At 37.3% G+C, this 142,829-nt stretch overlaps 11 protein-coding genes and 1 pseudogene across 13 annotated transcripts; 7 read left to right on the forward strand and 5 right to left on the reverse strand.

Annotated features, from left to right (window-relative positions):
• The first annotated feature begins 1,091 nt into the window (after positions 1–1,091).
• On the forward strand, positions 1,092–9,178 carry lin7c (lin-7 homolog C (C. elegans)). Its single transcript, XM_041036921.1, has 5 exons — positions 1,092–1,292; positions 2,555–2,673; positions 2,877–2,948; positions 3,122–3,331; positions 4,651–9,178. The coding sequence occupies exons 1-5, from the start codon at positions 1,256–1,258 to the stop codon at positions 4,816–4,818; spliced, it is 606 nt and encodes a 201-aa protein (XP_040892855.1). The 5' UTR covers positions 1,092–1,255; the 3' UTR covers positions 4,819–9,178.
• A 2,168-nt stretch (positions 9,179–11,346) lies between these two features.
• On the forward strand, positions 11,347–14,301 carry rplp2l (ribosomal protein, large P2, like). The gene is made up of 5 exons (XM_041035555.1): positions 11,347–11,497; positions 12,546–12,669; positions 12,776–12,824; positions 13,694–13,789; positions 14,178–14,301. The coding sequence occupies exons 2-5, from the start codon at positions 12,547–12,549 to the stop codon at positions 14,252–14,254; spliced, it is 345 nt and encodes a 114-aa protein (XP_040891489.1). The 5' UTR covers positions 11,347–11,497; position 12,546; the 3' UTR covers positions 14,255–14,301.
• Positions 14,302–18,112: 3,811 nt separating this feature from the next.
• Positions 18,113–21,871, forward strand: fth1a (ferritin, heavy polypeptide 1a). The gene is made up of 5 exons (XM_041033280.1): positions 18,113–18,408; positions 19,057–19,162; positions 20,269–20,415; positions 20,761–20,886; positions 21,406–21,871. Exons 2-5 carry the CDS (start codon positions 19,061–19,063, stop codon positions 21,562–21,564), a joined length of 534 nt encoding a protein of 177 aa, XP_040889214.1. The 5' UTR covers positions 18,113–18,408; positions 19,057–19,060; the 3' UTR covers positions 21,565–21,871.
• On the reverse strand, positions 21,672–26,048 carry mcee (methylmalonyl CoA epimerase). The gene is made up of 3 exons (XM_041033293.1): positions 25,986–26,048; positions 24,898–25,238; positions 21,672–23,644 (listed from the first exon to the last, which is right to left on the reverse strand). The coding sequence occupies exons 1-3, from the start codon at positions 26,011–26,013 to the stop codon at positions 23,492–23,494; spliced, it is 522 nt and encodes a 173-aa protein (XP_040889227.1). The 5' UTR covers positions 26,014–26,048; the 3' UTR covers positions 21,672–23,491.
• A 34-nt stretch (positions 26,049–26,082) lies between these two features.
• Positions 26,083–32,474, forward strand: mphosph10 (M-phase phosphoprotein 10 (U3 small nucleolar ribonucleoprotein)). Its single transcript, XM_041033236.1, has 11 exons — positions 26,083–26,192; positions 27,420–28,092; positions 28,185–28,366; positions 28,460–28,625; positions 29,779–29,920; positions 30,067–30,134; positions 30,229–30,366; positions 30,449–30,556; positions 30,904–31,011; positions 31,102–31,332; positions 32,190–32,474. The coding sequence occupies exons 1-11, from the start codon at positions 26,107–26,109 to the stop codon at positions 32,337–32,339; spliced, it is 2,052 nt and encodes a 683-aa protein (XP_040889170.1). The 5' UTR covers positions 26,083–26,106; the 3' UTR covers positions 32,340–32,474.
• Positions 32,475–33,173: 699 nt separating this feature from the next.
• ist1 (IST1 factor associated with ESCRT-III) lies at positions 33,174–39,437 on the forward strand. Of its 3 annotated transcripts, none has more exons than XM_041033248.1 (10): positions 33,174–33,286; positions 33,865–33,968; positions 34,123–34,303; positions 34,455–34,542; positions 34,657–34,740; positions 34,850–34,960; positions 35,053–35,241; positions 35,896–35,997; positions 36,511–36,556; positions 37,387–39,437. In XM_041033248.1, the coding sequence occupies exons 2-10, from the start codon at positions 33,881–33,883 to the stop codon at positions 37,551–37,553; spliced, it is 1,056 nt and encodes a 351-aa protein (XP_040889182.1). In that variant the 5' UTR covers positions 33,174–33,286; positions 33,865–33,880; the 3' UTR covers positions 37,554–39,437. The 3 variants fall into 3 exon arrangements, with proteins under 3 accessions (XP_040889182.1, XP_040889191.1, XP_040889201.1); XM_041033257.1 differs by having other exon boundaries at positions 36,550–36,556; XM_041033267.1 differs by lacking the exon at positions 35,896–35,997.
• A 325-nt stretch (positions 39,438–39,762) lies between these two features.
• On the reverse strand, positions 39,763–53,771 carry LOC121178829 (polycystic kidney disease protein 1-like 2). Its single transcript, XM_041033224.1, has 23 exons — positions 53,438–53,771; positions 52,468–52,575; positions 52,323–52,348; positions 52,199–52,232; positions 52,005–52,051; positions 51,814–51,876; positions 51,544–51,702; positions 51,331–51,437; positions 51,083–51,206; positions 50,872–50,994; positions 49,492–49,708; positions 48,998–49,179; positions 48,646–48,876; positions 48,189–48,290; positions 47,302–47,480; positions 46,281–46,427; positions 45,978–46,180; positions 44,653–44,840; positions 44,270–44,402; positions 43,328–43,523; positions 42,940–43,159; positions 42,636–42,720; positions 39,763–41,719 (listed from the first exon to the last, which is right to left on the reverse strand). The coding sequence occupies exons 1-23, from the start codon at positions 53,754–53,756 to the stop codon at positions 41,673–41,675; spliced, it is 3,240 nt and encodes a 1,079-aa protein (XP_040889158.1). The 5' UTR covers positions 53,757–53,771; the 3' UTR covers positions 39,763–41,672.
• A 484-nt stretch (positions 53,772–54,255) lies between these two features.
• Positions 54,256–61,406, forward strand: dhodh (dihydroorotate dehydrogenase). Its single transcript, XM_041043786.1, has 9 exons — positions 54,256–54,357; positions 55,275–55,487; positions 55,616–55,815; positions 57,234–57,316; positions 57,812–57,999; positions 58,208–58,321; positions 59,375–59,528; positions 59,696–59,855; positions 60,278–61,406. The coding sequence occupies exons 1-9, from the start codon at positions 54,340–54,342 to the stop codon at positions 60,432–60,434; spliced, it is 1,287 nt and encodes a 428-aa protein (XP_040899720.1). The 5' UTR covers positions 54,256–54,339; the 3' UTR covers positions 60,435–61,406.
• Positions 61,407–75,092: 13,686 nt separating this feature from the next.
• On the reverse strand, positions 75,093–84,466 carry LOC121183213 (trace amine-associated receptor 13c-like). Its single transcript, XM_041040175.1, has 3 exons — positions 84,257–84,466; positions 76,321–76,686; positions 75,093–76,026 (listed from the first exon to the last, which is right to left on the reverse strand). Exons 2-3 carry the CDS (start codon positions 76,601–76,603, stop codon positions 75,131–75,133), a joined length of 1,179 nt encoding a protein of 392 aa, XP_040896109.1. The 5' UTR covers positions 76,604–76,686; positions 84,257–84,466; the 3' UTR covers positions 75,093–75,130.
• A 3,433-nt stretch (positions 84,467–87,899) lies between these two features.
• LOC121184584 (haptoglobin) lies at positions 87,900–92,869 on the forward strand. Its single transcript, XM_041042367.1, has 4 exons — positions 87,900–88,034; positions 88,408–88,496; positions 90,623–90,906; positions 91,356–92,869. Exons 1-4 carry the CDS (start codon positions 88,012–88,014, stop codon positions 91,932–91,934), a joined length of 975 nt encoding a protein of 324 aa, XP_040898301.1. The 5' UTR covers positions 87,900–88,011; the 3' UTR covers positions 91,935–92,869.
• An 18,358-nt stretch (positions 92,870–111,227) lies between these two features.
• On the reverse strand, positions 111,228–111,355 carry LOC121186519 (annotated as a pseudogene).
• A 2,010-nt stretch (positions 111,356–113,365) lies between these two features.
• On the reverse strand, positions 113,366–117,705 carry sult5a1 (sulfotransferase family 5A, member 1). Its single transcript, XM_041032851.1, has 6 exons — positions 117,399–117,705; positions 116,995–117,206; positions 115,694–115,820; positions 115,478–115,575; positions 114,521–114,701; positions 113,366–113,967 (listed from the first exon to the last, which is right to left on the reverse strand). The coding sequence occupies exons 1-6, from the start codon at positions 117,535–117,537 to the stop codon at positions 113,798–113,800; spliced, it is 927 nt and encodes a 308-aa protein (XP_040888785.1). The 5' UTR covers positions 117,538–117,705; the 3' UTR covers positions 113,366–113,797.
• Between the last annotated feature and the right edge of the window lie 25,124 nt (positions 117,706–142,829).

Raw genomic sequence — 142,829 nt, forward strand, 5'->3', positions numbered from 1 at the left:
GTCTTCCAATCACACACTTGTCAAACTTGAACAGACTGACTCTGGAATCACCAGCAGTGTTTGAGTGAGTCCATGAAGATCGTGTTTAGAGAAAAGGCCAGTCCCTATTGTCTCTTGTGATCATAAATCATGTATGTGAATAGGTCTTACAGTGTAACATAGTAATTCATTGAGGCAGAGCTATGACTGAAACTTTAAGATAAAAACAAGAATAAAGACAGGCAAAAAAAAAAAAACCCCAAAAAACAATGGACCTATTGCAAGGGCAAAAAAATTGCTGCTGCGCCACTTTATGTGGATCCTACCTTCAACTGTGTTGTGCCTCTGGTCACACCCCAGTCACTTATGTCACAGAAGGTACATTTAGTCAGCTGTCAAAGGCAGAGCCCTGAAGTGTCATCACCAACTGGGGTGTGGTCAGAAGTGTGTCGTGTTTGAAAGTTTCAGCCCACGGAGTGCAGTGCTGCCTGCAGCTTTCTGCAGGCTCATGTGCTGGAGTTTCGAGATGTGCTGCATCCAACCAGTAGAGGGCCGTAGAGAGTCTGATCCTCCCAGGTGTCAGAAAACAGCCAAAGAAGCTTCTGGTATTGGTCCCTTGTGACCAAATACACAGTAATGATCCCGTGAACCAGGAACATCTATGGTGCTTAAATGAATGGTACTTTAACCAGTATAGTATTTCTGATTGCATCATGTTTTGTCACCAGTTATCAGAACTGACACAACCCACTACTTAAAGTTAAACCCGAGTCACAGTAGTATCAAACTTCTAGAGTGGAAAAAATGAAATATGCACCGATGCACAAATGGATTAAGAAGGAAAGATCCCCAGAATATAAAGAAGTCACAAGGCCATGGGTGACGTGAAATATTAATGTATTTGTGAGGCTTTAGATAAATACGTAATTATTTCTAAATAGTTTGCTTTGTTTTAGATTTTATTGTGGAATTATTCTGAGAAAACATTTTAAAACTGACTGATTCACAACAGTTAGGTAAGATGCCTTCATATTTGCTCACGAATATCCAGCATCTAAAGAAAAGAACACGCTGACTTCGGTAGTTTTTCCACTTTACCAGGAGTATTTGAACGCACCATGACACTGGCAGCTAGCCTAGCCGGCTAACTTGGCTAATCTGATTTATCGCCTGAGTTAAGCGCACGTAACGTTAGCCAGGATTACCAAATTTAGTTTTCCATATCTAGCGTTTAACGCAATATCTATCTGACATCAAACAGCCACTCGTTACAAGAATGGCATCGCTTGGGGAGCCCGTACGGTTGGAAAGAGGTAAGGTTAATTGGCAAGCTAGCGTTAGCTTAGAAATATTTGTTGTGATACCAGGGAGACGATAACCTAGCTTAGCTAGTATTTGCTGAATATAGCTGGTGATTGTTGTTATAGATCGCACACTTTCTTCTCTAGATAATGTTGCGTTCACGATGCGTTTTGGATAGCTAATGTTTCTGCCTTTTATTAATTGTGTATATTCTTGACACCGAGCTAAAATAACCACAGTTTCTACGGCTACATTGGTTTACTTTGCGCACCAGCTAACCAGCTAATGTTGAAGACAACAGGGAGTGATCACCTAACCCAGCTGGTTTGCTAAAGGTTCAACTTATGGTAGCATCATAAAATGTAAGATATATGCACATTGTTACACCACCGTCATCATTATTGTTAGCAAGGACGAGCAAGGGGGAATATAAACATAGCAGACTTTATTCAGTCTCAGTCTTCGATTTAACTAAACGCGGACATTAGCTCCTGCTGTGTCTGCTAATACATTGTGGTTGGACAGAAGAGAAAACCCTGAAGAAAAGCATAATTAAATGTGTGTGAAACAATCTCTTCTTTGTTGGGCATGCTGAAATGTTGGAGGAAGTTGTGCACAGCAGCAATTTACAGATTAAGGAAATAACTAACAATTTCAGTAGAACAAAAATAAACTCTAAATACAAAAATATAAACAGAATGGTAGAGGAAAACGCCCTATTAATTTTACACAGCTGCTGCTGCTGTTTTCCCCATCCTTGGTGTGGTGGCAGAGGCAAGTAGCTTATTTGTAAAACAAGGCGTGAATAATATGCTGGCACTGAAATTCACTTAATGAAGTTGCAGTATATGACTGAGCACCCTATTTAACGCTCAAGCATTATGTATTGGAAGTTGTCCTGTTGGGTTATGTAGCTTCATAATGATGTTCAAGGTAGATAAGTCATGAGTGCTGTAAGCTAAAACAAGCTTCTACACAGGGACAAAGCATATATAATCAGAACACGGTAAATTCAGTCTCAAACTAATTTAATGCACGTCACATGACAGCAAATTTATTCCAGTTTTAAAGACTAGTAAATATTTTTAGACATTTATTAAGTGATAACACAGAGCATTTGTTAAAATTATTAACAGTTTTGTGCTTATTAGTACAGGTTTGGTACAGGCTGAGTACTGACTTTCACACAGGCAGCAGTCATTGCCAGTGTGAAGTCTCCAGTTGCAGGCATCAGTGAAAACCTTAATGGTGTCGTATGTGTTCTTGTTGACAGATATTAACCGTGCTATTGAACTGCTTGATAAGCTCCAGAGGACGGGGGAAGTGCCTCCCCAGAAGCTGCAGGCACTGCAGAGGGTCTTACAGAGTGAATTCTGTAACGCTGTCAGAGAAGTGAGACTTTTTTTTATTTTTAAAACACAATGTCACAACTGTGACATTAGAGGTGGCATTAGTTCACCTTTTTCTCTTCTGATGTTAAATTTAAATGTTTAAGAACTCAAGTTGGGTGTGATTACTTTGTGTTCATCTTTTGGAAATGTGTACAGCTGGGATTCTGGGATGTAATGAAATATTTTCGAACAATGTCTCTTCAGGTTTATGAACATGTGTATGAAACAGTGGACATCAACAGCAGTCCTGAAGTCAGGGCCAACGCCACAGCTAAGGTAGACTCAAGTCAAATACCATTTAATACACAAACATTTCATTCTTGCACACCTTTTTCTAATCTCAATTTTAAACCATTTTGAACCATAGTTGAACACTTCACATTGTGTGTTGAATACAGTAAATACAGTATATTCACAAAGGTTTAACACCACCACTTGTTAATTTGTAGGCTACAGTGGCAGCTTTTGCAGCAAGTGAGGGACACTCACATCCACGTGTCGTGGAACTGCCAAAGACAGAGGAAGGCCTGGGTTTTAACATAATGGGAGGAAAGGAACAAAACTCACCTATTTACATCTCACGGATCATCCCAGGAGGCATCGCTGACCGTCACGGAGGCCTGAAGAGAGGCGACCAGCTTCTCTCTGTTAATGGGGTGGTACGTTGAAATCACAGAATCACAACATACTCCACAAATGTTACATCTGAGCATTAGCATGACACACATTTTATTTTCAGTTTATGCACAACTAATTAGGGATGCACTGATCCGATTCGCCAGATCTGGATCAGTGCTGATACTAGCCTTATTAGGTGGCTCAGGTATCAACCCTGACGTGACCAATCCACTTTAAATACAGTTTCTTTGGCAATAGCATTAGAAAATTCAGTGTTTCCTCTATCACTTACAGTGTACATGTTCAGTCACTGTAGCCACCAACTCAGCTTTACATGCGACAGGAATTCCTGATCTCATGTTACGTTACATAAAAATGATCCCAATGAATTCCTCACAGTGGAGTATGCACAATTTAAATTTGTAAAAAAGAGTGATCACAAATCTCCACTCTCATCAGCAGATACCCTGAGTTGAGATATCAGAATCTGAATCGAGAGAAAAGAAGTTGTATTGGTGTGTCGTTACGATCTATGCAGCTCGGTGTCTGAGCAAAATACATGAGAAAGAGGCAGAATGGAGCAACATGTTAAAATGAACAGGCCGTTTAGCAGTCAGGGAAGACAGTTAGAACTCTTTAATTCACCTGCTTCTGATATGAGTATCCAGTCTCAAATAAGTGCAGTTTTTAAGTGATATGTCTAAGAATGGGTGGTAGGAGAACTGAGAACAGAGAAGCATTTACACTAACACAAGGTGTTTTTCACCATGAATACTGGCATTCCAATGTCCAGAGCAAGTCTGCTTTCAAGCACATGTGGATTTAAATGTAAACAAGGCTTCAAAGTCATCTGGAAATTGGTTCTACAAATGTTTTATGAGGAAGGAAATGCATTGAACATAATTATTAGGCCTCAAGGATAAGCATGTTGAATTCTGGTGAGAAACAGTGAATGTGAACATAAATTACTTTGTTTACAAAAAAAAAGTACAGGGCATTTTTAAGGCTCTTTGACATTAGCCCCAGCTTTCAGCAGCTGGGCATAGGTAGTTTAAAATTTAAGATCAGCCAAAGGCAATAATCCAATTGACTCTGTTTATTGCTCAGTTTGTTCTCTCATTAAAATGTCCAAATTACAAGCTTTTGTAAAGTAAGTTGAACCAGGTTTATGTTGGAATGTTCATTCCAGTACCTGTAAAATACTGAGGTCATTGTTTCTTCATCTTGTGCATCTTGTGGCTAACAAATGCTCACAGTATATTGCTTTTTGATTATAAACTTGTAAAAAAAAAAATGACAACAATGATTGTATGTCTGTGATAAAATCTTACAGTATATTTCTGTGTTCTTTTTTTTCTAGAGTGTTGAAGGTGAGCACCACGAGAAAGCTGTGGAACTCCTTAAAGCAGCTCAGGGCACAGTGAAGCTGGTAGTAAGGTACACCCCCAAAGTCCTAGAGGAAATGGAGTCACGCTTTGAGAAAATGAGGTCGGCGAAACGCCGGCAACAGAACAACTATCCCCAGTAGGATTTTTCCATGTTGATGCCCAGCTCCCATGTCTCTCCTCCTCTAGCCTTCTGGCCATCTGTTCTGGTCTCTCTCTCATCTCCCTGCCCAAAAAAACATAACAAACATACCCAAGTTAAGTTTTAGTTGCCACTCACACATACCTTATATAGTGCTTCTACCCCTCTCTGTAGCATTTTTAATATTCACCATTGTTACTGTACTAGACACTATGACTCTAGACGAACACTAGAATGAATATGATTGTCAGCGTAGGTGGTCTCTCACACGTGTGCATTATTTTTGAATTGACAAATTGAATGCATTTTTGAGTACTTTTGAGACCAATTGCAGAGCTGCTTTGACTGGAAAGGTAGTGTTTTTAATTCTTTTATCACAGCCACTACCAAGTGCCTCAGGGCAAACACATTTATCCTATGTACTGTGTTCACCATTCTTTTCTTCTTTGTAATGGTTTAAAGTCAATTACTGGTAATTAAATGCTTGTGGCAGGAATTACTACATGCTTTGCAACTGTTGTTCTCAAAGATTGTTTAATTTGGTTAGAAATACAGTTTAATTTTAATGGCCACTCTACATGCATGTCCGGAAGAGGAAAGCTTTGGAGGAGTTGATGACAGTTTGAATTTATTAAAAAGAGATAGTTGTGTGTTTGAGGACACTTCAAATCAAAAGTGATAGATTATCTTTAAGGTTTTTCTCTGGGCTTACCCTCTAAGATTTCTAACGTCATAGCACACTATAAAAAGCTCAGCAGGTACTGTGGGGTTTGAGTTGCCCAGCAGGTACTGTAAGTGATGTAATGGGGTCTCAGCAACTCATGAACTAAATTCCTGCCACCACACAGACTCACACTTTTACTTTTATCAAAGTAATAAAACTTCACAAGCATAAACTCCAATCTGCATGACACGAGATGAAAGCTGTTCGATTTTCATTCATTTTTCTTGACCTAAATCAGGAATTTACTATATGTCATATTTGTCTTTAGCCAGATACAGTACTTAATAAGAAGTCAGTTAACATTTCTCTGTGATCTTTGCTAAAACTGCTTGTTAGCATCGCTTGCATCATTTAGTGATAGCACAAAGCCGATAAAAGTAAAACATTCATAACATCAATCTCTTTATGTCACAGAAATACCTGATGTGAGCTTTCACCATTGTTTTAATGAATGAAATAGCAGATGTTAACATCACACATACTGTATATGGCCATTGCTTATTCATCAGGACTTTACACAGTATTTAGGGCATTATATTGTAAATCTGTGACATTGGCATATCATTCATTTTTATTTTTCTGTCTGTTTCTAAAATTTTGTTACTCCACTTCTTACTCAACACAAAAACGTGTCTGAAATGAAGCATTCGCTGCTTTTGAACTTTTATATCCTGGTATCATTTCCTGTGTGTCACTATAGAGTTATTGCCATACAGTACTTGGACAGTTTTGTCATTTTTCTTATATAATCACTAAGAGTTGTCTTTGCTCCATTAAAGCCAGAGTTTCAGTGACACCACTGTACTCTGGATTTAATATACAAACTGCACGTCATGTTAAAAAAAGAATGATAATGACAAACATTTTACTACTGAAAACTGCCACTCATTGGCAGTTCTGATATGCATTTTTAAGCAGGCTATATCGACCAGTGTCAGTAACCCTCATTTTACTGTATTTGTAGGGTTTCCTCTCACATTTACACATAAAAACAAAGTTTTATTCGTGTTTGCAGAATGCATGTTTAGCTACCATATTGATGTTCCACGTATCATGAGAAAACATCTGATGATGTGGAATATTAATGATTGAGAAGTCCAAATCCTTAAGCCTACATGCAAAATGTCAGTCGAATAAGTCAGCACGTTGTGGTTTTCTCTCGCTTTTCCAGCGAAGGAAAAAATTAAGTCAGTTTCAGTCTGATGATTGTCTGTTAGAGCCCCCTCCTCATTCAGTCCTTCGGTGTGTGAGGACAACAAACTCACCTCAGAACAAATTTAATTTCAGAGATTTTTTTTTCACAGAAGTGTTTTGTTTCCATGGTAGATGCAATATCCTGTACATAGCATATAGCATACTGTAAACTAGGCTGTAGCTGTGTGAGCCATACTATCGTGAGGTCTCAGGATCAACACATCGCATAGTTGAGACAGGGATGTGGTAACAATGAAGATATTTGCTATTTATCTAACTGGTGTAGAAATTAGATGCGTGGTGGATAAAGTAACAAAAACACATGACAGTATATGAAAGCAGGGAAAATTAAACCATTAGCGTAGCTTCAGTCTCTCTCTGAATGATGTCATGCATATCCTGAGCTGTTTGTCCTCTTGTGTTGAACTGTTTTTCACAAATTAATTCCTTTTTAATGCAGTGTAGTGTTTGACATATGCCGTCGTGATTGGCATGGCATAATGACTTAATGACTACTTAAACAGCTGTACAGTTATTGTGACCAAGGCATCTGAAATTAGGGCATTGATGGTTTCTGTTTGCTTGTTTAGCTGATTTTGTGATGTAGTTAGTCCAAAGCTTCTCTCTCTCATTTGGTGTTTTTGTTATTTTATCCACCATCTCTTAACATACAGTAAGGTCCAATAAGAACAGCTGCTTATGGCATCAGTTGCTCCAACTAACTGTAAATAGCTCATTCAAAACTATTGAAGTCCATAGATACGTCTGGCTTTTAAAAAAAATGTATCATTTTCTCCAAAATATGGTTTTGTGTTTCACTGATCTCAAAAAGACTACACCATTAAATGCATTGAAATGCATCGAGTGCTAAAAATATCATTAACAGCAAACGGTTAGGGAGAGATTACTTCATAATTGGAACTAAAATTGTAGTTTGCAAACAAGTCGCTTTTTGGTATCTTTGTTTTATTGGTTGCAATCTCTACATTCGTCCATAATTACCTTCCATGTCATCTCAAAGTCTGCTGTTCCTTTAAATGTCAGGTTTATCTGCAGGGCAACCTTCACCCAAGTCAGTGGAAGGTGTCATTAATTTATATCGAATTGTTACCTTTATATTGCAAAATTTAAAAAAAAAGAAGAAAAAGAACGATAATTCATGATGAGCACATAGCCCAGATATATTTAGCAGGTGTGCTCCCTGTAATCCATTACTCCATATGAAAAATGCTGAATTTTGGGACAAAGTATAAAACAAAACACAGACACAGTACTGCAAAAACTGAATGCAAATCAACTATCTATGCAAGGACATTTCAAAACTTTGGAAATCTCCTTTATTGGTGCGAAATAGTTGTCATTTCACTACAGAATGTAGTTGAAAATTACTACTTTAAGGCTGTGTGGACAAATGTCTAATGTAATATGACTTGTTCATCTTGCTGCACTTAAACACAATGGAGTTACATAATCTTATGAGACACAGTGTTTGCTGTTGTAACATTCTCATATTGATCACCATCAAGTAACAGTGAAGATTTCCAGCTGACATTAGCCTTGCTATCTAAATAATGATTGTCCGGATGTGTGTAAAAGAGTAGGCTTATGTTAAAATGTGGTTAGTAGCAGACCATTTCATAGGCTGCGTTGAGCATACTTTTGTTTTGAGGCAGACAATTTAGCAGAAGAGTTGGGGTGTACATAAAAGTTGAAATGTCTTAATATAATGTATAGTTTGTCCCTTAATTGTGTTTTATCCAACTTTAGATATCTAGCTTCACTGCTCACACACCTACACACGTATAGTAAATCAGGAAAAAATGTAATGAGACTTGGTATTGATATTGCACAGTCACACTCTCCACTGAATGTCACTGACCATTGTCTAAGTTAGTTTCAAAATTTTGTGAAGTACCCTTCAACTTTTTACCCTCTTTCCTTGTCTATATATTGGAATGGTCAATAAAGTATTTTTTATAATAGTTTTCTTTTGATATTTTTCTCAATTTTTATAAGTGGTTTTACTAAAAAATAAATACCAGGAATGATTGGTACTTCCATTTTGACTGTGTACCAGGGCCATATCAGCAAAGCCTCTCTGAAATGCAGTGCTGAAATGGAACGGCTCTTGTAGCTGTATGAAATTACAGACTTAAGAAGAGACACCGTCCTAGATCAGCGCTTCTTTTCTGAGATCTGAACTGATTCTTCTTTTCTTTTTAGTACCAAGACCAAACTTGCAACATTTGTGAAAATTTTGATAATGTTTTGAAATGTTTAATCAGTGCTTGTTTAGGATTATTACCTGTAGACTCTGTTGTATTATTTTGTGTTCTCTGTTTTGTTATCTAATTTACTGTGTTACATTGATGTGGAATGTAAAATGTTGTGATGTAGAACATAATAATTGGACTGGAGGCTAAATAAACAGTGCTTGAATTTACCACTTCTTGAACATCTTTTACACACCGCTTTTATTTTAGTTTTAGGCTCAGTAACATCAGGAACATAAGAGCTGTGAGAGGACACGTGTGCTCCCATCTCTTCATAACCAAAATCATATTTATAGGCACGTCTCCTATCATGTAGAAGACTTTCATACATTATGCTGCAGGCAAGCTACACTTACACAATAGTTTTCATGCTTCACAATAATTTTCATGCCTGGAAAATATGGCAAATGTTTATGGAAAATCCAGGGCATGCACACAATGCACAGTAAGAGGTGCTTTTGATACAGAGGAAAACATTTTTGCTGTCGAACAAAGAATGAACCTAGAATGAACCTTCACGCTCAGCTGTTGAAACTGTTTCTTTTCTGACAAATCTGCGATGCTGATGTGTGCGTTTGTGCTCTGCAGCATGTTCACCAATTAATGTTTTTCCTTTCTTTTCAATGCAATGCTTCACTGCTCCGTCACTGTCTTGCCTTAATTGTATGAAAAGCAGGAATCTGCTCCAGAGGAGGGAATAGAGACTCAATAAGAGCAACTTGGCAGTTAGAACTTAAGTTCAAAATTTTCTTTTAAATCCGCAATTTTTTGGTCAAAAACTGTGTCATGACTAATTGGAGACATTGAAATATACAGGTATGAACAAAATGATGAGAACAATATGATGATAATATCATGCAATGGTTTCCTGCCTTTTCTGTTGTGCTTCCCTTTGGAAGCCAAAAAATAAAAAGAAAGAATGCACGTTTCTCATTTATTACAAATGAAAAAATAAACTAACACACTAAAACAAACTGCCATGGTTTTTTACAACCACAGGATCAAAGGTTTTGGTGTTATATTGACCATGTACTACAGAACAAGATTCATTTTAAATGCTTTTTTTGCTCTCTGAATGAATCTTCATGAATGGCAGCATCAGAATGCTCTTATTTATTTATTGTTCCCAAACATATCCAAATCCAAATGTCCAATGCCTTTTTCACAGCAGACATTTTGACTTGTCATAGCAGGAAAATCACAGGTGTCACTAATAACATTATGGATGACTCTCTTCCAGTGGCTGTTGTATTGCAAAAATAATCATTTAATTTTTTAATCAGAATTAATTTGACTTTGAGAAATGTCTTGAGGCACTTGAGTCTTGGCACTCTGCAGATGTCTGAAAGGAGATCTGTGACTGAAGCTCGGTAGATCAGGTCTAGCTGCCTGGAACCAAACAGTGGACGTGACAGCGATTCATTAGAACAGGCTGTTCACACTACAGCTTGAGACCAGAGCACAGCTGCTGGTTTCTCATGGAGTGGACCCGATCCATTGCAGAGTCTCATGTGTGGATGATTCACTTCGTCTGGCAACCAAAATCAATCACACCCCGGAGCAAGCACAGCAGCAGCACCAGGGACTGAGGATGAAGAAGGAGGCCAAACTGGATCAGGAGCCAAATCAGCTGTGGGAGCAAAGAAACAGGAAATTGATTCATGTTGATATACAGTATAACACACACATTTCAAAAGATGCTGGCATTACTGAGAGGTGTGTGAACTGTTGCAGAGTCACAAAAGCACCAACCTTTAAAAAGATGTTAATAAATTCTAAAATAAGTTCTCTCATGAAAAGAGAAAATATCTGTTACAACATGTAATATCCTAAGTGATGAGACACAGGAACAGAGAGAACACAGAAAATAACATATTATTTAATTCTGCAGCATAATGTAGTCAGAAATAAAAGTATATCACACAATTTAAATGACCTGAAAAAAATGAAATAAACATTCTGGGTACTTCAAGTACACACTAAAGAATTTAATTTTAATTTTATTTTATTCATATAGCTTCCTTCCTCTGGTGTTTTGGGGCCACTTTCTAGAGCAGTTTAAGCCACTGACAAGAAGAACTTAAGTTACCAGACTCAGAAAAATCCCTGTGGTTCATATAACCCTGGCCTTCTGGAAAAGGGCTGCAGAGGAACTGAATCAACACCCATTCACAAATTCAGTTAATTATTATTAATTCAGTAAGTTACCCCTATGCATGCTGGGAAGATTCCTAACACACCAACCTCTGCTGAGCGTGGTTTCAACGCTCTTCTCATTCTCACAATTTAAGTGTAGGATGGCTTCAAACATTGCATTGCATGCTCAGTAGGTGAACAGTAGGTGTCGCTTTCGCTTTTTTGTGCTCTGTTCGTTGAAGAAGAAGACGAAGAAGAAGGAGAGCGGTTTCTTCCGTTTCCACCCACTGACGCTTCTTCCTTTCTGTCCGTGCTAACCTCGAAGTGAACACGCGTTCGCCTGTCTAGCTCAAGTGAGTGTCTTTTTATAATGTAATTAACACAGTAATCACTGGGGGAATAATCATGGTGTCTCAAAAAATAAGTAAACTTCTGCCCCTGGTCACTCAAAGATCTGAAAGAGCGTCATATTAGCATTATTTAATCCTTTTACACACCGCACCGTCTCGGCAGCTAGCTAAGTTAGCTAATGTTAACGGGACCGAAGCACACGCCGCCACATGGGTGTAAAAACTTCAGCTGTATTGTTCCTGTTGTCACATTTTAAACGGCTTTTCCGAGTACACGTAACTAGATTTAAACAGAGTCATCATGCAAAATATTTGCTACCATTCAGGCTCTTTAGATCCTGTTTATTCGGCCAGAAAATCAACACCAACCCGCGTTATATGGTCATACTCATTATTCATTGTAAAAAAACGTTTTAACATGAAAAGGTTTCATGTTTATGGTGGCAGCTGTGTTGACCACAATACAATTTGTACTATTCAGTTATATAAGGAAAAAAGAGAAAGATTATACTGTTTGAAAGTGTTAACGTTACTACTTGCATGCTGTTCAAATCTTAATTAAATAGGCCAGTTAAATTAGAAGAAGCACAATCAATATATATTTATCCCATATATGAGTAAAGTAAGATTATTTCAGCTAAGGTCTGACTGAGATTTATCTTAAGTGGATCCTAAGTGTTTTTGTTTCTTCACTCACCAGGCTTTAGTTTTGAATTAGGGTGTTTGATTAGCTCTGAAACAATGCAATTGCAATGCAATTCATGCGAGACAATCCAATAAATTTCTGCATAAATTTTGTACATAATGTGCCACATTTATGGTTTTGATGTTGTGTGAATACGGCTGGTGTAAATCTGTCTTAAGAATAGCAGATATTCATGTTTGCATTTGTTTGATGCAGAGGTTTTGCCTTGTTTTTATTCAGGAAAAGAAAGAAACATTTGTTGAAATGTGGCCAAACTTGTACATGTGTCTTATTTGTGTCTCTGGTCGGTGATGTCTGTTAACACATCTGCTGACAGTTTGAACCTTCCTGTTTGCTTTTTTTTAGGATGCGTTACGTCGCTGCTTACCTACTCGCTGCCCTGGGTGGCAATGACAACCCTGAGGCCAAGGACATCAAGAAGATCCTGGACAGCGTTGGCATTGAGATCGATGACACCCGCCTGGAAAAGGTACAAAGCAGCCTGCTTCTCATTGTTTCTGGTGTTGTGGCTACACTTGTACCAGCAGTCAGTCATTACCTTTGTGGGACCCATATAATTTGATCTTTCTCAACAGGTCGTCTCTGAGCTCAAGGGCAAGAATGTGAATGAGGTGATCGCTACAGGTGAGTTTGCCACTGTGCCATATGTCAGTGTGTTTTGCCTGTGTGTAGTTTTTTTTTTTGCTGAAGTTGGTAGATTTGTTTGTCTGTCTCAATTAAAGCAACAACAGGCAGGATTTGAATACTGAATTGCACCCCTCCATTCAAAACACAAGAAACCGAGCATTTCACTCTCTGCTTAGAAAAATGAAAAAAAAAAAAAAACAGAAGACCCAAAAAATATACACGTTTTAGACATTAACTCGCACAGTGTCTGGTCCCTAGGTCCTTTAAACTGCAGTTAACACCTCAGTGGATTTGAGCCATCATCACACGAAGCTCTTGTAAAGTGTTTTTAAGTAAAGTAGTGAAAGCACTGAGAGTAATACATGATCCTTGATCTGCAAACAGTCAGTCTCAAGACGATGTCCTGTTTGTTTGGGGTTTTTTTTGGGGGGGGTGTTCACTTATTGTATACCTTTATATGCTGTTTAGACTTGGTTAAAACCAGATGGTACTGACGTTGTCAAATATCACAATTTTAGACTGTGTACCTGTAGTAGTGTGTTATTATCTGTGATGAAAATGACTAATGGTTCTTTCTTAAAGATAGTTACTTGATCAAACCTGGAGTGGTTTGATTACTGCCTTTGAACCTTGAAAAAAACCTTGTATGTGATGGCCAAGCAGACAGAGGCAGTGTTCACTTGGCTAAAGCTGTAAAATAAGTCAAGAATGGGAAATACAATGTTCATTCTAATATTACTAGAGCTGAATTGTCAGCATGTATCTAATGATATCCACATACTGTTTGTGACCTCTATCTTGTTTCTGGCTGCTGAGTGTCAGTGTTATCACTTGTGCTTTATGTCTGCCAACTCGTGTCTCCTCAGGTTACGGTAAGCTGGCCAGCATGCCAGCAGGCGGTGCCGTAGCCGTTGCCAGCTCTGCGGCTGCTGGCTCAGGCGGAGCCGCAGCCCCTGCTGCAGGTGAGCATTGCAGCTTAGCACCTTGTTTGTCAGCATCAATGACACTTGGCACACAGTGTCTTTGCCTTCACCTTGCATGTTAATATGATTACATGAAGTCAAATTAGTTATCATAAGTCACAAAACTACAGTTTAACCTGAGAAAGTACCTAGTTGGTACAAGTCATGTCAGTAATGTAATTCAGTCTACTACAATTTTTTTTTTTTCATTTTGGAATACTACAGTGACTTCACATTAAAACATTTTATCATGTAAACCCAACAATAGTTGACAAATGTTTTCTAACAGTTGCGTGTTTTACCTTAGTGACCTCATAAGCTCCTCTGCTTGTTAAATGTGTTTGGTGATTATAACAAGAAATAATATCGAGTGCCTTTTGTTTCGCAGCTGAGGAGAAGAAGGAGGAGAAGAAGGAAGAGTCTGAAGAGTCCGATGATGACATGGGATTCGGCCTGTTCGACTAAACTTTTTCAAAAAGTGAATAAAGTTTATTAAAAAAAAAAACTCAGGAGTTTCAACTTCTTTTTCACTGCAGAATGATAAACCAAGTTTTATTGGTATTCAGTAGGGCAGAAAATGGTGTTTGACATTGCTTGTTTACATTGTAAGATTTTCTTTCAGTATGATACTCAAAAAAAGTTTTTCTGATTCTGAAATTAATTTTACAAGATTATGCACATCAAAACTTTGTTGTATGAGGTGCCACACTTTCTTGAATGAACAAAAACAAAATTGACAGCTGACCAGTTTTAGAGGTCCAGTGTCAGTATCGGTCATGTGGTCTGACGGTGTGTTAAGGGCTTGATCAGTAATTGTACCATAGGACACTAGAGTAACTACCAAACTACTGCAACGAGGCACTGGATCGTGAATAATGTAATTAAGCCGCACGGTCAACAGATGGCGCTATTGAATATCTCACCGTACAGGTGAGACTTATGGACGAGTACCTCATTTTGGTCACTGTGTTTAAAACGGAAGACCCTGATCGCCACACGAGACTGGCCATGTCAATACCTTTTTCTTTACTGCAATGGTTAGAAACACAGATCAGGTGTCCTCGCCTGCAGCTGCACGTACTGGTTCCTGCGTCAACTGCAGTGACTTCATCCCCATGTGACAAATTACGTCTGGCATGATTTTCAGTATTAAAGTCATGTTGGCTTGAAAGTGATCTATTCCATAATGGATACTAAAGAGCTCTGTGGTAAAATGAGACGGAGAAGATAGTTCAATGTTACTGTCACTGAAAAACACAAACACACTCGCATCTCATAGTCTTATATTAAAAACGTATATCGCACCTTTTCAGAAAAAACAAAGCTATTTGAAAATTAAGAAAATAATTCACAATACATAGACTTTTAATGTTGGCAAGAAAGATCCCGTTACAGTGCATTTATATTAATTTTAAAGGGGACAAACATGATAGCTCAAAACAGGTATCCAAATAATAATTTAAATCTGTGGTGATTTAGTGCTACTAACAGCATAACAAATACACAAACTCATCTGAAACCAGTGGAACAACAGTGAGTTTTTATAAGCCCCCTTTCCTTTTGAAAAGTGGGACACAACCAAACTTCATGTGCACATATATGACTTCGACTGCCATGGCAGCACCAAACCTTTAATCAGATTTCAAAGCTTTGGTCCATGAGCAGTGTGTTTTATGTTGACTGTATCTCCACTGCAACTGAGCATTATTATCTACAACACAGTATCACATTGTGTGTTACATAACATTTCAGTACTAACAGAAGATGAATGAATTACTAAAACCACATGTAGCAGTATAATCTTACACCTCTGATCATGTTTTCTAAGGCACACTTTTTCTTGTTCCCTTAGATCATCAGGGACAGGCCTACTGTGTGTTCCTAGGGTCAGGACTAAACAAAGTGAAGCAGGATTTAGTTATTCTGCCCCTCACTTGTGGAATAAACTTCCGGAATACCTGAGGTCAGCCCAAACACTCAGCTTATTTAAGTCAGGCCTGAAAACACACCTTTTTACTGACGCATTCTCTTAAATTGTCTTTACCGCACTCTTCTTATTTCATTATTTTACTGTTTTCTATTTTTTCTGCTACAATGTTTTAATATATTTCTTTTATTCTATTATTCTATTATTTATGATTTTAATGTAATATGATTTGCTTTTATTCTATGATTTCAATGTAATCTGTAAAGCACTATGAATTACCTTGTGTACGAATGGTGCTATATAAATAAACCTTGCCTTGCCTTGCCTTGCCTTGTTTAGGTTGTTAGAACAGCAGATCTCAGGGAGTGCTATCTAAAAGACAATGCCTTCAAATCGTTGCTCCACTAGCAGGTCATAAACTCAGCTATATGGCTCTAAAAATATCAAATAGGGGGCTATGCAAGCCTTACAGAAGGTACTGCAGTCTGTGTTAGTCACAAATTTCTTTACAAATACAGAAAACTGTATTTCTTTCTTCTTTTTTTTTTCTTTAGCTACCTTTTGACCCCCTGCCTCTGGAACTAAATCTACACTCTTGTTTAAATGCATCAATGCTGTTTAGCTGATGACCTGAGCCAAACAGACCTTAATACAGGAACATGAACAACTACATTTTGACACAGGTCACTTTGAGGCAGGGTTTAAAATCAGGTAATAAATCAGGACATGTCTTTTGGCCTCTTGTTCTGTCATTTGAACTGGGTTAACCTGGGGCAACGCCATGCTTACACGATGGATTTTTATCAACGCAACTAACGTCTTAATCAGATGATTAGTCATGTCCTGGTGTGTGACTGCAAGACTGTTACTTAATTTCCAACTTTTTAAATTTGCTAATGTCACTTAAAAAACACAGAGCTGAGTCATGTGTTCAAAGCTGAGTTAGCAGATGGTAGGTCTGTGAGTTTTTTGTTTTTTGAGTTGAAGGTCTGAGTACAGAAAGTTTTGTATGCTGTAGAGATTGTTAGTTCTCCACTCTGTTATAAACTTGATCCTTTTCTCACCCTCAGATTCTTCTAATCCTAAATATGCTGCCCAAACAAGTGAGCTAGTTTAAGAATTCACAATCACAGGATAGGGACAACACAGAATTCTTTCTGATGGAGATTAAAATTTTAGCTTTGCCACAAAGCTGTATTTTATATAACTAAATTATGTGAAACCACAGACTTGTAATTTGTTTCACTTTTCTCAAGCACTTATGTGCCACTCAGTAATTTTATAAGAAAATGAAATGATAAATCCTTCTTATTTATGTCTGTTTTTCCAAATAAAAGTAAAAGTCATGAATTCAGAGTTTTATGTAAGTATTACCAGCAAAATGTAAATGTAAAAGTATTGAAATGTAAGCAGTATTTTCATGTTGCAGCTGATCAAGGTGGAATATTACTAAGTTGGCTGTATTTACTTAAGTATTGTACTTAAGTAGAACTTTGAGGTACTTTACTTGAGTGTTTCCTTTTCGTGCTACTCTATACTTTTACTCCATTAGTTTTCAGTGGGAAATAATGAACTTTTCACTACACTACATTTATTTGACAACTGTAGTTGCAGGTTACTTTCGAGATTAAAATTCTATGTAAAAACATGATAAGCTTATAAAATAGAGTATACTGTCAAAGACTCAAACAGTTCTCAAACATTTTGGCTTGTGGTCTCTCACAAAATGTGTATGCTTGGGACTCCTTGTTTCTGTTGTCTCTGAGTAGTCAGCAATTTTACCTAACACTTATAATTTATGAATCCAACTTCATTCCTCTCTCATCAGTCACCTCACAATGTCACAGATTTTTCTTGTGACTCCTCGGGGGCCTGACTCATAGGTTTGGAACCGCTGGACTAAACTACCAGCTACTAAGTAGTTAAAATTAGCTCCACCTCAAGCAGCTGTAAAATTCTGCTTACACTCTGATGCATCAGTGTTAGTCATGTCATTTCTGATAATGTATCAGGCACAGGGCTTTTACTTTTAGTACTTAAGGAACATTTTACTGATAATACGTTTTTACTTTTACTTAAGTGGGACAGTAGATGCTGTGCTTTTACTTGTAATGGCGTTTTTTTGTTTTTGTTTTTTTAATTTTGGAAAGTTTAGGAAAAGGGTTACTCTTCAGGACCACTGGGGAAGTAGATGTATAGAGTAGCATAAAACAGATGTACACAAGTAACACAAAACGGTCTCTGAGTAAATCCACACGTTTCCACCATTGTGGAAAACCCCACCCGATTACTAAGACAAAAACATAAATGGAGGATCTGCTCACTGCGCAGCCGCCGTGCCTACCCCCTCATCGCGCGCCGTGACGTCACTGCCCGTACTCAGCGTTTGTCTGCGGACGTTCAGGCCGTGGTGCTTAGTTGATTCTCTCGTTAGCGGACAGTGAAGGTTACCTGCTTCAACAGTGCTTGAACGGCAACCTTTCAAACTGTCTTCTCACACCACGGGGCCGGACTAATCGCTCAGATCACTCACATTTCCATCGACGACATCATATTAGATTTTATTGATCTTAAAACATCAGCTAAATCTAAACACATTTAGCTTGACAGCTAGTTAACTGTTTGTTTTGCTAACAACGCAAGCCGCTTTTCGACCTCCTCCGACCACGAGAACACCTACTCCTGAGATTTGGTAAGAAGCTTTTGTCTTTTCATATATGTATATCGTTTACATGTCGTTGATGGACCTACGCCGGCAACTGTGTTCGTGTTGGTGTATGTTCAGCATAGTAAAACCGCTGGTAGTAGCGGGGCGGTTGTTTATCTCGATACCGCGCCGCCAGTGTGGCCTTGGCGCAGTTGGCTCTTCAACCTCTGCGCAATCTCTTCAATGCCAGTCATGCCTCACAACACCTGTTAAGTACAATAGTACCTAGATGAAATGTGTAGTTTGACAGTCGTAACTTGAAGCGTCCTTTAATTCAAACCTTCATGCGATGTTTGGCGTAACTGTAACATAGTGATGCGCTTGGTAAATAAACCTACTGTAAATTAAACGGCTGTCTGGCAATAATTAGCTTTTATCTCAGTAAAAGATCTGGCGTTACACAACAAAATGAAGCCTGGCCAAACCCAGTAATACTAAGTCATCAAATGGCGTGCAGCATGAGATACTATACTATTTTCTCCAAATTTGACTAATCGGTTTTTCAACTAATTGTTTCAGCTTTGTGATTTTTTTTTTTTTTTAAATCAGTCATCCCTAATGTTATGCACGTGTTATATCATTTTGTGACGTTCTTGTTTTTTTTTAGTAAGGATTTTGTTTGCTGTGTTTCAGAACCATGGCTTCCCAGGTGAGACAGAATTTCCACCAGGACTGCGAGGCTGCAATCAACAGGCAGATCAACCTGGAGCTGTATGCCTCCTACGTCTACCTTTCTATGGTGAGAGGAACTGATGATGATACAAATGAAGTGGTCATTGTAAAGGGAACTGTATGTAACAGTTGTGCTGGTAATTCTTACTGAGAAGTGATTCTAATTCCGTTTAATTTGTCTTTATTGTGGTTATGTAACTTCTGTGTTAGGTGGGGTTATATGGTGTGTATTCTCATGCACCCTCCAGTGTGTGGCCAGTGTGCCAACATCCTTCAGATAAATGAAAATGCATGTGGGAGGTTTGGATGAGGGTAGTTAAGCAGCCTACTGCCATCATAAATAAAAGCCATCATCACTGCAGCCTTTTTTTTTTTTTCGACATTAAGCTGTTAAACATGTGAGTGAGTTTTTATGTGTCAGTTTGATGTCGTGTGTTTGAAATGAATGTTGTGTGGCTGAGTAATAAAGCAAAGGTTGAAGTTCATTTTGAGATGATGTACAGAGAAAGGGCAGAGAGTGCATTGCCTGTTGTTAAAAGTGTGCCTCACTGAAAGCACGGCCTTGAATTATCGATCCCACGCACAGCTGTATATGTAAAAGGGTTTATATACCTTAAGAATGTACACTACTTTCTGGTAATTTCCAGAAATTACAAGGATCATATTAAATAAATATAAATGTTTTGTTTAGTTGAGATATTTTTTAAAATGTTTTGTATTTTATTTGCCTTGTATCTGTGGGCCTTTAATATTTTGCTGTGAAGAACACTAACTGTAATAGTGACCTTTTTTTTTTAAATAGTAGCAGTGGTAGTGTGACCTCTTTAGTGGAAGCAACACGGTACTTTAAGGTCACTATAGCACATTTAAGAGTCATTTTAAGATGTGATTCTGAATTGGACTGGACTGAAACATTCAAATACTGTCACTCTGTTTTCACAGTGACACTGGGTTGGAAGAAAGGTGTTGGAAGATATTTTTTTTTTATCACTGAATGTTGGCATAGCAAACTCCACCCACATGGCTGTTTTTGTTGCTCTGTGTAATAATCTTGGCAGCTAGTTGTTTTTGTGCTATGTTGCAACCTTATTTCAGGACTGTTTTTTGTTTGTTTCATCTGAAGGACATGGCTACATTAAAAAACACCAACATTCCCCTCTTTCCTCCTCACAGGCATACTACTTTGACCGGGATGATCAGGCATTGCACAATTTTGCCAAGTTCTTCCGTCATCAGTCACATGAGGAGCGTGAGCATGCTGAGAAGCTAATGAAACTGCAGAACCAGAGGGGGGGGAGGATCTTCCTACAAGATATCAGGGTATGAGCTCAAATTTGATGTTGTAGCTGTGTGAAAATGAATGTGTAGTTTAATGGCCGTTAACTTAAAACACTCATTTAAGTGAGATTTCTTGCTCTGGGTTATCATAATCTCCCATGTTGGGAGGGCAACAAAAGGCCAAAAAGATATAGAGGGTGTGAGGGTGCTGTGCCGCTTATCTTTCTTGGACACGCAAACACAACCCACCGAGCTTGAGTAAAACGTTAAACTGCAAACCAACTTTGAAATAATCAGAAAGGTTGCTGTCTGGTTCAGGTCGTTGGCCTCCGACCTCCTCTCATTAATAATTGTCTCACTGTTCTCCTCACCTGATTTTTATTGCAGAAGCCCGAGAGGGATGAGTGGGGCAGCGGTGTTGAGGCTCTTGAATGTGCCCTGCAGCTTGAGAAGAGCGTGAACCAGTCCCTGCTGGACTTGCACAAGCTCTGCTCTGAGCACACTGACCCACATGTGAGTATTAAACCGTGGCCCACAGTATTAGCTTATTATAGAATTTTAAAAATAATAAGATCTGAGCACACACTGGATGTACACCTGTACTTAAGAGCTACAGAGATTGCAAGTCGTTGCAAATTCTGTAGGTTTCCTTTTTGTTTTTTGCAGAATGTGGAAACACCTGCCAGACTTTGATGTGGCCTATGTGTTGTTTTTACTGCACAGCTGAGGTGTTTTACAGCAAATTAATCTCAGTTTTTGTTTTCACCCGTATTCAGAACAAGTTTCGTTTAAATGCAGAACAAGGCTAACTGGTGCTGCCATCACAATAGAATCATCAAAAAAGTGTCTGGCTGTGAGCCCTTGTCAGTTCAACTCATGTCTAACATTTGCTTGTTTTTAAATATTTCAGCAGGTCATTAAAAACAACACAGAAAACAGAGTTATGTCATTTTAGTTTAGTTTTTTTTTTTTTCAGTTACATTCCAGCGAGTGTGTGTTTCAGCTCTGATTTGATTCAACTCTCTGTTTCAGCTGTGTGATTTCATTGAGACACACTACCTGGACGAGCAGGTGAAGTCCATCAAAGAACTGGCAGACTGGGTGACCAACCTGCGCCGCATGGGGGCTCCTCAGAATGGCATGGCCGAATACCTGTTTGACAAACATACCTTGGGCAAAGAAAGCAGCTAAATCCCTCCAGATCACATTTACAAAAGCTTCTATATATGTATATTTGTATCTTGCTTCCAAATATTTTCAACATACAAAGCCATCTGCATGGTAGTGGTTAGTCATTTAAACCTTATATGCTCATGTTGTTTTTGCCATTTCCTCTTTATTACACTAAAACTCTGAGAGCTAATACATTCAAATCCCACTCTTATATCTCACACTTCTCTCTGCTATCAGCTACATCAACATCAGTACTATGTATTTGCTGTGTTCTATGCCAGGAGCTGTTAATCAAACCAAATAAACTGAACCCTCTGGATTCTGATAAGTCTCATTTTTTTATTGCTGTCTCAATGTAAAAAAAAACCAAAAAAACCAAAAAAAAACATAAGTAATTTGAATGGTCTAAATCGAGCTTTACAAAGAGATGTAATTATAGTGCCAACGGTCTGTTTCACTTCCATTTCCAGAGAAAAACAGAACTAGGTAGTCAGGTAACACCTTTATTTAAATGTCCCTCAAGCCCCCCAAAAATTCCTTTATAAATCCAAGGGTTTCTAGGGCTTGTTTTATATCTTTACAAATGAAACGCTTCTGAAGACACAGCTGTTGTTGTGTTTAAACTTATGGAGCGCAAAAACTTTGGCTAGTTGAAGGAGGTTCTACAGGCTGGTCATCAACAAAATAATCACTATGTTTATCTGAATGTGAAGAACATAATTACTGTTTTCCTCAGAGCTTGCGGTCTCTAGAAAATATATACCAAATATCGAAAATAAGTAGTTTGAAGAAACTATCACATCTTTAAACATTAACAAATTGCCATTGGTCTTTTGTGCTTTTGAGTATTTCATAGACTGTTATGATCTCCTTCAACTGATACTTTCAAAGATTAGTTTTTAAAGTTAAAGTATGTTCAGTGTTGTTTTTCTGGCTCTGGAAGGCTTATATAAACCAAAGTACTTGAGGGATTTCCAACTCAGAAATGAATTAGGGAAGTGTAAGTGAAATATTTAATAGACCTGTGTCACCACAAGTTCCCCTCTTTTGTAATCAGGCATTTGTTTTCTTTCAGGGAGACAGACTGTTGTTGCTGTGCCTATCTATGGTTGGTACAAGTGTCACATGCTCTAGTAGTGATCTAGGATTAACAAGACAACAACCAACAGTACTAATGTTAGAATGTGTTTTGACATGGTTTTAAATTACATATTATTAACACTCAACCACAATAAATACATATTTTTTTTATATACAGGAAACTATGTCTAGACTTTTAGCAAATGTGCCATCCTATTAGGGAACTTGGTCTATGAAAGTTAAAAAATATTGTATTATAAATACTAGATTAAATATAATACATATATTTTATTCAATTCAGCTCTTTTCATTTTGAAATCTGCATCAATATAGTGAAATGAAAACTTTTTTAAGAGTTGCAGAGCTTTAAATTTTATAATGTTACAGCATAAAATTCCAAAACATTTAATATATCTTACCTTTCTAGGTAGTTAATGTAAATTCATGAACTGGAACAGGATTTTAGATATTGCAAATGTTTCAAAAATGTGTTTAAATTAGTTTGTTCCTGCAGAACACTGGATACCGTATACAGTCATCCTACTACAGTTGTGTAGTAGGATAGTGGAGTGAAGTTAGACTTCGGACTCAAAGGTAAATGGACAGTCATTGAACATTCATTGGAATTACACTTCTTGCCAAAACACACACCACACTATTATTTATTCCCAGCAACAACAGCACTGAAACAGAACTGGAAGAACAACTTTGAGGCACATTTCTGAAATGAGACAATCAAAACCTAAGGGCAACAAGGAAGAGTATTACAAAATCAACATTTGTTATCGTAGTGATAGTCACAACTGACTGTAGAATACATAAATGTGAATTAACAGCTTCCATAGTCCCTGTCAGACTGAGGTCTTCATGCTTCTTCAAGCTCCACCAGCACACCATCACAGTCTTTGGGATGAAGAAACATCACTGGTTTCCCATGAGCACCTATTCGGGGCTCTGCTGACAGAGTTCTGATGTTCTTTGCTTTCAGGTCGGCTATTGCAGCATTGATGTTGTCTACCTACAACTCAGGAGCACATTTTGTCAATTATTCATTCATCACTTCATTTAGTTTGATATATACATGTGTGAAATGCAGAAAAAAAATCCCCATGTGTTGTGTTTGCGACTTGCGTCCAAAGAATGACACAGACTAAGGAGTGAGTCAGCTAAGGTTTAAACTTTGCAACTTTAAGTGTCAACACAGGGCACAACAAAAACACATGGCACACTAAGCTACCTCTTTCATTCCACTTACCCAAACACAAGTACATTCTCAAAGAGCATTGAGGACTTATGCACAACCCTCTGTCCACCAGTGTGTTATGTTTTAAGTAGCTTTACTGTAATAATAATAAATTAGATACCAGCTGTTACTGGCTTTTTGAGACCATTGTTTTTTTTAAGACCTACCTTGTGGGACATTTCACTGTTCACAAACTCATCAGAGCTCTCTGGTGGACAAACTATGTATTACTGACACCCTTTCTACTGCTGATTGGATGTTGCATACATTCCTTGACTTTTCTGCTGACATTGGTTGATCTGTCTGTTGAACTCTTGAACAATGAGGAACCCCAATAAGAACTGGAACGAACGCACCAATATTAGACTCAGACTCCTTATTACACAACAGATGTGCCATCACTGGAAGTCTTCAGGTAAAAAGTAAAAACTGGACTTCAGTGTAAAACTGCCAACATCCATAACTGAAACATTTCAACTCATCAAAGACAGGTGTAACTAATAATGAAAATATAATGCATACATTCCATTCAGGTGTGTCACTGGTATTAGGGCTCAGCAGTTGGCCCTGCTGACGGAAAACACTTTGACATGTCACAGGAGAGAAAGCACAGGCATAAATAAAAAATGAATGGCGGGTGAATTCTTTTTATCTACTTCGGTTTCAGGCTCCTGGTATTGTGCATGCTGACTCACTGTCACACCCTCGTGGCTTACCAGGACACTTGAGCAGAACAGAGCCATCAATGATTTAACACCTGCGCCTTTCCGGGTATGACAAGGCAAAATGTCTGTGGCTGTGACATAGGCCTATTGTTCATGCTGGCTCACTTGCACACATAAACAGAAACAGAGCCATCGTTATTGTTATTAGTTACTGCTGTGCTTTTCCTGCTATGACAAATAATGTCTGCAGTGAGAAAGTTCTATTCAGCCTGATCGGATGGTAGAAGTGGGTTCCACATAAAACCGACTAGGTGTATGAAATGTCCGCTGACTGTAATCCCTATGGCGTCAATGTTTCCTCACCTCAAGACAAATGTGGTGCATCCCTCCAGATTTGTTCTTCTGTAAGAAGCCAGCTATCGGGCTCTTCTCCCCAAGAGGATGGAGCAGCTCCAGCTTGGTGTTGCCAAGCTCCACAAACACTGTGTAGACACCATGCTCGGGCAGGGGCACCTTTTCACTCACTGTGGCCCCCAGCACATCCCGATACAGAGCTGTGGCCTTCTCCATGTCAGGGACAGCAATGGCAATGTGGTTCAATCTTCCCAGCTTCCACAGTGATCCAGGGACACCCTGATGAAGGGTCGCTGTCGTTGAATGTGCCCTCAGGAGTGTGAGACGAGAACATCTGGAAAGACCTGCAACTGAGTAACAGAGTAAAATAAAGTAAGATCAGCTAGAGCTGTTGCGTTGGAACATTAGTCCTAAAACTAGAATTTTTAATTATTTTTGCCCCACTGGTTGGAAAATTCCTCTTTGTCCACACTGTCTGACATTATCAGTTTCTTATGTACCAACTTCCAGTGCTTCAATTAAGCTTTATGATGTTTACAGACATGATGTTTATATGGCTGCATCACTCCATCAAATGAACATATCCAGATGTAGTTGGTATCTTTGGAAACTGTCTGTGTGCTTAAATACCGTTTGGCTGCAGAGCATTGGTTTAATGACTGATACACATACATGAGGTTCATACACTTACTAGAAAGTTACGTTTTTGGAAAAGTACAGCACTGACATCGGTTAACATTTCTATTTCAGTGAATATTTTTAGTTTTATTAATTCTGATCTGAGTTCAAGAAATCATTTGTACACTGGTGAATAAATAAACATGACTATGATCAAGACAGAGTCAAACTGAACAAGCTGTTTAGTTATCTTATAAAAGAAATCCAGTTACTTTTTTTTTTACACAAAACACGAAAAGTGCCATGTACCCAAACGCTGCGAGAACTCGTGATGTAACGTGAACGTGAGACAGAAGAGTAAAACAGCTTATGTTCAACAACGCTGCAGTCTTGTTTGAGATTTTACAATAAATCGGAGGACGAATATAGTACAAAAAGTCATGCGCTTGGTGGTTAGATCATTATTTACACAAACCAACCTGCAACCTTCAGCACGGCGGACGCCATATTTGTATCTCGGAACCAAACAGCAGCGGAAGAGTTTCTCGGTGAGCCTGTTTACCTGCGACACGGACACGGATCACACATGTGGGGGAAACGATGGCTAGTGGAGATATGTGGAGTGTGCTGGAGGAGTGTGTGAAGAAAATAAATGACAACACGGCACAACCAGAGAACTTTCTGAGGCAAGTGTTTTCTGTCTGCGTGATTGTGTTGTTGAAAAAGCGGTTAAATGTTGTTGCAGCGTCGTTCACGCGCGTTTGAACAGAAGAGGTTCAGCTAGCTCACCGCTAGCTAAAGCTAACACGAATTCAGTATTGAGCTCCTTCAGTCACGTAAAAGTACCAATATTCCAAATACTCCGTTATAAGTAAAGGTTATACACTCAAAATCCTACAATAAAGTACATAGGCAATATCAGCAATGTACTTAAATGCCAAAGTAAATGTACTAATTTTGTAGTTAAATGTCACCTGTGACCGGTATATTATTCTCACACCGCAACACCGTTACATTATGAATACTGGTGCGTGTTAAGGTGTACAGTTTATTCATAGTAGTTCAGTCTAAAAAGTACAATATTCCCTTCTTAAATGCGGCGGAGTCGAAGTACAAAGAAGCATAAAGTACAAAGGACCTCAAAATTGTACAGTTAATGAGTAAATGTACTTACTTGCATTCCACTACTTGTTCTATGTTATAGGAGCACAATATAGTAACTATGTTTATTTAGATGAGTATTTGAAAACCACAGTTACATGGGGTTAGAAAAGAAGCAACCCAGTTATCCCTCATATTCTTTATCAGTGAGGACCTCAACAGCTACAGAACACTAAGCTAGTCTGCATCTACACCTGGGCTTCCTGTTAGTTCACTAGATTTTAAACATGGCATGGCATGACTGAGCGTCCAGTATATAATTAAAGGGGACAACTGATCTTACTGCATTAACAAAGCTATGCTTAGAATAAGGTACAGTGCCATCAAATGCTGCATGAGGTAAGGATTATGTGTTTGTGACCCCTGAGATATTGCAGGACAACCAGCTGTTGATACATCAAAATGTTATTGTGTTCAATAAAAGAACAAAACTTAAATGGTAAAAAAAATTAAAGATGTAGGATTTGACACTACATTTTAAGTTTATCTCGAGTCACAAAACCATATAGATGACTAGATTTAGTGGTGTAATATAGGGTAAGACTCTTTAATACACTTTGAAAAATGTATGTGTTTTTGAACTCTAAAAGAGGTGTTGCCTGATAGATTTAGACTAGTAAAAACAAACTGCAAGGAAGCAAAGTTATCTTGCTCCATGGGCGTCTTTTAGAAAAATACAAATAAAACATACCTTCTTGTTTCTGACGATACACCAGACTTGCCATACTGATTATATGTTTCTATCTTTGCAGCCTTCAGGATGGAGTGGCATCAGACTTCACCTCTCTCACTAAAACTCTGTACGACCTCCACAAAGCTCAGGAGTCTGCAGGTTATAAAGGCAGCCTGTTGGCACAGCTGGTGGTGGAAAACTTTGATGAAGAACAGATCTGGCAGGAACTGGAGCTGCAGAACAATGCTGTGCTGAAACACTTTAAAAGCGCCATAGATGAGGCTTTGTCAGATGAGACATTAACGGTGCTGGTAGAGGAGGAGGATGGCGATGAGGCGGAGGTAGAGACTGATGATGAAAATGTCGATGATGAAGAAGAAGAAGAAATGGAGGAAGACCAACCGCGCAGACAGTCTAAGAAAATGACTGTGGAGGCTGAAGATGGGGCAGAGGATTATACAGATGAGGACTCTGATTTAGATTTTGACGTGGATGCTCTGGAGAAGCGAGAGAAACAGAAGAAAGAGACCAGAAGCAATGCCTCCAAAACAAAGGTTGTTCCTTCTGAGGTTGATGATAAGTTCTTCAAACTGTCAGAGATGGAGTCGTTTCTTGATGATATGGACAAGCGAGAGGGAAAGGAGAATGAGGATGAAGATGCCATAGACTATTTTCAGGACGTGCCCTCTGATGAGGATGATGATCTTGACCTAGATCAGATCATGTCTACAAAAAAGCAAAGGAAAAAAACTGTATGTATTTTATCACTTATTCTCACCTTTTCTTACTGTGTTCTGATGATACAGATGACAGGAAATATATTAATTATTGTTAATATTGACAGGCAAAGAGCTCCAGGAATCTTAAGTACAAGGACTTCTTTGATGCTGTAGATAGTGAACCATCTAAAGCAGATGACCATTCAGATGGTGCAGATGACAGCATGGATGAAAGCCAGGAGGAAGGTGAAGAAGAAATAGATGACGAAGATGATGATCATGATGGTGAAGAGGAGGATGACGATGAGTAAGTGTGATTGATATTATGCAACGTGTAAAATTATGTGTGGGAGAAGCATGTTTGGTTAATTCCTCTGTGTTTGTGCCCACTTTTTGCCAGGGATGAAGAGCGAAGTCACTCTAAAGCATCTCATAAGAAAGTGACCTTTAACCTCTCTGGGGATGAGGAGAGCGAAGGAGAGGACATGGAGGACATTTTTGGAGGAAAAGCTTCAAGCTCAGCAAAGTCTGAGTCAAAGTCATCATTTGAGAAACGACAAGAAAAGGTAACCAGGTTTAAAGCAGTACTAATTAGATTTTCCAGTACTTTTTCTATTTATCCAAATAAGGTATGCTTCTCTAATTCATCAGCGTTTAATTTTGTCTTAATATGCAGATGCACAAGAACTCCAACTAAATAAAATGATATGATATATGTGATATTCATGCTTCAATCAGGAAATATGTCATCACTGAATAAGAGGAAGATGGCCAAGTATTTGAATCCTAATTTTTTCCGATACTCTGTGCTAGAGGCATGTTTCTGTCAGTGTTAAATGCCCATAGCTGCTTCATCAGTGTAAGTCAGTCAGCCTGTGATGAAGGCTGTGTTCAGATCAACCTTAGCGTTCTGTGGAAAAACACATCCCTGACATTTGTTTGATAGAGGCCAGTCTGGTGACAATTGTGGTGCCAAAGCAGAGGGCAGAAAACCAAAGTCAAGCCAGTCTCAACTTCTGCTGCAGTGCAGCATCAGAAGCTTCATTCAGATATAACAACAGATTTACAGATCTGTGCACTCACGTGATATTCAGCACCTGATGCATGAAGGAGCGCTGAGTCAAGTATGTTGTGGTATAAAGAGAGTAGAATGTTTTCTGTTTTAATAGACTGATCTGATGTGAGTAGAATCTCCTCAGCAATTCAGAATTGGCTCTTTGACAATGTTCCCTGGTTTCTTAAAGTGATCTGAGATAATGATTGAAATAGTAGATTGCAGTGCGCCTAGAGGGCAGTACAATACAACTATTTCTCTCTCTCCATGCTGTTTAACCTTGCTGCAGTCTTCATCTTAGTTCTGTTCAGACTTGTGCCGTGTTGAAGGTGATATGGAAATGTTACTAGGTCTGAACTAGTAAGAATACCGTTGTGACTTTTATGTAAAAGTGACCAGGGTGCTTATTATGAGACCAATATGTTAAATTGCCATCACATTAACATAATAATATACATGTTTGAAATGGGCTTGCGGATCCTTCAAATTCAGAAATTTTTTACTCAAACTGGACTTTACTCAAATCACAACTTTTTCGTGACTCAGCGGTACTTGAAACATCTCCCACCAGTGCAACCCCTTATGTTGTATGTGCACAAGGCTGATCTCCATCTGAACACCTGCTAATAGTAATTATTACATCCTATTGTTTTTCTTACCTGCAGATGTCACAAAAGATCGAGGAGTTGGAGAAAGCAGCTCTTGCAGAGAAGCCCTGGCAGTTGTCTGGAGAGGTGACAGCGCAGACTCGTCCAGAGAACAGCATGCTGGAGGAAGATGTGGAGTTTGAGCAGACATCCAGGATGGGTGAGTGACTCCTGTGTTTGTGTGTTGCATTCGTATGTTGGCAAATTACTTTATGTTATTTTGGATTTATATAATTATTCACCCCTGTGCCATGCATATAGTGTTTCATTGAAGTTTTTTTGGTGATTTTATCTGCGCCCTTTTAGCCCCTTCTATCACAGAGGAAACCACACTACAGCTTGAAGACATCATCAAACAGAGAATTAAAGACCAGGTTAGTCACAGTAACTTGGGTTTTAAATTGTCTGAAAAAACTATTTTATGTTGCCTGAAAATAACATAGTGCCTTTCACTTGTGTTTCCAAAAGGCGTTTGATGATGTGGTCCGCAAGGAGAAACCCAAAGAGGAGGTGTTTGAGTACAAGAAGAGGCTAACGTTGGACCATGAGAAGAGCAAACAGAGTCTAGCAGAAATCTATGAGCAAGAATACCTCAAGCAGACTCAGGTTTGACTTTTTTTAATCTTGTTTTCACCTCTACTTCAACACATATGAACCTTCGCTGCATTCATTTTTTTTCTTATTTTAGCAAAAGACAGAGGAGGAGAACACAGCCCATGTGGAAATTCAAAAGCTTATGGACACACTCTTCCTAAAGTTGGACGCTCTCTCCAACTTCCACTTCACACCTAAACCGGTAAGTTTTGCCTGACAGCACCAAATGGTGTTAAAATACTGATTCTGACTGGTCTTTTGAAAGATAAAGAAGTTACTGTCACCAGAAATCATAGGCTTATCTGGCAAAAACCTCTTGTGTAGGATATTTACCCTACACCCTCTGGTTAGTGACATAATCTGTGATTCTTATTGTATTAATAAGTTTTTAGCCATAAATATATAACATGCTGTCGTTTAAAAAACAAAACATGCTATCTTTAAATACAGCAAGTGCATAAAAATGGAAATTAAGTACATCTTTGTATAAACGTGCTGTATAAAAGTGCTGTCATTGAAAACCGCTTTCATGTTGCCTTTTGTCCACAGCCTGTTCCTGAGGTCAAAGTGGTGTCTAACTTGCCATCCATTACAATGGAGGAGGTGGCTCCAGTCAGCGCTAGCAATGCAACACTGCTTGCACCAGAAGAAATCAAGGTTTGTCATCCATCCATGTTCAAACATTAATTTTGATCTTGGTATATTTATTTACACTGTGTGTCTAAAACTACTCTCCTCTAACCAAAGGAGAAGAACAAAGCAGGAGATATAATGGGTAACGGTGAGAAGACGTCAACAGACAAGAAGCGCGAGAGACGCCACAAGAAGAAGGTGAAGCGTTTAAAGATCAAGGAGAAAGAAAGGAAACAGAAACTTAAAGAGGCCAGTAAAACTGGAGAGAACAAAAAGCCGTCAAAGGCTGAAGTCACAGAAAACCTCAAGAAACTCACAAAAGGAGGCAAAGCTACAGTACTCAAGGTGAGTGTTTTCTCTCATGATGTTTCTCGCATTGCTCCGGTCAAAATGTGTTCAGGGCCTGTATTTATAGGTAATCAGTATTAGCCTGTTCAAAATTTTCATTTGTCAGCATTTTGAGTTAGAAAATATAAACTGGACAACTGTGATGATATGAACACTGTGAACCAAATCCCACACTGGATTTTATTTATAAAATAATGATGGAAAAAGTTTTTTAAGGTACTTTGAGTTATTCCATTGAATGTCACTTTATACTTCAATACATGTCAGAGGAAGTATTGTACTTTTTGTTTCACATTTGACAATCATAGTCAACAAGTGACTATGGTTCTTATTAAAATTTTACACACAAAACCTGAATGAATGAAAAAATGAATGCAATAAAATATGAGGTATTTTTACAGATCTGACCATCCAAAAGTATATAAAATAGTTAAATTTAGCTTCCGAAGATTTTCACTTTGCACTTGTAATTTAGTACATTTCACACTGTGGTATTACTACTCAATCAATCAATCAGCCTTTATTTGTATACTGGTTAGGTTTATTTGTATACTACTATTATGTAGGTTTGAGTACTTCTTCCACCCCTGACTAAATCAACAAAAAGCTTAGATGAATCAGAGAACAGAAGTTAGTTAGAGCAGTCATTTGAATTGGAACTGTGTCCAGGATCAACTGGGGTGCTTAGCTGCATGTTGCTATCACAAACTAGGCCATCTATTTTAAGTTGTCAGACTGATTACTCAGGAGTCTGCTTCCACTACCCAGGCACATCACACCTTTTAGTGCCAAAATAAACATTATTGTGCATGTTCCTGAAGTGACGGAACTAACTTGGTGTTTCTCTGTTTCAGGATGAGGGAAAGGACAAGGCTCTGCGATCCTCTCAAGCCTTCTTTTCTCAGCTGCAGGACCAGGTCAAAAGTCAGATCAAAAGTGACAAGGGCCAGTCTTCAAAGAAGAAGAAGCATAAAGAAGTTTCTGTCAGCAAACTCAAATTATAATAACTGTGATGGTTTGATGTGTAAGATCAGCTTTTTATTGTACAGATTCTTTTTTATGAGAAAGCAGAAATATATGAAATCTGAACGTCCTTGTAAAATGTTTCCATTTTCATTACAATAAATCAAGTGCTCAGACGTGTTTGTGTTTGTTTGGTAATTGAGTTTTTTTCAACTGTAATAATTAATGTTCAGTCACATAAAAATATCTGCATTTTCCGTTGTGGAAAGATGAATGTACAGTTCCTGTCTGAAGACCCACCATTGTTTATAACACTATAATATTTTGCCTCATTAGAGAATCATAACAAATGATCACATAAGATAAATGAAGGTGTATTATGCTGCTCAGTAACAGTCCCTTTTGCGTGGATATGAAAGTAATCCACTGAACATCAGCATCAAATACAGACTTGAGATAACCTGTGTGACATGAAGTTTTGACAAGTGATTTTAGGTTTGAAATACTTTAATCTGGTACAGGTATAATTTTGCCCCGTCAGAGATGGAAGAAGGTAATAATACTCCAACAGTATTTTATTTCTGCCATGCCTCAGTCAAATTGAGAAAGTCATAGTTAAATATATATACAGAAAATATTGGGTACAATAAAATGTACTGAGTATAAGAACAGAAAGTGAAAGAATGGTTTCTCTCACTGTCTAACGTTGCTTGCAACAGCTAACAGTGATGGAAGAATACAATTTAAGGATGTAAAAGTAGAAACAAAATGTAGTATTATAAATTATAATAAGTACTACCGCAAACATTTTAGTAGTATTCAAACGTACCTGATCACACCTGTGTTGACGCGAAGTGAAGGCCCCACCCCCGAGAGAAAATTCCCATTACGTCACTGAAGATCATCACGGAAGTGAGCGAAGCGACGAAACACAAGAAACCCAAATAAGTTGGTGTGGTGTGTGTATACGCTTGATCGATATTCACCGGTAAGTTAATGTCACTTTGTCAACTGTCGATCGCTTTGAAATTACCAATTTCTTTTTCAAACTGCTTGCACGCGTTTAACCGGTTTGTTTTTAATTTTGCTCGAGTTTAGCTAGCTAACGCAAGCGATGACAGAACGGAGGACTGCTAACAAAGCACAGGCTAGCTAACAACCGGGTTTGACAGCTCAGACACAGGTTTGGGTTTGTAAACGTGTCTCTGATATTATGGTTGAGTATACAGATGAACAAACGAGAAATAAAATAGGTTAGATGGTAACGTTTAAAGTAGCACGACTTCGGTAGCCTCGTTAGCTGTCTGTCGCGTCAGGCTAAAGCTAACAGTTTTAATGCTAGGTAGTTTTCGTTAGCGAGCTAACTTCATGATTTCGCTGTGTTTATGTGCCCGTGTGTTGTATTTGTTTGGAGTAAATCTGCGGAATCATTCTGCTCCGATGGGTTGGTCATGCTCACATGATTAAGTGACTCACTGGATCAGAGGTGGGGGTGAGGTTAGAGGGATTCTGTAGGCTGGTTTCAGTTTATATGCTCCTACTACTCGCATGCGCTTCTCTTCACAGATAGTACATCATCATCATGCTGGGAGGAGGATTCAAAGCAGAGAGGTTAAGAGTGAATCTCCGGCTGGTCATCAACCGACTCAAACTCCTTGAAAAAAAGAAAAGTGAGTCCTGGGCTGAGTAAAAATACTGGTCTCTTACATCTGATATGGAATCAGTGGGTTCTTGTTTTCAAGACGAAGTGTGTTTCATTTTCCGTTCCTCCCTGTAATGACAGTTTACCTTTTTCCCACTCCCATTCACAAATTTAAAATGAAGCTGAGCTCGCTCAAAAGGCAAGGAAGGAGATTGCCGATTACCTGTCATCAGGAAAGGATGAGCGGGCACGGATCCGTGTGGAGCACATTATCAGAGAGGACTATCTGGTGGAAGCCATGGAGATCCTGGAGCTTTACTGTGACCTGCTGTTGGCCCGCTTTGGCCTTATTCAGTCCATGAAGTGAGTACTGAAGTACTCAACATACTGATGCACCGTGAACATAAATTATTGGCTCTGGGGAGCATGGGGCTTTTACATTTACACACACTATTAACTCTCTGCCTGTTCTAATGCTCAGCCTTGTTAATCTGTTTCCTGTTTTTCCAAATAGGGAACTGGATCCAGGTTTACAAGAGGCAGTGTCCACCCTCATCTGGGCTGCGCCTCGTCTTCAGTCAGAGGTGTCTGAGCTAAAAATTGTAAGTACTACCTAAATATAACAGAGTGTTGGCAACATTGCTAGCAATATTGAACAAGTTCCTTTATCCCTATTAGACCAGCCGTGACAGTCTTATTCCTAATGCTTCTTTCAGGTATCTGAACAGCTGTGTGCAAAATATAGCAAGGAGTACGGCAAGCTGTGCAGGACAAACCAGATTGGCACAGTCAACGATAGGGTAGGGAATTTTTTTCTGATGACTGCCCACGAGTCTGTTCAAGAATGCATGAACCTTTAGTCTGGAAACTTTTTAGCGGCATCTAATCAGATGTTTCTTGTGTTCATAGTTGATGCACAAACTGAGTGTGGAGGCCCCACCCAAGATCCTGGTGGAGCGCTACCTGATAGAGATCGCTAAGAACTATAATGTGCCGTATGAACCTGACGCCATGGTCCGGGTGAGCATATCAGAATAAGTTATCACTTGGTATGAAAGATGAAGTCATGCTTTCTGTTAATTTACCGCTCATCCACTCCTGTTTCCGGACAGCCTGAGGTGAGTCCTGGAGAAGAGGCAGACCTGATTGATGTGGACACTGACAAGAAATCTGGAGGAGGAGGAGGAGGAGGGGGCGGAGGTTTCAGTGTGCCTCCTGCCGCTGCTATGCCTATGCCAATGCCCATGCCCATGCCCATGCCTATGCCAACAGCATTCAACTACCCACCTCCCAAAGGAGGCGTAAGGAATTCTTTTTGAAGACCCTATTCTTTATGACTTTGTTTTGAATTATGCTTGTGATGAAAAGATTAGACTACAAAAGGAGTGGGCAACATGTATGAAATCTTCAATCGCAGTATATATCATCACATTAATCAAACATGGAGTGCAGTTACCTTCCTCAGAATTATTGGTATGTACAATATGATCAAGATAATATTGTACATACCAATAATGTCCAGGTCACCCAGAGTAGCCCTCAGACATCATTGTGGGCAGTTCTTGGTCATTTCTCCTGTAACCGTTTCCAACAAAAGCTGCCTGCAGAGAGATCTGTGGATTATTCTCAGTGATTTATATTCTTGTGATTTGAATTAACACACCCTTTAACAAAACACAGAATGTTTTTATTCTGAAGTAAACTGAATGTTAGGGCCCACTTTTTAAACTCTTGAGGTCGTTCACAACCATTGCTGATGATCACAATGAAGAATGTTATCGTCATGTTACGACTGTATGGTGATGTGAGAGAGATGAAGTTTAAACAGTGATCATTGCACTCAAAATGTGATGTATGGTCCGAAAACAGTTGTAGTTTATTATTCTTACTTTAAATGAATTCACAGTAGTCAGCTGACTCTCTCAGACTTGTACTTGACTGTCATTTTCCTCCAGGAAGCGTTTAATGCTCCCATTGGAACCTACAACAACTTCCAGCACCCCATGGGAGGAGGGCAGCCCCCTCAGCTGCCCACTTCTCCCCCCACATACGAGTCTGTAAGTGACTGAACCCTTCCCATCCATGCCCCCTTCCTGTTCCCACAGATGGACAGACGGACAGGGCAGGGCACCACTCAGGGAAGAGCAGTTCATTCAGCTTACTTGCAGTTTTGCCTGTCGTCTACGCCTTAACACTATTTCTCAGCGTAGGCCAAGATTCTGCTTCATCCGCATGGAATTATGAAATGCTAATTATTATGCTAACTACTAACTTGATCAGTTGCTCTGAGTGGGATTGAAATGAAGATATGAGAAATGTATGTTAAATGCATTTTGGAGAAAGCTTAGGCTACTTAAGTCCTAAAATCTGTTTTGTGTCACATGCTCGAGGTGATGGTCTCTCAAATATCCCCTGCAGTTTCCCCTTTTATTTTATTTCTGTTTTTGTTTACTTCTGCATCACTGAACTTAAATGTTAATTCTTTCTCAATACTAACACATATAATATTATATATTATTATTTCATTATGTCAACGACATGATTCCTGACACGCGTTCTCTGTGTTTCAGATTGATGACCTAACTGACAAACCTTCTGTTCCCTCCCAGGCTGTAGGTGAGTTCTGCCAACAGTCACCAACAATTTACAGATGAGGCTGGTGATATTCTATATTTTTGTTGTTGTCAACAAATCTAAAGACCAGAACTAACTAGTGCATTGGTCTGTCTTACAGCACTTACCGATTTCTCTATCCTGTCTAGGGTTTCACTCTGAAGATGCAAGTCTTTAAAAATGGGTCACAGATTAATAGTTGTATTTTTAAAAACCGCCAAACAACTTCCTTTACCAGCTGGGTATTGCAGTTTATATCAAATGTCAACTGCATAACAGCAATGGTATCATTATTTCTTTATCAGTATATTCTATATTCACAAGCAAATTTGGTTCTGTGGTAAGTACTTACTGCAGCAGGACAGTGTATGTGGTATTGATTCAAAAATAAACTACTTTGCCCATGTTTATCATAATGAAGGCACGTCACCCAGTACAACTGTGGTTTATTGTTTTTAATAGTTTTTGGACAACACTGGAGGTCTGTGGCACAGAGAAATATCAGCTTCTGGCATCACAGGCAATACTAAGGATGAATTCATTGTTGGTTTTGGTCCTTTTTTTAAGGTTTTGTGGCAAGAAGAAACACATAGGATATCACTTCATTTATCTTCTTTATCGTTTATCATTTATCTATTGAAATTATCCCCCAGGTCTCTCATGGAACCAACTTTATTGACATTTTTTGTCGGGTAGTTCTGCTTTCTGACTTTCTGTTATGTGCTGTTTAGAATTTTTGTCAACACCTGTAAAGCCTTTATTCCCCATCGCTTGTGAGGAACTCACTACTTTCTTACTTTCTTTTTTTTTTATAATCATATATTACTCTCCAGGTCCTGGGCCTTCACCTCAGCTGTATGACAACAACGCTCTCCCAGAACTCCCCTCTGTTCCTGACACACTCCCCACATCCTCCTTTGGCGGAAACACCACCACCTCGGATGACATCGACTTTGATGATTTAACACGGCGGTTTGAGGAGCTGAAGAAGAAGACTTAATTGCTATCTCCCTGGTTCAGACACACACACACACACACACACCTACACTGTGTCGTCACCTACACAGCTCAGAACAGGAAATAGAAAATGTTCAAGGCTCTGTATCAGATTTGAATAGTCCCCCCCCCCCCCCTTCCACAGTGACGTAATCTTACACAGATATTAAACATACGTATATTCTTACCTCATTTATATAGATATGACCAGCTTACTGAGGGGGTGGTTTCTCACTCAACCTTGTCAGTTATCAGAAATCTAATTTCTGTTTGCAGTACCAGTTAATTTCTTTCTATACAACACATAATATAAAAGCTTACAATCATGTTGGTGTTGACCCCTGTTCACTCCTTCTCATTTTAGATCACACCGACTTTTAACTTTTCCCATTTGTCTGCGTTATATATTATATAATCAATCCTAGATTTTAATTGTTGCTCTTCCCGGGGTTTTGGCTCTGACTAACACTTACAACACATGCCTTGATTCTACTTTGCACATGTAGTGTCCCTGCGATCTTTGCCACTGTGTCACTCAGTCCTGTCTCAGACTAGTCAAACAAGCCCGACTGGCCAACCCGGTTTGTTGGAGAGCTGGCATTCACATGAACAAAGCCTACAGATTGTTTCCATGGCAAGGCTACAATACAAGCCAGCATTTTTTTTTTTCATAAAGTTGTCAGGACAGATAGAAGCCATATTTTCATTGTCTTGCACAGTCACGCTGTTTTGTCACAGTGGAAAAGACGTTTTTCAAACACTGCATGCGCAGTGAGCTTGTCAAACTTTATTATTTACATCAGAAAAATGGGAGTATGAGTCTTCCAGGAAAAGCTCATGGTGACGCATGTTAAACCTGTTCTCTTCATCTGTCAGGGGTGATGGGGCACAGATGTAAAGTGATATAACAGTGTATTGACATCTGTAATATAAAACATTTACAATTATATAGATAGACCTATTAACACGAATGATTTAACTGTACAGCAAAAAGAGTTTGGTAGTAGGGAGGTGTTAAATATTTGACAAATCTGTTTTATATACACTATCTCCAAATAAAGGTTTTTTTGCCCTTTTGAATGTCAGTTTTACCAAATAACTACACTTTCTTATCTTTGAAGTACTTCATTTGCAAAACAAAATTTGTGCAGACAAAAGCAATCACATGACAGACTAATTTGACTGATACAATGCAAATATTGACCCCAGAGTAATAAGTTTGTGTTGTCCTCTGTGCTCGTGTGTGCATGTGTCTTTAATTGTATGTGCGCCACTGCATTTGCCTTAGTTACCATTTTTCATCAGAGGCCTTTCCAGTATGTTGTAGGATTATGCATTTGTTATCTATGAAGACTGAATACGTTAGCTGTGTTGAGTCTCAGTTGTTAAAATTATACTTTGCTTTATTTGCTTTAACCATAAAACAATCCTCTAAAATCTGTTGAGTTAAAGTTTGCATATTGGATAAAAAAAAATATCTGTACTGGCAATAGAGGTTTCTTTTTCCTGTGGAGAAATGGGAGTGAGAGACCTCTGTTGTGCAGACATGACGCGTTGCTGCAACCTAACCACACCAAGTTCTGCTTGCGTGGCAAATGAACGGTGGCCTTGAATAAAATGATTCAGCAGTTTCTGGAAAGCACATTGAAAAGCTTTCCAGCTGGTTGACAGACAAAAGTTTATTTATGGGTTTTACATGAGTTTGAGAAAGTAGAGATATTACCAACACTACAGAACTGTGATCTGCTCACTGTCTTTTCTATGTTGCACTGTTCTTTCATGCTAAACTTTGAGACACAAAATGGTGTCTTGTTGAAAAAAAAAGAAACAGATTTTTTTCCACTGTATACTAAAATACCAGTTTAATAAAATATTATTTGGAACTGGACACTGGTAAGGTTTTTACACTATTACTCTTACTGTTCACTTCTTCTGCTTTGCAATGTCAAATGGTAACCAGCAGGGGTCCTCAGTGTAAAGGTAAAGGAACCATTCCTGAAGCTGTAGATGCGGAGGAGCAGTGACCTACAACAAATATTTATTTATAGGTGAAGTGGATTATATATATATCCTTGTTGTTTAGTTTTTCTTATTTCAGATTGAAGGAATCTGTTCTTCATAGCTGTTTTGACAGTCCTGCATTGAAATACAATTTACCTACTCAACAGTGTAACTGAGTGTGAGGAATGAGTCCAGGAGTGGCTGCTGTTAACATTCAGGCATTTTAATTATATACATTCACTGTGCTCACTGTGTAAATGCAAAATATGGTAGTTGAGACATTTGAAAACGAGAATGTTGGATAATATATATTTTGTAGAAGTAGTGTTCGTGGTCTCTGAGAGTTTCCATTAAGTCTTAAAAGAAAAAGAAGACAATATAACCCACCATAGAGTTTTATATTCAAGTTCAGTGTTTGCTGGTGAGTGAGTTTTCTGTGTGACTGAGTGGGACGTTTTAAGCGAGGAAGGTCAGCCAGTCTTAAAACCTTGCTTTGTTGAATAAACAAATCCTATTTGACACTTTCTTTCAAAGTAGCTTATAATACAGTAAGTGCATTGAACCTACACAAGAACAAGAGCTAGATGTTATCCAAGATGTTTCATGTGAATCTTTTCGGTTTATTTTGTAGCCTGACGTCATCTTACAAATGAAAGAGTGAATCAGTCAGTTACTGTGAAATGAATGTGATTCGTGCTTCTCTGCTGTGCTGTTCTCTGCTTATCACACTGGTGTAGAGAGGCTGTGTGATAGTTGTACTGGTTTTCTGTGTCTTTTGTGATGTGAAGGACTGGCTGGCCAATCCAGGTCAGGCTTACATCACCTGGTGAACTGGGTCAAATACTGCTTTTTCATTGTAGACACGGAACATTGTAGATATGCTGCAATTTCACTTTTATTTTAAATATCCTGATTGACACTGTGTGTCTGCAGCTCGTATCACTTTATTCAAGCTCATACGTACAATACATACAGTATCAATAAATGGAATCAATAAATAAATCAGTAATTTCTGATAAAATAAAAGCACAGGAGATCTAAGACAGGACATCAAAGTGTCTGCAGACCTGCGTGTATTCCCAAACCAAGAGCACAAACTTAAATGTAGTTAGGTTTGTTACATAAATCATTCAGAGGGACGGCACACTGAATCACATAGAAGTAGGCTTGTGTGATGAAAAGTCATAACATGCACCTTCAGCATGTATTACAGTGACGGAGGCGAAATGACAAAAAGTGATCAATTAATAATTAGCTCCCATATGTGCAATTACATAAAAGGACTTTACCACTCTTCAAAAAATGAAAGTCCATGTACAGTCAACAGTTGGCTGTCATACACTTTGAGGACTAATGTTGACATGAGTAGGCTGTGGCTTTGAATGCTGACCGAATCAATATTTCTAAAGTTGCTAATGGCAAATCATTCGTACTAACAATAAATATCAAAAGGCTTTTATTATTTTAAAGCTAAAACAAAACAGACTCAGTTACTCCCCTTTTAGGAAAAGTGTAAGAACCTTTGAAATACAAGAAATGTATAATATAATAATGGAACAATAAATTCCAATTTATCCCCAATTAATAAAGGTAAAATTAACAAAATAATGAAAACTTTTTACACATTATATCTGTATAGACATTCAATAATTCTTGCAAGGCTACTGGAGTAAGGACAGTTTTTACTCTCAAAATAACTCAAAGAGCTCATGCTAGGTTTTTACAGTTTTTGACATCTAAACCTGCTTGAGTTCCTCGTGAAGCTCTATATGGATTCTTCCAATTGTGACAAGAAATGAATGGTGTGTGAACAAACGCTATTTAAAATAAGCATCCAAGGAATTTTCTTTCTGTACCCATACATCATCAGGGATAGTATATGACTTGGAAAAAGCAACGCTTTGACAAGCAAGAACAACATTTACCTTTACTCACCATCTCAGAAACCTTTTTCAGGAATTGGAAACTCTGTACACATAAAAAAAACACCAGAATGCGTTATGCAATTTTATATTCAGAAAGTAAAACTTCTTCCAGATAAGAAACTTCCAATAAGTGCAAAAGAGTGTTTAAGAAGCTTAAGGGTGCCGTGGATTGAAGTCCCCCGCTAAATGCAGCTTCCTCACAGTGTGTCCCTGCCAGAGTACCGTCTACACCTGTCTTGTTGCTCTGTCAAATGGAGAAGACAGTGCAGTAAGACTCACAGTACTTTACTCCTCTCAAACTGAAGGAAGGATGCACTGATACACTTAAGAGAGAGAAGTCACTTGGGAGGAGTAGAAAACTAAAAGGGTCACAAGTTTAGAGTTGTCAAAGCAAATAGTTTTTACTGTTTCATATGCATCATTACATAGGCGTTCTCTGCAGTCAGCCCTAAACAAAATGGAATGGATACCTCCCTCTGCTTTATGTAACAGGAATAAGTAGTTTGGACTAAATAAGTGTTAAATGAAATTTAGAGGCTATTTTTTTCAGATCTTGCAATCCAGCATCAGGTTTATTGAAAGACCATTCTGCTATTCTATTCTTAAATGGTTTTGCAATTCTTTTCAAAGTGAAAAGCTTGAAAAAATATTTTATTTTGACGTAAATGTTGAAACACATCAAGGTGATATGCTATCACCTTTAAAGTTGATAGGATGAATGTGCGAGATAGCAATAGTTTATTTACACATTCAGCTATTATGGAACAACATTATCATTCATTTGGAGTTGTGTTTGTGGGAAGCTGATAAATGCAAGTCCTTAATTTACTCTTCTTTAGCTCTGTTTTGGTTGCCACCTCCTCCTGTGGGCAGATATCTGCCTCTTTGGCTGCTTAATGCTCCACTATAAACAGTGGATATTAGGTTTTTTGAGCTTTTTATTTTTAATAGAAAACTGCTGCCCACTACATTTTTAACAATGCTAATGAGGACAGTTAGACTGAACCAGAACCAGCTTTAAGGAGGATGAAAAACAGATAAAAATCTGATAAGATACTAATCTGGCTGCAATTCAAGACTAAACATTGCAGATAGCAAATGTTTAGTGTCTGTGTATATAAATATACACACACATATGAGCTGCATAATGTTTGTCTTACCTAACAGCACTTGCTCGATTTCTTCAGTCTCTTCCACAGCTACAGGTTTCAGCAGCAGGGCAAAGAATACAGCAACGCCTATCACCTGCGAACAAAAAGAAGCCACAGAAAATCCTCCATGAACGTTGTATATATATATATATATATATATATATATATATATATATATATATATATATATATAGATAAATCCTTTAAAGAAAGCAGATTATCTTAAATATGGTCATATTATCCCATTAACTACAGTGACATGCTGGAAACATACAATATAGTTTTTAATCTAAATGCTAAATTCTTTACAGACCTTCAGAGGCTGCAGTATAAAGATGCTCTGGAATAGGGAGAGGCCCAGAGACATGACCCATTTGATGGACTTTTCTTTGCCGTACTGAAAGCCGTACAACAGGGTGAAGAAAGTGGACACTCCACTGATGGACAGCAACAGGAACCAGCCCAGGAACACACACCACCAGGGCAGCCAACAGCCCCCTGACTGCTTCTTCTTCATCCTCACGGGAGGCGGGCTGTGCCAAGGAGAGGGAAGGGAGAGAAAAGAAAAGAAAAGAAAAGATGACAACACTGGACATATTCCAGTTAAGTAAAAGTGTGTGTGCGTGTGCGTGTGTGTGTGTGTGTCAGATATGGATTCAACAGCTGTGGTTTGTTGTGTGTGTGTTGGCTGGAGTGCTGACCAGCTGGCCAAGTGGCTGCTGAAGACCATCTCAGCCTTGCGGACCAGCATATTGGTGATGTTCAGGGTCTGCTGGTACTCTTGGGGGCTTGAGAAGTTTCTTCCATTCAATTTTTCCAGGTTCATCAGGAGGTGTAAGAGACCAGCTAGGAGGAACTTGCTGCAGTACACCCAGTGGGGGTCACTCTCACTCTCCCCTGTGACAGGATTACATGGAGGCTAGAATGTAATTACATTTCTCTGCACAGCATGACCATTCCAGGACTTGAGGTTTCTTTCTTTGAGCAAAAAGGGTGTATTTTTTGCCTTTTGCTATATAAAGCAGAAAAGTGTTGCATCTTTGATTGGTCAGAGAGAAGGAAATAATGTGCCTAAAACTGTATTTTTTCAGTAATGTGCTATGAGTGAAAAGCTGGTCTTTAAATGACCAGACTTGTGAAATTCTATGTTTTTCTAACTGCCAGCATCACTCACTTCAATAAGCCACAACCTTGTACTGAGTGACATGTTCCTCCATTACAATGAACATGGGCACTGTCAGTCTGATTTTACATAAAGCGTCCTGGTGCTGTAAATGCTCACTACTGCACCAAATCTGTGACTGAAAATTCTCCCCTAAAATGCAATATTTACTCCCGTTTAAACATTTTATAAAAATCAACTGTTTTAGGAACTGATTTAGCCTTTTTTGAAGGTATATATTTGTGACCTGTTTTTCAGCTACAAATTAATGGGCTTAGAGAATCAGAACTGGTGAAGTTGGAGAGTCTTGTTTTGAGAGTGCCATAAAAGGACTAAAAAGTATATGCAAATTTATTGTTTAAATTTTTACCTTGATTGTACAATACAAACAGTACTGAAATGAGCTAGAAGGCCAGAAGACAATAATCGATGTTTGCTATTTTTCTGCAAAAATAGACAAACAAATGAAAATAAAAACTACCTTGCATAAGCTGGATGAATTCATGCACCCTGTCCAGGGCAGGGCAGAGGTCAGTGGTGTACTCCAGCCTGTGCATAATTGACATCTTGTTCCTCGGACTTTTGCTCACCAAATAAATCATCTCCTCTGTATCCTAGGAGGGATGCACAATAAATACACAGTGTACTGTTTGATAAAATACATAAAAAAAAAATGAAGAGTACAAATTATATACAGAAAGGTCAGTAGAAGTCAAAGCCACATAGGGCACTTAAAGCAACTGCAACAAAAACTGAATGCAAAATGTGTTTCTGGGCTTACAAGGACAGTGATGAGGCAAGTATAATTCATCAGGGTAATACACAAAGCAAGTCACATAAAAAGTGCTGAAAACACTCTCACACCTTCAGAATAGTTGGTATGGTAACTGCAGGGGGTTGCAAGCTCTCCTCACTATTGTCTTTTTGAGATTTTGAAACGATGCGAGGTCGGATACTTCGGAAGATGGTGATGATGAGGATGTTGATTGGAAACATGAGGAGACCACTCTCCACCCCCACCATGAGCTCCTGCCAGGTAATACGCAATGAGCCTGGATGTATGCAAAAACAAAGACACAGTGGCCACTGATTGATGTGGAGCAATTAAATATAGGCCCTGCAAATAACATTGAAAAAAAAAACACAGCAGCAGCACACAGTGGTTTGGACCTGTTGTGCCACCTATTATTATTATTATTATTATTTAACTATCCACACACCAGAAAAATCAAGTCAATTTGGAATTGAATTTTGAGATTTACAAAACATACTAAGCATTTTCTTCCTATTTTGTCCGAAGTACACAAGGATACACAAGGATAGGACACACAAGGAAAAAAGAGCAAAAGAATTAAAGGTGATAAAATGTAAAATCTCAAACACAGGTAGACAAATTAAACAACAACTGTAACAGTGCCTGAAGGTGGTGCTGGTGTTTAACTCGTTATGATTATGACTTTCTTTTGCCTGCAGGTGGCAACATCAACATAGAGCTAATCTGATAACAACTCAACAACTCTCTCTTGTGGACAATCTACATTCAGCTAAATTTGAATGAGTGAGTATGCCAGATAAAAACCAGCTACAAGAGCTGCTACTCCAAACAATAATTATTGTGAATAACTATGAAATTTAGCTGACAGTGCTGGTTTTATACACCCACACGTATACACACTCGCACGCTGTTGCGGTGCAGCTAGTATGCCTTTTCAACACCTATGACCTTTGACAAGCAACAAGCTCAGTATTACATACAAGTTTGTAAAGGTGGTTCTATTCTCTCATCCCACATCTTCTGTTCGTTGCTGCGAGGCTGTACTGACACCTACACAGCTGAAAATGTTTCACTTGCATATGTGAAAGCAGGGGTGCTGGAGATAATACAATAACTCAACAATATCAACAAACAGTTCAACAAAATTCAACCTTTTGACTTTTCATCCAAAACTTTCAGACCTGAAGAAAACTTCTCATTATTTTACATTTTGATATGTGTGTATCAATAGAGTAACTTTCTTACTGTGGGTTTGTTGTGCAAGTGGCCAGTGGTTTTTAGTTGCCTGAAATGCATTTACTATCAACCCACAACAACACTGATCAAATTAACATAAAGAGTAGTTTTGCCACTTTGCTCTTTGGGTAAGTGAGGCTTAGAAGCAGCTAAAATAATTAAAGACCCTGTAATTCACCTATTGCAAAAATTACTGGCGAGTTCTCATCTAAAGGAATGTTCCAGAAGGCAATATTGATGGCCATGGTGCAGAGGAGAAGGCTCATGCAGCAAGAGACCCTCTGGGCGCGTGTGAATGGACTACGTGAGGGAGGATCCAGTATGGACATCCAGATGTGTTCATCTCTAAAGCCAGTCGATGTTCTGCTCTGGAAAATATTCCTGGCAGAGAAAAGCAGAAACCCATAATTTCACCAGTCAATTAAGTTTCTCAAGAGCTGAGTTGGTTTATTTCAGCAGCGTAAAGTGGACCAGCTCTGACCTGAAGCTGGCAATCTCGTTGCTCCTCGCAGCATTTAAAGTTTTTTTGGTCATGCCGTCTCCATGGTCCGCACTCAGCCAGCAGTCACAAAAGAAGTGCCACACGTGTCGCGTTTGGAGGTCTTGTATGACCACCTTGTTTATATACCTTTTTGTGATGGAAATTCATAACACAAAAAAGGTGATACATTTACCATATGTCTAGTTTTATATGAGAAATGCAAATATTAGACAATATTTCAGCTACACTTGGCAACTTTTAAAACTGGGAGCACCAAATGTCAGCAAAAGGAGAGCATTTTCTAAACAAATTATGTATGTTGTGTTTTTTAATTTGAAATTTTCAGATACCACCTACTGTGAAACAAACCATCATATATTTAACATATCATGAGTAAAGGCAGCAACAACCTCTGATGTTGCGTTGGTCACAGTAGCTTATTGGAAGTATTGCAGTACTTTATATTGCCCTAAAGGATTATGTGTGATTCTTTATAACCAGTCTTTTTTCTATATTACTCTATATAGACCAAATTTCAAAGTGTGTATGCATGTTTACAGTATGCTCAGGGTGGTATTTAATGAAGCGATTACAAGGTAGTGCTAAATGATGGGCAGGTCTGACATTTTAAAGTGTTGCAAGCTGTTCTACAGAGAGGCAGCAAATGCTACCTGTACACAGCTCTAATAACCTCATTTACAGGTTAACACTGATGCCCGCCCGTTATCCACATGTTCAGTGCAGAGCTGAATCAGTCCAAGCATTAACGTACAATCATGTAAGAGTCATTTAAGGTACAACCTAAAAGTGACAGAAAGCTGCTAGTAAACTTTATTTAAAAAACAATTATGCCATCTTCGGACAGCTGCCATGGCCAACTTCGGGAAACTAGCGTTTCTATATATCTAAAAGAAAAGGTTAATAAAAATTTAAATTTTTTTGGAAGCACCATGCCCTCAGATGGTGTAGTTCTAAATGCATTAATTGCTAATGAGGTGTGATTAGTCTCAGCCTCTAGTACCATGATGGGTGGCCTCCAGAGTTGTCGTGCTGCAGTTTGAGGCTTCGCACTTCACCCAGTGGGAAGGGTGTGGCCAGTAGGAACATATCGACAGCTCCCCTCTCAAACACAGGCTTGTCGCGATCTGTGAGGATGTGTGTTTCACTCTCTCCCTCTGAGCCAGTCAGCTTCACTGTGACCTACAGGATAACACAAGGTACTTACTGATGCAACAGTACTGGGTTTACACATCAGTGACCAGAATCAGGATTGTGTAAAGGACCACACTAGTGTTTGTTAATAGCTTATGCCATTCACTACATTGTGTATACTTGACATAACTACCAACCATTTTCTAAAGCAAACCATTAAACATCATTGCATGATAATGCAGTTGGGGAAAACATTGATTATTATGAATATTCTCTATAATATTCATTATAACCCTTAAGATTTTCAAAAGATAAAAAAAATGTGAATCTATTCTTTAAGGAAGTTACCAAATTCATATTAATCCTGTCACAATGACCATGTTTGTTGTTTGACTTCTGGATTAGATTTGTGGGATACTGTAGCATGTGAATACAGTGCTATTCAGTTACTCTCTATAAAAACTTAAATGTTGGTGCTTTCCTGAGTAACGATTTTGAAATAATCCATGCTTTCAACATTATAAATGATCAGCATCAACTATATTCATATTGCAAATTGAACTGAATCTACTGACTGTCTGAAAGATGGGAGAAACACCTTAATCTAAAGTATGCACAATTTGTATTAAATAAGCTTAAACATGCAGTATGGGTCATTTAGCCAAAGTGTATGGTACCATCAGAGAAAAGATTATTCAATGAGCTCTTTGAAGAAAGAAAGAAATCATAGTTCTGTAAATGAAACAAGGCTCTTACGTTGGCAGTAGTCCCTGCATTCTTGCGATGGCCAGTTTGGACACTGATCAGGTAGTTGTAGTGAGCACCTGGGTGGTTGTCCTCCAGCAGGGTCATCTTCCTCTGATAGTTCAACATAAAACATGGTAGGGCATAAATATGAACTTGTTTGCTTTATTATGGGCACTGGAATGAATATGAAGAGTTAAGTTTCAAAACAGTATATCCACCATTCAAAAAAGGACATTATGTGGGACATGATGGCTTAATGATTGGAGATGATATACTTATAAATAGTTCATGGTCAAGAAAAGAGCATAGGTTTTTCAAATATGCTGTGATGAGCTTCTGGTAGCTGAATTGTTCCTATGTGGTAGCACTGCATTCTGACTTAAAACTTTGTACTTTAATTTGTAATTAAACGAAAAACACACACTGAGAAAGACCTGTTTAGTGAGATCTGTCACAAGAAACTGACCTTGGAGCGTGACCTGCGGTCAGCATAGCAGGCCCACAGCAGAGTGACCAGGTAGAGGCCAAAGAAAGCGCACAGCAGTGCCAGCACCACATAGTTCTCAGACACAGTGGCAAACAACTCCGCTGTTTTAGATATGTCCACGTTGTTTGGCATCACAAAAAAGGAGCTCCCAAACAGAGTGAGGTGGTTACACAGACACTGTGTACGTTGTGGCGTGCTTTTCTCTCCCACCTTAGACAACAACAGCACATCACCGTCTGATATGCAACTGGTGCAGCTAGAACATTACTGTACACACAGAGGCAAAGCAATATAGCCAAATTAATCACACTCTATCCAGGTGGAAACTCACCAGGCAGCCATCTGTGCTCCATGTCTCCTCCTCTGTGTTCCAGTAAAGGCACTTGGACATAAAAGAACTGATACTCAGTGTCAGACCTGGCTCCCATGTGGAATTAATGAGTCTGGTGTCCACATGCCAGACTCCCAGAGTCTGCTGTAACATCTCTGGGGTTATCATCCAGCGATAGCCTCCTATAGCAAAAAGCAGCTAAGTATGACTTCATAATCCAAGAACCATTTGAATGAAATCCTAAAATAATTTGTCTATTTTATATATAAATACATGAGGGAACTGGGAGCACATACATGTAAGGAAAGTGATGCTAGAGGAACATGTCTTTTACCGTTTACTGTCTTTTCTGCCTTTTCAGTCTACTGCTACAGATACAGAGGAGTTTAACAGACACATGAAATCACTCATGAATGCAGTAAAAGTGACTGAGATCAGAGGTCAGACAGAGGGTACACAGTAGTAGATGAACACCTGCTTATGGTGATGGTTACCTGATGGGCTCAAGATGGTTGTGATATTAGAAGGGTAGGAAGTAGGAGATGACCCTTGAGACAAACTAAGAATCAGTGACACATTGGTACTGGGCTGCACGGTGAAGATGATGGTCCCACTACGGTCTGAAACGCTGAATGTGGTCAGCGCTTTTGAGTCTTTCTCCAACACAAGAGTGTTAATCTGTTCTGAAGCACCTTGACGGGGCAAAAAAATCTGGAGAAACCAGGGAAAGCAAGTGTAGTGTCATGATACAAACAAAGAACATCAGATAGTTGTCTCTGTGTTCAACAACAGGCTTTAAAATTAGAAAAAGAAGTAAAGTATTTACAGAACAGGGAAAAGGCAGGGAAGCACAAAATGCTAACATGACTAAAGTGAGCCTCCCAGTGAGAATCATTATTTGTTCTTTTTTTTTCATTTTATATGCATATTAGGCTAAACTATTGCCTAAATTAAAGCCAGTCAATTATGTTACATTATGTTTATCCAGAAGCCAAATATATTTCCATATTCAAGTTGAAAATAAATGAATGAGCTCTGTGTGGATAAGTGGAAAGTGAGTTTCATTTTCTTGGTAAGAAAGTAAATTTTTCATGAAAAGGCACAAAAAAAGGGAAAAAATGGAAAGGAAAAGAAACATTCAAGTGTACAGATATTCAGAAATTGGAATGGCTATTTAAAATAGATGCTTTTGCTAACTTTGTCTCAAAAGATGAAAAGAATTTGAAAGAAGGCAAGATCCACTGTTCACTTCGCCTATTTACGCTTTAATAGTCTTAACTTTTATTTATCTAGCAGGCTACAAGAGCATTTATTAATGGAACAAATAATTTTGTTGTAGACTCAGAGGCTTGGAAAACCAAAAATGTAGGTTAATGTAGGTTATTGAAAATGTATGTGCATGACAACAATAACTGAAAAGAATGACAATGACAATTAAAAAACAATTGTCTTCTTAGTTTTAGTAGTAGTATATTTGCCACTTTTTCTCCCCAATTTAGAATGGACAGTTCTTGTGTTTTGTGGTGCTTTTCGTTGCTGACTCCACTGTTGGGCATACACAGTAGTGTGCCAAGTGCTTTGATGAACACGGTGTCACAAGCTGCTTCCTATGACCTGTCAGTGAGGAACTGCACTGCAGGCGCTTTGACCAACCTTTCTAACAATAGTGGCTCTTGTAGCTTGTCAGTCTCACCACTGCCATTTTCAAAATGGCACTGACCGGCCTGAGGGAGGCACTATAGTGTCTGTGAAATGTACACTGTTCTGGTCCCTAACAAATGTCACCTTTTCTTTCCATTTGCCTGCTACCCACCTTCAAATAGTTGGCGCCATAGTTCAAATAAAACAATACCCAATTCTCCTGCTGGATGTACCTCTATCATCTCTGTCAGGTTTGTCAGCTTAATGTCTGAGACTCCATCACTGAGTACAAGGCTGCAAAGTGTTCCTGAGATGTTGACATTAGAGGGATGGGGATTCTCAGAGAATGTAGACATCTAAGAAGGAGAAAAGTTCTGTTAAAAAAGGCTGTAGATGACAACAAAGATATAAACACTCATGCACATAATGATAACACACACAGACCTGGGCGAGGATTGAGCTGTGCCCTCCAAGCTGAGCCTGAAGGGATGAAAATGAGGGGAGTTTGATGATCTCACCATCTTCCTTTGAACCCAACACTGCATTGCCAAGGGCAGCAGGTGTGTAACTGAAGGGAGGGAAATGAAATTGCACTAAACAAAAGTTTTTAATAGTTTAAAAGCCAATAAAAACCTTTTCAGAGATGGTGGGATATAAAACAGGTGAGGGATATTCTGAAAGAAAATACCAACTTGCTCTGATAGAAGGCCCCTGTTCGGTGCTTGATGACAATATTCTCTTCGGAACCCAGCTGCATAGACATTACCCGAATGATCTCAAAGATTTGCTCAAACAAAGACTGAAGGGGGGACAAAATGCAACATCACCTTACCGTAAGAACCGTAATGACAACTGACTGTGTACAATTGCTTGTGTGTCACAGTCGCATACTCTTTTGAACTTACTGAAGGGTTTGGGTTTGTCCCGATGTCACATTTTTTCAATGATAGTTGGAGGATGGCAGTGCTACAGTTGATGATGTGACTGACAATGCCATTGGTTTCCGAATTAAGTCCTGGTCTCAGAGTTTTAGCGGCTTTCAACAAATTTTGAATTAATCTGTTCTGTGAACAGAAAAAACAGACAGCATTTAACATGCCTTGACGTACTCTCAGCATAAAACGAGGTGAATATTGTGATAACAATTCCACAGGCTTTCCTGTGAAGATACACACCCTGCTGTCATTTGTTGGTTCCCCTGGTGTTAGTTCCATTCGCTGTAGTTCTCGATCTGCGTCCTGTCTCAGAAAAAACAGTCCTTGTAAACTTTGAAGTATAGTTGACAAAAAGCCTTTTACTGTATGATTCAATGGTCTTCATGAGTCATGGGTCAAACAGTCTGTAAAATTAATGAGGCATCTCTCACCTGAAGAATATTGTTAAGATCACTGTCAGATGAACCCCTTTTGAACCCTGAAATCAAAGTGTGTGAGTTTGTGTTTGCGTTAGAGATGTAGAGAAAGACAGAGAGGCAGATACACAAACTCAGTTGTCTGATTGTTGTTCTTCACAGTCATTGTTGCGTCAACTGATGAGACACAATGTTTCAGTCTGACTTACGAGATCTGCTTGCATGACTGGACTCTGCTGTAGTCTGCGAAGAAAACATGAACAAAACTAAAATGAACATTCAGTCTGGATGTTTATATGGCTTCTTACTGACAGTGTCCAATGTATCTCTTACCTCTGTGTTTGATGAAGACTGCAAATCTTTAAAACAAGAAGGACACTTTAAACAACCTGCTTTAAGAATACAAAGTGAAAGGAAAGGACAGAAAAGGAAGGAGGGATGGAGTTAAAGCAGTGATGAGGAAGTTGATGTTACATACTGCGGGTGCAGAGGAAGCCTCGTTTCTGGTTGCAGTCAGATGTTGCAATTAGATGAAGAGGATTCAGCTTCATGTATGTGCAGCTGTGCACTGAAACATCACTATTTTCTGTTTTAGAAAGAGACACACACACACAGATGGGCCATTAGGACATGGTTTTGCATTACCCCAGAACCAATGAAGACAAAAAAACCCAACAACAAACATTCGGGCTGCAACTACTGCTTAATCTGTCAGTTATTCAGTTATCTTTCACACAATTTAGTCTATAAAATGTCAAAAAATGGTGAAAAATGCCCATCACAGGCTTTGAATAATGTCCTCAAACTTTCCAACAATCCAAATCTGATAATACTGACGAGTGCAGTAAATCCTCATATTTTAGATGCTGGAAGAGTGTTTGGTATTTTTTTCTGATAAGTTAAGTTTAATCCTTTATTCGTCCCTCAAGCTGGGGAAATTTATAAATAAATAAATCACTTTGTATTTATTTATAATAATAATAAGATATAATAATAAGATAATTTAAATCTATATCTCATTTCATATTTCTAAATCTCTCTAGTACAAATTTTGTATTGTTTAACTGCTGCTGTGAAAGAAAAACCTGTGTCCAATTTTGTACTGTCATTCTGCTAAAGCTCTTAAACACATGCATTTACGAAGCTTGTCTCATTTAGTTAGATGGAAAAAAAGGTTAATCCAAATGTATTCAGTGCTTAAGAAAGCTGGGATTTTCTAATATGTGCCCTTTTCTCTTTTAAATACTGAACAACCTGAAAAGAAAACAGAACTTCTTTTTCCTCAGCTCTCCATCACTCTGTATGTAAAGCCTGCGGTAGAAACTCAAGTAGACACTGCTTGATTTTTAGGATCTCAAGCCAAAAACACTAAACTGTAAAAAACAAAACCACACCAACAAAAAAAATAAAAAATAAAATGCTGCGTTTGTGCATGTATTTTTACTCACTTATGGTGTATTCCCCTTGGACACCTTCCCCCAGCCACCATGAAAAGTTGCTGGTGTTTCTGTCTCTGGTGATGTCCTTCAGGAAAATTTTGATCGAGCTGTTGATCACATTCAGGAGCTTTCCGCCTCGCTTTTCACAGCTGCTCATGGCTTGGGACCAGGTTTTTGGTTCTTCAACAAACTCAAAACAGACATTTCCGAAAACAAGATCACACCGGCCAGAGAAATCATTGCCAGGAGAGGCCTCTGACTTTTGAGGCAAATGTAGAAATCCAGCTGAAATCCAACAAAAGACAAAGGTTCGGAGAAACACTTCCATAGTTATTATAATGCACAGAGCTAAAGCACATAGTGCTGCAGGAACTGTGGCTGCAACAGCAACTAAGGAAGGTCACTTCTGTCTGCCACATGGAAATTGGAGAGCTTTCTCCAGAAAAACCCTGCATATGTTCTCAATACATTAGGAAAATCGCTGCAGACACTCAAACAAGATGCAAAATCAAGGAGTCACTTGGTGTCACCACAGGTCACACAAGATGAGCTTTTAATCTGCTACTGACCAAGGACAAGTTTCATCTTATGTGATGCATGAAAAACATCCAGTATATTACTATTGTGAACGTATTATAATGATCATTTCTGAACAGTAAATCTTAATTTAATTATTCTTGTTAAAAATAATAATAATAAATGTCTTATTCTCAAATTCAATCAAATTAAATATCCACTGCATTAATTTTACCACTTAATGGAAATACCCTCACTATATCTTCACCACCATCTAGCCTCATAATGGAAATATCGCGAGAGGATGATGAGGAGGACACCGTGACCGCATGTGTTTGTGTAACGTGTTAGGAAATTCATTCAGTGCCTTATAACGCAGTGCCAGATCTGCGTCCATGGCGGGACATCTGAAGGTAATTTCAGACAGTCTAATACTCTTTGTCTTTGTTTAAGATCGTTTGAAACCACACCACGAAACTTGGTGTGCCAGTTGTGTTCCTGTTCGCTAGCTCCGCCTAAAAGTAACATTTGAACCAGGAACCACCGGAACGTAGCTTTTGCTGTGTCTTTGCATGAAACCATAGATAAACATACAGGGAGCGATGGTGTCTTTGCCACCACCTTCACTTGCCCTTTGAAAATACCGGTGGTCATTGTAAGAAAAATTCACAAACATCTAAACGTCTGTCTTTGTGAGTTTCTGCATGCTAAGCTTTCAGCTATTACTGAGGACTCCTCCAAGCATTACCTGTGATCGTGTACTGATTATGAGATACAGACAAGGAAAGGCCCCCACATAAGAGCAAGGTCCCCATATATAAAGCGATGCCATTCATAATTGTTTTGCGTGTCTGTTCTGTGTCTGTAATCTCATTTTGTATTTTGTTTATGGTGGTTATATGTGCCTTCAGGGTTTTTTTTTTTGTTTTTGTTTTTTTTGTCTTTTTGTGATTGTTTTGTCATCTAATGTCTCTTTGTATGGTCATTTATTTACTGTACCTTTGAGGTTGTTTTGACTCTTTTTGTGGTCTACTTTTTTCTCTCTGTAGTCATTTTGTGTCACTTCTTGGTTGTTTTGTGTCTCTGTGGTTTGTTTTATTGTTTTTGTTTTTGTTTTTTTCTGTACACTGCCACACATTCTTTATTCTTGAATATTAACCTGATTATTAAACAAAACATTGTAAACTCAGGTTCTTGTGGAAGTTGGGTCGTTTCAAACAGCATGATTGCCTTTATTCAACTGTTACCAGTCTGTTCACAGTAATGAAAGTCTGACGTGAGTCTATTGATGACACTGTTTTATATATATTTTTCATGGTCTTGTCGACAGAAGCAGTTAAAAGATGCTGTGAAGGTCATCAGCTCAGGTAGTCTTCTCTTTGCCTCCTACCTCACTGTGGTTGGAGATGAGCGTTTCTATGCCAACCAGCTGATGCCCCTGCTGCAGAGGTTTGTGGGGGCAGAGACAGCACATGTCTTGGCAGTGAAAATGATAGGTCTGGGTCTGGTTCCTCTGAACCGCTACCAGGACCCCACCTCACTGGTAAGCATGCCGCCTCACTGTCTGCTCAATGGATGCATGGCACTTTCCATTTACATTACGCTCATGTACACTCAGAGTGATCCTAGACTCTGTAAGACTTTGTTCTGTTTGCCTTTATGTCTCTATAGGAAGTGAACGTCCTGGGATTAAAGTTCAAAAACCCCATTGGCATTGCAGCAGGCTTCGACAAGCACGGAGAGGCTGTAGACGGCTTATACAAAGTGGGTTTTGGCTTTGTTGAAGTGGGGACAATCACTCCCAAACCTCAGGAGGGGAACCCCAAACCACGTGTGTTTCGACTCACTTCAGATCATGCCATTATTAACAGGTAAGTTTTGAAAAAGCAGCACTATTGTCAATTCTCCAACTGAAAAGAATAGACGAAGTTTTTCACAGAGTTGCCATTTTATTTGGGGCACCTAGCTAAAGCCAATGCAGCCTGACACAACAGTTGTGCAGTAAAGTGTTAACAGGTGTTTCCATCATTTTATCCACCCCATTTGTATCAGTGAGGGTAGGATAAATGACAAAACACCTCTCTGTATAGTGCAATTTTTTTTGTTGCATATTAAAGTGGATATACTGCATATAATGTTGCATATGAAAGTGGTGCACATACACTAATCACACATTATCTTAAAATTACAATTTTATTGCAGTAAAGTTAATACAGTGTTAAGCAATGCATCAGTGATGGAAGCTAACATTTGTGCTAAACCGCTGATTGGTGGATCATGTAGATACTGAATTCACCAGTGAGTCAAGTTTATTTAAGGTGCATTATCACACTTTACAATAGGAATCATTAAATTAATAAAAGAAACACAAAGTCAAACAAAATAGAAGCAGATAAAACATTGAGAGCAATTATAATAAAAGCAAACAACTGCCAACAAGCTGATGAACACAAACCGTTAGCTATATGTTGTGTAACAAAGAAAGCAGTTGAGATGTAGGTTTCCATAGAAGAAGCCGTTTTGATATCTGAATGAAGGTAGGAAGGACGACGATGTGAAAATTCAGCTGATTTTTTTTTTCTCTTTGTGAATTCTGGGAATAGATGGACAGGTAGAACCAGCAGAACAACAAAGAGGTGTTGATGTAATGAGAAACCGAAAGGTGACTGAGTTCAAATTCGTATAGTACTTCACACATCAAGCTGAGCATTTCAAAATAATAATAAATAATAAATGGCCATATCTTGTAGCTAAGCATCCCACTTTTATGTTGGTTGTTCAATTTATTTAACAGTAAAGGAGTCACATTAGTCACAGTTTATGTTAAAAATTGAAGACTGAAACTGAGAGCAAGAGACAATAATGATATAATCTGTGTGATGAGCTCTCACTCTGTTTAAAAAGATTATGCCCCCTACAGGTTTGCTGCTATAGGATTCACATTTACAACGCTGAAAAATAAGAGTTCACTGGTTTATCTCTGTTTATTCTTTACCAGCTCTTTTCTGATAGTTTTTTCTGTCATTATGATTGGCAATTTATGATAATTCATCTTTATGAGATGTTGCAACAGACAATTTGCCAGTTAATTAAAAGCTTTGTCGGTGTATCTAAAATAGTCTGATTTCAATTATTCCATATTCTATAGAAAGTTTTAAGGTTTTAGTATTCATTCATTTTAAGTATGTTGTTTAAGAAGTGTGTGGGATTAGTTTTATTAATAGGTTGGTATTTTAACAAGTTGTACTGTGTGTCTGTGTGTGTGTGTGTGTGTGTGTGTGTGTGTCAGATACGGATTCAACAGCTGTGGTTTGGCAGAAGCACAGCAGAGGCTGAAGGCCAGGGAAGAAACACAGCAAGAGCAAAGTAAAGGTCAGCAGGCACTCCCTGTTTTCTGTAGAGACTACAGTGACTGTGAAATGAATCACTGATCCAGCTGAAAAAAAAAGCAAGTAGAGTGTTTTAAATTTTCAACCTGTGTTCCTTTACAAAAAAATGTAACTGCTTTAATTTTTATTACTATGAGATGTCAGATATAAATCTGGCACTTTTTGTCCTCTGTGCATCTATTATTTACTAGTCAGTCAGTTTGTGATGAGGAAGCCAAGCACTAAATTGGGTTTGTGGTTAAATACACATTTCTGTTCTGTTCTGTTTTAATGATCTTGACCTGCCCTTGTCTCACGTTCTGTTGTGTCTGATCCATACCTGCTTACAGCCCATTTAGCACATGAGCCTCTGCCCCAGCTGAGTCATATGTCTGATGATGCAGCTTATGCTTGTATTTGTCTGAACTTTCCTGTGTGTGTGTGTGTGTGTGTGTGTGTGTGTGTGTGTGTGTGTGTATTTGTATTTGTGTGTTTATAGCTGGCTTTCCCCTGGGCATCAACCTGGGGAAGAACAAGCTGTCCCAGGATGCAGGGGCAGATTACTTGGAGGGGGTGAGAGTGCTGGGCCCTCTGGCTGACTACCTGGTGGTCAACGTCAGCAGTCCTAATACGCCGGGTCTCCGGAATCTGCAGGGGAAGGCTGAGCTCCACCAGCTCCTACATTTGGTAGGACTGTCTGTCTGTTTCTGAAATTACTGGGCATAGCCTTAAACATGATGTTAAGGTGCTCGCTAAATGAAGTAACTATTCAGTTTTTTTGTTTTTGTTTTCCCAAGGCTTACTTTACAGCAGAGTACACAGACTTGCTGTCTAGTTTCCAATAGTTCCCTGTCTCCTCACCCGATATACTGATGTTTTCATACAATCTGCTCAGGTGTTGAAGGAGCGTGATGCCCTGCAGGGAGAACACAAACCTCCGGTCCTGGTGAAGATTGCTCCTGACCTCACTGGGCAGGACAAACAAGACATTGCTGATGTTGTCACTGAGGTTGGAAGTTACTTGTTATAGGAATTTAATTTCCGTATTGTGCCTTTTGATTTGATTTTCCAGCCTGATCTTAATTACATTTTTTAATAGTCCAATTTATTTTTATTCCTTGAGATTTAAAAAAAAACCCTCTCCAGTATTGTGATGTAAAAGAAAACATGATTTAAGGCCGAGCCACCTTATTCCACTGTTTCATGGTCCATTTCTATCACAGGCAGTCCATTAAGGTTTTCACCAATTTGTGCAACAGTAGCTCTTCTATGGGACTGGACCAGGTGGGCCAGCCTTTGCTCTCCATGTTTATCATCACCAGTTCACCAAATTGGTCTTCCTTGGACCAGTTTCTAGCCATCACAATTTGGCTTTGGTCAGAGTCACTCAGATCTTTACACTTACCCATTTTTCCTGCATCCAACACGTCAGCTCCAAGAACCGACTGTTCACGTGCTGTCTAATTATATCCCACTCTTTTACGGGTGCCAATGTAATGAGATAATCCATGTTATTCAGTTGACCTGTCAGTGGTTTTAATGTTGTGGTTGATCGGTGTATAAAGTTATAGGATTTCTTGGTGTAAGGTCACTGTTGCATTTCTACATGTCCATGTAAGCCAAATATTTGGAAATCTTGCTTGCTGTCTTTTACAGAGGTACTAACTTTATAAATGGCTAATTTTCAACCTCATTAGAACACTGTTTAAAACGTGTTGCTCAGCAGAATCATTTAAGACTTGGCTCCTTTCCTCCTCTCTGTTCAGCTAACCTCATCACTACTTCAGTAGGTTGATTTTAGAAAACCCAGAGCAGTGTTTTTGTGCTCATTGGAGCGAGGAAGAGACTAACCTTAATGGAAGAGACATTAAGGAGGGAAAAGAAAGCAAATATTTTAACAGCACTCTGACTCTCTCTTTGTCACAGTACACTTCACATTAGAGTTCTGTGAAAGTGAAATGGCCTTTACTCTTAGTTGGTTCTGCTCCTGTAGATGCAGCTACATATGTCATATATATCCTGTCCTCGTCTGTGTGTATGTATGTGTGTGTTCTGTTTGCAGCTGGGAGTGGATGGTTTAATGGTGTCTAACACTACAGTGTCCAGGCCAGAGATGCTTCAGGACCCCCATAAGTCTGAGGTTGGTGGGCTAAGTGGCCAGCCTCTCAAAGACCTCTCTACTAGCACTGTCAGAGAAATGTACAACCTCACCAAAGGTACTTATTCAGTTTTCTCTCCATTTCTCATCACCCCATCACCCATCAAGCATAAATTTGATAGTCCAGCTTCTCAAATGATGGAATATTTTCTTAACATCACAGTAAACTAAATATTTTTGGAAAATACATATAAAAAGACTCAATGTACGTCAATGTTATTGTAGGTAAAGTTCCAATTGTGGGAATTGGCGGTGTGGCCAGCGGGCAGGATGCTATGGATAAGATCCGTGCTGGTGCTTCATTGGTTCAGCTCTACACTGCTTTGGCCTATCAGGGTCCACCTGTGGTGACAAAGATAAAGCGAGAATTGGAACAGCTTCTCAAGTGAGTATGACAAGGAACGGAAACTACCACAAAATACCACAGTCCTTAAGTGGAAATTTAAGAATTTTTGATGGCTTGCATTTTTAACAGTTAAAAGATAAGTCTGGTTACCTCAAATTGGAACTTATTTTTTGTTGCCTTGGCCAGTTCCATTGGAAATAACATTTTATTCACCAATTTAATTACTGTCAAAAAGTTTCAGCTCTTAAGTTTTAGCATCAGCCTACGCATATACTGTAGTATTTTGCAAAAATGCTGCTTCAACTCATTTCATACAGTGTGTTTCACAAAGGCTTACAGCACTAGTTGCCATGACTTTCCTCCTGTTCATCATTTGCTTTATTTTTCAACAATATGAAAACATCATCTTCTTATTCTCATCACAAATATTCCTAATTGAATATCGTTACATATTTTCACAGAGATCAGGGTTTCAGCAGCGTATCTGAGGCAGTTGGAGCAGACCACAGGGGAGAAAACTGGTCGATTCATAAGCAGAGCCTGCTGAAAGAGATGGTAAATGTTAACACAGACACCCGGGGCTTAGCAGCACCTGTAGCTGCCATCTCCTCCAACTAGGCAACATGATCCTCAGCTTTTCCTGAAATGAGATGAATGCTGAGCATTTGTGATGGTCCACCTGTACATCTTGATACACACGGTGGAAGACACAGTTAGGTCTGAACTGGTTTTTGTTAAAGCCATATTTTCAGTATTGGTGGTGAGGAGTACAAACAGCAAATGCACCAAATCTCAGCTTTGGAAAATAATCATGTGAATAATGGTCTTTGATGGTGCACCTGCACTGCAGAGAGTTTGGGTTCGGTTTGTAACTTTATTTCAGACGTTAGACCTTTTGTTACAGTGTAACAGCAGCTAGTATTTCTTAAGTGCATACTGAAACCACAGTGCTTGAATTTTTCAAACACTTGCTCCCTAAACTCATTTCTACAAGTGGATACAAGCGATTTTCTTGTGTGTACAATAACTAATATGACACAATGTTATATAGATAAAATATCAAAACTTGTACATTTTAGGAACTCTCTAATACAGAAGTATAACCACACATTCAAATGTTGACATGTTATTATTTGCTGTCAATCAAAATATAGTTATTTTTACTCATAAATGAATGACAGAAAAGAACAAAAATGTCATGAAGACGGATAAAAAGTGGCACTGCACAAAAACCCTGCCAAACTCAATAACAAATCAAATGTTGGGTTTAAGTTATGTGCATATATAATTATGTGCTGTGATAGATGGCGTTTGTCTGGGCCTGCAAGCTCTCTGTTTCAAAGTATTGCGCGTTAGAGCTAATTAAAGCTCCAACAGGAAAGAGATGTCCAGCTGCCAAGATATTTGTTGTTGTTGTTTGAATCAGACATACTTTTGAAGCGCAACTGATAATAAATGAAATCAATTATGGTGCTTTTTTTTATTTAGGATTCTTGGTAGTCTGAGTCCTAATATAACCATATGATAACACCTTTCACATTTATGATATTAAATGATTAATTATTAAATTATTAAATGTTTTGAGAGTCATGGAATCTGCTGTTGTGAATCATTGGCCCCAGAGGATGAATCACACTGACTGTGATGACTGCTTTATCTTCTATATTGCACCCTTCAGACCAAAATTTTAACACTTCAAAATCCATTTGTCTTATTAGCATAAAATTTACTCAACAGTTTGACACTCCTTAGAGGAAGAATCTTTTTGAATTTCTTTTCATAGGATGTTTGTCATCTATGCATTAAGCTGTGTAGATGATTCTGTGAGATCATTCTATAAGATTTTACGTGATGTGTTGATGTGTCTGTCAAAAGAAGAAGAATTTCATAGCAAATGCATCAATACATTTTACACTTGGTCAGGTTAAGTTGGCAGGTGGAAACCATCTTCCTTTTCTTGCAACAAAAGACCTTGAAGCAATAATGAAAGAAACAGATTCTCAAGAAAACAGATTCTCATTGATTATAAAAGCTCATCGGCTGTGGTATGCAGTATGTTCTGTGAGAGGAGGGCTGGAATAATGTACTTGTTTTCAATCTGAACTTGTACCGTGTACCGTCCTTAGATTTCAGCATATTCAGCTTTGTTCTTGTGTGTATGTGGAGAACAGCACATTAAGGAGACACACAGACTGGAAAACACGCTTTTATGTTCAAATAATAAAAAACGAAAACAAAGTTACCTTGTGGGAAGATCTGAAGTTTTTATTTTAACAATTACAGAAATCATTTTCCACAGTCTTAAAGAGAAACATCTTCTGCCCGAGTGTAGTCAAGTGATCCATCCCAATCATCTGCAGCAGCAGCAAACACAGTCAAGTTGTGTTGATTTAAGAGATTTTCGGGCTTCAAAGAGCTAAGATGACTTTGCTATGTTCCCAGCAGCAACAGAGAAAGCCCTTCAAGTCCTCTTCCCATCAGCTGTACTCCCACTCCCCTCTGTTCTTCTTAGCTTTGGGCATTGTGGCACTGTGGCCTCCCATTGGTGCAGGCTGCCGCTTTTATTGTTATTCCTGGGTTTTTCCTCAGTCATTGACACGTTGCGATGCCCTCCTAGCCTATCGCAACACCGCCTGCTAACTCCTAGAATAGACAGCGGTCATTAGACAGAACCAGAGGAGGCGGCAGTACTGTGAGGATCAGCTGTGAGCTGCCAAACGCCTGCTTCTCCCTCTCCTGAGGCCAAGTCCAAACTGGCTTGTATCCCATATGTGGTGTCACAAGGGGGAGGAGAGGAAAAGGCCTGGCTTCCAGACAAGCAAAACTTTAAAACTGAAGGCCATTTAGATGTACGTTTTCCTCAAATAACTTTGATCATAGCTAGGAGGCAGCACTTATCTGTCCCAGAGATGCTATTTGTGCGATGCTTTGATACAATCTGAAAGCTAATAGGAAGAGAGAGGTCAGTGCTGGTCATGTATCACCTTGAATGAGTGTTAGCCAAATGTACTTTATGTAGCATTATGCGTCAGTAATGAAGGATATACAGTTTAAGCATAGCATTTTTGTCATGCCCTAGTGTTACAAACCAATGTACTAATAAACCGTTAAGTATGGAGAACAGATGTCTTGATAATACACATACAGCCAGTGAAGAGGACGGAATTAGACCTTACTCGGCTGCACAGTGAGAGAAGTGAAGAAAAGAAAACAGTGGTGAATGAACGTGAAAACATTCTGCCTTTGTAAGACCTGAATGTAAATCAAGTAACCTTAACAATGCTAATGCAGAAGAATAGATGAGGAAAAGGAAAGGAATTGGGGTCAGATAGTCTACATGTCTTGGGTTTCTACCTCATTGAGTAATAAAACTACATCACTCTGCTAGGGCTACAGCTAATGACTGTTTTCACTGTTAGGAATTGTTTAGTTTATAAAATGGTGATAATACCCACTGCAAGTTCCCAGGGCCAGTGGTGATCTCTTCACATAGTTTTGGCTTACCAACTGTCCAAAACCCCGAAATATTCAACTTTCAGTGATATAAATTAGAGGAAAAACAGCAAAATTGTCACATGAGAGAAAATTGAAACCAGGGGATTTTTGGAATTTGTAGTCGTGCTAGTGGTATGGCTCTAAAGATGGTCTTGTCGGCCAGGCAGTCCACCACTTTGGTCTAGACTGAAATCTGTCAACAACTATTGGATGTATTGCAGTGATGTTTTGTATAAACATTCATGGTCACGAAAGGATGAATCCCAACGACTTCGGTGATCCCCTAATTTTTCCTCTACTGCCACCATAAGGTTCAAAGTTGTGTGTTTTTTTGTGAAATGTCTTGACAGTTATTGGCTAGATTGTCATGAAATATGGAACAGACATTCAAGTCTCCTTGAGCATGTTAGCATGCTGTTTTTAGTATTTAAGTAAAACTGTGCTGTACTGGTGTATGTAGGCACAGTAATTGGTCTCTCACTGTCTTTTATTCCTTTTTTTTTTTTTTGGCATTTTGGCTTTACTAGATTGTGATTGCAGATGCACACCGAAACATGGGCAGAGAGAGTGGTGTATTACATGCAACAAAAGTCCCCTGAATGGAATTGTGCCTGGGACATTGCAGTTATGTGGTGAACATCTTTTGTTTTGACATTTAGACTCTGATGTAGTTTGTCTTTTTACTTTATATAGATGACATTTACAAGCACGTGATTCTATGTGTTGTTGCTTTTTTCCCTCTTTTTGGTGTGATATTTGTGTTTTTCTGGAACATGAGTTGGCAAAGCTAATGAAGCATTCTTTAAATCAAAGAGACTCTATTGGGTATTTTAGAGGTTTGAGAGGAGGAGGAGGCTTGAAGACTGAAAGAGCCAATGTCTTCTGGGTCATTGGTTGCAAAACTAATCAACCCTGAATGTTACAAGGTAAAGCAAAGATGATTTCTGGGTCATTTGTCAACTTCAAGAACACGATTTTAAACTTCCCCTCCAAGAAAGAAAAAGCAGTTTATAAAGCCCTCCTTTTTTTTGAAAGAATTTGAAATCATTTATTTAAATTTACATTTTATTCAAATGTATTGAAATGGAAATCTGACAGCCTTGGTGTTACATAAACCCTCACCAAACATAATTTGTTTGTTGTCAGTAGGTGTAGATCTAGGGAAGTGTGTACAGCACTTTCACTGTGGTGGCATCAGCAGACCTAAGCATTTACATATGAATAAAACATGAGATTAACAAAATCCTTGTACATCTAAAAAGAAAAAAAGGGAAGCAACCTCTGGGACAAAAAGGCAAAGGCACTGTGTGGAATTGGTTAGAATTCATTTCATAAAGCATGACACAAAAGGCTGTGGAGTATGGTGAAAGCCCAGCACAGCTCGTCACCCATCTAACACCATTTTTGCTGTGAAGCGCATCGATGGCAGCAGCATCCCATGGGGGAGGCTTGTAAGAATCAACACCGCAGTGAATTAAGACAGGTATAGGGGAATTCTTGAGAGGAAACCTGCTTTAGGCTGCCAGAGACTTTAGATTGATGCACTTTTGTAACAGGACCATGACTGCAAACACAAAGGAGCTATCAACACTGGAATATCTTCAGAGCAACAGCATGAAAGTCCCTGCAGAGGTCAGCGCCAAAGCTCCGACTTAAATCACAGTGAAAACCAGTGAAATCACCTGAAAAGAGCTGTTCACAGACAATACCCAGCCAACCTGACTGAGCCGAACCAAATCTGTGAGGAAGGCAGAGAAAACTCCAAAGTCTATATGTGCTCAAGGAGCACAGATGAGTCTACTTTGACTCAAAGAGCAGCTCCTTGCCAAAGGTGTTTCTTGTGTGCAAAATGTTGGGATTGAATATTGTGTCAAGACTGATCCGTTGGTCGCCTTCTACTGTATACAGTGCAGTGCTTGTGTAACTTTATGGTGCTTTGTCAGACTGTGTGCTTGCCTGTGATTTAAACCTACATATGGGAACCTGAAGAATTTCTGGCACTTTTTAGTCTTACACTCCCTCAAAATAACCTCGTAACAGTTGGTTCGATGATGCAGTTCGCAAGTTTTGTTGCTAGCACGGACCTTTAACTTGAAAAGAACTTCAGACCTTTATGAGCTTTATGACCCTCTATATCGACCCCTCTAGGCGACAGATGCACACATATGCAACAGCTGATAGCACTGCATGGTAGGACAAAGGGTGAACGTGGAACCATATTATGAGACTTCTCATTATTAGTGTCACCCAAGTTTCGGTGGCACTTCTACCATCAAAATTAATTTTAAATTGGCAGAGATGACAGTGTTGAATGAAGTCAGGCCCTCAATGAATCATGTCAAAATTTGGTGCAACATGTCAATGGACAGTATGGCGGACATCAGGCAGATGTGGTTATGTAAGTTAGAGTGCTGCAGGTGCTGTCTGAGGTGTTTGTTTGCCATAAGGAGGAGGAGGAGGAGGAATGACAGCTGTGACTCTGTCAGGTCAGGTCAACCAAGTTGGCATAAATGTTCTTCCTGAATCCTGATGGTGATGTAATGTTATTTGGATGTTTGTACGGAGTTATATTTAGCCAAAAAGGAATATAGTAAGATAAAATTGGCAAAAGAAATGTATATACATTTTTAGAAATAGAAACAGTTGATTTTGTGGGGCTATCATTGTCTTTTTGTGAAATTAGATCCATTATTTTGCATTAACATTCTAAAGTGTAACAGTTACTTTGCTTAAATGTGTGCATGCATTATCTGAATTGTTAATAATAATTCTGAAAAGCATCTTCAAGGATTTAGCATTTTTTACTGAACTTATAGCAATTCAATGTCAATAATTTATGTTTTCTCTTCTCATAACTTAAGCAAACAAGGTGTATTTATCTTACATATGCTCCTTTTACTCATGTAGCCTTCAGCATTGGTGGTTTTTATATCCATCCATTGCCCTGGAATCAACGCTTTTACTTTTTATATGACAATAGAGAATGAATACATACGAAAATCACATAATCATTTAAAGGCTTTGGAATTGCATCTGCTTCAGCAATAGCCTTGGATAGTATTTATAATCTTCTCTATATTATGATCAATTTAAAATACTAGAATACAATGTGTATGCATTCTGCTGTCTATTCTGCTCAGTTGTATTAGACTCTAAACTGCTAGTGGAATTTATTGATCTAAGTTCTTAGTGTTCTTAGATGCACATACAGTAGCTGCAGTACTTGGATTTTGGCTTATTGGATCTCTGTCTGTGTGCTTGGTCAAATAAATTAAAAAAAAATCCTTCAAATACAACAGAAAAAGCACAATTTTCAATGCCACAATCCCTGTTAAATTTCATGTAAATCATTTGTGTTGGAGACACTGACATTGTCTGAGGAGATCATTTGTCCCCATGTGGTTTGCTGATCTTGTTAAAGAGGAGAATGTTTTTCACCACACTGACGGAGACACATCAGTATATATACTGTAACTCCGGAGTGGGCGCCAGTGCTACCACACCCTCATTGTCTTTTATACATCACTGCACTTTATGCAAATAAGAGCTGAGAGGCACCAAGATGACCAGCTTCTATTGGGACCACAGTGCAGCCATGTTGCAGGCACTAGTGACAGCTTTTTTCATTCATTTTTAAAATACTTCTTTTTAGATCTTGACTGTGGTAAGCTTAGAGGATAAACTTACATCATTCTCTACATGACCATTTAGACCCATGTGTACATGGCAAAAACAAAAAAGCCCCAAAGAAAATAAGTCTTTTTTTTTTTTTTTTTGTCATTCGGTGCAAAAAAACACGTCTGACCTGTTATATATGAAAAAATGGAAAGATAAATTGCAATGAGTGTGGAAAAAGCCTTAACCCATTTTGAGACCTGAACAAGGTTGAATGTTGCATGTCTGTAGTGTAGTGTGACTGCAGTGTACAGCCCAGTGTCCTTCTGCAGATGGCTGTTATGAAAGCTGCTGAAGCCTCTGGCTACAGGAAGTCACAGGTGTGATGGAGGCAGACAGAGCCATAAACGACACACCACGCTGCCCAAACCGATTACAGCTGATGGGACAGCTGATGGGAGGGTGTGCATACATACAAAACACACAACCAGCAGGGGGTAGATACATCAATATAAAGTCTTGTTAGAGGTTCTGTTTTCTGTTTTTAAAAAAAGTATACATTTTAAAATATTTCATTTGGTTCCCCTTTATTACAAAATACCAAAATAAAAAAAACAATCTTTTAAAATGGTAACTGTAGTGCTTCTAGCTACATTATAATACATTACAAACCATTTATTAAATGTTTATGTCCTGGTCATGCTAACTAGACAGAATTAAAGTGTTGACAAGAATGTCTGTATAACTGAACACATGAACCGCAAAAAAAATTTCTATGTAGCGTAGGTTGGAGTCATTAAAGCTTTATCATTTAAGGTAAAACCTTCAACGTTGTCCATGATTTGCCCCGTACTATCCTGTCCAGGCTGGGAAATGTCTTTTTACAAAATATCAACATTTAATTAAAAAAATTCCCTGCCATTAAATCTGCTGAAAAATGTGTTATTTGTAACAAATTTTTGTTGCTAATTTAGTCACAAATACTTAATATTTGTATTAAGCATTTGTGACTAAATTAGCAACAATTATCAAATATTACGGTTTCTCTGCTTCTATTTTTAGCATTTGCTACAGTTGTGTGAGGTTTTACATAACTCCCACTTCTGATAAAGTAATCAAACACCCACGCACTCTCAGCCGTGCAGTAAAGCCATATGGGACTTCAGCTCTCATTAGCCCAAAACAGCGTGAAACACGTAGGCTGAAAGGCATCGAAGATAACCGTCACTCAACCCTGAAAGCGGCCGCACTACAGGACTTTTATATATTAACCCAGCCCAATACATATATTAAATACATATGTGTATATGAAAAACAACCTAATGAACTCTATGTCAAAAGTACAAGAAAATTAAAAAGAAAAATAGTGATTATTTTAAATCTCACCTATAGTGTTAATCTTTGTCAAGGCTTTACACTGGTTGTGATTTTAACATATACAATGGAAACTAAATGCTAATTAGCAAGTAGGCAACTCTCAATATTTTTATTTACATGTTTATTAGTAATGATGTGACAGATTGATGATACATTTTTAAAGCCTTCAAGCTTTTTCAGCTGGTATTGCGCGTCTCGCTGGAAAACCGATTATTTTAAGAGCAATAGCTGTCGTGTTATAATACCACCCTGTTCAAACACAGTAAAACCCCTGTGATAAATAATACAGAGCCTCCTCTCTGCCTGAGGACAGGCTGCAGTGACAGGACCACTCAAGTTAAGTGCAATAGTGAGTTTATTGAGGAGACTTTGGATGAACTGTGCAGGTGCGTGTATTTTTAGTGAACAACGTCAGCAGAGACTCCAGATATATCTGACACCAGGCTAACAGTCTGTACTTGATGGAGGCTCGGTCTGCTGGGCAGGTGGCATCACTGAGGCCACACTGTGATTACGGGTGAATAATCTAGCTGACATATCTGCGAGGTGCGGGGCTGAGCAACACTGAGGGACAGCGATAGAGCAGGAGTTTAGGACTATCAAAGGAGCTTCCTCTCTTTTCTAGAAGATAGAAAACACCCTAAAAGGAGCAGTGAGAGATACTTTGCATGGGCCGTCAGTTACAAACTTAAATCACACCAGCCTCACACTTCCCCAATTTTCCCCACACTCCATGCACAGCACTGCATTAAAATGATTGACATATATAATATTCATGAGAGTGGGAAATTCCAAAATAGGAATGCAAGCAAACAGAAAAGCACTTCACTTTGCAGAAGTTTGGGAAGCAAATTAGAGGCAGCAGGAAATCCTTTCCTGTACTATCCCTCTAGTGGTTGAGTGAATAGCTGAACTACAACCTCACTGTAGCAAATCACACGGTAAAGATTTCAACTCACACGTCTTGTCAGAGTAAAAACATTGAGCAGGAACAGTGAGAGACAGCACTAAACGGATGATATAGTGAATGCACAGTGAGTTTGTATTTCCTTGTATTAAAAATATCTGCTGTTTTCCAGCAGTGCAGCCAGCAGCAGGTTAAGTGGCTCCACACAGATATAAGAGTGATATCAATCGTCTCATCTAACCAATAAGCAAAGCCAATAAGCATGTTTCCCAAAAGAAAAACTATAGCTTTAAATGTTTCTCAGAGCCAACTCAGCCTCCGTGCACCATTCATGTTTAAAAACATGAAGAAGAAGACAATATTTTCTTCTTTCAGTTTGACTTTCCAAATAGTGAACTACCAGATCCCAACTAGGCACATAAAGCTCTTTCTTTCTTTGATAAATTACCTGAAACATAATTTCCATGCTCATATTTAAAAATATTCATCAGCAAACAAACACAGTTCTAAAACTAAGTGGACGTGTCTCTTGACTAAGATAAATCCCGCTTGTGCGAATTACATTTTCTAACAGTGGAGCAGGAATGGGATGAAGAAGATAAAGAGATAAAGATACTCCCAGTTGTTCAGTATCATCTTACAGATTATTTTGACTCCTGCGAACCTGTAGTGGACATGGCTTGTTGTTGCCCCTGTGGAGGAAACACAGCATCGCTCCCAAACCCCCCCGTCACCCCTCTCAGCCATCTCTGCCTTTGCCCTTTCCTCTGTCGAGCCAAAAACAGACACCAGCCACAGGTGGTCTCTGTGCTTTATTGGTTCTGACACACATCTCTTGCCTTAAGAGCTTAGAGAGACAATTAAAAATTCATTAGGACAATGAAACAAGAGAGGATAAAAAAGAAATAGGACAGACAACAATACATAACCTTGCTGAGGCTCCAAAGTGCTCTGACCTATCGTCTACAATGTCTCTTGCTGGCGGCATTATTGTGCGTGTCTCTGTGGTTGTGTTGTGGTGTAACTATAGAGATACAGAGTCAGTCTAATATAGAAAACAAGGCTGCCCTGCTGTTACCCTAAAAAAAAAAATCACACAGCAGAGGGATTTTTATTTATGCTGCACTTTGTTTTTTAAAGCCCTGAGATTCATGGCCACCTCTGCATTTAACTATTGTCAGTTCATTTTTATTTTTCTGTATTCAGAAAATCTTGAAGACTAAGATGCAGGTGCAATGAGACTCAAACATGCTATCCCCGCACATTTGACCACATTTAAATGATTCTGACTAACAAATAACCATCATCCCTGTTTTTTGTTTACTTGCAAATTAGTCTTTACTGTCTGTGGCTCATGTATAAGGGACTCAATTTGTATTCTCCCTCCCGAATCCTGCCTACACTGGAAAACACCTTTGATTAGACTCCCACAAATGTTTTCAGTCACCAGCCATTACACATGACAGTATATTAACTGCCACTTTACGCACATTGTTATGACACAGCCTTCACCACACAACAGAGCTGTGGCAGCCTTCAATATGAAAAGTGGCTTCCTACGGCCTCTGAAGTGGCTGTGTGAGTGGTTATCCAGGTTGGAGTCCCATGTTTTATTCCCATAAAATTACAAAGCAGCACTGTCATATTATCCCCAGAAAAGTTGTCCTTTCACCTTACCTCAAACCTGCTTGTTGTAGGTGCAGCTTCTTAGATAAAGTCTAAATGATTCTTCCTCAAATCCATCAGTCTCTAAATTCTAGTCAGGCTTGCTTCTGAGGTCTTGAACTTCAAGATTTTAAAGCGTACAAACAATATTTTTGTCATGGAACCATACACACAAGTTCCTGTCCTGTAATTGTATTTGATTGTGACAAAAGCCTGGTTTTTGGGTTATGATTTGTGATCCCTAAGTCCCAGTTTTTACGGGCTAGTGAGTCTTGAGCTGCCTTTTCAGTTCACTTGACCACTAGTAGCACTATGTAGCAATGTTTTAACAAGCTGCTTCCCATTTTGTTTGTATTGTACACAAGTGCACACATGCAGGAGCACCTGGGCAGCATGATTCACGCCCTGCCTTTGGTTTTAAATTGTGACATGTTGCAAATTAGCACTGTATAAACAAAAGTTCTGGGAGATGTCGTTGAGGCAAAGTTCGACCTCCGATGTGCAATTGCCTTTGATTTGTTCCTAGAGAGAGGTAAATCCAACAAGCCCTGTTCAGGACCTTATACTGACCTACTGGTCATATACTGTAGGAACAGAGTGATCTATGAATTTTACCATTTGGTGCTCAGGAAGTGAAAACAAGGACTTTGAAGTAAATTCTGAATTTGACAGAGCCTATTTTAAGCTGTAAAAACTGATGCAATATGGGAAATTTAAGACCTGGTTGGTATGTATGACAGATGGATGAGGCATGAAGTAGAATCAGATGGGAAGCACACATCCACTAAAACTTCAAACTGTTTATTACTGAGTCATTTATATTCAGAAATGGCAAATAGGCACCGGGGTAGTCAACAAGGAAATGTTTGCAAACACAACAGTAGCTTCTTCATCATCTTTGTAATTTTAATGGCTGGCTTTGTGAGACTAATGCAGTTTGAAACATGCTTCTCGCTTCTCAAGTTGCCAGAGAGTAACAGAATATAAAAAAAAAACAATAATTACAAAGGGACTTTGATGCTTTAACAAAAATTCCCAGACATGCATGGGGTCAGTTTACAAGTTGCCACCGCCCTGTAGCAAATTTCCACGTTTTGTGAGTCAGTCTACTACCACAGTAGCCGTGAGTATAAAAGCCCTCAGACAGTGAGCAATGAGTGAACACAAAGAATATGATTCATAGGACTTTTAAAGTAAGGATATAATGTACTAATTCATGAGGCTATCTATACAAATCAGGTTGTTCAGATAAATATGCAATGATAAGTGGCTCATAAGCTCACTAGTCACATAAATCCATAAGAGGATCCATGTTTTATTCTCTGTCTTCCATTGTCTCTCTCTCTCTCCCCCGCTCTCTTTTCTGTCAGTCCTGTTTTTCTCATTCTTGGACTCGGTCACATGAGCAGGCAAGTGTCAGATCACTTATTTCATGGTGGGACTGGAGGTGGAGTATGCTTTCATCACATCGCTGCTGACATTAGCCATCAGCCTCTCGCCCCTTCCATCTTGCTCCCTAATGTCTTCTCAGACTGGGAGATCACTCTCTAACAGAGTAAAATACAAATTCTTTCCTCATCTCTGGAAATGCACACACTCCTCAAATTACAATTGGGGTCCCTAGGTTTCAAGATCCTCTCTATGTCTTTAAGCTTAAGCTTGATCAGACAGCACACTCACCCTGCTTCCTTACCTGCACAGTACCAAAAGATCCCCTCCTGCTGGGTATCCAGTGATGTTACTGTGGCTCCTTCGCCTCCACATTACATAACTTGACAAATTTGATCCCAGTGGGATCAAGCCAATAATACTCCAGAATAAATGGAGAAATGCTGATGTGGTTTTCCAGCAGCTTGTGTAACTGCTGAGGCTGTGAATATTAAAGCAGTGCGATGAGAGCATTACTGTCACGCTGAACCCCATTAAAGTCACAAATGAAATGTTCCCAAACACATTTATTATTACCAAATCTGATGCAGTCACCACTGATGAATTATGCACTACTGATACAACTCTGTACAGTGATTCAATATCAGCACAATAATAGTCTTTTTTTTTCTTACACGGAACCAACAATGATTAGGATGCTGGAGATGTCAAACTTTTTCATGACTGTGACAAGTTTTTGGTGGAAAATGCCAAAAGGCTGTAAGTTTGTACATGTAAGATATTCATTCATTCAGTGAAGTTCGCACACAACATGTTAACAGATTTGTTTTCGTTTTGTTGACCCTTAAATTCCCTGATGTTTATTATTTGGTCAACTTGCAGTACATCACAGCACCCTTGATATTTAAAAAAATGCTTCCATGAACATGCACTGGATTGTCGATCAGTTGGCTTTAAAATAATAATTTGACATTTTGAGAAATACGCTTATTCACATTCTTGCTGAGTGGAGGATGAGAAGATTGATCTCACGTTTGTATGGCAAAACTGTAGCTACAGCCAATTAAAAAATAACAATTTGTGGTATTACACAGGTTATGTAAAATTATGACTTCCAGGAAATCACTGCAATGCAGTGGTTTTGAGAGACTAAACAGTGAGTGAGCTTTATGTTTGCTGTTTGTTGGATGGAATCGATCTTCTCATCAAACTCTCAACAATAGAGAAAATAAGTACATTTTCCAAAATGTCAGACTATTCCTTTAATGGGCACTTCATGGTAAATATGACAAAAAGTTTGTGTCTTTTACTGTCACGTTGATTAAACTATAGCAGTAATGTTTTTATATTCACAAAATAAATCTGGAAACAATTTGGAGCAATAAATGGCAAGAACAACAATTTCTTTATTATTAGCGTTCCCTTTTTTTGTTAATGCAGTTGCTGTTGCAGTTGTTACCTTATTAAAGGCCTGTCAGTTATGAGAGAATTTCATGAAATTAAAAAAAAAGTATAATGAATGAAAATATAGCCATTAAATATTGTGAAATGCTCTTCAACCTCATTTATATATATTATTACAATACTCAAGACTTATAGCTGACACACTGATGAGATCATTTTATGTTACAAACACATTATACCCTGAAAAGATAGGCCGGCACAGTATGAGGGTCTGCTAGAATCATAATGCTTTTTATACTAAATCTCTGTGTTTGGCATCCCATTCATTTAGTCTATACTGATTTAATAAATATACAGATCATTCTCTTTAATTCACATTTCCTCAGACAAAAATAAACAATATTATAAAATGCCAAAAATAAACTTGTACCAAATTAATGTTGTCTGACACATGGCACAATGCAAATGGCTCACGCAGTAACTGATAAAGTGCATTTCTGATACTTGAGGCAGATTATTATCACAAAAGACTGAAATTAGATGTTCGAAAAATGTATGTAACACCACAGAATCAAATCTATGGTATGAACTGTTCCCTTAACTGAAACATTTGTAATCCACATTGCTCCAAAGAGGAGGCAGTTGCAAGATTTCTAAACACACAAAAACACCATTTGTAAATTAATAGATGACAAACCTACTACGACATAAAAAAAAAAAACATGAACTGTATGGTTGTTATGGTTGTCAGTGCACCTCCTGGAGATACAGTAGCTTTGATCCTGAACTAATTGAAAGGCTCATTAAGGCCGTCTCATTTGTAAAGGTTCAGGAAAGAGGTTTGATGACTGAGGAAGGCGAGACAAGGAGACCCGAGGAGAGGTTGTGGATTGTTGTGGTGTTGTAGTAGCTACAAAGTTTATTTAGATGATGGCAGAATGTGTGTTTTGGTCCAGTCCTGAAAGCTGCTCATGCAATGCATAGATATAGGTTTCTTGGGATGATAAATGTGGAGGTCGAAATTTTTAAATTTGGCCTCTCTTTACAATTCTTAGTAACAAAGAACCACAATCCTTTCATGCTTGAATGACCTATTTTTGTTGCTTTCGCGTGGAGTTTACTTTTGAATTCATAGTTTGACAGTTTGAGACATGCACTGATTCCTCTTTCTCGCCAAGAGTTAGAATGGAAGATTGCTGCTGGAAACTGGGATTTGTTACCTTTGGACAGAGTCGGGCTAGCTGTTTCACCTGGTTTCTAGTTTTTATGGTAAGCTAAGCAAACCAGCTGCTGACTCCAGCCTCATATTTTCAGTACCAATATGAGAGTGGCATCTATCTTCTCGGCACAAAAGTGAATGTGCATATTCCTCAAAATTACAAACTATTTCTTTAAAGTCAAACTTACTGGAACACAGCTACAAAACATTAACTTCCTGTTACTGAATGAATTAATGCATCCTTCAAGTCTTCTCACCATGTGGGGGGGACTGGTCTCGCTGAAAGAGCAGGGTCACACCCTTCCTGAAGCGGTGGTCCCTGACACTGTAGATGATAACATTACAACAGCTGTTTCCTGTGAGGATCCAGAAGGCAAAAAAGGAGAAGTTACACCAGGTGTATCCCACCACGTTCCCGAGCACAAACACTGCGATGGGAGAGAAGGATGCTGTGAAGGCAAATGTAAGTATGCCAATTGTCTTGGCAGCTTTGATGTCTGAAAAGGAAGGCCTGTGAGGGCACCCTCCTCCTCCTCCCCCTCCGTCACTCAGACTCCCCTCTGAGAGCAGTTTGCGTTTTCTGGAGTACCGTCGAATACTAGTGAAAGACACAATATTAACTGCTAATGTGCCACCGAGCAGTGTGAAGTCAAATGCTGGGAATAACAGCAAAATGTTGGCATCAGGTGGGAGCTGACTTCCAATCAAGAGTGGGGTGTAGTTGCACATACGACTGCACTCATTGTACTCCAAAGTGAAGTTACTGCTGAAGATGAGAGGCGCGAGAGCCAGCAGGAAGCTTGCAGCCCAAGAGAGCAGGATGAGAAGCAGAGTTCGTCTCCGGGTCACTAAGGCGTCCTTGTGCAGTGGCCGTAAGATGGCCACGCTTCGTTCCAAGGTCATGAGGAAGATGGTGCTGATGGAGACAAAAGTGCATCCTGCGAACACGGGACCAATCAGCATGCAGGGCTGCCAAGGGCTCACTAGTCCACCAAGGGAAGAGGAGGAAGAAATCAGGGAAGTAGAACTACCCTGGTACCAAATGGGAGGAGCGCTTGTCACCATCAGAGAAATTTCAGTGTAGACAGAGAAAGGGACCACCAGGACACCGACCATCATGTCTGCTATGGCCAGAGACACTGTCAGGGAGAGAGATAAAAAGAAGAAGAAGGCTCAGGGGACACATTCAGGCTGTTTACTTGTTGATACTCTCCCGCTGTCTTAGTTAAAATTTCACTACTGAAAAAAGTGCAGTATTGTGGATTTTTAAAGCAGTAAAAAGCTTTGTAACTTTGATTCTTAACTCCACATTTTAATATATATAGTTATACATTAATTTTTATTATGAATATCAAGTCTTTTCAGGAAGGAAGATTATGCTGCCAGTTACCACTGTGGAGTATGTAAGCATTTCAATGATTCACAACATTTACCTTTCAAGTATCCCTGTGGTGTTCTTGATTGCCTTGTTTGCACAAAGACAGTGAGTGTGACCACGTTTCCAACCACGATGGCAAATGCCAGACTGACCATGAACACCACCGCCAAGGTGCGATTGAGAAACCCACAGCAGCAGAGGGTACAGAGAGGGGCCAGTGACTGGCCAGACCCGAGTCCTGCCTGAGCAGCTGCAGTCAGGTTAAATGGACTGTCCGTGGTTGCCAGCAGGACTGCTGTACTCCACGGTACACTGACGTTGGGAAGCAGAGCAGTCATGGCCCAGGATAGACTGGCTTATCTTTGTGATGTGTCGGTGGTGGGGCTGTTCAGGAAACCATGTCCTAAGCTGAGAAACCGTCCTGATGAAAAACACAAATGAACACATTTAAGTCAACTGTACAAACTGAAGAAATGTAGTAGACACTATGCCTAATTTTCTTACCTTATACATTCAGTCATGGTATTCTGGTACCACATAATCTCTTTCAGAAACAAATGAATTTGTGTCACATATGTTTGATATGTAGTCTTTTATTTCCAACCACAGTATTTTTTTTCCTTTTGTGTTCTGGTTACATGCTGTTTTCATGCCCCTAACACTGTTGGAAGCACCTCGATGCTGTCAGTACCCATGCAGAAACTCTAAGTTCAGTACCAAAAGTCTCTCTCAGCTGACAACTAAATACGCAGGTCCTTCAATCATTTATGCTGTTCATTGGGCTGGAGAGCAGGAAGGTACACACATCCAGGAAAACAAAGGGTAACAGGAATGGACATATTCAGACCAGAGCAAAACTAAACTAAATCCCATGTTCTCACCGTGGCTTTGAGCACAGAAACACTGTCGACAAAACGTCACAGGACTTGAAATCCTTTAACGGTTATCAGCAGTGAATGTGCCTCGGAATAATGAGAGGCTCTTGAGAAACAGAAAAATAATAATATTAATAATACTTGTGCTCGTATGTTCTGTGACCAGCATATTGTTCAGGATTTAATTAAGACCCTGAGGAACTGCATACGAAAGAACCGCAAAACATCATCTGCCCTTGCAACTTGTTCACATATGGTTGATTACTTTGAATATTAATCTTCCTCCAATAAATTAAATTCATTGGTGAAAACATATGGAAATTGTTCTGTGCATTACATTACATTGTAATAACAGATAAGAGCATGTTCTCATTATCTGGCGTTGCACATCTGCTGTTATCTGGTCATTTTCACTGCATCCTGACCAAAAAGTAAAAAACTTCACAATAAATGGCACGAGACACTCTGACATCTCCCTCAGTTATAAGTCGCTTTGGATAAAAGCATTGCGTTTAGATTGTCCTCTATGCACTGTGCATGAACATTGCTCCTAATGCTTTACTTACATCTTTTGTGTTCGGCATTCTTTATCTCATTTGTTATAGCCATAACATTTTCTCATAAACGGTACAGATGTGATCACTTTTCAAGTTTATCTGTCATTTACATGCTCACAAAACCATTATCCACAAGGGGGCGCTCCATTAAAACTGTCTCTGATAGGAATGAATGATCTCTTGCCCAACCGTCACATATGCAGATGAATAACCAAGTTACTGGTTACCAGTTTTAGCGACAATGTTTTTCAGAATCTTATTTAGCCACCTCACTGGTGAGAACAGCTTCCTTTTGTCCTGTTGTGCTTATAAAACAGGGCTTTCCTGTCTGTATGTGTGTCCGTGGTCAGTATATTTTCTGTAAAGGTTCTGTAATATCACCACTGAGTTTCAAGAGCCCAATCTTCCCAGCACTTAGAGCTTCCAGCAGTCTTGGCTACATGTTTCTCAGCAGTTCAGTTTTCATAAGTAGGGTTCTCCTTTGTACGAGCTCTATTCTTAGTTCTGTTCACATGTCTGTGAATGTTCTCCGCACTAGTCTGACGATTCGTCAGACTAGTACAGACTAGCACTAGTCTGACGATTCGTCAGACTAGTGCGGACTAGATAGACCGATGCGTATGAACTGATGAAGCCCCTTGGATAAGAGGCGAAACGTCTTCCCAGACAAACATATGTCCAGTTGCCTTCGATTCAATTTTCAAAGAGAGTTCTGTTCACATGGTACAAAATTCTTGTCTCAATCACCTTGTGCTGACATGACACATGCCTGGATTAGGTTCAGGCAACTAAAGTGCTTTGGTTAAGGTTAGGAAAAGATTGTGGTTTCAATTAAACGTTAATAAAACATATCATGTCTAAAGTCACTGTGGACTTCACCTGTACTAAACCAGGCCATGATCTTCCCTCAACCTTAGCCAAGATCTGCCAGTGCCAAAACATAACCATTAAAAAGTCTAATAATTCTCTAGTCACTGCAGTCAGATAATGTTTCTCAAGACTGGTAGAATATATTCCATAATATCCCATATTTGTTTATTATCAACATTTTTTGTTACATGTTGATTAACATTTCCTTGTTAGGTTACTAGAAAACTTGCTATTGTTAATTAGTTGTATATAAATGTCCAGTCACATTTCTCAGCTTCCCAGAGAACCCCCTCCCCCACCCCTCTTCATCTAGCTTGCCCACTCTCATCAGTCCATGGTCTTGAAATGAGCACACAGTATGAATCTCAGTTGGCCATGTTTCTGCCTCAGGTGAAAAAATGGCTTCGGCATAGAGGCTTTCAAATGCCTGCCTGATTGATACTTTTGTTTGCCTCTGTACTGTTCTATACAGTTGGCTTGGTATTTACTTGGTCATTGTGCTAGCTTTCAGAGAGGACAGCATGGAATTATGTTGTTATCCAACAGGCAGACATTTGTGTACAGTACCTTTTATGAAGCAGGCTGTTTAAGCACAGGCACAGCTGCAGCTCCGGAGAATTTAACCCTTGTGTTTTCTTTAAATTTGCCCTATTTCCTCATTGTTTGGGTTCCCATGGACCCCACTGCTATATGTGTACAGTGCAAAAGTGAATTTTTTTTTCCTTTAAATACTATTTTCCTCCTTCCTCTGACTTTCCAAAAAACCTTATTACATAGGGAAGTATGGAAATGACAATCTTCCCCTTTGCCATAAATCAGGCTTGTACATTTGATTAAGGTGACATTACTTATGTTTGAGGTCTAACTCCTTTCCTACATTAACCATGCTGCAGTTCCCATGTATTTAACTATTTAATATTCAGATATACTGTACATAAATGTAATCCTGGGTTTGCAGAATGATTCTCTGTGGTTGGTGAAAGTCAGATCGTGAGGACATCCATCTGTCTTTATGCTGCAGCTGCTGTTAATATTCAGCTGCAGCAACACTGATAAAATTTTATCTGTCTAAATGATCAAGGCCAAGATTTGCTGAATGTTAATGTTATGAAAGAATCTTGTGAATACCTGAAATACTGAGGATGGGTGGGATGGAAAGGCAATGTCAAACATAGTTTATCCTTTGATTCTGCTTCAGCTCTTCATGAGTGGATTATATTTATCTATGAATCATTCAGCGAGATAGATAGTGAAGATAATTAAAACATGCAGTGGAAATGGGGGTAGCAAAAGATAAACCAGCCAAATGTCTAAATTATACACATTTAACACTACTGGCTTGTAAAATGGATGGTATTTCCAGCAGCTTTAGGCTATTGTTTTCATGCCATAACAAAGCAGTTACTTCACTTTTAATTTATCTGATGGTACAGGTGGTAAAGCAAAAGAAAAATTATTTTTGTGAGGATAGAGGATGAACCTCATTAAGGGGCTTTTTGCCTTTACCTTGAGTGAAGATGACAGGCGGAAGTCTTCCCTGTGGCAAGACCTCAGGCGTAGTGAGACAAGCAGCTGACAGCAAAGACAGTGCACATGCAAACACACACACACACACACACACACACACACACACACACACACAGTTTCACAATCCCAACATTTTCACAATCAGTATAAACTGAGACATCTACCTGTGTTCTCCGCAAGGGGAAAATGAAATACTACACAGTACAACATGTCCTACATCTAGATGTTTCTTGAACAACAAAAGACGTCAGACGGCTGAATGATAGTTCATCATTTTGTGTGTGTGTGGCTTTTGTAGACTGTGTTCCTATTTTTGCCACAATTTGCAATCTGAAGATACCAAGAAAAAAACTGTCTTCGTGTTTTGCATTATTTAAAAAGAAAAATACTGATAGTGCAACATGCAAAAAGTCAATAGAAATGCATTTTGTCCCTTCTAATAGTAAGATTTGTCTTGCTCCAATTTGAGGTATAACTATGCTCCAAGTTTTGTAATTCTTGTAATGTTTTGGGAGATGTAAAGAGTGTGTATAATGTTGCTGTGGGCCACAACTTGAATCCTGTGTTTTTTTAGCCTAAAGTTGTTTACACGTTGGCAAACTGTTGCTATTAAAAGTATGCTGAATTAGTTATTAGCACTTGGGATGGACCCACAGATGTACAGAAAACTATCACCAGATTTCTTTGATACTGAAGGAAACTTAAAAACATGATGATTCTGAGGCATGATTGTAACTGCAGATGATTCTGCAGTTATAATGAGCTTGTCTCACAGCCATATTACTGGAATCTCACTGGCCAACAACACTAAATCTTTCAACCATTTTTACTCAAACACTGCAAACTTGCCTTAATGGTGGCGATTTAGCAGCTGTGCAATTGTAAGGAATAAAAATCAAGATGATTTATTAACTGTATCAGTGAGAATGAGTGTGAAAAAAGAGTCTAAAACTGTGCTACAAGTTCTAGAGGGCATAAACAAAAAGTTGGTCAAACATACTTCATCTTGGAGCCACTGTGAAACCACGAATGTTTGTACAAAATTTTGTGCAAATCTATCAGCTAGATGTTAAGGTATTGGAATCATATTCAATATCTGAATCCCACTTATTCTGAATTAGTTGAAACTGTGACCTAATGGAAGAGAAAAAGTCAGAGGATCATCAGAGTCATTAGAATTCATCCTTTAGGCGCGCTTGAAAATCAATTTCTTGGCAATCCCTCCACTTGTGGTCAAGATATCTCACTCTAAACAATGTCAACCTTATGGCGATGCTAGAGGAAAAGTCAGGGGATCCCCAGAGTGAGTATGACTGTGTATATTTGTACAACATTTCATGGCAATCCATCCTATAGCGGTCCAGATATTTCTGTGTGAAGTGGTACTGACCAATAAACCCAATATTGACATCCATAGAGCCCAATATTGATATCCATAGAGCCATGTAGTTTGTAGCCATGCCTACAGATTGGCTTTCTCTGGAGACCATTTCGCTGGAATAGCTGCGTTTATGTTGAGCTTGCTGTTCATGCATGCAGTGAATTTTCTTTGACAGGGCTGTGTCCCTGAGTGACAGATCAGGCATATGTAGGAAGACTGTGGGGGCTTGGTCAGGGCTCTCAGGCCAGGTCGCCCAATGCACAGAAGGGTCATGTGCAGTAATAATGGACAGGCTGGCTCAGAGCCGCCTGAGGCCGACTGCCACAGCACATGACCAGAAAGGCGACTTCCTCTTCACATCTTGGCCTGTCATCCTGTCTGTGTTTGTTTCCCTTGTGGTTGTCAGAGAATTGCACGAGCAACACATTCATCCACGCACAAACACATAACCAGTGTTACTTTCTTGTTATTGTTGTTTATTCTTTCGCCGTGTTAGTGTCTCGCTTGCAACTGTGACTATTTTTGTTTTCCTTTAACGTTTTCCCTGGCTGCAGTTATTCTTTCTATGTCTCTGCCTCCCAACAATGGTTTTAATATACCTCTCACTCTCATTATTCAATTGATTGTACTTTCACCATGGTTTCTGTAGCATTAATAAATTTTAAAATGTCTTTGTAAAATTGAAGAAAATTCTAGATTACTGATTAGATTACAGGCCTCACATTATTGTATAAATACTTTGTACATGACGGGTAACAAGGAAATACCTACTGAGTACCTGTAATTACAAATGGAAAACACAAGGAAACAAGTGGGCAACCAATTTACATTTAGTGGAAACCTAGAACTAAATTACTCTCTACTTTTTCAAGTACCCAGTATTTATTGAATAAACAGGGTACCAGTAGACTTAGCATATATGTCCTTTTGCCACAGCTATGTCATGAAAAGCCATCAAACTAAGTGTGCCACTTAGACATAATATTTGTAATATGTAATATTTAATAAACACCAAAAACCTAATAATAAACTTTATATACCTTAAAATTACAAAAAACTGTTTATTTTACGCACTGCAAACTCTTTACGGACGCTGTATTTACAGTGGAAATGGGGTGAACAATTGGACATTATTTTACAGGCCAGTATTTAAAAACATAAAAATGACCAATAAAACTACAAAATTTATATTTATAGCTAGCTATAAGGGCACACCCTTCTTCCCGGGCTAAACCTAACATTTTGGTTCCCAGCAACAGCAGTAGTGTAAAAAAAAAAAAATGTTAGTAATAAGAAGTATTCCATTTTTAAAAAGTAACTTACAAATTTCCTAAAGTTATTTTTTGTAAATATATCACAATTCTAATATAAACAGTTCTGTTTCAGTATCAAGTCCCGTTGTTCTCGCCTTGCTACCCAGTGATGTACAATTACATTAATACAGTGTAATTTATTAAACACAAAACTATGAACCCCTTTCTTCTTACCTTGTACTTACATAGGTATCCAATATGGTTTTTACTGTTACACCATATGCACTAAATAATTGCCCAGTAACTAAAGCGAGTTGTAATTTGAACAAACTGGTTGAATTGATCGCTGAAACTTAATGTGTAGCCGTGTGCATGTATTTCTGCATTTGTGTGTTTTTGCATGTTCTCATGTGTCTATGCGCTCTCCAGTGAATCTCAGTCTAAATTACACACTGCTAATGGATGTCACACCCACCTCACTTTACACAGTCAACAGTTGCTGCATGCCTGAATGATCAGACACAAAGCAGGAATCCACCTCACAGTTTCATTCTTGTATCTGTTAAAATGGTTTTAAATGATTTTTGAACTTTAAAGATCAGAGGTTGAAATTTCTTTTCTTCTGATTGATGTGATCTTCTCATGGAATCTTATATGAAATAAGTTTAAGAAGAAACTGTTTTCCCAAACTTTAAACTTAAGGTCAAAACAGTTATATGGATGAAGGGCTAAACATTGTTAAGAACTATTTTGCTGCTTTTGGTTAGCAACAGTTGATGTGCTCAGTTTTCTCAAATACCTTCCTAATGATCAGCACTCCTTGGTGTATCAAAATGCTAGACAATAATAATTGCAACAACTGCAGTGAACTGCAATTCAAATGCAGTGGGACAAAGTGTGTCGGTGTGACCATGTGCATGCAGGAATGAGCTTGTCAGTGTTCGTGTGCATCAAGAGACAACACATGAAAAAAAAAAAAGTACTTATGGAATTGTTATAACTAATATGTTCCTGTTACATTCCCAGGGACTAGCAGATAAATTTGTCTCTTGGGAAAGAAGTGCTCATTAGGAGCCACTTAGTGGAAATATTTTGATGATCTACAGAGCTGTACTTGGTAGTAATTAAATTTGTTTAACACCTGGAAAAATGAGTCAGTCAGCTTACAACAATACTACAGAAACCTTTTACTCCAAAGATGAATAGTACTTGTCAGTTATTAATAAGGCCACTAATAAATGCAAATGAATAAAGTTAATATAATTCAAGAGCACTAAGATTTAACCATTCTAAGAAAACAAATTATTCATGTGCAAATGAATATGTGGGCGCAGTCTCACACACATCCATTTTCAACCAATGCTCAAACAGAAGTTTGGCTGGAAAAAACAAACAAATATAGAAATTTTTTATCTCTGTGTGTGGTATTTATTCTGGAAAGCAGCATCCATATAATACCAGACATACATTCACAAACACATACAAAGAAAAAAAAAACAATAATAATGATCTGATGAGATGATCTTACCGGCATTTCTACTCTCATGGACCATAGAGCAGTTGTGCATACAGAGGTTGATAACAGGAAAACAATCCAGTATTAAAGCACTGACTTAGTGGAAGTAAAATCCAGTTAAAAATCCTCCAGTGAAGAAGAAAGTGGAGCTGTAGTCCTCTCATCATTCATTCTCCTGAGAAACACACAGTAAGCACAAAGCCTCTCACTCTCTCCAGCTCTCTGTCCCTGTGATTCAGCCTCTCCCCTCTCCCTCCTCCGCCTCTCTCTTGTTCTGTGGAGCGCTCAACCTCCAGTCCCCACTTCACTGCTCCCCCTCCCCTCACACACTACACAGCTTGCAGTCTTCATCACATGCACACGTTCATCCCCTAGAGCTTCAAGGTAAAGTCTGCAGTAGCATTTTACTCTCCTTTCTCATCCTTTCCTCCCACATTTGCCTTCCAATGTGCCTCCCCCAGCCCCGCTCATCTTCTCCTCCCCTTGTTTCTCACCTCTCCAAACCTCTCCCATGCTTTGTGTCTTACAGCTTCCAACACTGTTGAACTCTTGCTTTCAGTCCATGCTTTATTATATTAATGTAACTATTCAGTTATTTATATTTTCTTTGTTGTACGTCTTCACTCTTAGCAGTTTTCAAGTGTCCAACCTTCTGACATGGTTCTTATTCCTATGCGTTGTTTGTTGTAAAAGAGTCGCAGAATGAATGAAACGGAGGCAGAAATGGAAATAGAGCCGGAGCGATACACTACATTGTACTAATAAGAGGTGACTCTGTTACAGTATGAGAGTGTGTAAAATGCATCCATCCTCTCTTGGGCATTTGTTGAGTTTTGTCCCCATTGGCTTTGGCCTTGTGCACAGCTTTGATTGTGTCTGGCACACGGGTCACTTCCCATCCTCTTTGTTGCCCCGAAGAAGCAGTGACTATAGCACTCAAGTGAGACCCCTGTCCTTAGATTTGATTGGAAACACTGGACAACACGTTGCAGGACACATCACTGATTTGCCCTTGCCTTGACACTATCTCTGTATACAAAAATCTCCATGAGCCAGGCTAAAGCCATTCAGCAGCAACGACATTGAAATATAAATAGAAACTGAAGCTAACATTCTCATTTATAAATGCTGAAGAAATGTTGAGTCCAGAGCGAAGAAATAAACATCGATGTACATGCTGAGCACCATTATGTAACCTAATCCCCAAGGGTTTTGTAAACCTACCAAATAAATAAATATAAGGCATATTCCACGTTATCCTAAGGGTCATATCAAATGTCTGACTCTGTTTCCTGACCTCTTGCTGATTACATATGGGGTCCCAGTAGGCTGAGTGACTGGTCTTGTAATGCCACAGCACGATCAGATCAACATGTCTATAGCCTAATACCAAATGGTATGGCCTAAGCTCTGGTAGAAGTCATGCTATGAATAATACAACACAAAACAGGCAGCATTTACCTGAATGAATTCTCTCTGACAGTGACAGTGGCTGTGTCATTTATCATGTGAACAGAAAAAAAAGTATTTTCTGCAAAGGGTTTGCTTTAGAGTAAAGCTTATCTTTTTTATGTACCCCCCACACACACACACTCTCAAAAATGTGTTTTGGTCATTGTGCTGGATGTTTGACCTTCACTGTGCAGTATGATGTCTGTGCAGAGTTTGAATCTGAAAGGCTGTTTTCACTTTCTGCTGACCTGCTGAAGGGAAATGCTTTTCTTTGTTCACCTAAAATCTGAGTTTAAGGAGTACGCCTACGAGCATGATTTTGTGACATCACAAGTCGTCCAGGTGCCAATCCTGGTTCAAGAACCAACTTACACAAGTGTGATGTAGAAATCAGAATTTTTCCTTTGTAGAAGGAAGTGTAAAAGTTATTTTTGAATTTCTAGGCAGGTATTTGTACTTTTTTTTTTATTTATGGAAAAACCATATTTGTCACAAATTATTATTCAAAGTAGAATCTTTGCACCTGTGCTTTTAGCTGTTGGTCAGCATGATAACAAGCTCGCAATGACAATGCTAACTTGCTGATGTTTAGCAGGTATAATTTGCCTACATGTTTATCATATTAATTTAGTGTATTAGTACAGCTTAGTTTCACATGGACTGAGAGGAACATGAGAGATTTCGCAGGAGCTGGCTCAAAAGAATTCATCCTCTGGAGAACATGAATGCCTGTTTAAGTGTTCATGGCAATCTGTCCAATAGTTATTCAGTTATTTGTGTCTGGACAAAATAGTTGATGAACCAACTGACTGACATTGCCTTCAGGTGGGACAAAACAATATTAAAAAATATCTAGAAAACTTATTTACATCTTACTCTGTTCTGAAAAATATATGTTTGCATAATTGTTGTAGTCTGCACCTACTGAAACAGAATTATTTTAGCTCTGTTTTCTAGCAGAGTTGGTTTAAATGAAAGAGTGAAGCTAAAGTGCTGACTTTCAGAGAAGAGCTTCCTAAATGAACAGCTTGTGTGTCTGATCCAGCTGAGGGTGCACTTACTTCTGGTCACTGAATACTGTAAAGCTTTGGTAACACTGCCACCATGAAATGACTTCATTTGAAATCAGTGTTTGATTTTTCGGGATTTTCATATCCAATTACATGCTTAAACTGATTACCCTCTGGAAATAATTTCCCAAGTCTCGCAGGAACCCATGATGAATCCTCCAGCACAATTAAGCCAACTTTAAAGTCCAAGATATGAATCTTAATCTAGTCAGACTTGTTACATGAGAGAACATGTTTTAGTGGCTGCATAGAGGCAAGAAGAAGCTTTCTGTGTCAGTTTTCATGTACATACTGTTACAATAGAAATACACACATATGGACTCTACATATTTGTGTGCATAGGTTAAAAAAAAAAATCAGATTTAGATTTTAGTGCCTTATTCCAATGTTGTGTTTGACCTATTGTAAATACCCAAAGCAGTAATGTTGAACTTTCCTCCCTGCAGCACATTTCTTACGTACTGCTGTTAGTTGCCGCACAGTTAAATATTTACTGCCAGGGATTTGATTAAATATTGTGTTTTTTGTTGCCTGCAGAAAAATCTAATGAGGAATCATGTGCCTTATTTTCTGTAATAACAAATTAAACAGCACAGTGTGTTGCAATAGCATTACTTTCTCATCCACAAGAGATAAAAAGGTTGTGAATCAGTCAACATTGTTTACTTTTAGTAAACTATGATGCAAAACTATTATGCAAGAAGTACAAACTGTTAGTTTCTTGCTTTGCAAAATTATGAAATGCAGACTTGTGAAATAGATGTACTTTACAAAACCTCAAATCCTGTTACAACCAAAGCAGGATCCATAACCAAGTTAAAAACAGTTAAAAAATATCTAAACTGAGCAGAGCTCAAGTCATAAGAATTAAAACGTGAACAGAATTTTTTAGACCTGGAAACGGTAACAAGGAATCTCCTTTTTTTTTGCTGTGGTATTTTCGACATTACTGTATAATTTCACAGGCCGAGCTGAATTCCCTTTAATATATAACATACAAGAGACCTGTGCTGCAGGTGCCACCAAGTTCACTCACAAATAAATGTAATTTTTCCTGAATCCAAACTGTAGAGAGTCTCCCAACTGATGGACGATGAGATTTCGCAACCGTTTTATTTCAGATTCCAGGAATCAGCGTTTTTGTGCTGAGCAGGAATTTCCAGAACTCTCAGCAAATATAAATACTTGCGGCTCCAAACCACACAACACGTTCAACAGCAGAGATTATAACCATCACTGCAGAAGATGAATATTATCAACAAAATGTGGTAAGTTAAAATAATATTTGCTTGTAATTTTTTAAATCTCTCTGAATAAACCTGATTCTAAGTCTCTCTTCCTCAAAAACAAATGTTACACACTTAAGATAAAAAAAAAAATCTGTAACTGATGTTTATAGTCACAACAAAAAGGTTACAATTTATAAATCTAAGTTTAATTTTACCATGAATTTAGATGAAAACTTTTCATCTAAATGTCTTTAACAAAAGCTATCTAATTTGAATTTCTCAATAATTATTTTGTAATGATTTGTGAGCTGTAGGAAACAAAGTGCTTAATCATTTAACTCTACAACTTAAAAACTCCACTGCAGAAGAACAGAGACATTTAATGTTTGCTCATTTTGTGACTCTGTTGAAGGTCTTCTCTGATTGTGCTCATCCTGGCTGCACTGGCCTGTCTGGCAGATGTGTCTCACACTGAAGAAACGATGAAACACTCTGCATCAGGTATCACACACTAATATATACAAACCTTCCTACACTGATGTTTCAATTCAAAACCGATTACACACACAACCAGGACAAGTCTAGCAGCCATGCTAGCAGCTGAGATTGTATGCATGTGCTGCCTTCAGTTAAATGCTAATGTCAGCATTCTAGCACACTCACAATGACAATGCCAACATGCTGATGTTTAGCCGGTATAATGTTTCCCCCAAGTATTTTGTCATAATAACTTGATTTATTTAGCACCTTTCAAAAATGAAGTTACAAAATGCAATACAGTAACATCAGAAATAGTAAATGATATCCAGAAAGTAAAAGATTTAATAAGATAAAATAGTTAAAATTCAATCAAGCAGAGTTTGGCTGCCTGTGATCATCAGGCAGGGAGTTCTGCTGCTATAAACCAAAGTAATGGAGAAATTTTTAATTTGACCTGATGCACAAAAACTGAAAAGGTCACCGAAGTTTCTACAAATCATTCTCTGGAGGACACAAGTGGATTTACAGATGGGCCAACAGACCAGCAGGTCAATATTGCCATAGCAAGGCTACTACTTGGTAACCAAATTAATGGCATACACCGAGGTTAAACAGATTATTGTGGCATTTACAAAAACATATCCCACAGACTCTAACTGTCTTAAGCTGGGAACACATTTACAGACAGAATATAACCCCTCAAATCATACAAACCTTTTACTTCAGGGTACATTCAAGTGACCATAGGCTCCAGGTCTCTGATGTTCGCAGCTATTTAACACTAATACCTCTTTGACAGCTGCTGTTGAGAAAGATAACTCCTGCATGAAATGATGCAGGCTTTCCTGCAGGATCTGAGGTCTGGGCTATTACTGCTCATTTCAGATATTGTTCTTCATTTGACTGTGAAGCTATAGTATCTGACAAGGAAATTACCTGCTTCCCTGCTTCTTTTCAAACAGCCTGTAAAAAATAGCAATAAATTAAATGATTAGAGTCCAGCAAGATATGTGACTAAACTGACCGGGGGCATGTTGAAAAATAATTTGTTGATAAGAGAAGGAAGGTTATTTTCAGGAAAAAAAAAACATGATGAGATGAGGAAAACATTAAATGTAACAAAAGTACAGAATCCCTTTTCTGTTCACACAGTCTCTGTAATGCATCAAGCTAATTAGTCTTTCATTCATTTAACTGTACTTGTAAGCCATTGTCTACTGTTTTGAATACGCTGATTGAACAAGGCAGACGAAATCATTCCCGATAAATAAACTTTATCAGGATTTAGAAATACAGCAAGATTAAAATGATCATGAAGTTAGTTTTTACACTGCAAAATGGAGCTGTCCATGTACTTAAGATGCTGCCACCACTTTGAAGAGAATATCACTTGAAGCAGTTTTTATGATTATCTCAGCCACACAAAAGACACATGGATCAAAGCTTGATGATGAATAAATTAGAAGCTACTGTTTCTGGAGGAAACCCTCAGAGCACGAAAGCATGGCATTCAAACGACGAAGCTCCATTTAACAGCCGTTCTCTGGAGGGGATACACAATATGCTTTAATTGCTGCGATGCATAAACTACATTGTCAAACCCTGGTGTCAAGGAAATCATGTTGTATAAATTAGGTTCAGATGGACAAGAGGGAAAATGTGGTAGAACGAAAATGTTGTCAACAGTGTTTAACAGACGAAGTAGTCAACTTATGAGGTATTCTTTAAGTATGGGCTGAAAAGAGACATATTGAAAAGGAATTAGTAAGTCACTTCAGCTTTATTTATTCAGATGAGCCACTCACACCAAACAGGCATCAAAAACAGACACACTAATTAAGACAATTACAAACTAGAGTGGTACTCAGTAGAGCGCATACTTCAGCCAAGACAAAAAAAAAAAAAGTCCTATCTGGCAATTTTAAGGAAAGTGATAAAAAAAATTTCTGGATCTGCCTCTTTAACTGGATCCACACCAGAATTTGATGGGTGCTTCACTGGCTCATAACCCATCCCTCTACCAAACCGGTGCAAATTGGTTCAGTATCCTGCTGACAAATAAACAAACAAACCAACAAACAGACTCAGGTGGATATGTATACTCAGTTAATTATAAATGAATAAATATGCCTATATTCATTTCCCAGCCTCCAGGTTCGCATCATTGCGTTCCAGGCGAATGGTGGGGGGGATCCTGGCCCCTCATGTCCCCTGGCAGGCCATGGTCTACATTGCTGACAGTGTGCTGGACGGAGGCTACGCAAGTGGTGCTCTCATCTCTGACCGCTGGGTTTTGACAGCTGGCAGGAACCTTTTTGTCAATAAGAGTCGAGCAGACAATCAGGGAAAAGATCCTGTGATCCCTAAAGTGTACCTGGGAATCTCACGACGGGCGGAAGCTAATACCTCCAAAGAGGTCGCAGTAGAGAAGGTGGGCAAAAAATGTTAAAGTTAAGGTTAAAGACCAAGCCTTTATCTTACTGACCATGCCAGAGCCATTAATGATCATCATTCAAATGCATGCTGTTTGTACAAAAACTACAAAAAGTTTTATTTTATTTCAAGGTCTCCATCAGTGCCTAATATGTAGCGCTGAATTACAGGAAATTTGTACAATATAAGGCAGATGTAGAATTTTTTTTTGACTGACATTTTTTTTCTATTTTCATTCCATACAAAGAAAATAGTCATCTTTTCTGTCACTTTTTTTCATTTCCATTTTAAATATAATATATTTTTTTCCATTTGATGTCATGGTTATGTTGTGAAAACATGGCTTTTAAAGTTTTCAAATGTGATACTAAGAAGGACATTTTTACTCCCTTAATGAAAATGGAAACCCAGATTAAAGACCAAAACATTTTCCTTCTGCTATTGCAGGTTGTTCTCCATCCAGGCTTCCAGAACAGTTCTGACTGGGATAATGACCTGGCTCTGATCCAGCTGAAGGAGCCCGTGGTTATGAGCGATAAAGTGACCCCCATCCCCTTGCCTGAGAGAGGCCAGGACCTGGCCGACACCGTGGGTGGGTCAGGGGTCATCGCTGGCTGGGGCTGGGGGATCAATTTAACCCCTTCTGCATTACTCAAATACCTCATACTCCCCCTGGCCAATCATTCTGCCTGTAAAGCCGAATATCAACGTATCCGTTTCACACCAGATGTAGACGACAACATGTTCTGCACAGGAGCTACGAAGAATGAGGAGAATGTTTGTTTTGGTGATGCAGGAGGCGCTCTGGCTGTCACAGACGCTGAAACTGGAGACATTTACACTGCAGGGATCCTTTCCTATGACAAGTCCTGCAGCAGGTACAAGTATGGAGTCTATATGAAGATTTCCTCATATTTACCCTGGATCCACAGTGTCATGAGGGGAGACACAGAGAAATCATCTGCTCTGCGCTCTGATGCAATGTCTAAGATGTACTCCTGGCAGGCTTCGAGCTTCAGGCACTGATATTTTGATTTTGTAGAGAAACACATTTAAGTGTGTTGACTCAGTGCATTTTATTAAATGCTTGTAATGTAACCATTGCTGTGTTCTGTCTCTCAAATGTTGTGATTGACAGAGGTGAAAAAAGGTATGGTAATTGGATGAATTCTACTTACTACTACTTTCAGTATTTGCAGTTCTTCTTGTTTGCTTCATACACACAGTTTGTCCTCAGTTGTTGCATCAGATGACCAAAAACAACTAATGTCTACATTTTGGTGGCCACAGGAATTTTGACTTGACATTTTTTGTGTGTACAAGAGAGTGCAACATGTCTTTTAGGAAAGACTTAAAGTGTTTGCCTTTATCCTCATATTTAATCGATTCCCACGTCACGTGGCTGTTTGGAACAGCTAAATACAGACTAGTTTAGCTTTTTGAGCATGTGGCATCATTTAGTTTGCAGAAGTAAGAGGTTGGGGTTGGATGAGTCAACAAAATATTGGACTTTGACACAGTAAACTGCAGCTTTCTCATTAACTACTGACAATCAATGTTGTTTCCTCATAACCATAACCGTGATCTTTCCTTAACCTTCAGCAAGTAAACAGGCCACATTTTTCACAAACACCACCCAAGTCATTTTTATGCCTAAACCTGACCAAATCTCCACCATAGGTTTTTCGGATTACAAAATATTTTTATTTGTGCAAGCATTTCAGAGGTGACTGACAAGAAATGTTGTCCTGCTAAAAGAGGCATCAGATAAGAGCATGTGTCGATCTCGGGGACAAAAATATGTTTTGTTGATTAATTTTGTACACTGCTGTGCTCCCATGTTAGGTTTCACTAACAGTTAATTTTGAAAAGAGAACATGAGAGCTTCCAAGGTTGAGGCTACTTTTCATCATGTGCAGTCATCAGTGTGAAAGCTAGTTGAATAAAAGTGAATAACACAACTCAGAATTTGTGGTTTTCAAATGTTACATGCAGATGTTATTTATTTATTTATTTATTTATTTATTTATTTATGTATTTATTTTTCCAACCGATAGCAGTGAGACTTCAAAGATATTTTGGTCTGGCAGGTGTGTCCACTCTGCCACAAATCATGAACTGCCTCGACTACAAATGCTTTTCTACATGCCAGAAAAGTGGGAGGATGACAGCTGTCTCTCTGGCTGATACAATATGAGAGGGAAAGATTAGAGGAAAGGAAAAATCAAAGGCAAGGCCGAGACTACTGGTTTTATTCCTCTGGGTCTTTTGCAAACTCAGGTTCAGGAGATGGGAATGTGGAGGCTGATATTCTTCATTACTGTCATCTTAAATATGTAAGTGAGTTATTTAATCTATTGGTTATACTTATGAGGACTCAGCAGATGACTTTCAGAAAGAAACCCTCTACAGACCTAAACCATTAAACCGAATGCAAAAAATGAAACACCTGTCCCTGCAGGACATTGGATTACAGTCCCTTACAGTTAGTTTCTTCCTTTACTCCTTCATGTGGTGCTGAATATGACACTCACACATTTTGATTTTCTTTAATTACTTTATCTTTCCAAGGAGAGTTGAGTGTAATAAATACATGCTATAATTTATATGTATATCACAGATTTTCATGTAACATCACTAGAAAGCTCTTCACAGTTGTGGCATCTGCACAAGTAATGATAATATATCTTAGAATCTGTATTATATTATATAATCTGTACACCATTCAAAAGTAAAGCAGCTGTAAACTGGCAAAAAAAGAGATTGAGCTTCCAGAAAGAACTTAGTTATTAGAAATTAGTCATATTGGTTGTTGTAACATATGGGTACACTTAAGCCTAATATGGTGTGGTGTGATACAGGTGGTCCTGATAACATTAGAGTCGTATTGATTGTTGTAACAACAGAGAACATAACATCATATACTTCCAGACTGTTTTTTGTTTTTGTTTTTTTTAATTGGCATCTGTGCTACAATTTATAGTGTCTTTGAAACTGCCTAAATGGGTTCACACTAACCATGAGTCTTGTCTAAACTATCCTCAGGCAGGTTTGAGGTTGTTTTGCTTGTGATCGGAGATGGTTGGGGTTCATTAAAGGTTTGGTGTTGTTCTAGAAACTTGTACAATGACCAAATTTATGTGAACTGGACTTTAGGTTGTGATAACCTGCAACCTGACTTGTGCATTTTTTTTCTTTTTCTGCCTGTACTCTGAATTGAGTCTCTCAGGCAGACTTTCTTGCATCTTTTGTCAGAGGCTTCCCTAACCATACCCCAAACCTGTGCGTGAAGAAGCATTTGATCGGAAGAGTTTGTTGAGATGGTTCAAATCTTTACTTGAGGCACTAAATTGGGGGCTGAGTTTAGCACAAAACACACAAACCTACCTTTTGTCCAAAAGGAACACCCTGTCCACAGTATCAGTCCATCACAGTCCACTGCGTTCATGATTGCGTTTTGGTTTGCAGTCAGTGATATTGCATTGGCAGCAGAAAAAGATTTTGATACAAACTATCTCTTTAGCTGCTTAGGTGGAATGAATGCAGTCAGAATTATCTAATGTTTTGGCCTTTTTAGGTAAAATAAAAATGGAGCTGCTGAGGGGAGTAAGAGGTACTTTTTAGCAGGTCTGCAGCAGGGTGCAGGAGGTTCTCCTCTGTGGCTTCTGAAATATTAATATCCCTGTCAAGGGCCATTACTCTCTACCAGTGTCAGAGTGTACTTTCTCCGGCTCCATCACTCCTGCAGAGCACTGACTGAGGTCAGAACACTAACAGTCTCTTACTGCAGTTTAAACCCAGCCTGGTATCACCAAATGGTGTATGAATAGCTCGCCAACTTCTGTGAGTCATTTTGTGTGTTGTCGCTACACATTTCTTCCTTTTAATACCATTTCTATACTTGCTAACCCCTAGTCCTCCCCCTGTCTCTCAGCAGTTTGTAATATATTTTTTCAGGAACATGGATGCTAATTTTCAATGTTTTGTGACACTCCACGTTTTTCAAAATAATGCATCTCAATTTGCGTGAAACAAATGGAGAAATTCATGTCCATGTACACAAATCAGTAGATCACATTTTGTGACTATTTCACAAACTGTTATGAGACGGAGTTGCCACCTAACCTTACCCAAAATGGCATTAAATGACAAGTAAAAATCTTAAAATGTTTGGACATGACAGATGAAATGCCCTAACAGTGGCATGCTCTTTAAACAAATGAGATCACATTATGATGAATATTGCATTAGCAGGTTGTATGTGAACCCAGATACATTTTTTATATAATATGTAAGGCTAGGTACTAAGTGAGAGACAGTATTAAATTCTCATGATCTAAAATTACAAAGTAAAAAGTTGCCTAACATGTAAGTTTTCAACATCACATCTGTTTCATTGTGTTTGCATGTGTGTCATGGAGGATGATGGCAAAGGGAAAGCTGTTCTGCTGGTGAATTTCTGTCCTGTCCCAGCAGTAACAGGTAGTGGTACGGATGGCACTGGTGGCAATCCATAAGTGTTGAAGAATGATTATTAGCCCTATAAATATTCCTATTAATACTTAAAATATGTGTCTTTAATTTACGAGTTCTCCACGTGTTGTTTGATTTAATCCTGGTTCTGTGAAATGTTGTAAAATGCTGTATAATCAGTTTATGATCAGTATTAGTATTAGTATATATTACCGTAGCCATTTTTAGATATGCAAAGATAGCACAAAGGAAGTCTGCTCTGTTAAGATCCATTAAACGTGGAGCTCTCCGTTCATTCATCCTGACACGTACAGTTATTGTTCATTGTGTCTCACATTAAACAACAAGCTCAGCATTGAGGCCAATGTACGGCTGATACTGGCGGTAAATCTGTAGATTAATCATCAAACACAAGAATGGGTCTTTGAAACAGGAATGATACAAATCAATGGCATTTCCAAAGCCTTTCTGCTGTTGGAAGCATGTTGTGTACTCAGCTGCCAGATTATGTACTCTGTCCTCATATGTGACTAGGAAACTGAAGCTTTTTGAGCTCCATCACCCACCTTCATATTTACTGTACTTACCACACACACACCAAGCTTTTCACAGGGCAATAATACAACAGCTGTGAGGAACTGTATCAGCTGATGAACCATTTTCCACTGCTTACCAAATCAGGATTTACTCTGTCTTTCATTGGTCATGGACAGGCTTTATTCATAGTAGATATGCAGGCTTGTTCATGAATGATACTTCCTTTCAAATATTAAACACATATCATAAGGAAACAAAGGAATCAGGCATCAAAACAGACATAATCTAAAAAATGTGAGTGCAATCTGTCTCTAATTTCCCTCTCCTCTTTGTGTTTATTCACAATCCTACACCTTGTTTTTATCAAAATCATTAAAGGACATTGAAGAAATACAGAGCTCATATTTGTTTAAACGCCTTCTTCATAAGTGTTCCATGTTCAGGCGCAGCTCAGTCTTAGCCTCCAGATTTGGTCATGTTGACTGTGTTGATGGGAGGAGTCCATATGTCCAATCCATATGAAGCTATTGTACACGAGTTCTGCTAGTTGATATCTTCTGAGAGCTGATGGTTTTAAAGTTTGAAAAGGGGCCATTCTGCGTAATGAGTTGGGTTTTTTTTCTTTCATTGTGGTATACATTCAGGTTTTAAATACGTCTTTCACCACTGCCTTCTTGTAATCTATTTTCTGTGGGTGTAGGATTTGATTTAGCCTCAAATGATTATGATGACTCAACATATTCAACTGTTCTGACATAATTTCCAGTCACTACTGACGCAACAGCGGCCCTCGTACAGTTACAGCATAAATTAAGCCAGTTCACAGAGAAGAAGTGTCATGATAGTTCCCACTGCGGCCACTATCGACGATAAACATGATAAACTTAGATATAAACTCTCTCAGAGGGGACTGTGAACATGTTTAATTTGTATTTAATGGTTGCATGCCATTTCAAATATTGTGACATAAAACAGCAATGCCCATAAAGGTCATAACTGGCTAAATTGTCACTCCAACAACAGAACAAAAAAAGCAATTTGTACACCACATCTTTTTGACATATGTTGACTCCAATTCAGAGCTGCAGAAGCAGTCGCTACTTAAAGGCTAATCTTATCATTTGCCTGTTTTCCCATATCAAAAACACCAGTTTGCAAGTTTGAACATAAGATGTCGATCTCAGAGTTATCCAGCCTAGTTTGGAGAGTTAACTTTAACTTGCTCTGGCTTTACCCTCTAAGTGTGGATGTAGCTCATTCAACAGCTCCAAAATGGATGTGCTGTGCTGCTGTGGCAACATGAAATTCCCTGTGTCTTACCACAGAGGCACAGACTGTTCAGCTATAATGGAACACAGAAAGAACAGAACCAAGAACAAGTACAAATGATTCAAGGTTATGTGTGTCCCTTGGAAACAACAACAAAAAAAAGTCAAAAAAAAGGAAAGTTTTGTCACTCAGATTTCAGTGCAGTGTGAACAAAACCAGATCAGGTTGTTTTTTTATGAAAATGATTCAATCTCAAGGTTTTCTTTTCTTTCTTAATTTCACCACACAGACATACAGTAAGTCACATCTGTGGTGTCCTGTAGTCCCCTCTAAATGTGGAACAACATGTTCTTCTTTGATACTCACGCATAAATCTTTGTGTATGTGTGTGTGTGTGATGTTAAGATGAACCAAACTGCTTTGTGCCCTCTGTAGCTGTTAGGTGCCTTCTCAGGTTCTGACACAATGGGGTAAGATGATGGTGCTGACAGGCCTTAAATGCCATGCAAATGCCACGACTGTCACACCTTCTCTTTTCCAGGGCACAACCGCCTGCCATGGCTCCCTTCAAATATCCTGGTCTTCATTACAAGTCTTTTATCAGAGAGGAACAACAGTTACTAATGCTTGTCAATACCTTTTGCTAGTCCAGTTAAAAATTGAGCAGAAAAAACTCCCTATACAAAAACACATAAAAATAAACTACATACAAAAAATATTGTCAAGGTATTCTTATAATAAAATCAATGAATAACATGCAAGCAATTGCAATACTAAAGTAGTAGTTTCATTAAGTGCCATCAGCTTTTTCAATAATAAATTAGGGAATGAACATATCAAAATAAATTTAAGGAGATTAAAAGCATCTATAATTAATATGCACAGTTTAAGAAGCTACACAAGAAGCATGTTCAGCTTCCTTATAAATAAGCTGCTGTTCCTTCTTTGAGAGGTTCTGTGCTGTTTTTTTTTTTTTCCTGAGGGAAGCTTTTTGAAGAAAACCTTTGCAGGTTGAGAGCAGTCAGTATATAATTTCTGGACTGTCATGGCCATTCTGGTGTTGTGACTGGATATAATACTGAGAAGTTTACAGTGCGCACAACCCTCTCCAACAGTTTCTTCACATTGTCATGTTACTATATTACAGTAAGTTAGAAGAGCATGCTCATTCTGTCAGCATGCTTTGAACAGAAGCTATGTAGAAATGTACCCTTCCTCCTTCTCCTCCTCCTCTAACTACAACAACAACAGCAAAAGAACTGATGCAGCTTTACAGAGCTGGTGCCTTTTCTTGCATCAAACCAAAACTTTATCAGTTTCAGAGAGATGGAGCCACTCCTTTGTGCAGGACCTTCACTCTGAATGAGTAAATTTATTGAAATATAAACATACTATGTTTCAGATTTTGCTCTAAAATAATAAAAAAAAAAAAAGGTGATCTTGCCTTTTACATTGTTGTCTTAACACTTGCTAATACTTTTATATCTCTCCATATCTCTAATAGACCATTCTCCTATTGCAACATTTTGAAATTGTCTGAAAGAGGTCTTTCAGATATTAATTATTGCACTTCTGTTAAAATTTGTAGTCTCCAAGTCTCCAAAATTGGTTTCATCCATCAGACCAGTTTTAGCCTACATAAAGGTTGATGTGTCTAGACAAGTCTGGAAACCTTGAAAAATTTAACACAGTGAGTTTCCCTAAATGCCTTCACCTTGTCAGAGAGATGAGTACGGTTAAACAAGGCCACCCGGTGGCCAGATGAGTCATATCATGTCAGTTCCCCTGTTATTTTCTCCTTCATGTCATTAATAATCAACAACTCTATGAGATTCTGTTGCTAAACAGAAAACTACAAACAGTGAATATGACAGTTTGCTTAACAGGTGCTGGAGAACAGAAGTAGAGAGGATTATACAGGTTGGGCAAAATATTTGTAAAGAATGTACAGAAAATTCAACAGCTGAGTATGGTCTCTTTCACCTCAATGATAAAGGCAATAATTTGATCATTTAAGACTGTATGTAAATCTCAATAAAGCATCAGATAAGGAAATTACACTCAGAGAACAGAAACAGAAAGACCTTAGGCAACAAACAGGAAATCATCAGAATTAAATACATAAGTGTCCCCTTGGTTAAGCACATGGTTGAATTAACATCAGTCATATGTTAATCACATCCAACTTCCATGTTTCTGTGATGAGAAATGGCCCAGTTATGAAATGTAAAATTTCATGGTTTATGATTGTAAACCATGAAATTACACCCTTGTGTAATCTTAAACATATGTATGTCTCTCTTATTATGGTAATTTGAAATGCTTATTTATTAGACTTGACTGTTTAACTTTATTATGATGTTGCACACTATGTTATGTTATTCGCGTTTTTCTTACATCTAGAATTTCGGTTTGTAACTCGTCCCACGCTGTTGTGCGCACACCAACAAATTATACATCAAAACGTGTGTCTCGATCGGACTCGGTGCGAAGAGAATTTTTGGAGAAAAGCAGAAAATACCCTTTTTTAAACTCGCCATATTATCCACATTTGACACTAGGACCAAAAAAAAAATACATCACTGTGCTCCTTAAGGTCTCGTGGCTTTGACGGTGAAATTTGTTTGCCAATATCATGTTTGGTTTTTGAATAAATAGCAGTAGTTTTACAGGCCCGAATCAGCCGATAATGAGCCCATAAGAGCAGCTGTGAGGTGCCCCAAAAATTTCCTAAAGGCAAAACATCAGCATACCAGAAAACAAGAGAAAACAAAGTCCTGTGAGGATTCCAGTGTCCTGACATGGTGCAGGCACATTAGATCCATTCATAGGATCAGACAAATTATTACTGTGATTAGCAGTGATAACAGTAGTCATACTAACTGCAGTAAAACTCAAATATAAAATAGATAAAAGTAGTAACAGTAGCAGATTTAGTGGTCAGCAATTGCAATTGCTGCAAGTGCAATAAAAGGGAAAAATGTAAACATGTTATTGTTTCCGAACAAAAACCTATAAATCTGTGGCTCTAAACACAGGGACAGGAACCAAAAGGGGACCTTAGCCAAAGGTCGTGAAAGACAGCCAATAGTAGTTTTTGCTTTTGTTTAGTTATTTGCACTTTTTAAATTTGCCCTATTGATATTATTTTACACAAACTTCTGTGTATAACGGTGGTGCAGTGGTTAGCACTGTCGCCTCACAGCAAGAGGGTTCCAGGTTCGGAATTGTGGAGGTTGTGGAGTTTGCATGTTGCCTGTGTGGGTTCTCTCCGGGTACTCCAGCTTCCTCCCACAATACCAAAAACATGCATGGGTTAGGTTAATTGGCTACTCTAAATTGCCTGTAGGTGTGAGTGTGTGCGTGTGTGGTTGTCTGTCTTTGTGTGTCAGCCCTGCGATTGACTGGCGACCAGTCCAGGGTGTACCCTGCCTCTCGCCCATAGTCAGCTGGGATAGGCTCCAGCTCTCCCACGACCCTGACACAAGATTAAGCGGTAGAAAATGAATGAATAAATGAACTGTGTAAAATGCATTTGGTTATATTTTTATAGTATTGATATTGTTATTTTATTATATTGTTGTATTTATATTGTTATTTTTTCTGAGCAAAAAACTGAACAAAAATCTTAACTGAAAAAGTAATCTTTAAATTTTGACTTAAAAAGTATTTTTTATTCACCTAAAATCTTTGTCCTGTGTTTTATTATGCTCATAATCATGATCAACTAATTGAAAATTGAAAAATCACTAAATCATTCAATGATCATGAAAATTGAAATTTTCAATTTTCATTCAAGTTTGCATATTGCATTCACTTCATAAATTATGACGCATTGCTCAGCCCTACACAAAAGTAGATAAGCTGCTTTTCTGAGTAAAAAAGTATTGGTATTGGTATGGGTATCAGCAGTACTGGCCCTGTATTTACTTGGTATCAGATCATACCAAATTTTGCAGTATGGCACACCCCTATTGTTTTCTTTCGTAATATATGGCCTGTGATATTATGGTCTGGCTCAATTATTACTGGCCAATCATTAGCCAATCAGAGATGACGACCCACCTGGTTGTTAGAGGGGTGGGACTTAAAAAGGGAAGGTGCAAGCCGCGAGAACGCTAGAAAGAGGTGGATAAGGAGACGCTGGTTGCGAGTTCTTTCAAATCTATGAAATACAGTTGTTCATCAGGTGACTGGTCACCCGGGACTCCCGGGCCGGGAGTTTGAGTCAAAGTCTAACCTGATAAAACCGGACGCTGAGCCGTGTGTTGGAGCTGGTTTCAGCTCGTAGTTCAGCTAAACTACGGTACCACTATGACCACCACGCGGAGTCCGCCATTACCGCGCCGGTTTGGCGGAGAAGAGAGCGCGTGTGCGCGGAACGCCAGACTTCCATCGAGTTTCTGATTGAGTATGGAGACAGTGTGAGCACACTGAGGGAAACAGACCAAGTGTATGAGCCTGTGAATCTCTGCTTCAGATGCTGCAACAGAGGCCTTTCCACTGTGTGAGCCACAGACGCCATTTTCTGCTCACTCCCGCGCTCACAGCCTCAGTGCGTGTCTCCATCGCACCGCTCACCTTGGAACCACAGACGGCTTGGAAACGGCTTTCTGGACTTTCTTCGAAAAGTGAGTACACACAACATTTCAGTCCACGATTTCAGACGAGCCCCAACGAGCGCGCCAACGACATGGTTCCGAAAACAGTCACAGTTTATGGTGCCATGTTGCGCTGGTGCCATCTGGGGTTATGTTTTAAGGTGGATCTCACCTGGTTCTGTAGTAAATATTTCTTAAGTCTTGGTGGTTTGACATATTTAAATTCTGGACCGTGATGTGGTTCATGTGGTTAAGATAAAGGCTGAATATGATACGCGGGACAGTGCAGACGCACAGAGATAATTAGGCCTCAGCGGCCTCCTCAGTTCACCTCTCATGTGCTCAGGTTATCATCGGTATGTGGAGACAGGCCTGTAAGTCCTCATAGGTTTTACCCACATAAACATTTATTAGTTATATTAGAGTCCAGAACTGCAGGTCAGTGCGCGGGCTGTGGCTGTCTGGAGCGCATCTGCTGCTTTGGCTCACAGGTGCAGCAGCGGCCTGAAGGTGAACCTGAGAACGGTGGTTAGCTCTGAGTGAAGCTCGGACAGTAAAGTACCGTCATCAGTGTGATCAGTGTTGATTTTCCGTTTTACTCGTTGAGCAGAATTTAATCTAGAAACAATATTTAAAGATTGTGAAACGCTGCTCAGTGAAGAGAACATGCTGCCGATCTCTAAACCACCTGCAGTCAGTCTGAAAATCTTCATCTTTCAGCTTCATCACAGTCATCCTCACTCACACATCACAGTCTCCGATATGATCAATAACTATGACAGGAATGTTACATAAGCTTGATCACAGCAGGAGAAATTATTATTCCCTGAGCAATGTGAGGTGTGTGTGTATAAAGCTTCATACAGGTGGATTTATATTCAATGAACTGATGTCCACAGAGTGTGAGTGTTGGATAGGATCAGTCCACTCCGTGTCTTCAGAGGTGAACTGGCTCTGACCTGCAGACTCAGACTGAGCTTGGTATTTTTGTTCTTCTTTCAGGTCCACAAACAGATCAGCATGAGAAGAAATCAACTAATTGTAAGTGAAGTTTTTATTCTGCTGCTGGGGTATGTGTGTGTGTGTGTCTCTCGCACACACACACACACACGCACTCACACACACACACACACACACACACACACACACACACACACACACACACACACACACACACACACACACACACACACACACGGCCATTGTGCCAATCTGTCTCACCCTTTTTCTTTCTGTCTCACACATTCCCACCATGTCATAATTATTTGTCCGCCCGACCGTTTGCCCGTTTTTCTCTCTCTCTCTCCCTCGCACACTCTTGCACTCTAACCCTAACCATTTCTCAGCATTGTAGCGTCGATTTTGACCACGTTGGATGAAGAGGCTATACGAGGTATAATTTTCATTTCTTTGATGCTGGGATGTCTGGCCGCCGTGCCATAACTTTTCCTCCTACAGAATTTGTTCCTGTCCATCCAATGTGGCTGCCATCAGTTGTCTCTCTCTATCGGTCTGTTGGTCGGGCGGTTGTTTTATTATTGTTTATTTAATTATTGTTTGTTTCTTTGATTATTATTTGCTCGTCGATTTTGACCACGTAGCATCAAGAGGCTATACGAGGTATGCGACTTTCATTTCTTTGATGCTCGAATGTCTGGCCGCCGTGCCATAACTTTTCTTCCTACAGAATTTGTTCCTGTCCATCCTTTCAACCAGTCTTCAAGAGGTATGTGGTATGTGGTATTTGGTGTTTGCTCGGCCACCGTGCCATCACTTTACATTCTCTCGGCTGCTGTGCCAGTCTCTGTCATTCTGTCTCTCTCTCTCTCACACACATACACACAGACTCACACTCACACCTCTTTCTCTCTCCCTCCCTCTAATCAGCCTGCCAGGGGTTGATCTCGGGGCCCAGCATTGGGGCTGTTTAAGGTCGATTTTGGCCCTCCCTATCCCCATTAGCTTTATGTGGGCTGATTTGGAGACCCTGTGTTGGGTCTGATTTTGACCCCCCCCCCCCCCCCAAAATAGCTTTATTTCAGATCAACCTAAACACCAAATTTCCAAAGCAGATAGATGATTGGCAGAATATTTAGTGATATATATCAGCAGTTATGTTAAATGACAAAATGCTTCAAATAAGACAAATTAACTTGAATTGTGGAGGAACAAACAGCACAGGCAGCTGTTTAAAAGGAAAAGAAAAGCAATCAGGCATTTTCATAAGTCAGACCCTCCTTTCAATTTTCAGTTTGAATAGTTAAGGTCAGGTTAGGGTAAGGAGCTAAGGCATTATTCAGTGTGCCTTCACAACTTTTTAGAAGTGATTACTGTTGAGGTAAAAGGTAGAGTGTGAGCAAGGAGGCATCCACAGCCGCCATGTTGGTGTGCTGGCCGTCTCTTAGGCTCTGATGGCGTTTCCTCCAAGTAGGTGCTGTATTTTAGTTTAATCAGAATCTGAATATTTGAATGAACTTTTTAATTTTTGTTTATTTATCTATCTATATTTTTTTTACTGTCTCCATGTAAATTCTTTTAATCTATTGATTAACCTTATTTCCTGGTGATAACTTCTCTAAGATCATCATAACTGATTAGGACCAAGACTTTGATAATGACTTGCCTGTATTTTGACTGGTCTAAATGGAATTAATGATAGAAGATTGCTATTCTGATCTCTTTGTAAATGTGTTTCTGATGTTGGCTTTCTCAAACAGTTTTTCAGCCCATGGATGATGTTTTCTGAATGCATTTAAAACCTGTATTGGCATCTGTGATGCATTTGTGATCACATTTTTTGATATTGAGTAAAATCATTGTTAGGTCACTAAGTTAAGTTTTCCATCATTAAATGGGGGAGATACACAGGAAGGTCTGATGTCAATCGATTGGGCATCCTCCAAAGTAAGACTTGTTTTTTTGTGTGTGTTGTTTTTTTTTTTTTTTTTTTTTTTTTTTTTTTTTTTTTTTAATAGTATTCAGCCTGTGTCCTGAGCTTAGTTGCATTGCTGTCCATCATCACCACCCAAATTTTAATAGAAGCTTTACTGTACAGGGAGGGTGTGTTGACTTTGAGGTCAAACACTGACTCGTCTCGCTCTGCCAAGTTTTGTTCCAAGGGGAGACTAGAGTAGGACCTGTCTGGGTTGAAGTAGGTGCAATGAGGAAAAGTTTTGCAATTGTTAGGTTTTCTTTTGGTGCTGGCACAAAGGGAGGCCTCCCGACAGGGGAATTTTTTCCACCCCTGTAAAGCTCTATCAAGCGGCTTGGGGTTATTTGGGTCAGGTTTAAATGTAGGTGGGTTCGTACTTTTTTTTTTATTGCGTGGTGGACAGGGTAAGGGAAGGACGCCTGGCAGAGAGATGACTCAGCTCAGATGACTGTAAAGATGCACCCAGTTTGGGTATATTGGCTTCATTTTCCATCTAGTGGTGATGATGAACGCAGTGACCACTGTGAAAACCTAATAGATGTGTCAAGTTTACCAGGTTGAACAATAATGATTACAATAATGATTCTCCTACTGAGCTACATGCTACTGACATATGTGAAAGGAGACATTGTCTTGGGCTGAAGAGAAGGTCTTAAGAATAACAGGCTTTGTCTTGAAGTAGAACTGCTAATCTTTATAAACAAATGTGAACAGAGTGACAGCCACTTCAGAGGGCAAACCTGAAAAGATGTTTACAGATGGTAGAGAAACCTTTCACTGTGTTTTAGAAACCATGTCAAAAACACCAGAGGGGAAGACACAGTTAAGGCCTCGTTCCAGTGCTTGAAGGAACAGAGTGAGGAAGACATGTTGAACTTTGGACAGACCATAAGTTCTGCTTAAATTATTGTGTAGCTGCTGTAGTTTGATTATGAGTGATTTGAGGCTTCATTCTGTGGCTGAACCTCTAGGGATGGTGTTATTCTCTTTATCTATGCTTTTTACTTTTATATGGTCTGTTGCACACATTTGTCCCAAGTTGTCAGTTTTCTGTCTTTTAGCACCTTTTCATATACTTGTCATTTTATTTATTTTAGTTTAACTTTACATATTTATGTGTATGTTTTTTGTTTTTTGTTTTTTTTTCCATAGTTATCGTTTTCCTTAAATTTCTTTGTCATTGTGAATTTATCTAATTTTGTCACTTGGATGAAGCAAACTTTGTACTCTGTAGTGCTTGATCTTTGATCTTTTTTTTATTATTTTTTATTTTTTTATTTTTTATAATTTCTTACTTTATATTCGGACTTTTCTGTCTCTGAGCCCAAGACATGGAGCTGTCAACCTGTTGATATTAGTCTGCAAAAGGTGTAAAGTGCAGTAGGAGACAATAGCGTCTTCTCAGACTGTCTCCATGCATGTCAGGACATTACACTTTGTAATTACTGCTGAGCCTCTGTGGAAGGGTTTGCAAAGATCACAAGACCACGGCAGAACATGCTGAGGAGGAGTTCCACAGGCAATACAGACCTGGAATCTGATGAAGTTTTGAGTTAATGAACTGATGGATAGATGACTACGGAGACTCCCAGCAGACTTTCCACCCTGCAAGGATGGATGCACTGGACTGTTATAGAATGCATAGAATAGAATAGAATGCCTTTTTATTATCATTATACTTCTTTTACATGTACCATGTAAAAGACAGTCTGTGAAAGCAGCAGACACCAGAGTCAGAGGAAGTGAGAGAGGCAACCAAAGGTAAGATCTGAGGTCATGTTGAAGGTTTGCTTTAGTTTGTTTGCTTTTTACTGATGACTAATAATTTTTTTTTTCTCTGTTCAAGTCATATGTCCAACCTTAAGGAAGGCTGGAAGGGGAATGTTGTGGCCTGACCTGATCCACCAAGCCTTGGACACCGCCTAGACCTCACCTCTGAAGCACTGTTGCAGCCCACATCGCACAAGTCTTCAAGCTGCTCTTCAAACTACAGGACATGGCCAGGAAGTGTGTCTGCTGCATCTATAAGGTGGATGGACTGATTTTCTGCATAGTGAAGCTCAAGTGCTGATTAAGCACAGACTGTAACCATTTATTAACTCTGTTGTTGGAACAGAAGTTTTATCAGCTCTTCACTTGTGATGCCTGAAGCTCATAGATCACGTGTTATGGATGAATTTTCCAGTTGTGTTTTTGTTTTGTTTTTTTTGTTATATTCAGAAACAAACACAATCTTCTTTGTATGTGTGTCAGAATCAGAGAAACTTTATTAATCACTGGAAGGAAATTCTTTAGTTACAATCAAACTCCCAATAGAAAATGAAGAAAATGCAACGTAGTATACAAAAGAGTTGACAGACAGAAGTAAGATATGAACAATTTTTGGGGGGATAAATTTACATTATAAATAACAAATAGAATAAAAAAAAAAAAAGACAATACCCACCCCTTAGAATATACATATACCCCAATATTAGAAAAAAACGTCTAAATTTTTATATTTACATATGTACATCATAGGTCTACTGTTTATAGAGGTGGTTACTGTTGAGGTAAAAAGGTAGACTGTGAGCAAGGAGACTGATGACTGGTTTAAATGGAATTATTGAAAGAATATTGCTGTTCTTATCTGATGAATTGGTTGTAAATGCGTTTCTGGTTTTGGCTTTCTCAAACAGTTATTCAGCCCATGGATGATAATTAATTTGCTCATTCTGAGCTACGTGCTTTTGACATGCTTGAAGTTGAACATCTGAATCCAAACCCTTGAGAAACTGAACACGTGCTGGTATCTGTGTTTTTTAAAAGAAATGGTATCTTTAAAAAAAAACAGGTTGCACTTAAAGGATTTCTTTGCCCCTTTTCTCGTATGTTTCTCATTTAATTTTGTCCCTTGGATGAAGAAAATCTTGTACTTTAAAGTGTTTAATTCTTTGTATTATTTTTTATTTAGTGCTCACATTTTGGCAGTAATTTGGTGTCATTAACAGGATTCAATTAGCTAGAACTTCTCCATTATATAGTGAATAAGGTCAAACTGAGTTGATTCATATGACATAAGATGTGATACTAATATAACATAGTGCTGTTGTAAGTAGTTGTTTAGACTACTACTACTACTTTAGACATTTAGACTGTTGCTGGCTCTGTCTTAAAGCTGTATGTTTACCAAGTGAGTGATTTTATGAATGAATTTCAAATCTGTATTGGCATCTGAATTATGTGTATGTTTAATAGAAAAAAAAACATAGCAAACATAGCAAGGTTACCATTCTCAGTTTACACTGTGAGGTCGGTATTAGCTGTTATTGTGCTCTGTCCTGATGGTTAGCTGATGGATGATGGGACTGTGCATCAAACTGCAATAAATTCAGAGAATGTCAGACCAGTAATGTGTGTGACGATATGGAAAAGGATATTTTCATTTGTGGTTTCAACAGGCTGCCATTTTCTGTCAATGATTGTAGCTGAGTTCATTTTTTACCCCCAAACATCTTTGCTGACATTTGTACAACAGAATGTGAATTTAACTCTTCAGCACCAAAGACAAATGTGAACTTGTGGTCAGACAGAATGGAGTTTGGAAAACCAGAGAAAATATAAAACACACATCTGACAGTCGAGCTGCTTTAATTTTCAAAGTGAAGCTTTACCTGATCAAGTTTGAGTAAAAGTCCTTTTAAAAGGCAGAAAATTACACCAGATAATACTGTCCAACTTTACACTGTGGCTTTTTCACTTGTTAAATGCAGATGTTGCTGCATGTTGGTGTCCCGCACCGCACACTATTGTTATTCTCGTTTTTCTTATACCTAGAATTTCGGTTCATAACTCGTCCCACACCGTTGAGTGCACACCAACAAATTATACATCAAAACATGCGGCTCGATCTGACTCGATATGCTTGTATTTTTTTCTCTAGAATATTCGTGTTTTGCAACGTAATTCGTGAAAAACTGAAAAATTTCCCATAGAGAATGAATTGGACAAGGTAAAAAAAGTTGCAAATTTTCAATGTTTTTCAAACATCTACTGCTCTGGCATACTTTCACCTAGACACGCCATTCAAACTTTAAAATATAGACACAAGTCCTGTGTATTCGAGGTGTATTCAACTTTTTTCCTAAGCTGTGTAATTTTTAAACAGTGAGCCTTTAACCATCATGGTTGGTTTTGGAAAAATTCAGAGTTCATAATGGGTGTGTATTGTGGAATGTTCGAGCTTAGAGTGTAGAGAAAAAACTCTCAGAAATTTTCTCTTTACACGACAATTACAGCCACAAATTTTACTCTACAACAGTGATATTTTCCAACTTTGTAGCCACCCTTGTCTTCTTTCTCACAATGTATTTACTTTATCTGTAGGATTTATGGTTTTTGAATAGTCTGCCTTTTACCGACATGAGTCGCTCTCAACTGCTGCATTGACTCCAATGTAAATCGAGAAGAGGATTTTTGGAGAAAAGCATAAAATACCCGTTTTTAAACTTGCCGTATTTTCCACATTTTTGACACTAGGGCAAAAAAAAAAAAAAAATACATCACTGTGTTCCTTAAGGCCTTGTGGCTTTGTTTGTCGATATCGTATCAAAAGTTTCAAAATTGATTTTTGTTTTTCTATACATTTGGCTCTTCTTTTTGCTTTTTGGCCTTCAAGATTTTCTTGTAACTGCTCACCAAGCCTCTTCTCCACTCCTCATTTCACCCCATCTGGACTGGCATTCCTGTGACATTTTTGTATTTATCTGAATCCAGCCTCAGTTTGTGACTTTACACCAAACTGAATGAGAATGAAAATGTTTGTACTTCCATAAGTCTTGTTTCGATACTGTTTTGGAAGTTTTGTTGTCTACGCAAAAATTACTTTAAATACGATTCAACAAGTCCAGTTACAGGACTGTCACCATGGCAAGAGTGAGTGCAAGAGCAGCTGTGTCTCTGGTCCAGTGCAGCGTTGATCACAACTGCACTGGACCAAGAGCCCAGCAGAGGCTGGTTGCTTATAGATATTTAACCATAAATAAATCCTCATTTGTCGCCAGGTTGTGGTCCTGTGTATTCCTTCAGAGCAATGACAGAGAGGTGGTGTCATCATTTTCAGGGAGAGCAAATTTAAAATCAGAGTGTAGTAGTTACGCTACATCCACTTTACCCTTCAAACTCCTTCCCCTCAGCAGAGTCTGAAGCCTGTTATATAGAGAGGTGTGAAGTGGCTTCTCACATGGCCACAATGTGAGTGTGAGTACACAACATGAATGCTATAATCGTGCATGTGTGTGTGTGTATGCGTATGTGTGACTATGCATGGACTTTATTAGCAGCTGATACAACAGCACATCAGAGCCCTTGTCAACTTGATTACTCTGTACACATTTAACAGAAGTCAGATCAGTGACAGGTGAAAGAGGAGAAAGAGACAAACGACTAAAAAAAAAAAAAAAGGGAACTGTGTGTTAAAAAAACGCAAATTGATTTTACTGTTCCATAAGATAAATTTATTTCACAGACAAAGGCAGATGGTCCTGGTGCAGTTTTCTCTACCAGCCCCATTTGACTTGTCCTCCAGTGGGTTTTCTGAACAGCTGAATCCACTTTACAGATTTACACCTCTGGCCGGCCTCTAACGAAATCTACAGGCAGGATTAATGATTCTTTCATGAGACAGGCACCTGTGTTTTGAAAAGACAGGAGACAATAATCTTCAAGGTTGCATGAACTGGAGTTTCTTTTAAATTAGGCCGAATGAAAACACCATTAAAATGTACACTCACACAGAAATATAGCAAAATAAAACCTCAAGCCCAACATTGCCTGCTTCCTCAACGCCAAGTCTGACACGGTTACTTCCACATCTGGGCTGATTCTGACTGTTACCCTCTAGAGCTGGTTGACAAGCCAGAATTGGTCCAGATGTGCAAGAAACATCTGACAGTCATGCTGTATGTGAGCCAGACTTGAGTCAAGGAACTGGGCACATGTTGAGCCAGAGGAAACACAAAGATGTGGCCTATAGATCATGCTGCTCATCTAAGCTATCGCTGTTTAATGTTACTTCCTAACATGGAATCTGTTTGAGTTTTGTCAAACAAACTGTCAAAGCAGCTAAGAATTTTACTGTGGTATTTGTTTATAGGATTTTGGTCAAGTTGTACTATGAATGTATTTACATTTGTAGTAATAACTGAGAATTTTTTTAAAATTACTTTATTGATCTTTATTGATGTTACCCACACCAAGTGAACAAAACACACACACAAGCATGCACATGCACTACAGACGCTGGGGCAGGGGGGTGCCTAGTGAGGCGGCCGGAGAGCCGGGGTGGATCGGTGCCTTGCTCCGGAGCACCACAGCCATGGTCGCAGAGGCAGGGGAGGCACGTCTCCTTCACCACCACCGTATCCGTTTTTTTTTTGCGCTTCGGTGAGGGAACCCGAGGGAACCGGAGGGAAACCTCCGATCTCAGGCCGGTTCAAAGCCACACTCTTAACTTGCTGCGCCACGGCTGCCCCTGCAGTCCAGATTCCCACATTTGGGGAATTCGCAGGGGTCAGCACAACTGGAGTGCAATGGCTGAGCCTCGCCCTGGGTGAACCACCTTCTTGATCATGGTATCTCCCTTTCCAGGTAAGTAGAAGAAGTTATAACATCTTACAAAGACAGGGGTGAAAAGATCTAATGATGTCATGAGTTTATTGCTCATCTCTATGGTCTGGCATCATGTTCCTCAACAGAAAACCACAAGCCTGAATCTCTATAGTAACTGTAGAAAGCTTCTTCTTTTTTTGTATTTATAACTTCGTGGCTATTTCAGTTTCCTCTGATTCCCAGACACTGAAAGTCGTCTGGAGTCTGTTCCAGTGATATGGGGACAAAATGCTTTGCACAGACAGAATCAGGAGCCTTAGACCTTTCAAATTTGGCATAATTTGTCACATGTGACACACATACAGTAGTGCTGTCAAGGTCAAATTGTCCCACAGGTGGGATAATGTGTTTAAAAGGTTATCTGTGGTAGAAGGTCAACTAAAACAACTAAAGATCAACATTCTCTTTATCACAAATGGGCCTTGTGAGTTTTTTGTCTGATTTGTTTCCTGTTTTATCTGATGTTGTTATAATATAAATGTCACATTACAGCTACTCAATGATTCCTTTTCTGCAAATGTCACACAGGGAAATATGAGAACTGGGAACCTGAGAAAGTGTGAGAACTGGACCGAATGTACCAAACCACAGCTGTTTGAACAAAGGATATACACGCACCGGGCCCTTTATTCAGAGAACCTGTACACCTACGTATTATCCAACCAGCCAATCATATAGCAGCAATGCAGTGTATAAAATTATTCAGAGACAGGTCAGGAGCGTCAGTTATTGTTCACATCTTATTTACATAACTGCAGCTCATAACTCATAACTCACATAATGATCATATTTAGAACTTGGTGGCGTCAGTTAATGTTCACATCTTGTTTACACGACAGCAGCTCATGACTCATAACTCACATAATGATCATATTTATAACTTATTGGCTGATTCAGCTTCTTGTGATGTCTGGTCTCCAAAATGTATAAACTTTCAAGACAATCTCTTTTTAATGCCCACTTTTTAAATATTAAATCTTGTTTCTGATTATTTTTTAATTAAGCAATTTTTCAAAAACATCTTTCTTGTTTTATTATTACTAAGCACTAACAATATGTTGTTCTTGTTTTTTTGCTATAAACTTAAATTTGATGACTGCACAGTTCTCCAAACCATTCAGTTTGCACACACTAGGATTTACTACTTGCCGATCTTGGCAAAAAAGTGAAGCAGTCTATTTCCCAGAATGACGAACCATTGCTTTAACTACAGAATATAAGTTAAGATAAGAGAATCCTTTATTAGTCCTTTATTAGTTAGAAGTGAAAAATGGTGAAAAACACTAAGCCCCAGTCCTCCTAAACTGAAACAGCAATGCAAAAAGAACCTGCTGTCCTGAGGGCTTTAACAACAACTGCCAGATAAAAGTTGTGTTAGAATGACGTTTACAGAGTAATGATTTTTCAGTGTTATTAAAATTGTTCACCCCACTGGACCTACATACAAATGATTTTAGATTTCAGTAAGTAGGGAGACTCAACTGTTTTTGAACACTGAACAGAAATATCTCCAGCGGTCTGGGACAATACATACTGCAAACTGTCTTTGTGGTTATAAGTTATATGTCACTGCCTCAGATCACTCATGTGTCGGCTACAAGCTTCTGTGGATTAATGCTCCATCAACCTTTATCAGACCAGTGCCTTTCCACCTGTTATCAGAGTTCATCCTTGCAGTCACAGAGCACAGTGTGTTCCGTACACTCTGTGCCATATGTTTGGTCTTAAACACACACACACACACACACACACACACACACACACACACACACACACACACACACACACACACACACACACACACACACACACACACACACACACTAGGATCAGATCAAAGCACTGCAGTGCATGGAAACTGGAGGGGGAACAACACCTTTCTTTGGGTGTGTGAAGTGACAGGATGCACACGGACAGCTCAGCCCTCTGGACAAGGAGCTTTATATTAAAACCTTTGACCTGTCCTTCCTCCTCTGCTCATTGTTGTGGTGCTGCTGCTTACATAACTGTCAATTTCTTTGCTTGTAGTTCACATTAGCAACCTTAAGTGCCACTTGTTCTGTACCAAGGAAACAAATGCTTTTGTTCATGGTCAACTAGCTGACCTGAGATTAATTCGTACATTTATTACATTGAATACATCATTACAAATGTCATGTAATGCACATATTACTGAAAGCAAGACAGGAAGAAAACATAAGAGGCACTGAAGGGTTCTGAGCACTGCACATCTCTAAGTGTCCCCTTAACTGCAACTATACATGTGATTAATATTTATCATAATGTGTAATTCAGGACTGAATTAATTTCATATTGGTAGGCTTTATACAGCTAATATGTTTTATACTACAGCACACAGAAAAGCACCCACTTGTGATCCATCTCATCCATTTCCATTATTTCTAACTTCATTAACTTCAGTGTTTCTTTCACTTTTCTGTGTCCTCCTGTGGGATTTCCTCTTTAGTGTGTGCCTCCTCTTGATCCTGCACCTCCCACACAAACTCTAAAGTGCAGTCCTGCATCTTGGACTTGAAGACGCTTTCAAAATATTGATCCTGCTCCTCTGTGAACATGTTTTTCCAGTCTCCGGTCTTACCTGTGTTGTAGGAAGGGAGTGAAGAAACAAGGATGATAAATTAAAGGTAAATCTATATGTACAACCAAACTGAATAATTGATCATGACAGGCCGGTTGACTCTTGTGTTTACCAACATGACAGATGTAAACACAACTTTTAAAGGAAAAGTTTTTAGACTCTGGGAAATTCGCTTTTTCACTTCCCTGCAAAGAGTTAGATGAGTAGATTGATACCACTTTCATGTCTTTATGGTAATTGTAAATCTATAGCCACCAGCCAGCTGATGCTTAGCATAAAGACTGTAAACAGAGGGAAATGGTTAGCTTGGCTCTGTCTAAAGGTAACAAAACCTGTCAAGCAAATCAAGGTTATGGCCTTAATGTGGATGAGAGCTGTGAGCAGTTTAACCAGACCGAAGACCTTATTATACAATTTAAAGGAATAATATCTCGTTTTCATTATAATAGTAATTTTAACCAAATACTTTTCCTTTTCTGTCTTTTTTGTCTCTTTATGTTCACCTTTGGAGCTCTTGGGATTTATCTGAGCCTAAGATAGAACAGAGCCTCACCTTTTCTCATGAAGGAACCCTTGTTATGGTCCATTATATCCTCAGTGACGAGGGTGTAGTTGACCATCTTATTGTCTTTCATGCTGCTGAAGCTGCAGTGTGGCACACAGGCATTTACCTCGTCCTCCACCAGGGGACACTGTAGAAAAGAGCTAACCCTCCTTATAGCGCCATGCAGGTCCTGACAGCAGAAAGAGGCAACAATAATGTTTTACTTTTGTTCAAAAAAGGAACTGACCAAAGGAACTGACTGTTGTGTGCTAGCAAAGCTTATTTAGAAGAGGTGACTGCAGAACTAACAACATTTTCATGAACTTCCACTTATGGCTCTTGTGATTGAGGAACAAGATGAGCTTTAAACAAGAAACTGTACTATTATTATAATATGTCTTATTTACATCAAGGACATAGGTTTGGTTTTATCCTTGGTGAGGACTTTTTATGGCAGCTGTCCAAAATTATATGTGCATTTGTTCTCTGTCTCTCTTTTCTCCTTCATGTGCACACAAGTACAAACATAAAGAGCACAACTCTGCTGAAAATTTTCCTTGAATTGCATAGCTGTTTGACAATATGGGCTTGTATTGTGTTTTTTTCGGACTTTAAAAAGATATTTTAGTTTGTTTGTTTTTTAAATTAATAGACACAACTCTGTCACGTTTGAAAACTTTGAGTTTGAAACCTGCAGTTTGAAATTGAAGGTTGCCAGATCATGATTAAGAAACCCCATGTCCCAGTCTCCTCTCTCGTTATCATAATATTCAACATTTAGCAGAGAACACACAAACCTGGCAGCTCATAGTTGCTGCATAGATGTCACCGGTAACACAAAAATGACAACACCTGTAGTAGCAACACCTTGACACTGGTAGAGGCATGTCCCTGCTGTCTATACTCAAATCTACATTCACAGTGGTCAGATAGTGAGGCAAGAATGATGAATCACTCCTCTTTTACCAATGACATCTCTTCATAGGTGATGTGAAGCAGATTGTCCATAGTTGCTGTCTGACTGGTCCAGCCTTTAATGTGGTCAAACCAGGAGCCAAAGGACACTGAAACAAGTAAGTGTGAAAAAGATATTTGATCATTTGCATTTGATCAAATTGTACTTTTGGTTGAGAAAATCATAAACAAAAAGGAAAAAAAAATGTCTGCATGTCTGCAACTCACGTGTGCCCTCCAGGAAACGATTTAAAAACTCTGGGAATGTGCCAGCATCAGGGAGAAAGTTGGCCATTTTGTGAAAGTGGTAAAAGGACACCATTGCATCTTTAGGGTTCCTGCTCACATAGATGATCTGTCAGATGACACAGAACCACACTTTACCAAGATCCGTTGTAAGTGAATTTTGATCAAATACAGTGGACATGGTTACTGTGTTTTGCCTTTTTGGGGCATTACACCTTATCTCAACATGTCCTAATCAAAGGAAGTGCAGTTATTTTTCTGTGTTTCTACCAAAACATTCGTATGGAAGGCTAATGCTCCCTCAAAAGCTGAGACCAATCTTTTTCAACTCAAGTAACAAGTAAGTCTTATAGGGCTGAGACACACCACCCGACCTCTAGGGCGTAGTTGAAACTGTAACAATGACTCAACTACTACAAATGATCTGAAGTTGCTGGCATGCATCCCAGTTTTATATGAGAGGAGAAAAACAAGTTACCTTACTGCTAAACATCAGGGACAAATATGGAAATAAATCTAGGATTGTTTTCATTCTATCATTCTATCCCTGACAAAGTTTGATGTGTTGTATTTCAAAAATATAATTGAATACTGTCAATAAACCAAACCTAAAGGTCAGTAGCCTGTTTTAGTACAAAGAGAGACAAACAAACAGAGAGACAAACAAAAGTTACCAGTTCGACATTTTCACGCCTTTCTCTGTAACTAAACCAATCATCATTTGCTCAGAATGCATAACGAGAATATGGCCTTGCTTTGTTGTGGACAGATGTTGTCCATCTGAGGTCTTACTTGTGGAAGACGATGATGGTAAGACATATTTTCTCACCGACCCACCAAAATCAGTCAGTAGAACAGCTGCTAACTAGACCAAATGATGCCACCAAACACACCACAAAACTACAGGCAACAGAACAGTTAACTAATAGCAAGAAATTGGTAACAAGTCCTACAACACACACATTACCAAGCCAGAGCACAGTAACTTCAGCCTGGACAGTAATACAAAACTAGAATGCACTAACCACACAGCAGAAACTACACAGATTTCTTTTTTAAAGTTATCCAGATTTTTTGTGTGTCTATTTTTAGTTACTAAAAGTATGTTTTTACAGAAATGTCAAATTTCTTCAGCATGATATTTTTTAGATGGTTAAACAAATGTCAGACAGTCAGATACAAGTTATGACCATCTGTAGCTACTGCATTTTGCCTTTGTAGGGAAGAATCTATACTAATGACAACTCTGAAGTCCAGACATGACATGAAGATGTAAATCTGACCTTGGCTTTGGAGCCCTGTAGGGCTGGGCCGAGTAACTGATGAGGCAGGTGTGTTGTGATGACTCGAGGTGTGATGGATGAGGCTTCCAGTACCGCAGCACTATAGTATTGCTCCAGCCAAGGAGCCCTGGCCCAATTTGGGACAGTTTGGGATAGGTGTGGATCCCCTTTGTTGAAGATGAGAGTCACTATTTCCTGCATCCATGTGGTGCCTGTTGATGGAAGAGAGATACTTCCTCTCATAAAAAAATTATTCAGAAAAAAGTTTAAAAAAAACCTAGATTGCAAAGTGATGAGATGGATTTCAGCAGTGAGTTACTCATTATGCTCATGTAGTTTGTTGCATTATTCTCAAAAACACTGCAGGTGCCACGTAGCCTGATAAGTTTGTCGTCTCTAGTTACCTGACTTTGGATAGGAGACAATGAGGATGTCCGTGTCCTGAAATGGAAATTTGAGAGCAAGTTGCAAGGATTCCTGGGTGTGCAGGTGTCCAGGAAACGAAATACCACAAAACACCTCTGTGACATCCAGCCTGGCCATATCCAACCTTAATATAAGTAAGTATTTGCTGCTCTTTGTCCCTCTTTTTTTATCTTCCTCTTGACTACTTGTCCTTCGATGTTTACCTTTCAGTAACTCTGCCTGTGCCTGTCTATCTCTCTACTCTGTCTCTCTGTGTGTCCGTCTCTGTGAGAGAACCAAGTGAAAACCTGACGAGTTCTACGTTAACAAAAAAAAAAAAAAAAAGAGGAAATAAGACTACTACTTTCCAGACTGTGGGTGGTTCTTGTAGTTCTTGCCAAACATGACATACATACATTCATAGTTGTAGAAGTGAGAAAACAGGAAATAACAGATAATTTAGCAATGAACATGTGCAATGGTCTGAGTTCTGTTCCAACTAAAAAAAAAAAAAACAATGATGGTGAAATGAGAAGATAAAGTATATGGTGGCTGGTGTTGGCTGGTGACAATACACAAAGACTAAATCACAAACCTTCAGAGGACATCTTTGGTTTTGTCTGCTCTTACATTTCAGCCATCTTTGGTCAAAATTGGCATCTCTCTACACGCCTCTGTTATGCACCCAAGGATCCTCAAACTTTAGCTGTTTTCTTTCAATTGAGAGAGTCAGGAAGTTGTCTGTAAGGGAGAAGGCTCCATCTAGGGGGTGAACTCAGTTCTTTTGGGTTACCTTTATCATCTTTGTCAGTCGTTCTGTCATCCAAGACTCATATAAGTGTACAGTTTAGGTGAATGCACAGTACACTGGTTGATACATTTATTGTAATGATTGTTTCATTCAAGTAGAGCAGCTATTGTAATTTCTTTGTTTTTAGGTGTTTACATCAACATCTATTGTCTAAAAGTATTGGGAAATGTGGGCCCTCCTGATGCAAGCAAGACCCCATCCTAATATTTCATCTGACTTTTTTTGGCATATTTTGACGCATTACGGCTGTATGACATGTTTCATGACATTTTGAGGTCTTACGAAAAAATCACTTTTTTTGGCATATTTTGACGCCTTACGGCCGTATGACATGTTTCATGGCATTTTGAGGTCTTACTAAAGTATGACTTTTTTTGGCATATTTTGACGCCTTACGGGCGTATGTCGTGTTTCATGGCATTTTGAGGTCTTACGAGAAAATCACTTATTTTGGCATATTTCGACGCCTTACGGCCGTATGACATTTTAAATTAAAAAAAAATTTTGACTTTTTTTGGCCGATTTTGACACCTTACTATAGTATGAGGTTTTTTTTTTGACATTTTGAGGTCAAAAAACTTTTTTTTGGCCGATTTTGACGGCTTACTATAGTATGATGTTTTTTATGACATTTTGAGGTCAAAATTTTTTTTTGACTTTTTTTGGCCGATTTTGACGTCTCACTATACTATGACGTTTTTTATGACATTTTGAGGTCAAAATTTTTTTTGACTTTTTTTTGCAGATTTTGACGCCTTACTATACAATGACGTTTTTTATGACATTTTGAGGTCAAAAAAGTTTTTGACTTTTTTTGGCCGATTTTGACGCCTTACTATAGTATGCTGTTTTTTATGACATTTTGAGGTCAAAAAAAATTTTGACTTTTTTTTACCGATTTTGCCGCCTTACTATAGTATGACGTTTTTTATGACATTTTGAGGTCAAAATTTTTTTTGGCTTTTTTTGGCCGATTTTGACGCCTTACTATACTATTACGTTTTTTATGACATTTTGAGGTCAAAAAAAATTTTGACTTTATTTGTCCGATTTTGACGCCTTACTATACTATGACGTTTTTTATGACATTTTGAGGTCGAAAAAAATTTTGACTGTTTTTGCCCGAAAAAAACGCCTTACTATACTATGACGTTTTTTTATGACATTTTGAGGTCAAAAAATTTTTTGACTTTTTTTGTCCGATTTTGACGCCTTACTATACTATGACGTTTTTTTTGACATTTTGAGGTCCAAAAAAGTCTTGACTTCTTTTGTCCGATTTTGACGCCTTACTATACTATGACGTTTTTTATGACATTTTGAGGTCAACTTTTTTTTTGACTTTTTTTGGCCGATTTTGACGCTTTACTATGATGTTTTTTATGACATTTTGAGGTCATAAAAATTTTTGACTTTTTTTGGCCGATTTTGACGCCTTACTATACTATGACGTTTTTTATGACATTTTGAGGTCGAAAAAAATTTTGACTGTTTTTGCCCGAAAAAAACGCCTTACTATACTATGACGTTTTTTATGACATTTTGAGGTCGAAAATTTTTTTGACTTTTTTTGTCCGATTTTGACGCCTTACTATACTATGACGTTTTTTATGACATTTTGAGGTCAAAATTTTTTTTGACTTTTTTTGGCCGATTTTGACGCTTTACTATGATGTTTTTTATGACATTTTGAGGTCATAAAAATTTTTGACTTTTTTTGGCCGATTTTGACGCCTTACTATACTATGACGTTTTTTATGACATTTTGAGGTCAAAAAATTTTTTGACTTTTTTTGCAGATTTTGACGCCTTACTATAGTATGACGTTTTTTATGACATTTTGAGGTCAAAATTTTTTTTGACTTTTTTTGTCCGATTTTGACGCTTTACTATGATGTTTTTTATGACATTTTGAGGTCATAAAAATTTTTGACTTTTTTTGCAGATTTTGACGCCTTACTATACTATGATGTTTTTTATGACATTTTGAGGTCAAATTTTTTTTTGACTTTTTTTGGGCGATTTTGAAGCCTTACTATACAATGACGTTTTTTATGACATTTTGAGGTCAAAAAAGTTTTTGACTTTTTTTGGCCGATTTTGACGCCTTACTATAGTATGATGTTTTTTATGACATTTTGAGGTCGAAAAAAATTTTGACTTTTTTTTACCGATTTTGACGCCTTACTATAGTATGACGTTTTTTATGACATTTTGAGGTCAAAATTTTTTTTGACTTTTTTTGGCCGATTTTGACGCCTTACTATGATGTTTTTTATGACATTTTGAGGTCATAAAAATTTTTGACTTTTTTTGCAGATTTTGACGCCTTACTATACTATGATGTTTTTTATGACATTTTGATGTCAAAATTTTTTTGACTTTTTTTGGCCGATTTTGACGCCTTACTATACTATGACGTTTTTTATGACATTTTGAGGTCAAATTTTTTTTTGACTTTTTTTGGGCGATTTTGAAGCCTTACTATACAATGACGTTTTTTATGACATTTTGAGGTCAAAAAAAACTTTTGACTGTTTTTGCCCGAAAAAAACACCTTACTACACTATGATGTTTTTTATGACATTTTGAGGTCAAAAAATGTTTTGACTTTTTTTGTCCGATTTTGACGCCTTACTATACTATGACATTTTTTTTGACATTTTGTGGTCCAAAAAAGTTTTGACTTTTTTTGTCCGATTTTGACGCCTTACTATACTATGACGTTTTTTATGACATTTTGAGGTCAAAATTTTTTTTGACTTTTTTTGGCCGATTTTGACGCTTTACTATGATGTTTTTTATGACATTTTGAGGTCATAAAAATTTTTGACTTTATTTGTCCGATTTTGACGCCTTACTATACTATGACGTTTTTTATGACATTTTGAGGTCAAAATTTTCTTTAACTTTTTTTGCCGATTTTGATGCTTTACTATGACGTTTTTTTTTTAATTTTGAGGTCCAAAAAATTTTTGACTTTTTTTGTCCGATTTTGAGGCCTTACTATACTATGACGTTTTTTATGACATTTTGAGGTAAAAAAAAATGTTGACATTTTTTGCCCGAAAAAAACGACATACTATACTATGACGTTTTTTATGACATTTTGAGGTCAAAATTTTTTTTGCCCAAAAAAAACATCATACTATACTATGACGCTTTTTATGACATTTTGAGGCCGAAAAAAATGTTGACTTTTTTTACCCGAAAAAAACGCCATACTATACGATGACGTTTTTTATGACATTTTGAGGTCAAATTTTTTTTTGACTTTTTTTGTCCAATTTTGACGCTTTACTATACTATGACGTTTTTTATGACATTTTGAGGTCGAAAAAATTTTTGACTTTTTTTGCCCGAAAAAAATGCCATACTATACAATGACGTTTTTTTATGACATTTTGAGGTCGAAATTTTTTTCGATTTTTTTTGTCCGATTTTGACGCCTTACTATACTATGACGTTTTTTATGACATTTTGAGGCCGAAAAAATATTTGACTTTTTTTGCCCGAAAAAAACGCCATACTATACTATGACGTTTTGAGGTCAAATTTTTTTTTGTCCGATTTTGACGCCTTACTATACTATGACATTTTTTTATGACATTTTGAGGTCAAAAAAAATTTTGACTTTTTTTGGCCGATTTTTTCGCCTTACGTTTGACGCCTTATGACGTTTTTTATGACATTTTGAGGCTGAAAAAAATTTTGATTTTATTTGTCCGAAAAAAACGCCATACTATACAATGACGTTTTTTATGACATTTTGAGGCCGAAAATTTTTTTGACTTTTTTTGCCCGAAAAAAACGCCATACTATACTATGACGTTTTTTATGACATTTTGAGGTCAAAATTTTTTTTGTCCGATTTTGACGCCTTACTATAGTATGAGGTTTTTTATGACATTTTGAGGTCAAAAAAATTTTTGACTCTTTTTGTCCGATTTTGAGGCCTTACTATACTATGACGTTTTTTATGACATTTTGAGGTCGAAAAAATTTTGACTTTTTTTGGCCGATTTTGACGCCTTACTATACTATGACGTTTTTTATGACATTTTGAGGCCGAAAAAAATTTTGACTTTTTTTGCCCGAAAAAAACGCCATACTATACTATGACGTTTTTTATGACATTTTGAGGTCGAAAAAATTTTTGACTTTTTTTGCCCGAGAAAAACGCCATACTATACTATGACGTTTTTTATGACATTTTGAGGCCGAAAAAAATTTTGACTTTTTTTGCCCCAAAAAAACGCCATACTATACTATGACGTTTTTTATGACATTTTGAGGTCGAAAATTTTTTTTGACTTTTTTTACCCGAAAAAAACGCCATACTATACTATGACGTTTTTTATGACATTTTGAGGTCAAAATTTTTTTTGCCCAAAAAAAACGCCATACTATACTATGACGTTTTTTTTATGACATTTTGAGGCCGAAAAAAATGTTGACTTTTTTTACCCGAAAAAAACGCCATACTATACTATTCCGTTTTTTATGACATTTTGAGGTCAAAATTTTTTTTGAATTTTTTTGTCCGATTTTGATGCCTTACTATGCTATGACCATTTCTATGACACCTTGAGGTCGAAAAAAATGTTGACTTTTTTTGCCCGAAAAAAACGCCATACTATACTATGACGTTTTTTATGACATTTTGAGGTCGAAAAAAAATTTGACTTTTTTTACCCGAAAAAAACGCCATACTATACTATGACGTTTTTTATGACATTTTGAGGTCGAAAAAAAATTTGACTTTTTTTACCCGAAAAAAACGCCATACTATACTATGACGTTTTTTATGACATTTTGAGGTCGAAATTTTTTTTGAATTTTTTTGCACAAAAAAAACGACATACTATACTATGACGTTTTTTATGACATTTTGAGGTCGAAAAAAAATTTGACTTTTTTTACCCGAAAAAAACGGCATACTATACTATGACGTTTTTTATGACATTTTGAGGTCGAATTTTTTTTTGACTTTTTTAGCACAAAAAAAACGACATACTATACTATGACGTTTTTTATGACATTTTGAGATCGAAAAAAATTTTGACTTTTTTTGCACAAAAAAAACGACATACTATACTATGACGTTTTTTATGACATTTTGAGGTCAAAATTTTTTTTGCCCAAAAAAAACGCCATACTATACTATGACGTTTTTTTATGACATTTTGAGGCCGAAAAAAATGTTGACTTTTTTTACCCGAAAAAAACGCCATACTATACTATTCCGTTTTTTATGACATTTTGAGGTCAAATTTTTTTTTGAATTTTTTTGTCCGATTTTGACGCCTTACTATACTATGACGTTTTTTATGACATTTTGAGGCTGAAAAAAAATTTGACTTTTTTTGCCCGAAAAAAACACCATACTATACTATGACGTTTTTTATGACATTTTGAGGTCAAAATTTTTTTTGACTTTTTTTGCCCGAAAAAAACGCCATACTATACTATGACGTTTTTTATGACATTTTGAGGTCGAAAAAAATTTTGACTTTTTTTGCCCGAAAAAAACGCCATACTATACTATGACGTTTTTTATGACATTTTGAGGTCAAAATTTTTTTTGCCCAAAAAAAACGCCATACTATACTATGACGTTTTTTATGACATTTTGAGGTCAAAATTTTTTTTGTCCGATTTTGACGCCTTACTATACTATGACGTTTTTTATGACATTTTGAGGCCGAAAAAAATTTTGACTTTTTTTGCCCAAAAAAAACGCCATACTATACTATGACGTTTTTTATGACATTTTGAGGTCAAAAATATTTTTTGCCCAAAAAAAACGCCATACTATACTATGACGTTTTTTATGAAATTTTGAGGTCAAAATTTTTTTTGCCCAAAAAAAACATCATACTATACTATGACGCTTTTTATGACATTTTGAGGCCGAAAAAAATGTTGACTTTTTTTACCCGAAAAAAACGCCATACTATACGATGACGTTTTTTAGGACATTTTGAGGTCAAAATTTTTTTTGACTTTTTTTGTCCGATTTTGACTTACTATGCTATGACGTTTTTTATGACATTTTGAGGTCGAAAAAAATTTTGACTTTTTTTGCCCGAAAAAAAGGCCATACTATACTATGACGTTTTTTATGACATTTTGAGGCCGAAAATTTTTTTGACTTTTTTTGCCCGAAAAAAACGCCATACTATACTATGACGTTTTTTATGACATTTTGAGGTCAAAAATTTTTTTTACTTTTTTTGTCCGATTTTGACGCCTTACTATACTATGACGTTTTTTATGACATTTTGAGGCCGAAAAAAATGTTGACTTTTTTTGCCCGAAAAAAACGCCATACTATACTATGACGTTTTTTATGACATTTTGAGGTCGAAAAAAAATTTGACTTTTTTTACCCGAAAAAAACGCCATACTATACTATGACGTTTTTTATGACATTTTGAGGTCGAAATTTTTTTTGAATTTTTTTGCACAAAAAAAACGACATACTATACTATGACGTTTTTTATGACATTTTGAGGTCGAAAAAAAATTTGACTTTTTTTACCCGAAAAAAACACCATACTATACTATGACGTTTTTTATGACATTTTGAGGTCGAAATTTTTTTTTACTTTTTTAGCACAAAAAAACGACATACTATACTATGACGTTTTTTATGACATTTTGAGGTCGAATTTTTTTTTGACTTTTTTAGCACAAAAAAAACGACATACTATACTATGACGTTTTTTATGACATTTTGAGATCGAAAAAAATTTTGACTTTTTTTGCACAAAAAAAACGACATACTATACTATGACGTTTTTTATGACATTTTGAGGTCAAAATTTTTTTTGCCCAAAAAAAACGCCATACTATACTATGACGTTTTTTTATGACATTTTGAGGCCGAAAAAAATGTTGACTTTTTTTACCCGAAAAAAACGCCATACTATACTATTCCGTTTTTTATGACATTTTGAGGTCAAATTTTTTTTTGAATTTTTTTGTCCGATTTTGACGCCTTACTATACTATGACGTTTTTTATGACATTTTGAGGTCGAAAAAAAATTTGACTTTTTTTGCCCGAAAAAAACACCATACTATACTATGACGTTTTTTATGACATTTTGAGGTCAAAATTTTTTTTGTCCGATTTTGACGCCTTACTATACTATGACGTATTTTATGACATTTTGAGGTCAAAATTTTTTTTGTCCGATTTTGACGCCTTACTATACTATGACGTTTTTTATGACATTTTGAGGCCGAAAAAAATTTTGACTTTTTTTGCCCGAAAAAAACGCCATACTATACTATGACGTTTTTTATGACATTTTGAGGTCGAAAAATTTTTTTGACTTTTTTTACCCGAAAAATACGCCATACTATACTATGACGTTTTTTATGACATTTTGAGGTCAAAATTTTTTTTGCCCAAAAAAAACGCCATACTATTATACTATGACGTTTTTTTATGACATTTTGAGGCCGAAAAAAATGTTGACTTTTTTTACCCGAAAAAAACGCCATACTATACTATTCCGTTTTTTATGACATTTTGAGGTCAAATTTTTTTTTGAATTTTTTTGTCCGATTTTGACGCCTTACTATACTATGACGTTTTTTATGACATTTTGAGGTCGAAAAAAAATTTGACTTTTTTTGCCCGAAAAAAACACCATACTATACTATGACGTTTTTTATGACATTTTGAGGTCAAAATTTTTTTTGTCCGATTTTGACGCCTTACTATACTATGACGTTTTTTATGACATTTTGAGGTCAAAATTTTTTTTGTCCGATTTTGACGCCTTACTATACTATGACGTTTTTTATGACATTTTGAGGCCGAAAAAAATTTTGACTTTTTTTGCCCAAAAAAAACGCCATACTATACTATGACGTTTTTTATGACATTTTGAGGTCAAAAATATTTTTTGCCCAAAAAAAACGCCATACTATACTATGACGTTTTTTATGAAATTTTGAGGTCAAAATTTTTTTTGCCCAAAAAAAACATCATACTATACTATGACGCTTTTTATGACATTTTGAGGCCGAAAAAAATGTTGACTTTTTTTACCCGAAAAAAACGCCATACTATACGATGACGTTTTTTAGGACATTTTGAGGTCAAAATTTTTTTTGACTTTTTTTGTCCGATTTTGACTTACTATGCTATGACGTTTTTTATGACATTTTGAGGTTGAAAAAAATTTTGACTTTTTTTGCCCGAAAAAAAGGCCATACTATACTATGACGTTTTTTATGACATTTTGAGGCCGAAAATTTTTTTGACTTTTTTTGCCCGAAAAAAACGCCATACTATACTATGACGTTTTTTATGACATTTTGAGGTCAAAAATTTTTTTTACTTTTTTTGTCCGATTTTGACGCCTTACTATACTATGACGTTTTTTATGACATTTTGAGGCCGAAAAAAATGTTGACTTTTTTTGCCCGAAAAAAACGCCATACTATACTATGACGTTTTTTATGACATTTTGAGGTCGAAAAAAAATTTGACTTTTTTTACCCGAAAAAAACGCCATACTATACTATGACGTTTTTTATGACATTTTGAGGTCGAAATTTTTTTTGACTTTTTTAGCACACAAAAAACGACATACTATACTATGACGTTTTTTATGACATTTTGAGATCGAAAAAAATTTGGACTTTTTTTGCACAAAAAAAACGCCATACTATACTATGACGTTTTTTATGACATTTTGAGGTCAAAATTTTTTTTGTCCGATTTTGACGCCTTACTATACTATGACGTTTTTTATGACATTTTGAGGTAAAAAAAAATTTTGACTTTTTTTGGCCGATTTTGACGCCTTACTATACTATGACGTTTTTTATGACATTTTGAGGCTGAAAAAAATTTTGACTTCATTTTTCCGAAAAAAACGCCATACTATACTATGACGTTTTTTATGGCATTTTGAGGTCAAAATTTTTTTTGCCCAAAAAAAACATCATACTATACTATGACGTTTTTTATGACATTTTGAGGCCGAAAAAAATGTTGACTTTTTTTACATGAAAAAAACGCCATACTATACTATGACGTTTTTTATGACATTTTGAGGTCAAAAAATTTTTTGACTTTTTTTGTCCGATTTTTACGCCTTACTATAGTATGAGGTTTTTTATGACATTTTGAGGTCAAAAAAATTTTTGACTCTTTTTGTCCAATTTTGAGGCCTTACTATACTATGACGTTTTTTATGACATTTTGAGGTCGAAAAATTTTTTTGACTTTTTTTACCCGAAAAAAACATCATACTATACTATGACGTTTTTTATGACATTTTGAGGTAAAAAATTTTTTTGCCCAAAAAAAACGCCATACTATACTATGACGTTTTTTTATGACATTTTGAGGCCGAAAAAAATGTTGACTTTTTTTACCCGAAAAAAACGCCATACTATACTATTCCGTTTTTTATGACATTTTGAGGTCGAAAAAAAATTTGACTTTTTTTACCCGAAAAAAACGCCATACTATACTATGACGTTTTTTATGACATTTTGAGGTCGAAATTTTTTTTTAATTTTTTTGCACAAAAAAACACGACATACTATACTATGACGTTTTTTATGACATTTTGAGGTCAAAATTTTTTTGACTTTTTTTGCCCGAAAAAAACGCCATACTATACTATGACGTTTTTTATGACATTTTGAGGTCAAAAATTTTTTTTACTTTTTTTGTCCGATTTTGACGCCTTACTATACTATGACGTTTTTTATGACATTTTGAGGCCGAAAAAAATGTTGACTTTTTTTGCCCGAAAAAAACGCCATACTATACTATGACGTTTTTTATGACATTTTGAGGTCGAAAAAAAATTTGACTTTTTTTACCCGAAAAAAACGCCATACTATACTATGACGTTTTTTATGACATTTTGAGGTCGAAATTTTTTTTGACTTTTTTAGCACACAAAAAACGACATACTATACTATGACGTTTTTTATGACATTTTGAGATCGAAAAAAATTTGGACTTTTTTTGCACAAAAAAAAACGCCATACTATACTATGACGTTTTTTATGACATTTTGAGGTCAAAATTTTTTTTGTCCGATTTTGACGCCTTACTATACTATGACGTTTTTTATGACATTTTGAGGTCAAAAAAAATTTTGACTTTTTTTGGCCGATTTTGACGCCTTACTATACTATGACGTTTTTTATGACATTTTGAGGCTGAAAAAAATTTTGACTTCATTTTTCCGAAAAAAACGCCATACTATACTATGACGTTTTTTATGGCATTTTGAGGTCAAAATTTTTTTTGCCCAAAAAAAACATCATACTATACTATTACGTTTTTTATGACATTTTGAGGCCGAAAAAAATGTTGACTTTTTTTACATGAAAAAAACGCCATACTATACTATGACGTTTTTTATGACATTTTGAGGTCAAAAAATTTTTTGACTTTTTTTGTCCGATTTTTACGCCTTACTATAGTATGAGGTTTTTTATGACATTTTGAGGTCAAAAAAATTTTTGACTCTTTTTGTCCAATTTTGAGGCCTTACTATACTATGACGTTTTTTATGACATTTTGAGGTCGAAAAATTTTTTTGACTTTTTTTACCCGAAAAAAACATCATACTATACTATGACGTTTTTTATGACATTTTGAGGTAAAAATTTTTTTTGCCCAAAAAAAACGCCATACTATACTATGACGTTTTTTTATGACATTTTGAGGCCGAAAAAAATGTTGACTTTTTTTACCCGAAAAAAACGCCATACTATACTATTCCGTTTTTTATGACATTTTGAGGTCGAAAAATAATTTGACTTTTTTTACCCGAAAAATACGCCATACGCCTATGACGTTTTTTATGACATTTTGAGGTCGAAATTTTTTTTGAATTTTTTTGCACAAAAAAACACGACATACTATACTATGACGTTTTTTATGACATTTTGAGGTCGAAAAAAAATTTGACTTTTTTTACCCGAAAAAAACGCCATACTATACTATGACGTTTTTTATGACATTTTGAGGTCGAAATTTTTTTTGACTTTTTTAGCACAAAAAAAACGACATACTATACTATGACGTTTTTTATGACATTTTGAGATCGAAAAAAATTTTGACTTTTTTTGCACAAAAAAAACGCCATACTATACTATGACGTTTTTTATGACATTTTGAGGTCAAAATTTTTTTTGTCCGATTTTGACGCCTTACTATACTATGACGTTTTTTATGACATTTTGAGGCCGAAAAAAATTTTGACTTTTTTTGCCCGAAAAAAACGCCATACTATACTATGACGTTTTTTGTGACATTTTGAGGTCGAAAAAATTTTTGACTTTTTTTGCCCGAAAAAAACGCCATACTATACTATGACGTTTTTTGTGACATTTTGAGGCCGAAAACAATTTTGACTTTTTTTGCCCAAAAAAAACGCCATACTATACTATGACGTTTTTTATGACATTTTGAGGTCGAAAAATTTTTTTGACTTTTTTTACCCGAAAAATACGCCATACTATACTATGACGTTTTTTATGACATTTTGAGGTCAAAATTTTTTTTGCCCAAAAAAAACGCCATACTATACTATGACGTTTTTTTATGACATTTTGAGGCCGAAAAAAATGTTGACTTTTTTTACCCGAAAAAAACGCCATACTATACTATTCCGTTTTTTATGACATTTTGAGGTCAAAATTTTTTTTGAATTTTTTTGTCCGATTTTGATGCCTTACTATGCTATGACCATTTCTATGACATCTTGAGGTCGAAAAAAATTTTGACTTTTTTTGGCCGATCTTGACGCCTTACTATACTATGACGTTTTTTATGACATTTTGAGGCCCAAAAAAATTTTGACTTTTTTTGCCCGAAAAAGACGCCATACTATACTATGACGTTTTTTATGGCATTTTGAGGTCGAAAAAAAATTTGACTTTTTTTACCCGAAAAAAACGCCATACTATACTATGACGTTTTTTATGACATTTTGAGGTCGAAAAAAATGTTGACTTTTTTTGCCCGAAAAAAACGCCATACTATACTATGACGTTTTTTATGACATTTTGAGGTCGAAAAAAATTTGGACTTTTTTTGCACAAAAAAAACGCCATACTATACTATGACGTTTTTTATGACATTTTGAGGTCAAAATTTTTTTTGTCCGATTTTGACGCCTTACTATACTATGACGTTTTTTATGACATTTTGAGGTCAAAAAAAATTTTGACTTTTTTTGGCCGATTTTGACGCCTTACTATACTATGACGTTTTTTATGACATTTTGAGGCTGAAAAAAATTTTGACTTCATTTTTCCGAAAAAAACGCCATACTATACTATGACGTTTTTTATGGCATTTTGAGGTCAAAATTTTTTTTGCCCAAAAAAAACATCATACTATACTATGACGTTTTTTATGACATGTTGAGGCCGAAAAAAATGTTGACTTTTTTTACATGAAAAAAACGCCATACTATACTATGACGTTTTTTATGACATTTTGAGGTCAAAAAATTTTTTGACTTTTTTTGTCCGATTTTGACGCCTTACTATAGTATGAGGTTTTTTATGACATTTTGAGGTCAAAAAAATTTTTGACTCTTTTTGTCCGATTTTGAGGCCTTACTATACTATGACGTTTTTTATGACATTTCGAGGTCGAAAAAATTTTGACTTTTTTTGGCCGATTTTGACGCCTTACTATACTATGACGTTTTTTATGACATTTTGAGGCCGAAAAAAATTTTGACTTTTTTTGCCCCAAAAAAACACCATACTATACTATGACGTTTTTTATGACATTTTGAGGTCGAAAAAATTTTTGACTTTTTTTGCCCGAAAAAAACGCCATACTATACTATGACGTTTTTTGTGACATTTTGAGGCCGAAAACAACTTTGACTTTTTTTGCCCAAAAAAAACGCCATACTATACTATGACGTTTTTTATGACATTTTGAGGTCGAAAAATTTTTTTGACTTTTTTTGCCCGAAAAAAACATCATACTATACTATGACGTTTTTTATGACATTTTGAGGTAAAAATTTTTTTTGCCCAAAAAAAACGCCATACTATACTATGACGTTTTTTTATGACATTTTGAGGCCGAAAAAAATGTTGACTTTTTTTACCCGAAAAAAACGCCATACTATACTATTCCGTTTTTTATGACATTTTGAGGTCGAAAAATAATTTGACTTTTTTTACCCGAAAAATACGCCATACGCCTATGACGTTTTTTATGACATTTTGAGGTCGAAATTTTTTTTGAATTTTTTTGCACAAAAAAACACGACATACTATACTATGACGTTTTTTATGACATTTTGAGGTCGAAAAAAAATTTGACTTTTTTTACCCGAAAAAAACGCCATACTATACTATGACGTTTTTTATGACATTTTGAGGTCGAAATTTTTTTTGACTTTTTTAGCACAAAAAAAACGACATACTATACTATGACGTTTTTTATGACATTTTGAGGTCAAAATTTTTTTTGCCCAAAAAAAACGCCATACTATACTATGACGTTTTTTATGACATTTTGAGGTCAAAATTTTTTTTGTCCGATTTTGACGCCTTACTATACTATGACGTTTTTTATGACATTTTGAGGCCGAAAAAAATTTTGACTTTTTTTGCCCAAAAAAAACGCCATACTATACTATGACGTTTTTTATGACATTTTGAGGTCAAAAATATTTTTTGCCCAAAAAAAACGCCATACTATACTATGACGTTTTTTATGAAATTTTGAGGTCAAAATTTTTTTTGCCCAAAAAAAACATCATACTATACTATGACGCTTTTTATGACATTTTGAGGCCGAAAAAAATGTTGACTTTTTTTACCCGAAAAAAACGCCATACTATACGATGACGTTTTTTAGGACATTTTGAGGTCAAAATTTTTTTTGACTTTTTTTGTCCGATTTTGACTTACTATGCTATGACGTTTTTTATGACATTTTGAGGTCGAAAAAAATTTTGACTTTTTTTGCCCGAAAAAAAGGCCATACTATACTATGACGTTTTTTATGACATTTTGAGGCCGAAAATTTTTTTGACTTTTTTTGCCCGAAAAAAACGCCATACTATACTATGACGTTTTTTATGACATTTTGAGGTCAAAAATTTTTTTTACTTTTTTTGTCCGATTTTGACGCCTTACTATACTATGACGTTTTTTATGACATTTTGAGGCCGAAAAAAATGTTGACTTTTTTTGCCCGAAAAAAACGCCATACTATACTATGACGTTTTTTATGACATTTTGAGGTCGAAAAAAAATTTGACTTTTTTTACCCGAAAAAAACGCCATACTATACTATGACGTTTTTTATGACATTTTGAGGTCGAAATTTTTTTTGAATTTTTTTGCACAAAAAAAACGACATACTATACTATGACGTTTTTTATGACATTTTGAGGTCGAAAAAAAATTTGACTTTTTTTACCCGAAAAAAACACCATACTATACTATGACGTTTTTTATGACATTTTGAGGTCGAAATTTTTTTTGACTTTTTTAGCACAAAAAAAACGACATACTATACTATGACGTTTTTTATGACATTTTGAGGTCGAATTTTTTTTTGACTTTTTTAGCACAAAAAAAACGACATACTATACTATGACGTTTTTTATGACATTTTGAGATCGAAAAAAATTTTGACTTTTTTTGCACAAAAAAAACGACATACTATACTATGACGTTTTTTATGACATTTTGAGGTCAAAATTTTTTTTGCCCAAAAAAAAAACGCCATACTATACTATGACGTTTTTTTATGACATTTTGAGGCCGAAAAAAATGTTGACTTTTTTACCCGAAAAAAACGCCATACTATACTATTCCGTTTTTTATGACATTTTGAGGTCAAATTTTTTTTTGAATTTTTTTGTCCGATTTTGACGCCTTACTATACTATGACGTTTTTTATGACATTTTGAGGTCGAAAAAAAATTTGACTTTTTTTGCCCGAAAAAAACACCATACTATACTATGACGTTTTTTATGACATTTTGAGGTCAAAATTTTTTTTGTCCGATTTTGACGCCTTACTATACTATGACGTTTTTTATGACATTTTGAGGTCAAAATTTTTTTTGTCCGATTTTGACGCCTTACTATACTATGACGTTTTTTATGACATTTTGAGGCCGAAAAAAAGTTTGACTTTTTTTGCCCAAAAAAAACGCCATACTATACTATGACGTTTTTTATGACATTTTGAGGTCAAAAATATTTTTTGCCCAAAAAAAACGCCATACTATACTATGACGTTTTTTATGAAATTTTGAGGTCAAAATTTTTTTTGCCCAAAAAAAACATCATACTATACTATGACGCTTTTTATGACATTTTGAGGCCGAAAAAAATGTTGACTTTTTTTACCCGAAAAAAACGCCATACTATACGATGACGTTTTTTAGGACATTTTGAGGTCAAAATTTTTTTTGACTTTTTTTGTCCGATTTTGACTTACTATGCTATGACGTTTTTTATGACATTTTGAGGTCGAAAAAAATTTTGACTTTTTTTGCCCGAAAAAAAGGCCATACTATACTATGACGTTTTTTATGACATTTTGAGGCCGAAAATTTTTTTGACTTTTTTTGCCCGAAAAAAACGCCATACTATACTATGACGTTTTTTATGACATTTTGAGGTCGAAAATTTTTTTTACTTTTTTTGTCCGATTTTGACGCCTTACTATACTATGACGTTTTTTATGACATTTTGAGGCCGAAAAAAATGTTGACTTTTTTTGCCCGAAAAAAACGCCATACTATACTATGACGTTTTTTATGACATTTTGAGGTCGAAAAAAAATTTGACTTTTTTTACCCGAAAAAAACGCCATACTATACTATGACGTTTTTTATGACATTTTGAGGTCGAAATTTTTTTTGTCCGATTTTGACGCCTTACTATACTATGACGTTTTTTATGACATTTTGAGGCCGAAAAAATTTTTGACTTTTTTTGCCCGAAAAAAACGCCATACTATACTATGACGTTTTTTGTGACATTTTGAGGTCGAAAAAATTTTTGACTTTTTTTGCCCGAAAAAAACGCCATACTATACTATGACGTTTTTTGTGACATTTTGAGGCCGAAAACAATTTTGACTTTTTTTGCCCAAAAAAAACGCCATACTATACTATGACGTTTTTTATGACATTTTGAGGTCGAAAAATTTTTTTGACTTTTTTTACCCGAAAAATACGCCATACTATACTATGACGTTTTTTATGACATTTTGAGGTCAAAATTTTTTTTGCCCAAAAAAAACGCCATACTATACTATGACGTTTTTTTATGACATTTTGAGGCCGAAAAAAATGTTGACTTTTTTTACCCGAAAAAAACGCCATACTATACTATTCCGTTTTTTATGACATTTTGAGGTCAAAATTTTTTTTGAATTTTTTTGTCCGATTTTGATGCCTTACTATGCTATGACCATTTCTATGACATCTTGAGGTCGAAAAAAATTTTGACTTTTTTTGGCCGATCTTGACGCCTTACTATACTATGACGTTTTTTATGACATTTTGAGGCCCAAAAAAATTTTGACTTTTTTTGCCCGAAAAAGACGCCATACTATACTATGACGTTTTTTATGGCATTTTGAGGTCGAAAAAAAATTTGACTTTTTTTACCCGAAAAAAACGCCATACTATACTATGACGTTTTTTATGACATTTTGAGGTCAAAAATTTTTTTTACTTTTTTTGTCCGATTTTGACGCCTTACTATACTATGACGTTTTTTATGACATTTTGAGGCCGAAAAAAAGTTTGACTTTTTTTGCCCAAAAAAAACGCCATACTATACTATGACGTTTTTTATGACATTTTGAGGTCAAAAATATTTTTTGCCCAAAAAAAACGCCATACTATACTATGACGTTTTTTATGAAATTTTGAGGTCAAAATTTTTTTTGCCCAAAAAAAACATCATACTATACTATGACGCTTTTTATGACATTTTGAGGCCGAAAAAAATGTTGACTTTTTTTACCCGAAAAAAACGCCATACTATACGATGACGTTTTTTAGGACATTTTGAGGTCAAAATTTTTTTTGACTTTTTTTGTCCGATTTTGACTTACTATGCTATGACGTTTTTTATGACATTTTGAGGTCGAAAAAAATTTTGACTTTTTTTGCCCGAAAAAAAGGCCATACTATACTATGACGTTTTTTATGACATTTTGAGGCCGAAAATTTTTTTGACTTTTTTTGCCCGAAAAAAACGCCATACTATACTATGACGTTTTTTATGACATTTTGAGGTCAAAAATTTTTTTTACTTTTTTTGTCCGATTTTGACGCCTTACTATACTATGACGTTTTTTATGACATTTTGAGGCCGAAAAAAATGTTGACTTTTTTTGCCCGAAAAAAACGCCATACTATACTATGACGTTTTTTATGACATTTTGAGGTCGAAAAAAAATTTGACTTTTTTTACCCGAAAAAAACGCCATACTATACTATGACGTTTTTTATGACATTTTGAGGTCGAAATTTTTTTTGTCCGATTTTGACGCCTTACTATACTATGACGTTTTTTATGACATTTTGAGGCCGAAAAAATTTTTGACTTTTTTTGCCCGAAAAAAACGCCATACTATACTATGACGTTTTTTGTGACATTTTGAGGTCGAAAAAATTTTTGACTTTTTTTGCCCGAAAAAAACGCCATACTATACTATGACGTTTTTTGTGACATTTTGAGGCCGAAAACAATTTTGACTTTTTTTGCCCAAAAAAAACGCCATACTATACTATGACGTTTTTTATGACATTTTGAGGTCGAAAAATTTTTTTGACTTTTTTTACCCGAAAAATACGCCATACTATACTATGACGTTTTTTATGACATTTTGAGGTCAAAATTTTTTTTGCCCAAAAAAAACGCCATACTATACTATGACGTTTTTTTATGACATTTTGAGGCCGAAAAAAATGTTGACTTTTTTTACCCGAAAAAAACGCCATACTATACTATTCCGTTTTTTATGACATTTTGAGGTCAAAATTTTTTTTGAATTTTTTTGTCCGATTTTGATGCCTTACTATGCTATGACCATTTCTATGACATCTTGAGGTCGAAAAAAATTTTGACTTTTTTTGGCCGATCTTGACGCCTTACTATACTATGACGTTTTTTATGACATTTTGAGGCCCAAAAAAATTTTGACTTTTTTTGCCCGAAAAAGACGCCATACTATACTATGACGTTTTTTATGGCATTTTGAGGTCGAAAAAAAATTTGACTTTTTTTACCCGAAAAAAACGCCATACTATACTATGACGTTTTTTATGACATTTTGAGGTCAAAAATTTTTTTTACTTTTTTTGTCCGATTTTGACGCCTTACTATACTATGACGTTTTTTATGACATTTTGAGGCCGAAAAAAAGTTTGACTTTTTTTGCCCAAAAAAAACGCCATACTATACTATGACGTTTTTTATGACATTTTGAGGTCGAAAAATTTTTTTGACTTTTTTTACCCGAAAAAAACATCATACTATACTATGACGTTTTTTATGACATTTTGAGGTAAAAATTTTTTTTGCCCAAAAAAAACGCCATACTATACTATGACGTTTTTTTATGACATTTTGAGGCCGAAAAAAATGTTGACTTTTTTTACCCGAAAAAAACGCCATACTATACTATTCCGTTTTTTATGACATTTTGAGGTCGAAAAATAATTTGACTTTTTTTACCCGAAAAATACGCCATACGCCTATGACGTTTTTTATGACATTTTGAGGTCGAAATTTTTTTTGAATTTTTTTGCACAAAAAAACACGACATACTATACTATGACGTTTTTTATGACATTTTGAGGTCGAAAAAAAATTTGACTTTTTTTACCCGAAAAAAACGCCATACTATACTATGACGTTTTTTATGACATTTTGAGGTCGAAATTTTTTTTGACTTTTTTAGCACAAAAAAAACGACATACTATACTATGACGTTTTTTATGACATTTTGAGATCGAAAAAAATTTTGACTTTTTTTGCACAAAAAAAACGCCATACTATACTATGACGTTTTTTATGACATTTTGAGGTCAAAATTTTTTTTGTCCGATTTTGACGCCTTACTATACTATGACGTTTTTTATGACATTTTGAGGCCGAAAAAATTTTTGACTTTTTTTGCCCGAAAAAAACGCCATACTATACTATGACGTTTTTTGTGACATTTTGAGGTCAAAATTTTTTTTGCCCAAAAAAAACGCCATACTATACTATGACGTTTTTTATGACATTTTGAGGTCAAAATTTTTTTTGTCCGATTTTGACGCCTTACTATACTATGACGTTTTTTATGACATTTTGAGGCCGAAAAAAATTTTGACTTTTTTTGCCCGAAAAAAACGCCATACTATACTATGACGTTTTTTGTGACATTTTGAGGCCGAAAACAATTTTGACTTTTTTTGCCCAAAAAAAACGCCATACTATACTATGACGTTTTTTATGACATTTTGAGGTCGAAAAATTTTTTTGACTTTTTTTACCCGAAAAATACGCCATACTATACTATGACGTTTTTTATGACATTTTGAGGTCAAAATTTTTTTTGCCCAAAAAAAACGCCATACTATACTATGACGTTTTTTTATGACATTTTGAGGCCGAAAAAAATGTTGACTTTTTTTACCCGAAAAAAACGCCATACTATACTATTCCGTTTTTTATGACATTTTGAGGTCAAAATTTTTTTTGAATTTTTTTGTCCGATTTTGATGCCTTACTATGCTATGACCATTTCTATGACATCTTGAGGTCGAAAAAAATTTTGACTTTTTTTGGCCGATCTTGACGCCTTACTATACTATGACGTTTTTTATGACATTTTGAGGCCCAAAAAAATTTTGACTTTTTTTGCCCGAAAAAGACGCCATACTATACTATGACGTTTTTTATGGCATTTTGAGGTCGAAAAAAAATTTGACTTTTTTTACCCGAAAAAAACGCCATACTATACTATGACGTTTTTTATGACATTTTGAGGTCGAAAAAAATGTTGACTTTTTTTGCCCGAAAAAGACGCCATACTATACTATGACGTTTTTTATGGCATTTTGAGGTCGAAAAAAAATTTGACTTTTTTTACCCGAAAAAAACGCCATACTATACTATGACGTTTTTTATGACATTTTGAGGTCGAAAAAAAATTTGACTTTTTTTACCCGAAAAAAACGCCATACCATACTATGACGTTTTTTATGACATTTTGAGGTCGAAAAAAAATTTGACTTTTTTTACCCGAAAAAAACGCCATACCATACTATGACGTTTTTTATGACATTTTGAGGTCGAAAAAAAATTTGACTTTTTTTACCCGAAAAAAACGCCATACTATACTATGACGTTTTTTATGACATTTTGAGGTCGAAATTTTTTTTGAATTTTTTAGCACAAAAAAACGACATACTATACTATGACGTTTTTTATGACATTTTGAGATCGAAAAAAATTTTGACTTTTTTTGCACAAAAAAAACGACATACTATACTATGACGTTTTTTATGACATTTTGAGGTCGAAAAAAAATTTGACTTTTTTTGCCCGAAAAAAACGACATACTATACTATGACGTTTTTTATGACATTTTGAGGTCGAAATTTTTTTTGTCCGATTTTGACGCCTTACTATACTATGACGTTTTTTATGACATTTTGAGGCCGAAAAAATTTTTACTTTTTTTGCCCAAAAAAAACGCCATACTATACTATGACGTTTTTTATGACATTTTGAGGTCGAAAAATTTTTTTGACTTTTTTTACCCGAAAAAAACGCCATACTATACTATGACGTTTTTTATGACATTTTGAGGTCGAAATTTTTTTTGACTTTTTTAGCACAAAAAAAACGACATACTATACTATGACGTTTTTTATGACATTTTGAGATCGAAAAAAATTTTGACTTTTTTTGCACAAAAAAAACGCCATACTATACTATGACGTTTTTTATGACATTTTGAGGTCAAAATTTTTTTTGTCCGATTTTGACGCCTTACTATACTATGACGTTTTTTATGACATTTTGAGGCCGAAAAAAATTTTGACTTTTTTTGCCCGAAAAAAACGCCATACTATACTATGACGTTTTTTGTGACATTTTGAGGTCGAAAAAATTTTTGACTTTTTTTGCCCGAAAAAAACGCCATACTATACTATGACGTTTTTTGTGACATTTTGAGGCCGAAAACAATTTTGACTTTTTTTGCCCAAAAAAAACGCCATACTATACTATGACGTTTTTTATGACATTTTGAGGTCGAAAAATTTTTTTGACTTTTTTTACCCGAAAAATACGCCATACTATACTATGACGTTTTTTATGACATTTTGAGGTCAAAATTTTTTTTGCCCAAAAAAAAACGCCATACTATACTATGACGTTTTTTTATGACATTTTGAGGCCGAAAAAAATGTTGACTTTTTTTACCCGAAAAAAACGCCATACTATACTATTCCGTTTTTTATGACATTTTGAGGTCAAAATTTTTTTTGAATTTTTTTGTCCGATTTTGATGCCTTACTATGCTATGACCATTTCTATGACATCTTGAGGTCGAAAAAAATTTTGACTTTTTTTGGCCGATCTTGACGCCTTACTATACTATGACGTTTTTTATGACATTTTGAGGCCCAAAAAAATTTTGACTTTTTTTGCCCGAAAAAGACGCCATACTATACTATGACGTTTTTTATGGCATTTTGAGGTCGAAAAAAAATTTGACTTTTTTTACCCGAAAAAAACGCCATACTATACTATGACGTTTTTTATGACATTTTGAGGTCGAAAAAAATGTTGACTTTTTTTGCCCGAAAAAGACGCCATACTATACTATGACGTTTTTTATGGCATTTTGAGGTCGAAAAAAAATTTGACTTTTTTTACCCGAAAAAAACGCCATACTATACTATGACGTTTTTTATGACATTTTGAGGTCGAAAAAAAATTTGACTTTTTTTACCCGAAAAAAACGCCATACTATACTATGACGTTTTTTATGACATTTTGAGGTCGAAAAAAAATTTGACTTTTTTTACCCGAAAAAAACGCCATACCATACTATGACGTTTTTTATGACATTTTGAGGTCGAAAAAAAATTTGACTTTTTTTACCCGAAAAAAACGCCATACTATACTATGACGTTTTTTATGACATTTTGAGGTCGAAATTTTTTTTGAATTTTTTAGCACAAAAAAACGACATACTATACTATGACGTTTTTTATGACATTTTGAGATCGAAAAAAATTTTGACTTTTTTTGCACAAAAAAACGACATACTATACTATGACGTTTTTTATGACATTTTGAGGTCGAAAAAAAATTTGACTTTTTTTGCCCGAAAAAAACGACATACTATACTATGACGTTTTTTATGACATTTTGAGGTCGAAATTTTTTTTGTCCGATTTTGACGCCTTACTATACTATGACGTTTTTTATGACATTTTGAGGCCGAAAAAATTTTTACTTTTTTTGCCCAAAAAAAACGCCATACTATACTATGACGTTTTTTATGACATTTTGAGGTCGAAAAATTTTTTTGACTTTTTTTACCCGAAAAAAACGCCATACTATACTATGATGTTTTTTATGACATTTTGAGTTCAAAATTTTTTTTGCCCAAAAAAAACGCCATACTATACTATGACGTTTTTTTATGACATTTTGAGGCCGAAAAAAATGTTGACTTTTTTTACCCGAAAAAAACGCCATACTATACTATTCCGTTTTTTATGACATTTTGAGTTCAAAATTTTTTTTGAATTTTTTTGTCCGATTTTGATGCCTTACTATACTATGACCATTTCTATGACATTTTGAGGCCCAAAAAAATGTTGACTTTTTTTACCTGAAAAAAACGCCATACTATACTATTCCGTTTTTTATGACATTTTGAGGTCAAATTTTTTTTTGAATTTTTTTGTCCGATTTTGACGCCTTACTATACTATGACGTTTTTTATGACATTTTGAGGCCGAAAAAAATTTGACTTTTTTTGCCCGAAAAAAACACCATACTATACTATGACGTTTTTTATGACATTTTGAGGTCAAAATTTTTTTTGACTTTTTTTGTCCGATTTTGATGCCTTACTATACTATGACCATTTCTATGACATTTTGAGGCAAAAAAAACATCATACTATACTATGACGTTTTTTATGACATTTTGAGGTCGAAAAAAATTTTGACTTTTTTTGCCCGAAAAAAACGCCATGCTATACTATGACGTTTTTTATGACATTTTGAGGTCGAAAAATTTTTTTGACTTTTTTTACCCGAAAAAAACGCCATACTATACTATGACGTTTTTTATGACATTTTGAGGTCGAAATTTTTTTTGTCCGATTTTGACGCCTTACTATACTATGACGTTTTTTATGACATTTTGAGGCCGAAAAAAATTTTGACTTTTTTTGCCCAAAAAAAAACGCCATACTATACTATGACGTTTTTTATGACATTTTGAGGTCGAAAATTTTTTTTGACTTTTTTTACCCGAAAAAAAACGCCATACTATACTATGACGTTTTTTATGACATTTTGAGATCAAAATTTTTTTTGAATTTTTTTGTCCGATTTTGATGCCTTACTATACTATGACCATTTCTATGACATTTTGAGGCCCAAAAAAATGTTGACTTTTTTTACCTGAAAAAAACGCCATACTATACTATTCCGTTTTTTATGACATTTTGAGGTCAAATTTTTTTTTGAATTTTTTTGTCCGATTTTGACGCCTTACTATACTATGACGTTTTTTATGACATTTTGAGGCCGAAAAAAATTTGACTTTTTTTGCCCGAAAAAAACACCATACTATACTATGATGTTTTTTATGACATTTTGAGGTCAAAATTTTTTTTGACTTTTTTTGTCCGATTTTGATGCCTTACTATACTATGACCATTTCTATGACATTTTGAGGCAAAAAAAACATCATACTATACTATGACGTTTTTTATGACATTTTGAGGTCGAAAAAAATTTTGACTTTTTTTGCCCGAAAAAAACGCCATGCTATACTATGACGTTTTTTATGACATTTTGAGGTCGAAAATTTTTTTTGACTTTTTTTACCCGAAAAAAACGCCATACTATACTATGACGTTTTTTATGACATTTTGAGGTCGAAATTTTTTTTGTCCGATTTTGACGCCTTACTATACTATGACGTTTTTTATGACATTTTGAGGCCGAAAAAAATTTTGACTTTTTTTGCCCAAAAAAAACGCCATACTATACTATGACGTTTTTTATGACATTTTGAGGTCGAAAATTTTTTTTGACTTTTTTTACCCGAAAAAAACGCCATACTATACTATGACGTTTTTTATGACATTTTGAGATCAAAATTTTTTTTGCCCAAAAAAAATGCCATACTATACTATGACGTTTTTTTATGACATTTTGAGGCCGAAAAAAATGTTGACTTTTTTTACCCGAAAAAAACGCCATACTATACTATTCCGTTTTTTATGACATTTTGAGGTCAAAATTTTTTTTGAATTTTTTTGTCCGATTTTGATGCCTTACTATACTATGACCATTTCTA

The sequence above is a fragment of the Toxotes jaculatrix genome, chromosome 1, assembly GCF_017976425.1.
Source record: "Toxotes jaculatrix isolate fToxJac2 chromosome 1, fToxJac2.pri, whole genome shotgun sequence".
NCBI lineage: Eukaryota > Metazoa > Chordata > Actinopteri > Toxotidae > Toxotes > Toxotes jaculatrix.

What these genes read in the sequence shown, in the direction of transcription:
- lin7c (XM_041036921.1), top strand. Translation starts at nt 1,256, where the DNA reads ATGGCATCGCTTGGGGAGCCCGTACGGTTGGAAAGAG. An exon ending in TCTGTAACGCTGTCAGAGAA is followed by an intron (nt 2,674 to 2,876) that starts GTGAGACTTTTT and finishes ATGTCTCTTCAG; the next exon opens with GTTTATGAACATGTGTATGA. An exon ending in GGGCCAACGCCACAGCTAAG is followed by an intron (nt 2,949 to 3,121) that starts GTAGACTCAAGT and finishes GTTAATTTGTAG; the next exon opens with GCTACAGTGGCAGCTTTTGC.
- rplp2l (XM_041035555.1), top strand. Translation starts at nt 12,547, where the DNA reads ATGCGTTACGTCGCTGCTTACCTACTCGCTGCCCTGGGTGGCAATGAC. An exon ending in ATGACACCCGCCTGGAAAAG is followed by an intron (nt 12,670 to 12,775) that starts GTACAAAGCAGC and finishes CTTTCTCAACAG; the next exon opens with GTCGTCTCTGAGCTCAAGGG. An exon ending in GAATGAGGTGATCGCTACAG is followed by an intron (nt 12,825 to 13,693) that starts GTGAGTTTGCCA and finishes GTGTCTCCTCAG; the next exon opens with GTTACGGTAAGCTGGCCAGC.
- fth1a (XM_041033280.1), top strand. Translation starts at nt 19,061, where the DNA reads ATGGCTTCCCAGGTGAGACAGAATTTCCACCAGGACTGCGAGGCTGCA. An exon ending in CCTACGTCTACCTTTCTATG is followed by an intron (nt 19,163 to 20,268) that starts GTGAGAGGAACT and finishes TCCTCCTCACAG; the next exon opens with GCATACTACTTTGACCGGGA. An exon ending in TCTTCCTACAAGATATCAGG is followed by an intron (nt 20,416 to 20,760) that starts GTATGAGCTCAA and finishes TTTTTATTGCAG; the next exon opens with AAGCCCGAGAGGGATGAGTG.
- mcee (XM_041033293.1), bottom strand. Translation starts at nt 26,013, where the DNA reads ATGGCGTCCGCCGTGCTGAAGGTTGCAG. An exon ending in CGCCGTGCTGAAGGTTGCAG is followed by an intron (nt 25,239 to 25,985) that starts GTTGGTTTGTGT and finishes TCTGTTACTCAG; the next exon opens with TTGCAGGTCTTTCCAGATGT. An exon ending in TGCACCACATTTGTCTTGAG is followed by an intron (nt 23,645 to 24,897) that starts GTGAGGAAACAT and finishes CCTGAGTTGTAG; the next exon opens with GTAGACAACATCAATGCTGC.
- mphosph10 (XM_041033236.1), top strand. Translation starts at nt 26,107, where the DNA reads ATGGCTAGTGGAGATATGTGGAGTGTGCTGGAGGAGTGTGTGAAGAAA. An exon ending in TTGCACCAGAAGAAATCAAG is followed by an intron (nt 31,012 to 31,101) that starts GTTTGTCATCCA and finishes CTCTAACCAAAG; the next exon opens with GAGAAGAACAAAGCAGGAGA. An exon ending in GCAAAGCTACAGTACTCAAG is followed by an intron (nt 31,333 to 32,189) that starts GTGAGTGTTTTC and finishes TCTCTGTTTCAG; the next exon opens with GATGAGGGAAAGGACAAGGC.
- ist1 (XM_041033248.1), top strand. Translation starts at nt 33,881, where the DNA reads ATGCTGGGAGGAGGATTCAAAGCAGAGAGGTTAAGAGTGAATCTCCGG. An exon ending in AACCTGACGCCATGGTCCGG is followed by an intron (nt 34,961 to 35,052) that starts GTGAGCATATCA and finishes GTTTCCGGACAG; the next exon opens with CCTGAGGTGAGTCCTGGAGA. An exon ending in CTCCCCCCACATACGAGTCT is followed by an intron (nt 35,998 to 36,510) that starts GTAAGTGACTGA and finishes TCTGTGTTTCAG; the next exon opens with ATTGATGACCTAACTGACAA.
- LOC121178829 (XM_041033224.1), bottom strand. Translation starts at nt 53,756, where the DNA reads ATGGAAGTGTTTCTCCGAACCTTTGTCTTTTGTTGGATTTCAGCTGGA. An exon ending in CAGTCATGCAAGCAGATCTC is followed by an intron (nt 52,052 to 52,198) that starts GTAAGTCAGACT and finishes CTTTGATTTCAG; the next exon opens with GGTTCAAAAGGGGTTCATCT. An exon ending in GGAGCACAGATGGCTGCCTG is followed by an intron (nt 48,877 to 48,997) that starts GTGAGTTTCCAC and finishes TTGTTGTCTAAG; the next exon opens with GTGGGAGAGAAAAGCACGCC.
- dhodh (XM_041043786.1), top strand. An exon ending in ACAGCAAGAGCAAAGTAAAG is followed by an intron (nt 57,317 to 57,811) that starts GTCAGCAGGCAC and finishes GTGTGTTTATAG; the next exon opens with CTGGCTTTCCCCTGGGCATC. An exon ending in TTGCTGATGTTGTCACTGAG is followed by an intron (nt 58,322 to 59,374) that starts GTTGGAAGTTAC and finishes TTCTGTTTGCAG; the next exon opens with CTGGGAGTGGATGGTTTAAT.
- LOC121183213 (XM_041040175.1), bottom strand. Translation starts at nt 76,603, where the DNA reads ATGACTGCTCTGCTTCCCAACGTCAGTGTACCGTGGAGTACAGCAGTC. An exon ending in ACCACAGGGATACTTGAAAG is followed by an intron (nt 76,027 to 76,320) that starts GTAAATGTTGTG and finishes TCTCCCTGACAG; the next exon opens with TGTCTCTGGCCATAGCAGAC.
- LOC121184584 (XM_041042367.1), top strand. Translation starts at nt 88,012, where the DNA reads ATGAATATTATCAACAAAATGTG. An exon ending in AATATTATCAACAAAATGTG is followed by an intron (nt 88,035 to 88,407) that starts GTAAGTTAAAAT and finishes ACTCTGTTGAAG; the next exon opens with GTCTTCTCTGATTGTGCTCA. An exon ending in GATGAAACACTCTGCATCAG is followed by an intron (nt 88,497 to 90,622) that starts GTATCACACACT and finishes TTCATTTCCCAG; the next exon opens with CCTCCAGGTTCGCATCATTG.
- sult5a1 (XM_041032851.1), bottom strand. Translation starts at nt 117,537, where the DNA reads ATGGCCAGGCTGGATGTCACAGAGGTGTTTTGTGGTATTTCGTTTCCT. An exon ending in TCGTTTCCTGGAGGGCACAC is followed by an intron (nt 115,576 to 115,693) that starts GTGAGTTGCAGA and finishes TACTTGTTTCAG; the next exon opens with TGTCCTTTGGCTCCTGGTTT. An exon ending in CCTATGAAGAGATGTCATTG is followed by an intron (nt 114,702 to 115,477) that starts GTAAAAGAGGAG and finishes TTCTGCTGTCAG; the next exon opens with GACCTGCATGGCGCTATAAG.